The sequence below is a fragment of the Bos indicus genome, chromosome 1, assembly GCF_029378745.1.
Source record: "Bos indicus isolate NIAB-ARS_2022 breed Sahiwal x Tharparkar chromosome 1, NIAB-ARS_B.indTharparkar_mat_pri_1.0, whole genome shotgun sequence".
NCBI lineage: Eukaryota > Metazoa > Chordata > Mammalia > Artiodactyla > Bovidae > Bos > Bos indicus.
Genome location: NC_091760.1, coordinates 117,919,712 through 118,022,254, shown reverse-complemented (window position 1 = coordinate 118,022,254; position 102,543 = coordinate 117,919,712). Strand labels below are relative to the sequence as shown.

Here is a 102,543-nt window from a genome sequence, read left to right as displayed (position 1 = left end):
ATGGGTGTTTTGTGTTTTTTTTTTTTTTTTGGCTGTGCTGGGAGTTAGTTCCAGCATGCACAATCTTTAGTTACAGCATGTGGGATCTAGTTCCCTGATCAGGGCTCGAACCTGGGCCCCCTGCATTGGGAACTCAGAGTCTTAGCCACTGGACCATGAGGCAAGTCCCTCAGTTAGCTCTTCTTGAACAGCTAGTGTGTGCTAGAGTTGAAATGCTGTGCAGAACTCCAGAGCAAGCTTTTCAGAGAATCACAGTCTCAGCTGATTCAAAATGAAAGGTGGGTCATTTCATTCAGTTTAGGAATGTTGAAATAATTTTAGCTTTTTGGTTTCGGTTTGAATGGCTTATTTTCCAACCTTGGACTTTGTTTCTCTAGAACACGTTTCTGTTCACTAAAGTAGTTACATTCTCCAGACTCTTTCTAATCTCCCTATCTCTTGGTAAAGTAGCTCCCAAACTTGTCTGATCACAAGAATCACCAGAGATGTTTGCTAAAAATCAGATTCCAAGGCTCCAACCCAGAGCTGCTTACTTAGGTTCTCTGAGATACTTTAAAATTACCAGGTGAATCTTATGACCGGGAAGTTCAAAAAGAACTGCCTTAGATGAATATCTAACAGAGTCTTAAGGTTTTGTAACCAGATGAGGCCTAGAAATGGTCTAAGCCAGTGGCTCTAAACTCTAGCATTCTGCAGAATCACCCAGAACACATGATTGCCTGGGTCCACCCCCACTTTCTGATGCAGTAAATCTGGAGTGAGATTGAAGAATCTGCCTTTCTAACAAGTTCTCCCATGATGCAGCTGCTGGTTCAAGGGTGACATTAGTGCTGTAGTCCAGTTGCTTTCAATTTTCTTTCAGTACAAGCCACACAGTAGGAGACACATTTTACCCTAGAGCCTAGCATTCATACATGTGTTCATCTGAGGAGTTCCACAAAACAATACTTAACTCTTACTACAAGCAATGCACTCGGACATTGTATACTTAATTTTACTTCTTTGCGTGTGTGCTAAGTTGCTTTAGGCATGTCCGACTCTCTGCGACACTATGGACCATAGCCTGCCAGGCTTCTCTGGCAGGAGGAATCCATGGGATTCTCCAGGCAAGAAAATGGGAGTGGGTTGCCATGCTCTCCTCCGGGGGAATCTTTCCAACCTAAGGATCGAATCCACGTCTCTTACAATTCCTACATTGGCAGGCAGGTTCTTTTACCACTAGCGCCACCTGGGAAGCCCTTTTCTTTAAAAGTTCCCTAAATGGACTGTACCATCCAACAGCAGGTTGCAACCAGCAATTTGAAAAAACCCTGAATGTAGCCTAATCTTGAAAATGTGTAGATCAGTCATCTCCACATTTTTTTGATCATATGCCATTCAGATAAACACTTTTGAGCATACAGTCCCAACTTTTGTATATTTATAAATTATATACTTGTACTCTCTTGGTCCATGTATCACTTATTAGTAAAGCTTCATAGTTTTTTCTTACATATAAGATAGAAAAAAAAAGTAAATAAAACTTGTAACATTTCTTCCAGCTCCCTAGTGGATCATCTTCACCCAGGCTCCAGGAGGGCATGCTCCACCTTCGAGACTCAGATGCCCAGACAGGTTCAATGAGTAGCCCAAGGTCACACAGCTGGCTTCCAGTAAGGCAATTAGGGGGAGTTTGTTTTAAAGTTCTTAAAAAGTAAGGAGATACTCATTAAATAACAGGACAGCATTAGCTTTCTTTTTGCCCAGCTTTTTTTTTTTTTTTTTGCCATACCACACAGCTTACACGCTCTTACTTACCAGAGCAGGAGTTGAACCTGGACCCTTGTCAGTGAACAGAGTCCTAACCACTGGACTGCCAGAGAATTCCCTTTACCACTATTTTATGGGAGATTCTATATCCATGTCTACTGGATATTATAAAATGTTGGGCTGCCAGAGGAATCCCCCGCCCCACATTTTAAATCCCCAAGTGGTACAGGAAGAAATATGAGCACTGTCACATTTTCATCAAAAGGCTGCCAACTTTCCTATGATGTAATGTTACAGAAGCCTCAAAATGTGGTCGTTTTCAGTATCTATGAGATGGGCTTTTTTTGAACAGTGTAACTGGTTTCAATACCCCCACGACTTTCTAGTCACGGTGACAACTCTGCCAGACCATCTGCACAACAAGACCCTCAGGGAGAAGTTCTGCTGCTAATTCCACTGCGTCTAGTTTCTGGTAAGTAAGGAGAAGTGAGCTGCAGACACAGGGCTATTTCCCCCTCTTTGTGGTAAGCTGTAGTGACTGAAATTGTTGGATCCCTGAAGAGGCAGGAAACAGGGTCTGTTGGTCCCCAGAGGGCAATTTTATCTCTGTTCCTACCACAGAACATCCTCTCAAGGCATAATCAGGCAGTGTGCCTGTGACTTGCTATGGCTGTCACACACACATACACAAGAGGTTTGACTGGCAACAAGGTTCAGAACAGTGATATGGCCACTAGAATGATTATAACTTCCAAATATTGTGGCACGAGAAGCCCCAACCTAAAAAAAGAGAAAGAAAAGCCAGACATAAGGCTACTTGACTGCTTCTGAATAGTAAATATCTCACCCCCAAAGACAGCACTTATAAAATTACAAAGAGGGAACTTTAAAAACACAAGTGATAGCTTTACATGAGGTGGGGAAATTTTTTCAAGTTGGATAGAAAAAGAAATCTTCATTTTTTTTTTTTTTAATGACCCATACTTTTTATCAGTTCAGTTCAGTTGCTCAGTCATGTCCGACTCTTTGTGACCCCATGAGCCGCGCATACTTTTTATAATTTTTATTTAGTTAGGTAGTGACTTATTTTGAGCTGGGCTGGGTCTTCATTGCTATGTGGGCTTTTCTCTCGTGGCAGCGATCAGGGGCCAGGGGGTGGCAGGGAGGCTCCTCCCTAGTTGCGGTGCACAGGCTTCTCTTTGCGGTGGGCTTCTCTTGTGGTCAAGTATGGGCTCTCGAGTGTCCTGGCTTCAGAAGTTGCAGCTCCCAGGCTCTAGAGCACAGCCTCAGTAGCTGTGGTGTATGGGCTTAGTTGCTCCACTGCATGTAGGATCTTCCCCGATCAGGGATCAAACCCACATCTCCTGCATTGGGAGGTGAATGCCTTACCACTGAGCCACCAGGGAAGCCCAGAAATCTTCATTTGAACATTCAACTTGGAAGTTTGCAAAGAAAAGCAGAGAATCCCTCGTTCAGAAAGGGGGATGCTGGGAGGTTAATCAGGAAAGGGATTGCTGGCCCAGATGGCCGTGTTGCACAGGGACAAGGAGGAGGATCAAAACAGTGCTAGCCCCAAGACAGCAGACTTGGCTCCCTCTTCTCGTTCACCCTCTAGCCCAGCTTTCAACCGCTGCTGTTTCACTCTGTATAGGCCTGTCTGTGCCTGCTTTTTCTTTCTTCCTCTTTTTTGGTGAGTGAGGGGCTGCTATTTTTCTCTAGTTCATCTCACTCGCCCTCTAACTGGACATAAGGTAACATGAAAATACATTCACTTTTGTTAAATTTATTTAAAATATACAGGTTTCAGGACTTCCCTGGTGGTCCAGCATTTAGGACTCCAGGCTTGCACTGCAGGAGGAGCAGTTTCGATCCCTGGTCAGGGCTATAAGATCTCTCATGCCCCACAGTGTGGCCAAAAATAAAATATACAGGTTTCCCAATTTTTATTTTAAAAGTCATTGGTTTGATAGACTTCCCTGGTGGTGCAGTTGATGGGAATCCTCCTGTCAATGCAGGAGACACAGGTTCGATCCCTGGTCCAGGAAGATTCCAGATGCCAGGGAGTAACTAAGCCTGTGCACCACAACTTCAGAGCCCAAGAGCTGCAGCTACTGAGCCCATGTGCTGAAACTACCGAAGCCCGCGTGCCTAGAGCCCGTGCTCTGCAACAGGAGGAGCCACTGCAGTGAGAAGCCTGTGCACCACAACGAAAAGTAGCCCAAGATTGCCACAACTAGAGAAAGCCCTCATGCAGCAATAAAGACCCAGTGCAACCAAAAATAAATACATAAAAATCATTGATTTGAATCCAGTAGGTTCTCTTGGAAAAAATTGTGTTTGTTTTGAATTTGCATGATTTGATTTACAGTTTTATTCTCTAGGAGGTCAGTGGTCACTCTCAAGATAAAACAATTCTCTGTGCCCTTGATTTAGGTTAAGAAATTGAGAAAATTCAGTATAAAGCAGACTTAGGGATTGCCTTAGGAGAAAGCAATGGCAACCCACTCCACTGTTCTTGCCTGGAGAATCCCAGGGATGGCGGAGCCTTGTAGGCTGCCGTCTATGGGGTCGCACAGAGTCGGACACACTGAAGCGACTTAGCAGCAGCAGGGATTGCCTTAATTAGTTTTGTGTGGTCTCCACCTGGTGGTTGGAAAGTAGAACACAAGCCCTTCATGGAACTGAAAGAAAAAAAAAATGACTCCTTTTAATTACTCCCTGCAAACATGGAGAAGGCAATGGCACTCCACTCCAGTACTCTTGCCTGGAAAATCCCATGGATGGAGGAGCCTGGTAGGCTGCAGTCCATGGGGTCGCTAAGAGTTGGACACGACTGAGCGACTTCACTTTCACTTTTCACTTTCATGCATTGGAGAAGGAAATGGCAACCCACTCCAGTGTTCTTGCCTGGAGAATCCCAGGGACGGGGGAGCCTGGTGGGCTGCTGTCTATGGGGTCGCACAAAGTCGGACACAACTGAAGTGACTTAGCAGCAAACACAGAATCCACAAACAATGGCCTCTGCCTGTGTTTCTTTGACGTCAGTCTCCCTGCTGAGTTGTAAGCTTCATGAAGGCAGAAACTGTGGTTCTGCTGGTTCACTGCTGTTTCCTCCGGGTACAGTACTGTAGCTATAGTAAATAAAAGAATAGATCAGGACCAAACCAGTAAGTGAAAAGCACTTTATATAGTTTAATTTCCAAAGTCTTTACTTGCCTACCTATTGCTCTTGGTTTTCTATCGTTTTTTAGTCACTCAGTCATGTCTGACTCTTTTGCGACCTCATGGACTGTAGCCCACCAGGCTCCTCTGTCCATGGGATTTTCAGGCAAGAATACTGGAGTGGGTGGCCATTTCCTCCTTTAGGGGATCTTCCTGACCCAGGGATTGAACCCACATCTCCTGCATTGGAAGGCGGATTCTTTACCATTGAGCCACCAAGGAAGCCCTGTTTTGTTTTTAATATACCATAATTATACTTTCCATATATTCTTTCTTCATATTTTAATATTGCAGAGAAATCCAAATAAGGCATGCACCCTAATGGTGTCCCATGTGCACTGTCACCCAGGAGGCCGCTGTGACGTGGTTCTCATCGCCTGTGTGTTCGTGTACTTGGTCATGGCTATGCATGTGATCCTCTCCTCTGTTGAGTTGTGTGCAGTGTCCTATTGGATATGTCCAGCTCTATCGCCCTTTACAATGTCTTCAAAATGTTTACTCTATGATTCAATATTGAAACAGAAAGTCATTGCACACGAAGAAAGCCCTCAGAGCACAGGTGTGGTACTTAGGTTTGATATTTGTAAAGTAAATATATGTTGTTGAAGGAACTCTATGGGTTTTTGTTTCTTTCTGCAAAGCAGCAAACAAGTGTTTTATGAGGCCTAAGAAGCAAGATAGCCAAGAGTAGATGAAGAGGAATTACATTTTGTTAAGGAGATATATGTAAAAAATTGCCTACCACATTGCTACTCAAGAAGTGGTGTGCAACCAGTAGCGTCAGCAGTATCTGGAATTTTATTAGAAATGTAGACCGTTAACACAGAGAACAGACTTGTGGACACAGTTGGGGAAGGAGAGGGTAGGAGGAATTGAGAGAGTAGCATTGAAAAAATATGTATTACCATATGTAAAACAGATAGCAAATGAGAAGTTGCCGTATAACACAGGAAGCCCAGCCTGGTGCTCTGCGACAACATAGAGGGGCAGGAAGGGGTGGGGAGTAGGAGGAAGGTTCAAAAGGGAGGGGGCATATGTATACTTATGGCTGATTCACTTTCTTGTATGGCAGAAACCATCATAACATTTTAAACAATTAATCCTCCAATTAAAAATAAATTTGATATATATATACTGTTTAAAAAAGAAAGAAATGCAGATTGTTAGCCCATCCCAGACCCACTGAATCAGAATCTACATTTTAACAAGGCTCCCAGGTGATTCATATGACAGATCAAGTTTGAAAAGCTCTGCCTGATATATCGCGGAAAAGGCAATGGCAAGCCACTCCAGTGTTCTTGCCTGGAGAATCCCAGGGACGGGGGAGCCTGGTGGGCTGCGTCTATGGGGTCGCACAGAGTCAGACACGACTGAAAGCGACTTAGCAGCAGCAGCAGCAGCCTGATATATCGAAAGCCAAGAAATGCACCTGAATAAATCTGGAGCCCTTGCCGAATCCTTCAGAAGAGATAAAAGACATGAGAGATTAGTGTGACCAACTATCGCCTAAGAACTTCAGCTGAGACACTGTGTCATAGTCAACTGGCAGAATTCTTTTTTTTTTTTTTAATGATACATAACATAATAGTTCTTTCCACAATTAGGTGCAGTTGGACTTGAAATAACAGTCATATTCGTTCAAGACCTTTCTTTTGCTCTAAATTACTATGGTCATGGATGTGGAGACCCAAGAGGAGAGAATTTGTCACAATTTATAGTCATTCAAGCAGTAAGCTCTCAATCAATAATGTTTTTCAGTTTCAGCTCTTGGGAAAGCCCAGATTAAAGCATCAGTGGAGCAGAGACAAAGTGCCCTTCTCTGGGAAGAAGAAAAGTAATAACCCACATCTCCACAGGTGATTGAAGTGCATGAAAAAAAAAAATACTACAATGGCTGAAAATTGGTTCAAAAGGAGGCGAGCTAAAAGAGAAATAATATGCAAGAGAACTCTTCATTTTGAGAGGTAAATCTTTTCTACATTTTTCAGTTAAACATTTTTTATATCCCTCATTCTTCATCATTCTGGTCCACAGTGGGGACAGTAAGTAAAAATGAATAGAACTGGGGAGAAATGCAACAACTGGCTCAATATTAACAACACCAATTGTTTTTCTTAAGCATCTCTGAGTTTTTAGAGGTTCACCCATAAGTAAATGCAAAATGTATGCCAATATACTCATTGCAAACTGTTAAATATGTTACTTGATATTATAGAAGTTAATTTAAACCCTTGGGCTCTGAAACTATCAAGGTTCATAGCCCAGCACCAGCACTCACAGTGTGACTTGGGGAAAAGTAGTTAATTTCTCAGTGACTCCTCATTTGAAAACAAGAAAAACAAAAGTTGCTTTAAATACAAAATACGTAAAGCGCTGATAACTGTGAGATGTAGTTCTCATATTAATATTATCATCATTGAGCTTTAATTCTAAAGTGCAGTCCCTAGACCAGAAGCACTGGCATGAGCTGAGAAAATGTTAGAAATGCAAATTCTGAGCCCCACTCAGACCTACTCAATCAGGGGCATGACTGGGAGTCATGCCCGCAATAGTTTGTTTCAATATGCCCTCCAGGTGATCTGACATGGTCTACAATTTGCAGACACCTGCCCTTTGGAAATGGTGATCTAAAGTTTGAGTTCCTGACTCTTTAGCTCTTATGAAAAGAACCAGTGGGAGCACCAAGTTAATGCATAATCTTGTGCAGACCCACTCTGAAGGCTTGTAACACTGTACTTAAATTGGAGCAAGCTATTGATTGATGAGCAGATCATGGTAGGGATCAGACTACACAAAGAAGAGAAACCAAATGAACAGGAAAGCAAAGTCCCAGACAAGATACTCAAAGCACAGCTAGAGGAACAGCTTGGATACAGGACATCTGCTGCAGTGAACAATCAGGAATGAGAAGGCAAAATAAGGCAAAGATGAAAAGGCCAGAGATGGCAGGGTGGCCAAGGTACAAAATACCACACTTCATTTGGGTAGAGTGAGACCCTGGGAGCCACTGTGAATTCTGTTTAGTTGTTCCTTGGGGACAGGTGCCTTTAAAAACCTGGATTACTGAGACTTCCCTGGTAGTCCAGTGGTTGAGCATCTGCCTGCCAATGCAGGGAACACAGGTTCCATCCCTGGTCCGGGAAGATTCCACGTGCCAAGGGGCGTCTAAGCCTGTGAGCCACAACTACTGAGCCTGTGCTCTAGAGCCCCGTGCTCCTGGACAAGAGAGACTGCCACAATGCGAAGCCCATGCACCACAACAAAAAGTGGACACACCTCTCTGCAACTGGAGAAAGCCTATGCACAGCAACAGAGACCCAGCACAGCCAGAAAGAAAGTATATCAATTAAGGAATTTTAAAACTCTAGGTTACTAACCGTCAAGATATTGACAAGGTCTGTGGCTAACTCCTAAGTCTGTTATGTTTGTTACCTGAAAAGTTCCCCTCCTGGATATTTGGAGCTACTTTTCTTGGCCATTTGAGCAGGGATCCCTTAGGCCTTGGCTGCTGCTATTCTTTTGATGCATCTGATTTTTATTTGCTTCTCTTACTGAACTTTAGACATAATTGAGGAGTAGACTTGCCAGTGCAGGAGATGCAGTTTCAATTCCTGGGTGGGGAAGATCCCCTGGAGAAGAAAATATATTCTTGCCTGGGAAATCTCACAGACAGAGGAGCGTGGAGGGCTGCAGTCCATGGGGTCATAGAAGTGTCACATATGATTTAGCAACTGAAAACAATAAGGAGTACATTAGAAACTCAAAGTCACATGTCCAAATACTGCTTTTTCATTTTTTGTAGTCTTAGAGGAAATTTTGCTTTGTAGCATGTCAGTTTCACTAAAAGGAATTGAAAAGTTTCTCTTACCCTTTGCTGTCTTTCCTTCTCACTTCCCCAAGCCACGAGTAACCCTCTTTCCTTATCTCCTGTTAGATCTGAAGATTTCACAGATTAAAACATAAATCACAGAGGACTATTAAAATGCCTATCTGATTAAACTGATCACACAGTATTTTGCAAACATGTAGTCTTTCATAAAGTTTCAACTAGAAAGAAATTTTATCTCTGATTAGTGGCTTTATTTGATGCTACCCTGTAACCCTTTACCCTGTTCTCAGCTGAATTATCCCACACTAGCCAAGTGATTCATGTTGTGTTAGACATTAGGCACCGAAGAACTGGGGACCATACAAGTAGGGTAATGCAGGTGATTAGAGGGTCACAGAATCTAACACAATGTACTAAAGACTTCCTTCTAAAACTGTATAGTCACTTAGAATAAATACACAAATACCAAAAATGGCCCATTATCCCCTTTCTATTTACTTTTCCTCCAAAATATACATTGTCTCCAAGTCACAAATATATTTACTATTCCCTGGTGGCTCAGGTGGTAAAGAATTCGCCTGCAAGACAGGAGACCCAGGTATGATCCCTGGGTCAGGAAGAGACCACTCCAGGACTACCACTCCAGGCTACCCACTCCAGGACTCTTGCCTGGGAAATCCAATAGACAGAAGAACCTGGTGGGCTACAGTTCATGGAATCACAAAGAATCAGACACGACAAAGTGACTAACACACACATATAACAAAAATACTACAAAAGGTTAAAAGGTAGAAGTAGATGAATGGGTAAACAAAATGTAGTATATATATGCAATATAATATTCAGTTTAGTTCAGTTCAATCTCTCAGTCGTGTCTATTTGCGACCCCATGGACCGCAGCACGCCAGGCCTCCCTGTCCATCTAATCCCAGAGTTTACCCAAACTCATGTCCATTGAGTCGGTGATGTCATCCAACCATCTCATCCTCTGCCATCCCCTTCTCCTCCTGCCCTCAATCTTTCCCAGCATCAGGGTCTTTTCCACTGAGTCAGCTCTTCACATCAGGTGGCCAAAGTACACGAGGTTCAGCTTCAACTTCAGTCCTTCCAATGAATATTCAGGACTGATCTCCTTTAGGGTGGACTGGTTGGCTCTCCTTGCAGACCAAGGGACTCTCAAGAGTCTTCTCCAACACCACAGTTCAAAAGTGCTCAGCTTTTCTTTCAATTCTTCAGTGCTCAGCTTTCTTTATAGTACAACTCTCACATCCATACATGACTACTGGAAAAACCATAGCTTGACTAGACAGATCTTTGTTGGCAAAGTAATGTCTCTGCTTTTTATATGCTGTCTAGGTTAGTCATAACTTTCTTGCCAAGGAGTAAGCATCTTTTAATTTCATGGCTGCACTCACCATCTGCAGTGATTTTGGAGCCCAGAAAAATAAAGTCTGCCACTGTTTCCACGTGTTTCTCCATCTATTTGCCGTGAAGGGATGGGACCAGATGCCATGATCTTCGTTTTCTGAATGTTGAGCTTTAAGCAAACTTTTTCACTCTCCTCATTCACTTTCATCAAGAGGCTCTTTAGTTCTTCTTCACTTTCTGCCATAAGGGTGGTATCATCTGCATATCTGAGGTTATTGATATTTCTCCCAGCAATCTTGATTCCAGCTTGTGCTTCATTCAGCCCAGCATTTCTCTTGATTCGCTCTGCATATAAGTTAAATAAGCAGGGTGACAATATACACCCTAGAAATACTCCTTTCCCGATTTGGAAGCAGTCTGTTGTCCTATGTCCACTTCTAACTGTTGCTTCCTGACCTGCATATAGGTTTCTCAAGAGGCAGGTCAGGTGGTCTGGTATTCCCATCTCTTAAAAAATTTCCAGTTTATTGTGACCCACACAGTCAAAGGCTTTGGCATACTCAGTAAAGCAGAAATAGATGCTTTTCTGGAACTCTCTTGCTTTTCTGATGATCCAGTGGATGTTGGCAATTTGATCTCTGGTTCCTCTGCCTTTTCTAAATCCAGCTTGAACACCTGGAAATTACAGTTCATGTATTGCTGAAGCCTGGCTTGCAGAATTTTGAGAATTACTTTTCTAGCATATGAGATGAGTGCAATTGTGCAGTAGTTTGAGCATTCTTTGGCATTGTCTTTCTTTTGGATTGGAATGAAAACCGACCTTTTGTAGACCTGTGGCCATTGCTGAGTTTTCCAAGTTTGCTGGCATATTGAGTGCAGCACTTTCACAGCATCACCTTTTAGGATTTGAAATAGCTCAAGTGGAATTTCATCACTTCCACTAGCTTTGTTTGTAGTGATGCTTCCCAAGGCCCACTTGACTTCACATTCCAGGATGTCTGGCTCTAGGTGAGTGATCACACCATCATGGTTATCTGGGCCATGAAGATCTTTTTTGTATAGTTCTGTGTATTCTTGCCACCTCTTCTTAATATCTTCTGCTTCTGTTAGGTCCATACCATTTCTGTCCTTTATTGAGCCCATCTTTGCATGAAATATTCCCTTGGTATCTCTAATTTTCTTGAAGAGATCTCGAGTCTTTCCCATTCTATTGTTTTCCTCTATTTCTTCGCATTGATCGCTGAGGAAGGCTTTCTTATCTCTCCTTGCTATTCTGGAGAACAGCATTCAAACTCTGCATTCAAATGGGTATATCTTTCCTTTTCTCCTTTACTTTTTGCTTCTCTTCTTTTCACAGCTATTTGTAAGGGCCTCCTCAGACAGCCATTTTGCTTTTTTGCATTTCTTTTTCATGGGGATGGTCTTGATCTCTGCCTCCTGTACAAAGTCACAAATTTCTGTCCATAGTTCACCAGGCACTCTGTCTATCAGATCTAGTCCCTTAAATATATTTGTCACTTCCACTGTATAATCATAAGAGATTTGATTTTAGGTCATACCTGAATGGCCTAGTGGTTTTCCCTACTTTCTTCAATTTAAGTCTGAATTTGGCAATAAGGAATTCATGATCTGAGCCACAGTCAGCTCCCGGTCTTGTTTTTGCTGACTGTATAGAGCTTTTCCAAATTTGGCTGCAAAGAGTATAATCAATCTGATTTCGGTATTGACCATCTGGTGATGTCCATCTGTAGAGTCTTCTCTTGTGTTGTTGGAAGAGGGTGTTTGCTATGACCAGGGCATTCTCTTGGCAAAATTCTATTAGCCTTTGCCCTGCTTCATTCTGTACTCCAAGGCCAAATTTGCCTGTTACTCCAGGTGTTTCTTGACTTCCTACTTTTGCATTCCAGTCCCCTATAATGAAATGGACATCTTCTTTGGGTATTAGTTCTAGAAGGTCTTGTAGGTCTTCATAGAACCGTTCAACTTCAGCTTCTTCGGTGTTATTGGTCAGGGCATAGACTTGGATTACCATGATATTGAATGGTTTGCCTTGGAAACAAACAGAGATCATTCTGTCATTTTTGAGACTGCAATCCAAGTACTGCATTTTGGACTCTTTTGTTGACCATGATGGCTACTCCATTTCTTCTAAGGGATTCCTGCCCACAGTAGTAGATATAATGGTCATCTGAGTTAAATTCACCCATTCCAGTCCATTTTAGTTTTCTGATTCCTAAAATGTCGACATTCACTCTTGCCATCTCCTGTTTGACTGTTTCCAATTTGCCTTGATTCATGGACCTAACACTCCAGGTTCCTATGCAATATTGCTCTTTACAGCATCGAACCTTGCTTATATCACCAGTCACATCCACAACTGGTGTTGTTTTTGCTTTGGCTCCATCCCTTCATTCTTTCTGGAGTTGTTTCTCCAGTGATCTCCAGTAGCATATTGGGCACCTACCGACCTGGGGAGTTCATCTTTCAGTATCCTATCATTTTGCCTTTTCATGCTGTTCATGGGGTTCTCAAGGCAAGAATTTGAAGTGGTTTGCCATTCCCTTCTCCAGTGGACCACATTCTGTCAGACCTCTCCACCATGACCCACCTGTATTGGGTGACCCTACGTGGCATGGCTTAGTTTCATTGAGTTTGACAAGGCTGTGGTCCATGTAATCAGATTGACTAGTTTTCTGTGATATCCAAGTACTTCATAGGTGATTAACATTTCAAACACCTGGCTTTAGCTCCCAAGCACTGGGCAGCAGGCTCCGGTTCTTAACTCTCCTTTCTCATTCTTTGCTGGGGTTATCTGCTTTGCAGTATGAATCTCAAGCTATAGACTGGGGTTTATATTAATTTCTATCACCTTAATTTGAACACCCCATCCTCAAGTAGTACAGGGAGACTCTTCTCCATCCTGATGGGCTCTTTTCCCCTCGTAAGCTATGCAGCCTTGGAAGTAGGTATAGATCAGGAAAAGGGGTCTCACTTCTAGTCCCCCAAGACCCCATTGACTCTCTTGGAGTCCTCACTGGCAGTGAGCCTGGTGGGCTTCCAGCCTCCACACCCTACAAGGGATTAGGCAGTCTCCTCCAAAGTTCCCCTCCAGTGCCCACGGGAGTCACTTCCAGCCCCAAGGGACCCACTGTGCTTCTCTGCTTGCTCACCCTCCATGACCCCAGCTTTATCACTTCTCTGGGCTTTTACAAAAGGCTGGGGGAACGTTTGACTTCTGGTTGCTTCTGTGTTTAATCCTGCAAGAATCCCTGAAGGCTCAAAGGCCTAAGGACCTAAAATACAGGGAGAGCAAACACACATTTTAAATTCCGTAAGTTATCTCACCATTGGTATTTTCCAATATCACTTTAGTAATCTGATGTGTATTACTTGTTCCTCTTTAAGGTTATGTATGAGGGTAAAATGAAACATTTGCAATTAACTGGTAATAACAATAAGACAGAGACAGACAGTGCACTAAGCCATGTCCGACTCTTGCGGCCCCATGGACTGTAGCCTGCCAGGCTCCCCTGTCTGTGGGATTCTCCAGGCAAGAATACTGGAGTAAGCAAATGCTTATTCCTTCTTTTGCATTACTGTGCCTTTTAAAATTGCCCAAACCTTAGGGACACAATGATAAAAATAAATTTTTTTAAAAAACACACATGACCCTTTAATGGTAAAAATAAAAAATCCACCAAGTTAATATTACCCATATTCCTTTCCCATTTTGGCATCATTATATCAGTATGCCTGTTATTTTATATGCTGCACTTCTTGCTCAGGGCTTCCCAGGTGTTCAGTTCAGTTGCTCAGTCATGTCCGATTCTTTGCGACCCCATGAATTGCAGCACACCAGGCCTCCCTGTCCATCACCAACTCCCGGAGTTCACTCAAACTCATGTCCATTGAGTCGGTGATGCCATCCATTCATCTCATCCTCTGTCGTCCCCTCTTCCTCCTGCCCCCAATCCCTCCCAGCATCAGAGTCTTTTCCAATGAGTCAACTCTTCGCATGAGGTAGCCAAAGTACTGGAGTTTCAGCTTTAGCATCATTCCTTCCAAAGAACACCCAGGGCTGATCTCCTTTAGAATGGATTGGTTGGATCTCCTTGCAGTCCAAGGGACTCTCAAGAGTCTTCTCCAACACCACAGTTCAAAAGCATCAATTCTTTGGCGCTCAGCTTTCTTCACAGTCCAACTCTTACATCCATACATGACCACTGGAAAAACCATAGCCTTGACTAGACGGACCTTTGTTGGCAAAGTAATGTCTCTGCTTTTCAATATGCTATCTAGATTGGTCATAACTTTTCTTCCAAGGTGTTACTAGTGTTAAAAAAAAAAAAAAAATCTGCTTGCCAGTTCAGGAGACACGAGAGACCAGAATTTTGATCACTGGGAAGATCCCTTGGAGTAGGGCATGGCAACCTGTTCCACTATTCTTGCCTGAAAAATTCCATGGACAGAAGAGCCTGGGGGACTATGGTCCATGGGGATGCAAAGAGTTGGACACAACTAAGCAACTTCTTAGTGCGCTTCTTGCTTATTATTAAGGATTTCCATGTTACCACACAACCTTTACTAAATTAATATTTAGGGACCACATAAAGCTGATTAAAATATCTAAATTCTTCAACCTAATAATTCCACTCCTCAAAATTTTACTTAACACAAATGACCAGAGCAAACTTAACAGGTTTTTTCCTTGTCAATTTTTTTCACTCCTCACCACATTTAAAATCATAGAATGCTTACACATTTTACTCCATCCCTTTAATCTCTCCTACATGAAACAGCAACTGCCTCAGTCAAGTGCCTGAAAGACACTGTTGTTGCCTCACAAAGACTTAAAATCAGTGACAACAGAGCCAGCTGTTCCCCCATTGCTGGAGGAAGGGATTATCTTACCTGCCTTTTATCTCAACATAAGCAGGCTTTTGTCTCTATAACTCCCTTAGAGTTCCCAGGGATGGGCATGCAGGGCTGTCCCCAAAGGGCCTTCAGTTCTCTGATAATACCTGGGCAAAATCTGCTAATCTTCCTTCCCAGAAACAAAAGTAATAAGGTACAACCCTGAAAGGTAAAGGGAAATCCTGAATGATCTTCACCTTTCAAACTCCTGTAGTGGTTTTAAAAATATGCTTCAAAGGGAGTGGTTTGGAGTAGTAGATGGATGGAGAATGGATTTTCTGTACCAGGAAATGAAAGCATTTATGCCCTGTGCATCTTTCAGAAATCAATGCCCTCTCCCTCACTAACCAATCACCTACTCTTCCATCAGATCAAAGAAAGAATCTGATAGACTAAGATCCTGTGCAGGACTCGGACCAAATATGCATTTATGGTCCCTTATATTTTCTTTGTGGAAAATTCTGAAAGAGATGGGAATGAATACCAGACCACCTGACCTGCCTCTTGAGAAATCTGTATGCACGTCAGGAAGCAACAGTTAGAACTGGACATGGAACAACAGACTGGTTCCAAATAGGAAAAGGAGTACATCAAGGCTGTATATTGTCACCCTGCTTATTTAACTTTTATGCAGAGTACATCATGAGAAACGCTGGGCTGGAAGAAGCACAAGCTGGAATCAAGATTGCCGGGAGAAATATCAATAACCTCAGATATGCAGATGACACCACCCTTATGGCAAAAAGTGAAGAGGAACTCAAAAGCCTCTTGATGAAAGTGAAAGCGGAGAGTGAAAAAGTTGGCTTAAAGCTCAACATTCAGAAAACGAAGATCATGGCATCTGGTCCCATCACTTCATGGGAAATAGATAGGGAAATAATGGAAACAGTGAGAGACTTTATTTTGGGGGGCTCCAAAATCACTGCAGATGGTGAGTGCAGCCATGAAATTAAAAGACGCTTACTCCTTGGAAGAAAAGCTATGACCAACCTAGATAGCATATTGAAAAGCAGAGACATTACTTTGCCAACAAAGGTCCGTCTAGTCAAGGCTATGGTTTTTCCAGTGGTCATGTGTGGATGTGAGAGTTGGACTGTGAAGAAAGCTGAGCGCCAAAGAATTGATGCTTTTGAACTGTGGTATTGGAGAAGACTCTTGAGAGTCCCTTGGACTGCAAGGAGATCCAACCAGTCCATTCTGAACCCCTGGGATTTCTTTGGAAGGAATGATGCTAAAGCTGAAAGTACTGACCATCCAGTACTTTGGCCACCTCATGCGAAGAGTTGACTCATTGGAAAAGACTCTGATGCTGGGAGGGATTGAGGGCAGGAGGAGAAGGGGATGACAGAGGATGAGATGGCTGGATGGCATCACTGACTCGATGGACGTGAGTCTGAGTGAACTCCAGGTGTTGGTGATGGGCAGGGAGGCCTGGCATGCTGCGATTCATGGGGTTGCAAAGAGTTGGACACGACTGAGCGACTGAACTGAACTGAACTGATATTTTCTCAAAATTTAAGGAGGAAATGGGAGAAATGATACTAAAGATTCCTTTTCTCTTTATCCCCTGCTCACACCCTCAAATTAGGCTCCATCAACTGAGCAAAAGATAGAAGAGAAAACGATAGGTTTTTTCCATTATGAAGATAAAGACATTAGTAGATCAAATTGCCAACATCCGTTGAATCATCAAAAAGCAAGAGAGTTCCAGAAAAACATTTACTTCTGCTTTATTGACTATGCCAAAGCCTTTGACTATGTGAATCACAACAAACTGTGGAAAATTCTTCAAAAGAAGGGAATACCAGACCACCTGACCTGCCTCTTGAGAAATCTCTATGCAGGTCAAGAAGCAACAGTTAGAACTGGACATGGAAAAACAGACTGGCTCCAAATCAGGAAAGGAGTACATCAAGGCTATATATTGTCACCCTGCTTATTTAACTTATATGCAGAATACATCATGTGAAATGCCAAGCTGGATGAAGCACAAGCTGGAATCAAGATTGCCAGGAGAAACATCAATGACCTCAGATATGCAGATGATACCACCCTTATGGCAGAAAGTGAAGAAGAACTAAAGAGCCTCTTGATGAAAGTGAATGACAGTGAAAAAGTTGGCTTAAAACTCAACATTCAGAAAACTAAGATCATGGCATCTGGTCCCATCACTTCATGGGAAATAGATGGGGAAACAATGGAAACAGTGACAGACTATTTTTTGGTCTCCAAAATCACTGCAGATGGTGACTGCAGCCATGAAATTAAAAGATGCTTGCTCCTTGGAAGAAAAGTCATCACCAACCTAGACAGCATATAAAAAGCAGAGACATTACTTTGCCAACAAAGGTCCATCTAGTCAAAGCTATGGTTTTTCCAGTGGTCATGTATGGATGTGAGAGTTGGACTATAAAGAAAGCTGAGCATAGAAGAATTGATGCTTTTGAACTGTGGTGTTGGAGAAGACTCTTGAGAGTCCCTTGGACTGCAAGGAGGTCCAATCAGTCCATCCTGAAGGAAATCAGTCCTGAACATTCATTGGAAGGACTGATGCTGAAGCTGAAGCTCCAGTACTTTGGCCACCTGACACGAAGAGCTGACTCATTGGAAAAGACCCTGATGCTGGGAAAGATTGAAGATGGAAGAAGGGGAGGATGAGATGGTTGGATGGCATCACCGACTTGATGGCCATGAGTTTGAGTAAGCTCCAGGAGTTGGTGATGGACAGGGAAGGCTGGCATGCTGCAGTTGATGGGGTCGCAAAGCGTCGGACATGACTGAGTGACGAACTGAAACGACTGATCAGAGTAGTCTTCTCTGAAAAAATACTAAAAAATCCAAGGTTGTGTTTTAAAAACATTTTATTTATGATGCTAGTGAAAGAATGGTAAGGCAGACTTCAAAGCTATGTGTACATGTGTACAGAACTCTGCAATGGGGTTTTGCAGCAGGAGAGAGAGATAGGGTTCAACTTCAAATGCAATAAGGAAAAGTGGGGATTTGAAGCCAAGGAACAGGGTGGGAATCAGTGAATAGAAAATACCTAAGAGGGAACATCAGCAGTAAGGGGGACTCTGGCTAAACTGCATTGGCAGGATTCTTGCTGAAGGCAAGTCAGGGTGATCAGATATCATCTGGATGGTGGAGGAAAAGGAACCTGATCAGCTACTGAGGATGGAGTATGGCTAAAGTAACTTGGCAGGATTCTTGCTGAAATCCAACAATGAAAAGGCAAACACAGAAGCCCAAAAGTCAAGGCAGTTGATAAGTTTGAGCTGCTACAATATATAGACTAGGTACCTTAAACAAGACCTTTATTTCCCAAGGTTCTAAAACCTAACAATCCAAGATCAAGGTGCTAACAGATTTGACATCTGGTGAGGGCCCACTCACCACATCTGGTGAGGGCCACTTGTGAGAAGCTCCAGCAAGATGGCAGGTGCTGGAGCGGCAGCTGCGCGGCGCTGGAGCAGCAGCTGTGTGGCGATGGAGCGACTTTGAGAAGATAACCCATGTCCAAGGGCAAAGAAGAAGCCCCAGCAAGATGGTAGGAGGGGTGAAATCACATTTAGAATCAAACCCCATAGCCGCCAGAGACCTTCAGAGGGCTCAAACAAACCCTGTGTGCACCAGGATCCAGAGACCCCACAGAGACTGAGACAAAACTGTGCTCGAGTGTCTCCTGTGGAGGTCCGGGTCAGCAGTGGACTGCTGCAGGGCAGGGGCTCTGGGTGCAGCAGACCTGGGTATGGCAAAAGCCCTCTTGGAGGAGGTCACCATTAACCTCACCACAGAACTTGCACAAGACTGAGGAAACAGACTACTGGGGGCACAAACAAAACCTTGTGTGCACCAGGACCCGGCAGAAAGGAGCAGTGACCCCACAAAAGACTGATCCCGACTCGCTTGTGAATGTCCAGGAGTCTCTGGCAGAGGCATGGGTTGGCAGTGGCCGGCTGCAGGGTTGGGGGCAGCGTGCAGCAGTGCATGCATGGGACCTTTGAAGGAGGTCACCATTATTCATTACTTTCACCATAGTTTGGCCTCAGGTCAAATAACTGGGAGGGAACACAGTCCCACCCATCAACAGAATATTGGATTAAAGATTTATTGAGCATAGCCCCACAAAGCAGAACAAGACCCAGTTTCCCCTCAGTCAGTCTCTCTCATCAGGAAGCTTCCATAAGCCTCTTATCCTTCTTCATCAGAGAGCAGACAGACTGAAAACCACAATCACAGAAAACTAACCAATCTGATCACATGGACCACAGCCTTGTCTAACTCAATGAAACTATGAGCCATACTGTGTAGGGTCACCCAAGAAGGATGGGTCATGGTTGAGAGTTATGACAAAATGTGGTCCACTGGAGAAGGGAATGGCAAACCACTTCAGTATTCTTACCTTGAGAACCCCATGAACAGCATGAAAAGGCAAAATGATAGGATACTGAAAGATGAACTCCCCAGGTCGGTAGGTGCCCAATATGCTACTGGAGATCACTGGAGAAATAATTCCAGAAAGAATGAAGGGATGGAGCCAAAGCAAAAACAACACCAGTTGTGGATGTGACTGGTGAAAGAAGCAAGGTCTGATGCTGTAAAGAGCAATATTGCATAGGAACCTGGAATGTTAGGTCCATGAATCAAGGCAAATTGGAAACAGTCAAACAGGAGATGGCAAGAGTGAACGTCAACATTTTAGGAATCAGAGAACTAAAATGGACTGGAATGGGTGAATTTAACTCAGATGACCATTATATCTACTACTGTGGGCAGGAATCCCTTAGAAGAAATGGAGTAGCCATCGTAGTCAACAAAAGAGTCCAAAATGCAGTACTTGGATGCAGTCTCAAAATGATCTCTGTTTCCAAGGCAAACCATTCAATATCGTGGTAATCCAAGTCTATGCCCCGACCAGTAATGCTGAAGAAGCTGATGTTAAATGGTTCTATGAAGACCTACAAGACCTTCTAGAACTAATACCCAAAGAAGATGTCCATTTCATTATAGGGGACTGGAATGCAAAAGTAGGAAGTCAAGAAACACCTGGAGTAATTTTGGCCTTGGAGTACAGAATGAAGCAGGGCAAAGGCTAATAGAATTTTGCCAAGAGAATGCGCTGGTCATAGCAAACACCCTCTTCCAACAACACAAGAGAAGACTCTACACATGGACATCACCAGATGGTCAATACCGAAATCAGATTGATTATACTCTTTGCAGCCAAATTTGGAAAAGCTCTATACAGTCAGCAAAAACAAGACTGGGAGCTGACTGTGGCTCAGATCATGAACTCCTTATTGCCAAATTCAGACTTAAATTGAAGAAAGTAGGGAAAACCACTAGGCCATTCAGGTATGACCTAAATCAAATCTCTTATAATTATACAGTGGAAGTGACAAATAGATTCAAGGGATTAGATCTGATAGACAGATTGCCTGAAGAACTATGGATGGAGGTGTGACATTGTACAGGAGACAGGGATCAAGACCATCCCCAAGAAAATGAAATGCAAAAAGGCAGAATGATTGTCTGAGGAGGCCTTACACATAGCTGTGAAAAGAAGGGAAGTGAAGGGCAAAGGAGAAAAGGAAGATATACCCACTTGAAAGCAGAGTTCCAAAGAACAGCAAGGAGTAATAAGAAAGCTTTTCTCAGTAATCAGTGCAAAGAAATAGAGGAAAACAATAGAATGGGAAAGACTCGAGATCTCTTCAAGAAAATTAGAGATACCAAGGGAACATTTCATACAAAGATGGGCACAATAAAGGACAGAAATAACATGGACCTAACAGAAGCAGAAGATATTAAGAATAGGTAGCAAGAATACACAGAACTACACAAAAAAGATCTTCATGGCCCAGATAACCATGATGGTGTGATCATTCACCTAAAGCCAGACATCCTGGAATGTGAAGTCAAGTGGGCCTTAGAAAGCATCACTATGAACAAAGCTAGTGGAGGTGATGAAATTCCAGTTGAGCTATTTAAAATCCTAAAAGATGATGCTGTGAAAGTGCTGCACTCAATATGCCAGCAAATTTGGAAAACTCAGCAGTGGCCACAGGACTGCAAAAGGTCAGTTTTCATTCCAATCCCAAAGAAAGGCAATGCCAAAGAATGCTCAAACTACCACACAATTGCACTCATCTCACATGCTAGCAAAGTAATGTTCAAAATTCTCCAAGCCAGGCTTCAGCAGTATGTGAACCGTGAACTTCCAGATATTTAAGCTGGATTTAGAAAAGGCAGAGGAACCAGAGATCAAATTGCCAGCATCTGTTGGATCATCGAAAAAGCAAGAGAGTTCCAGAAAAACATCTACTCCTGCTTTATTGACTATGCCAAAGCCTTTGACTGTGTGGATCACAACAAACTGTGGAAAATTCTTCAAGATATGGGAAGCCCAGACCACCTTACCTGCCTCCTGATAAGTCTGTATGCAGGTCAAGAAGCAACAATTATAAGTGGACATGGAACAACAGACTGGTTCCAAACTGGAAGAGGAGTATGTCAAGGGTGTATATTGTCACCCTGCTTATTTAACTTATATGCAAAATACATCATGAGACACACTGGACTGTTTGAAGCACAAGCTGGAATCAAGATTGCCAGGAGAAATATCAATAACCTCAGATATGCATATAACACCACACTTAAGGCAGAAAGCAAAGAGGAGCAAAAGAGCCTCTTGATGAAAGTGCATGAGGAGAGTGAAAAAGTTGGCTTAAAAGTCAACATTCAGAACATGAAGATCATGGCATCTGGTCCCATCATTTCATGGCAAATAGATGGGGAAACAATGGAAACAGTGGCAGACTTTATTTTTTACCACTCCAACAACACTGCAGATGGTGACTGCAACCATGAAATTAAAAGATGCTTGCTGCTTGGAAGAAAAGTTACGACCAACCTAGACAGCATATTAAAAAGCAGAGACATTACTTTGCCAACAAAGGTCCATCTAGTCAAATCTGTGGTTTTTCCAGCAGTCATGTATGGATGTGAGAGTTGGACTATAAAGAAAGCTGAGTGCTGAAGAATGATGCTTTTGAACTGTGGTGTTGGAGAAGACTCCTAAGAGTCCCTTGGACTGCAAGGAGATCCAACCAGTCCATCCTAAAGGAGATCAGTCCTGAATGTTCGTTGGAAGGACTGATGCTGAAGGTAAAACTCCAGTACTTTGGCCACCTGACGCGAAGAGCCGACTCCTTTGAAAAGACCCTGATGCTGGAAACGATTGAAGGTGGAAGGAGGAGGGAAGGACAGAGGATGAGATGGTTGGATGTCATCACCGACCTGATGGCCAAGCGTTTGATTAAGCTCTGGGAGTTAGTGATGGACAGGGAAGCCTGGCATGCTGCAGTCCATGGGGTCGCAAAGCATCGGACGTGACTGAGTGACTGAACTGAACCAAACTGAGGGCCCTCTTCTTCATTCATAGAAGACTATCTTCTCGCTGTGTCCTCATGGTGGTGAAAGGTGAGGGAGCTCCATGGGGCCTCTTTTAACGGGCACTAATCCCATTTCCAAGAGTTCCACTCTCATGTCCTAATGACCTTCCAAAGACCCACACCTCCGAATACTGTCATGTTGGGGATAAGAATCTCAACACAGGAATTGGAGGAGACACAAACATCTAGTCCATAAGAGAGTTCAGAGGGGCCTCATTAAAGTTTGGTTAAAGAAAGACTCTTAATCAGTTGAAGTATTTGGAAATAGCAAGAAAGATTATTGGGGGAGTTCCATTATGGTCCAGTGGTTAAGAATCCACCTGCCAATGCAAAGGACATGAGTTCAGTCTGTGGTCTAGGAAGATTCCACATGCTATGGGGCAACTAAACCCACTCACTGTAGCTAATGAGCCCACACATCCTAGAGCCTGTGCCTGCAACAAGAGAAGCTCCTGCAATGAAAAGCTGGCACACCGCAACTCGAGAGTAGCCCCCGCTAGCTGCAACTAGAGAAAGCCCCTGTACACCAGTGAAGACCCAGTGCAGCCAAAAATAAAATAAAGAAGATTACTAGGAGTCTCCAGTGAAAAACTGGCATATTTAGAGCTTACCTTTTCTGGTTACCTGATTCTAGCCATTCATCGCTTTTTTACCTATTTTACAAGTCTGTAAATTATGGGTGAATGATAGAAATGCAAGGAAGGTCTTGTCTAGAGACATAAATATATTCTGTCTGATGGATGTTTAACTGACTTTTCTCCTCCCCATGGAAAAAGTCAGTTCCCCTATTCATTTGTAAATTCATTTCAACATTTCTTTATTCCATTTAAGTTTGTGTTTCTTGACTTCCTACTTGAAATGGTTAGCGTCTTACATGCCTCTTCATTAATAACAGATTAAATAAATCTTAAACACATATTTATATTCTATCTAAATAAGAGTTATGATTTTAGACTTTTTTGAAAATCATAGTTTGACAATGTCAAACTTCCCAATTCCAATAAGAGTACTAGAAAAATCTAGCCTTCCATCAAAGACCTGCTAAATAAAATATAACAATACTCTCCCTAAGCAAGTGGCTAAACTCGCAGATTATAATGGAGAATTCCTAAGTGCCAATACAAGGAAGGAATGGAAAACCGAGGTAGTAAACACAGGAGATAATTCTCTGGCTCTTCTAGAAGTGACAAAGGGACTAAAGACAAACCCTTGTTTCTTGAGGATTGAGGGAGGAATGCAGTAAATAAATGGAGCCCTTTTAGGGTCTATGCCCTCAGTGACAGAGTGGATCAGAAGGAAATGTGTCCACCAAGCCAGCAAGATGTCAAGGAGGCTTGTCTGTCCCTGCTCTAGACTCTGGTTAAAAGCACATGTGGGAAATTCCCTGGTGGTCCAGTGGTTAAGACTCAGAGCTTCCACTGCAAGGGGCGTGGGTTTGACCCCTGGTCAGGGAACTAAGATCCTGCATACCATGCAGCATAATCAAAAAAAGAGAAAAGGGTTTTTTTTTTTTTTTTAAAGTTTGGATTTTTACTTATTTTTGTTTGTTTGTATAGAATTCTAAAACCCTGGCATTAATACCTCGTTCAGTTTTGATGTAAGAATTTCATGACGCAAGAACTCAATGCCCACTGCCACCCCAGCTGAAAAATTAATATAAAATACTGAGAGATTAATGATATCTCCCAGCTCTGTGAAACATCCAGTGCTCTTCTCTGGAATAATGTTTTTACACCACAGGCCACTCTTTTCACAGAAAACACAACCCCCACTAAAGATGTGAAAGTGAAAGTCACTCAGTCGTATATGACTCTTTGTGACCCCATGGACTCCATGGAATTCTCTAGGCCAGAACACCGGAGTGCGTAGCTGTTTCCTTCTCCAGGGGATCTTCCCAAACTGGGATCAAACCCAGGTCTCCCAAATTGCAGGCGGATTCTTTACCAGCTAAGCCACAAGTGAAGCCCAAGAATACTGCAGTGGGTAGCCCCTTCTCCAGGGGATCTTCCTGACCCAGGAACTGAACTGGGGTCTCCTGCATTACAGGCAGATTCTTCACCAGCTAAGCTATCTGACTCAGCTGGTAAAGAATCCACCTGCAATTTAGGAGACCTGGGTTCTATCCCTGGGTTGGGAAGATCCCCTGGAGAAGGAAATAGCTACCCACTCTAGTATTCTGGCCTAGAGAATTCTGTGGAGTCCATGGGGTCACAAAGAGTCAGACATGACTGAGTGACTTTCGAAGCCCCCACTAAAGATGAGTTAAATCTAAAAACTTTGTTAAAGCATAAGGAAATATTCCACCATAAGTGAGTCTGTGAATACAAGTACCAGAACTGGCTGTAATTAAAAAGATAAGCTAGTGACTTCCCTGGTGGTCCAGTGGTTAAGAATCTGTCTTCTAATGCAGGGGACATGGATTTGATCCCTAGTCAGGGAACTAAGATCCCACAGGCTGTGGGGCAACTGAGCCTGTGCACCACAACGACTAAGCCTGTCTGAAAATCCGAAACTACTGAGCCTTCGAGCTGCCACTACTGAAGCCCTCGCACCCTAGAGCCCTGTGCCCCCCAAGAAGAGAAGTCACTGCAAGGAGAAGCCCTCACACTGCAACTAGAGAAAGCCCATGCACAGCAACAAAGACCCAGCACAGCCATAAATAAATAAACATTAAAAAATAAAATTATTTTAAAATAAATTTTATGACCTGTGATCATCACAGATTATATGTAAATCTCTAGTTTTGATTAGTCTGGGCACTGATCATTAGCTTTTTGTATGCTCCAGCTACTTTGACTCCCTCTCAAGATTTTGATAAAATTCCGGAGAGGCAGAAACCTGCATTTTATCTCACAAAGCATGGCAATTTTTTTCATATTTAATAGATTTGTTTTACTAATTTTGATTAGGTACATTATTTTTATAGTCTTATGGTACCAGCATAAAGAAATCAACAAAAAGCCATTTCCAAATACAGTTAGGAACAGTTGGGTTTAAATTTGTAAGATTAGCAGTTGCAGAAATTGAACACTGGATGGCACCCAATCATCATCAAAAATATAACTATAGTCACTTTTTTTTAATGTGTGGAAATTTTCACACACAAAGAAATTTTCTGTTCAATATTTTGCTGAACATAAAGTTTCATCATTTTTTCCTTTGGAAATAATTTCAAAGTTATAAAATTTTGCAAATATAAAAATAGTACCAAAACAGTCATATAGTCTTTACACTAATTTCCCTAGTGTGAACATTTTACATCATTCACTTGTATCGTTCTCTCTCTCTCGTTCTAATAATTTTTTCTTGTTGTTGTTCCTATTGTTTAGTCACTAAGTCTTGAGATACCATGGCTGTAGCCCACCAGGCTCCTCTGTCCATGGAATTCTCCAGGCACAAATACTGGAGTGAGTTGTTATTTCCTTCTCCAGGGGATCTTCCCAACCCAGGGACTGAACCCATGTCTGTGCATTGCAGGAGGATTCTTTACCGCTAAGCCTCCTGGGAAGCCCTAATAATTTTTTCTACCTAACTATAATTATATTCCTAAACTATTTGCAGAAAAGTTACATACATAAGGAGTCTTTACCCTTGAATATTTTAGTGTGTATTTCCTGATAATAGGGATATTCAAAAGAGTCTCTGTTTTGATGGTATTTAGAAAAATTTTTATAGTACAAAAGATTAAGATAAAAAAATTTCCCAAAAGCTTCACACATTGTAGGTTTTGTGTGCTTTATGTGTACTTAAATTATGGTTTAGAAATTTAAAAAATTTTATACTAACTTCTACAAAAAGCCCTTCTCAAGTATATCCCTAAGCTGGGAGGAAACGAAGAAACTAAACTTAATGGGAAAATGGTCTTCAATTCTGAAGAAAAAAATGACATAGGTAAAAATTATAGCAAAGAAAATGTCATGCTGCTGAGATTAATTTTATTCATAAAAAAGCCCAGAAATTCCAAATCCCAAAAACCCATTAGAAGGCAGAAATAGAAGTTAAATATAAGCAAAATAAAGTAATTTTTAAGTGATTAAAGTTAAAATATATGGTAAAGAGAAAACAATAAATATGACAGTAGAAATAAATCTTAAAATGTCACTAATAATAACAAGTGTAAATGAAACAGGTCTTTTAAAGAACTGCTGCTGCTGCTGCTGCTAAGTCGCTTCAGTTGTGTCTGACACTGTGAGACTCCATAGACGGCAGCCCACCAGGCTCCCCCGTCCCTGGGATTCTCCAGGCAAGAACACGGGAGTGGGTTGCCATTTCCTTCTCCAATGCATGACAGTGAAAAGTGAAAGTGAAGTCACTCAGTCGTGTCTGACTCTTAGCGACTCCATGGACTGCAGCCTACCAGGCTCCTCCGCCCATGGGATTTTCCAGGCAAGAGTACTGGAGTGGGTTGCCATTTTCTTCTCCATTTAAAGAATTACATAAAAACATATTCAAATTTCCGGTATATGCTATTTAAAATAGATACTTTAAACAGAATAACATAGAAAGATTGAAAAAGAGAAATAGACATAGCATAAACAGCACCCAAAAGGAAATGAATATATATATGAATATATGTATTAAAGATATATGTGTGTGCATGCATACCAAGTCATTACACTTGTGTCTGACTCTGTGTGACACTTTGGGCTGCAGCCTGCCAGGCTCCTCTGTCCATGGGATTCCCCAGGCAAGAATACTGGAGTGGGTTGCTGTGCCCTTCCTTCAGGACATCTTCCCCACCCAGCAATCCAACCAGTGTCTCTTACGCCTACCTCTATTAGCAGATGTGTTCTTTAGCATGAGCGCCATCTGGGAAGTACCATTAAATACATATATATATGTACAGTCCAGTCGCTCAGTCACGTCCGACTCTTTGCGACCCCATGAATCGCAGCATGCCAGGCCTCCCTGTCCATCACCAACTCCCAGAGTTTACTCAAACTCATGTCCATCGTGTCAGTGATGCCATCGAGCCATTTCATCCTCCATCGTCCCCTTCTCTTCCTGCCCCCAATCCCTCCCAGTATCAGAGTCTTTTCCAATGAGCCAACTCTTCGCATGAGATGGGCAAAGTATTGGAGTTTCAGCTTTAGCATCAGTCCTTCCAATAAACACTCAGGACTGATCTCCTTTAGAATGGACTGGTTGGATCTCCTTGCAGTCCAAGGGACTCTCAAGAGTCTTCTCCAGCACCACAGTTCAAAACTCTTTGGCACTCAGCTTTCTTCACAGTCCAACTCTCACATCCATACATGTTGGAGAAGACTCTTGAGAGTCCCTTGGACTGCAAGGAGATCAAACCAGTCAATCCTAAAGGAAATAGGTCCTGAATATTCATTGGAAGGGCTGATGATAAAGTTGAAGCTCCATTACTTTGCCCACCTGATGCGAAGAACTGACTCATTGGAAAAGACCCTGATGCTGGGAAAGATTGAAGGCAGAAGGAGAAAGGGACAACAGAGGACGAGATGGTTGGATGGCATCACAAATTGGATGGACATGAGTTTGAGCAAGCTCTGGGAGTTGGTGATGGACAGGATAGCCTGGCATGCTGCAGTCCATGGGGTTGCAAAGAGTCTAATACAACTGAATAACTGAACTGAACTGAATAAACATGGCACATCCTGATTATGCAACTATAAAAAAAAGCGAGGAATATCTGCATACTGATATGGACTGATGCCCAGCATACGAAATTTGTATTTTGTTTTGGAGGGTACATTTTAAGGGAAGAAAGCAAAGAGAAGAAAAAATATATGTGGAGTGTTACCATTTGGCTAAGAAAATGATGATATCTGCATAATATTAATATTCATATCTCTATTCTGTCTTGCAAGAACAAAAACTTTTTTAAAAAGGTTATCTATTATGTAACCCAGCAATTCCTCTTTGACACCCCTCAAAAAGAAGGAAACACATATGTTCATACAGAAACTTCAACATGAATATTCACAGCAGCGCTGTTCCTAACAGTCAAAAAATGGAAACAACCCCAAGGTCCATCAACTGATGAATGAGTAAGCAAATTGTTATATCCAAACAACAGAATGTTATTCAGTCATAAGAAAAGAATAACATATTGATTCATACAACAAAATAAATGAATCTTGACTACATTGTGCTAAGTGAAAGAAGACTGTCACAAAAGGCCATAGATTAAATTATGCCATTGATAACAAAAGTCCCGAGTAGGCAAACACGGAGAGAAAGAAAGTAAATTAGCATTTGCCAGGGTTAGGGGGAAGGTGAATGGGGAATAGGGAGTTACTTTTTCTTTTTGAGAAGATAAAATATTCTTCTCAAAATTAGATAGTGATGATAGTTATCAACTTTGTAAATATACTAAAAACTATGAATTATACATTTTAAAGGGTGAGTGTTATGGTATATTAACTATATCTAAATATTTTAAATGCTTTAACCATATCAATAGGAAGAAGTAACAGAATAGAAAAAATACAAAAAGAAACTGGATTTCTCTGAATATATTCATGTTGTTTAATAGATTTTACTTTAGAAACATGTAAATAAGCCACATATAAATAAAATCAAATTGAAAAGCAGGAATTCCCAGCAGTCCAGTGGCTAAGACTCCACCTTCCAATGCAGGGGGCACAGTTTCAATCCCTGGTCAGGAAACCAAGACCACACAAGCCTGTGGTACAGCCAAATAAATAAATAAAATCCTGAAATTCCTCTGTGATTATGCCATTAATTTGTTACACTGTTAGATTCATTTGTTCCATTTGATCTTTATTTTCAGACTTTTCTTTTTTCCTAACAGCTTTACTAATATATAGTTCACATACCAAATAAATCACCGATTTTATTAAAGTGAAAAATTAAGTGGATTTTATGATATTCACAGAGTCCTACAACCATCATCACAGTCACATTTCTAGCACCTCAAAAAGAAACCTAGTACCCTTTAGCAATTACTACTCAATTATTCACTTCATGCTATGCTATGCTAAGTTGCTTCAGTCGTGTTGGACTCTGTGTGACCCCATAGATGGCAGCCCACCAGGCTCCCCCGTCCCTGGGATTCTCCAGGCAAGAACACTGGAGTGGGTTGCCATTTCCTTCTCCAATGCATGAAAGTGAAAAGTGAAAGTGAAGTCGCTCAGTCGTGCCGGACTCTTAGCAACCCCATGGACTGCAGCCTACCAGGCTCCTCCATCCATGGGATTTTTCCAGGCAAGAGTACTGGAGTGGGGTGCCATGGCCTTCTCTGATTCACTTCATAGCCTAAAGCAATCACTAATTTACTTTCTCTTTCTATATATTTGCCAATTATGGACATTTCACATAAATGGAATCATTTGATACATGGTATTTTGTGACTGGCTGCATCCATGCTGTAACCTGTACAAACACTTCATTCCTTTTTATGGCTGAATAACATTCTATTAAATAGATATACCATATTTTGTGAATCCACTCATGAACTGATGGAGATTTGGGTTGTTTTTTACCTTTGACTATTGTGAATGATGCAGCTATAAACATTTGTGTACAAGTTTTTGTGTGAACATGTTTCCATTTCTCTAGCAGTAGAACTGCTCAAGTCCTTAACTTTTTTGAAGAGTGCCAGATTGTTCTCTGAAGCGGCTGCACCACTTCACATCCCCACCAGTATATGAGGGTTCCTGTTTCTCTACATTCTTGTCAGTGTTTATTATTGTCTTTTTGATTCCAACCATCCTAGTAGGAGTGAAGTGGTATCTCATTGTGGTTTAAATTTGCACTTCCCTGATGGCAAATGATTTTCATGTGCTTATTGCCTGGGTGTGTATCTTCTTTGGTGAGATACTTATGCAGACCCTGTGCTGATTTATATTTGACTTTAGTAAGAACATTTTAAAATTGAGGTATAATTGACATAAAACATTAGTTTCAGGTGTGCAACATAATGATTCAATATTTGTATACATCGATATGTTGCAAGATGACCACCACAATAATCGAGACTTCCCTAACAGTCCAGTGGTTAAGACTTCACCTTCTACTGCAGGGGGGGTGCAGGTTTGATCCCTGCTCTGGGAGTTAAGATCCCACATTTTGACATGGACCATTGTGGCCAAAAAAACAAAATATGAAACACAAGCAATATTGTAACAAACTCAATAAAGACTTTAAAAATGGTCCACACCAAAAAAATCATTAAAAAAAAGCAAAACGATGTACTCTTAGCAACTTTCAAATACTCAATACAGTATTATTAACTATAGTCATCATGCTGTGCATTACAGACCATGACTAATTTATTTTATAAGTGGAAGTTTATACCTTTTGACTCCTTTTGACTTACCCACCCCCACCCCCTGACTCTGGTAACCATCAAAGAAAGAATGCTTATATGAGATCTCTTTTGCCCAATAAAAAAGTTATTTGTTTCTTATTATTGATTTGTAAGAGATCTTGATTGGAGAAGGCAATGGCGACCCACTCCAGTACTCTTGCCTGGAAAATCCCATGGAGGGAGGAGGAGCCTGGTAGGCCGCAGTCCATGGGGTCGCTAAGAGTCGGACAGGACTGAGCGACTTCACTTTCACTTTTCACTTTCATGCATTGGAGAAGGAAATGGCAACCCACTCCAGTGTTCTTGCCAGGAGAATCCCAGGGATGGGGGAGCCTGGTGGGCTGCCATCTATGGGGTTGCACAGAGTCAGACACGACTGAAGTGACTTAGCAGGAGCAGCAGCAGCAAGAGATCTTGATATAATTCTAAACAGAAGTTCTTTATTGGATATATGATTTGCAAGTTTTTTCTTCCAGTTTTGGGTTGTCTTTTCAACTTTCTTGAAAGTGTCTTTTGAAGCACAAAAGTTTTAAATTTTGATGGAAGCCCAATTAATCTACTTTTTGTTGTTTGTGCTTTTAGTGTCATACTAAGAATTCATTGCCAAATGCAAGGTAGTAAAGATTTATGCTCATGTTTTCTTCTTTACTTTTCTTTGGCTCTTACATTTAGGTCTTCATCAATTTTGAGTTTATTTTTGTATATGATATAAAGCAAGGGTCCACTTTTATTCCTTTGTCACTATTGTCCCAGCATCATTTGTTGAAAAGACTCTTGTTTTCCTACTGAATTGTCTTCGCATCCTTGTTGAAAACTCCATTGACTAAATATATAAGTATATAAAACATATTGACTCTATCTCCCTCATGAAATATTGCCAAGGACAAAAAGAACAGCAAAGCAATTTGTTTTTCTTTTAAACGTTTTTTTTAAATTTTTTTTTGCAAAGAAAAATTTTAAAATACTGTTTTCAGTAGTCATAAATGTTAATAAAATTGTTACTGTATTTTGAAGCTACTGTATATTTAGTAGGATAAAGTAACTATATAATTACATTAATGTTCTTGGGAGCCAAGGTTTTCAATTTAAGAAAAAAGGATATAAACACAAAATTCAAGAAATATGTGAAAGCCTATAATCTTACATCTGAACTGGAATTATCAATATAAAATCATGTAAATGCATTTATCTTTAAAGTACATATTTTCTATCTTTGTTCACCACAAGTCTTAGCAGCAACAAGAACATAGGGGGTAATGAACACCCATAAACTTCAGGTTGTGATTTCTAAATACCATACATTCATACAAAGAACCAGGGGCTCTTTGAGAAAATTGCCGAATCCATATTTGGGCAGCAAATAGCTCAGGTGACTCTGGGGTAACCTGTTATGCCAGTCTCTTTTCTGTGTGCTTTACATGTGTTGGGCTGCACCCAACACAAGGCCTGTGCTTGCCCAGCTTCAAGACTGAAGAAAAAGTCCGCATCAGCAACAGAGACATCACTGGTTTAATGGATGGGGGGAGCTAATGTGTCTGAAACAAGGTACTGGAGTGACACCCCACCGTGTGCAGTGGGCAGGTCTGCGAGCAGGATGTGGTGGCAGTCTCCCCTCCTGGGGCATAGCAGTGGGGCAATACCAGTTATAGGGGAACTGACCTCAGGTGGGCTTACCAGGGAAACCAGTAGAGGGACATGCCTCTCTTTGATAAGCTATCACTTATCACATCTTTGATAAGCTATTACTCAGAATTCCCTGGTGGCTCAGTGGTTAAAATTCTGATAAGCTATCACTAAGATATCATTATATCTACTACTGTGGGCAGGAATCCCTCAGAAGAAATGGAGTGGCCATCATGGTCAACAGAAGAGTCCGAAATGCAGTACTTGGATGCAATCTCAAAAACGACAGAATGATCTCTGTTCATTTCCAAGGCAAACCATTCAATATCACAGTAATCCAAGTCTATGCCCCAACCAGTAACGCTGAAGAAGCTGAACAGTTCTATGAAGACCTACAAGACCTTTTAGAACTAACACCCAAAGAAGATGTCCATTTCATTATAGGGGACTGGAATGCAAAAGTAGGAAGTCAAGAAACACCTGGAGTAACAGGCAAATTTGGCCTTGGAATACAGAATGAAGCAGGGCAAAGACTAATAGAGTTTTGCCAAGAAAATGCACTGGTCATAACAAACACCCTCTTCCAACAACACAAGAGAACACTCTATACATGGACATCACCAGATGGTCAACACCGAAATCAGATTGATTATATTCTTTGCAGCCAAAGATGGAGAAGCTCTATACAGTCAGCAAAAACACCGAAATCAGATTGATTATATTCTTTGCAGCCAAAGATGGAGAAGCTCTATACAGTCAGCAAAAACAAGACCAGGAGCTGACTGTGGCTCAGATCATGAACTCCTTATTGCCAAATTCAGACTTAAATTGAAGAAAGTAGGGAAAACCACCAGATCATTCAGGTATGACCTAAATCAAATCCCTTATGATTATACAGGGGAAGTGAGAAATAGATTTAAGGGCCTAGATCTGATAGAGTGAGTGCCTGATGAACTATGGAATGAGGTTCGTGACATTGTACAGGAGACAGGGATCAAGACCATCCCCATGGAAAAGAAATGCAAAAAAGCAAAATGGCTGTCTGGGGAGCCCTTACAAATAGCTGTGAAAAGAAGAGAAGTGAAAAGAAAAGGAGAAAAGGAAAGATATAAACATCTGAATGCAGAGTTCCAAAGAATAGCAAGAAGAGATAAGAAAGCCTTCTTCAGCGATGAATGCAAAGAAATAGAGGAAAACAACAGAATGGGAAAGACTAGGGATCTCTTCAAGAAAATCAGAGATACCAAAGGAACATTTCATGCAAAGATGCACTCGATAAAGGACAGAAATGGTATGGACCTAACAGAAGCAGAAGATATTAAGAAGAGGTGGCAAGAATACACAGAAGAACTGTACAAAAAAGATCTTCATGACCCAGATAATCACGAGATAATCACGATGGTGTGATCACTGACCTAGAGCCAGACATCCTGGAATGTGAAGTCAAGTGGGCCTTAGAAAGCATCACTATGAACAAAGCTAGTGGAGGTGATGGAAATCCAGTTGAGCTATTCCAAATCCTGAAAGATGATGCTGTGAAAGTGCTGCACTCAATATGCCAGCAAATTTGGAAAACTCAGCAGTGGCCACAGGACTGCAAAAGGTCAGTTTTCATTCCAATCCCAAAGAAAGGCAATGTCAAAGAATGCTCAAACTACCGCACAACTGCAGTCATCTCACACGCTAGTAAAGTAATGTTCAAAATTCTCCAAGCCAGGCTTCAGCAATATGTGAACGGTGAACTTCCTGATGTTCAAGCTGCTTTTAGAAAAGGCAGAGGAACCAGAGATCAAATTGCCAACATCTGCTGGATCATGGAAAAAGCAAGAGAGTTCCAGAAAAACATCTATTTCTGCTTTATTGACTATGCCAAAGCCTTTGACTGTGTGAATCACAAGAAACTGTGGAAAATTGTGAAAGAGATGGGAATACCAGACCACCTGATCTGCCTCTTGAGAAATTTGTATGCAGGTCAGGAAGCAACAGTTAGAACTGGACATGGAACAACAGACTGGTTCCAAATAGGAAAAGGAGTTCGTCAAGGCTGTATATTGTCTCCCTGTTTATTTAACTTCTATGCAGAGTACATCATGAGAAACGCTGGACTGGAAGAAACACAAGCTGGAATCAAGATTGCCGGGAGAAATATCAATAACCTCAGATATGCAGATGACACCACCCTTATGGCAGAAAGTGAAGAGGAACTCAAAAGCCTCTTGATGAAAGTGAAAGTGGAGAGTGAAAAAGTTGGCTTAAAACTCAACATTCAGAAAACGAAGATCATGGCATCCAGTCCCATCACTTCATGGGAAATAGATGGGGAAACAGTGGAAACAGTGTCAGACTTTATTTTTCTGGGCTCCAAAATCACAGATGGTGACTGCAGCCATGAAATTAAAAGATGCTTACTCCTTGTAAGGAAAGTTATGACCAACCTAGATAGCATATTGAAAAGCAGAGACATTACTTTGCCAACAAAGGTTCGTCTAGTCAAGGCTATGGTTTTTCCTGTGGTCATGTATGGATGTGAGAGTTGGACTGTGAAGAAGGCTGAGCGCCAAAGAATTGATGCTTTTGAACTGTGGTGTTGGAGAAGACTCTTGAGAGTCCCTTGGACTGCAAAGAGATCCAACCAGTCCATTCTGAAGGAGATCAGCCCTGGGATTTCTTTGGGAGGAATGATGCTAAAGCTGAAACTCCAGTACTGTGGCCACCTCATGCGAAGAGTTGACTCATTGGACAAAACTCTGATGCTGGGAGGGATTGGGGGCAAGAGGAGAAGGGGACGACAGAGGATGAGATGGCTGGATGGCATCACTGACTCGATGGATGTGAGTCTGAGTGAACTCCGGGAGTTGGTGATGGACAGGGAGGCCTGGCGTGCTGTGATTCATGAGGTTGCAAAGAGTCGGACACGACTGAGCGACTGATCTGATCTGATCTGAAGCTATCACTAGCTGGGGCCTGGGGCAAGCACTCAGGAAGATCAGTCTTGTGAGCAGGGTGTACACGAAGCAGGCACTAGTTGGGCAGGGGATGTAGAGAGGGCAAGAGACAGACATCTTGAGCGGCTGGAATATACAACATGCATCAGTTCATTTAATTTTATAATTGACAAAACTGAGACTTAAATAGACTGCCCAAGGTTACACAGAAACAAAGTGACCAAAAAGAGATACAAACCCAGGCTTCAGGGGCAGCATCTGAAAACTTGGTCAACCTTGTTAAGAATCAGAGAAATGCATATTATTGATAAAATAACATTGAGATACTTTATTTTCTTATTAGAACTGCAAAAGTTAAGGTTGAATAAAATGACATTTTAGTGAGCTCTTGAGGATATAAGAACTCTTACACATTGTTTAATTTTTAGAGCCTTTTTTGGATAATGATTTCACCACTCAATACATTTGAAGAGGCACATACCTCACACTCAGAAATTCCACTTCTAGACTAGGGAAATTCTACAATATTTTATCTGAATAAGAAAGCAATGTATAAATATCTACATTTTTTTATAGCCCCACAAGCTTTGAGAAAAAGAAAGCTGGTGACTTCCTGCCAAGTTAAATATGGAGCCTGCTTTCCTTTTTTGTTTTCAATGAGGAAGGCCCCTCACCCTATCAGAGATCTTTTCGTTTTTGCGGTTCACGAAGTAGGGGAATGTTATTTGCATAGAGTATTTTTAACTTTTCGAAGTGCTTTTACCATCGTTAGGTTTCATAACAGTTGCCTGTGACAGGAGTTTCCTTTTCCTTAGGCTAAGAAGCTTAAGGGATTTAAGGTCAAAGATCTAGAATTCAGTTCAGTTCAGTTGCTTAGTCATGTCCTACTCTTTGCGACCCCATGGACTGCAGCACACCAGGTTCCCCGTCCATCACCAACTCACGGAGCTTGCTCAAACTCATTTCTATCGAGTCGGTGATACTATCCAAATATCTCACCCTCTGTCGTCCCCTTCTCCTCCTGCCCTCAATCTCAGCATCAGCGTCTTCTCCAATGAGTGAGTTCTTTGCATCAGGTAGCCAAAGTATTGGAGTTTCAGCTTCAGAATCAGTCCTTCCAATGAATTCAGAACTGCTTTCTTTTAGAACATCTACTTCTAGAACTCACAGCCCTCTTCAGAAAGTCTCAAAATTTAATTTGCGTACAAATCACTTGGGGATCCAGTAAGAATGCAAATTGTGATTCAGTGGGCCTTGGTGAGGCCTGAGCTGCTGCATTGCTAACAGGTTTCCTTACTGTTGATCTCCAGGCCACACTCTTGAGTAGTGGGAGGTTAACCCTTTGACTCGGTCTAGGTACTAAACTTCACTGGTCTGCTTTCCCTGTGTGTACTTGGCGGTGCAAACGATAACAGGGGAAGAAAGGGCTATCACCTTGAGAAAATCCTGACGTTGTTGTTAAGCAAGCAGATATGACTTAAGCAAGCTGACACGATTTTGTGTACTCATTCTCTGTGGCCACCTTTCTTCTTTGTATATGTAATTAACAGATGGGCCGTGCATGGATAACCAAGACTGGAGTCAGGAGGAAATATGCTTGGGTACTTCCAGTGTTTATGATCTAGGCTTTGTCAAAAGTTAAGAGTCTGTAGCAATCCTGGTTGCATTTGCACCTTACAATCTAGTTGTTTATCAGCAGTGCATCAAATAAAACAAACTTGCAGCGCCTTTGTGCTTCACCTGGCTCCCCAGCACCCCTGGGTGACAGGAGCTAGGTGCTCTTCAGGAGCCCTGCAGCACAACTGGCATTTACACAGTGGGGCTCTGGCAGCCTCCTCTGCCTCAGCTGTGAGATCTGGTTTGGTAACCACACCACATCCTATTAATAAATGCTAAGCAATGTGGTGTGGCCTTGCTGTAGGAATTCCTCTGTGAGGAGAAGCAGCTATTCTCCCAGGGACTGGACCCAGTTTGGGGGGGTGGGGGTGGGCAGAAACAGCCATTCTGGGTTCCCAGTCTAGGGTGCTGAAGAACGCCCCAGTGTGGCATCCTTGCCCCTTCCTGTGCCCTAGGTTGGGGCTGAGAGGGCAGCAGACAGCCCATAGGCACCTGTTCTAAACAGCAAATGTGCTGGTTTGACTCTTCCCTTATAACTGGACAGACTGGTATAGTGAGGTGTCAGCTTTCTTTGTGAAGCAGGCTTTGGTCTTCTCAATTACAGTTATTATGAACAGTTCTCAAATGTGACTGAAGGGCAAATACAGCTGTTGATATATTTTCAAATATCAAGCCTATCTTGGGAGAAGCTATGTCTAACTAAGGTAGTCTGAATTCTGAGTCCAGCCATTAAGTAGAGGTGGCCAGGATTGGAAGTAGTTGGGACATGTTATTCGGGGGTAGATGATCTTATAAGACATAGTCTTACTTTAAATGTGATTCTGATACAATAGAGCTCTCATTGCTCTTTCACTTTATCATGCAACTGAAATGTCAAGCTCCCCCTGTGAGTGCAAAGTTTCACACCAGCCTTTGTGGTGGTGAAAGTAAATGAAAAAAGATTGAAAACGAAAGATATGAGAAATAAATAATAAAAAGGAAAGATATGGCATCTGTTCTTAAATATTTTCATATACTAGCTGAGAAATTAAGAAACAAAAACTATCAATCAAGGTAACATAATAAATGCTGACTGGTCCAGGGTCATCAGTTCCAAAGAGAGTATTTCTGATTCCAATAGGAAGGGGAAACTTCTCAGAGGAGGTGAAATTTAAGCTAGATTTTGAAGGCTATGTAGTATGATAATATAGGAAAATGAAGAAAAATAGTACAGGTTATCTAGAGAACAAACAGGTGGTTGCCAGAGGGGAGGAGTGGCAGGGGGAGAGGAGAGAAATAGGTGAGGGAGATTAGGAGGTACAAAATTTCAGTTGCAAAATAAATGAGATATAGAGACAGATGTACACTGTAGGGAATACAGTCTATAGTTAGGTAATGTCTTTGTATGATGACAGATCATAACTAGACTTACCAGGATGATCATTTTGAAATGTATTGAATCACCATTTTGGGTGCCAGGAACTAACACAGTGATGGAGGTTAAACATGTTTCAAAAACAAATCAACTAACTCATAGGAAAAACGAGATCAGATTTGAGGCAGTGGTGGGATTAGGGGAAGGGGGAATTGGATGAAGGCAATCAAAAGGTACAATTTCCAGTTATAAGATAAATACGAGGGATGACATGTGCAACATGATAAATATAATCAACACTGCTGCATGTTATATATGAAAGTTGTTAGAGTAAATCCTGAGTCCTCATCCCAAGGAAAAAAAATTTTTTTGTTTAATTTTGTACTGTATGAGATGATAGGTGTTCAATAAACTTATTGTGGTAATCATTTCATGATGTATTTAGGTAAAATCATTATGCTCTACATCTTTTTTGGCCATGCCATGCAGCTTATAAGATCTTAGTTCTCCAACCAGGGATCGAATCTGGGCCCTCAGCAGTGAAAGCACAGAGCCCAGTCACTACATAGGTTCTAGATCTGAAACTTGTTCAGTTCTCAGTGGTGTCCGCCTCTTTGCAATCTCATGGACTGCACCCACTGGACTTCTCTGTCCTTCACTGTCTTACAGAGTTTGCTCAAACCCATTTCCATTGAGTCTGTGATGCTATCCAACCATTGCATCCACTGTCGCCCCCTTTTCCTCCGTCCTCAATCTCTCCCAGCATCAGGGTCTTTTCCAATGAGTCAGCTCTTCGCATCAGTTGGCCAAAGTATTGGAGCTTCAGCATCCTCCCTTCCAATGAATATTCAGGATTGATTTCCTTAAGGATTGGCTGGTTTGATTTCCTTCCTGTTTGAGAGTCTTCTTCAAGCACCAAAGTTCAAATGCATCAATTCTTTGGTGCTCAGCCTTCTTTATGGTCCAATTCTCACATCCATATTGACTATTGAAAAACCATAGCTTTGACTATATGGACCTTTGCTTGCAAGTGATGTCTCTGCTTTTTAATACACTATCTAGGTTTGTCATAGCTTTCCTCCCAAGGAGCAAGCATCTTTTAACTTCATGGCTGCAGTCACCATCAGCAGTGATTTTGGAGCCCAAGAAAATAAAATCTGTCACTGTTTCCACTTCCCTTCTCTTTGCCATGAAGTGATGGGACTAGACACCATGTTCTTACTTTTTTGAATGTTGAGTTTTAAGTCAGCTCTTTCTCTTTCCTCTTTCACCCTCATCAAGAAAGCTCTTTAGTTCCTCTTCCCTTTCTGCAATTACAGTGGTATCATCTGCATATCTAAGGTTGTTGATATTTCTCCTAGCAGTCTTGATTCTAGCTTATGATTCATCCAGCCCAGCATTTCACATGATGTACTCTGCATATAAGTTAAATAAAGCAAGGTGACAATATACAGCCTTGACATACTCCTTTCCTAATTTGGAAACAGTTCGTTGTTCCACGTCGGTTCTAACTGTTGCTTCTTGACCTGCATACAGGTATCTCAGGATACAGGTAAGGTGGTCTGGTATTCCCATCTCTTTAAGAATTTTCCAAGGTTTTTTGTGATACACACAGTCTAAGGCTTTAGCATAGTCAATGAAGCAGAAATAGATGTTTTGCTGGAATTCTCTTGCCTTCTCTATGATCCAATGAATGTTGGTCATTTGATCTCTGGTTCCTCTGCTTTTTCTAAATCCAGCTTGTACTTCTCGAAGTTCTGGGTTCATGTACTGCTGAAGCCTAGCCTGAAGAATTTTGAGCATTACCTTGCTAGCATGTGAAAAAGTGCAATTTTATGGTAGTTTGACCATTTGTTGGTATTGCCTTTCTTAGGGACTGGAATGAAAACTGACCTTTTCCAGTCCTGTGGTCACTGCTGAGTTTTCCAAATTTGCTGACATACTGAATGCAGCACTTTAATAGCATCATCTTTAGGATTTTAAATAGCTCACCTGGAATCCCATCACCTCCACTAGCTTTGTTTGTAGTAACGCTTAAGGCCCACTTGATATCACACTCCAAGAGGTCTGGCTCTAGGTAAGTGATCACACCATCATGGTTATCTGGGTCATTAAAAGCTTTTTTGTGTGTGGTTCTTGTATGTATTCTTGCCACCTCTTTTTGTTTCTGTTAGGTCCTTATAATTTCTGTCCTTTTTTGTGCCCATCCTTGCATGAAATGTTCTTTGATATCCCCAATTTTCTTGAGATAGCTGTATTTCCCATTCTATTGTTTTCCTCTACTTTTTTGTATTCACTTAAGAAGGCTTTCTTATCTCTCCTTGCTATTGTCTGGAACTCTGCATTCAGTTGGGTATATTTCCCTTTCTCCATTGCTTTTTCTTCTCTTCTTTTCTCATCTAATTGTAAAACATCCTCAGGCAACCATTGCTTTCTTGCACTTCTTTTTTTGGGATAGTTTTGGTTACTCCCTTCTGTACAAAGTTCCAAACCTCCGTCCATAATTCTTCAGGCACTCTGTCTACCAGATCTAATCCTTCAAATCTATTCATCACCTCCACTGTATAATCATAAAGGATTTGATTTAGGTCATATCTAAATGGCCTAGTGGTTTTCCCACTAGGAAATTAAAATTTCAATTTAAGCCTGAATTTTGCAATAAGAAGCTCACGATCTGAACCATAGTGAGCTCCCATTCTTGTTTTTGCTGACAGTACAGAGCTTCTCCATTCGGCTGCAAAGAATAAAATCAATCCGATTTCTGTATTGACCATCTGGTGATGTCCATATATAGTTGTCGTTTGTGTTGTTGGAAAAGGGTGTTTTCTATGACCAGTGTGTTCTCTTGACAAAACTGTTAGCCTTTGCCCTGTTCATTTTGTACTTCAAAGCCAAAACTGCCTGTTACTTTAGGTATCTCAACTTCCTACTTTTACATTCCAATCCCCTAAGATGAAAAGGACATATTTGGTGTTACTTCTAGAAGGTCTTATAAGGTCTTCATAGAACCAGTCATCTTCAGCTTCTTCAGCATTAGTAGTTGAGGCATAGACTTTATTACTGTGATGTTGAATGGTTTGTCTTGGAAACGAACCAAGATCATTCCATTGTTTACACAAGCCTCTTTAACATAACAAGGCTGTGATCCATTAAGGGGATCTTAAATCAAACTTACACAATGCTTTATGCCAATTTAATATGCCTGGAAGAAAAATTATTTAGTAAAGTGAGCAAATGCTGTTGGAAAATGGTGCTTACGGTCAACACGGGTTGCTTCAACCTTTATTTAAAAATGCAGTATCTGGAGGAAGGGCAATAGAGTATAGAAAGTCTAGGCAGATAGTGCTTTTTTTAAAACTAATTGAGGGTTTGTGACAACCCTGCATTGTCAGATGATAGCATTTTTCAGCAATATTTTTTAAATTAAGGTATATTCATTGTTTTTCAGACACACTACTACTTTACACAACAGACTATAGTGTAGTATAAACATAACTTTTATATGTACTGGGAAATCAAAAAGTTCCTGTGACTTGCTTTATTGCAATATTCACTTTATTGTGGTAGCCACGAAGTGTACCACAGTATCTCTGAGGTATGCTTGTATATAGGGATTAGTTTTCTCTCAGAGTTCATCCTTCTTTCTAGAAGAAAAAAATGATTTTAATCCAATTACCCCAGTCAAAATAAAAGTCATACAATAGAACTCATGTACACTGAACCTGGATAATATAATGAGCCTTACATGTACATACAATCTTAACAGGACTCCAGGGAGAAGACGGTACTCAAAATGATAAAAATTGTGAGCCAAAAACCAGGAGTTAAAGAATACTTTTTGTTTTTGCTTTTGTAACCTCCCTCAGGTCAAAGTGTGTAAGCAAATGGCCATTTTATATCTGTATTTAAGATCAATTCTGTTTGTTCTTTTTCCACATAAAGGAAAATAATTCATTGCCATGTCTGGAATGCTGAATCTGAAAAACTATGGTACAAGAATCTTAATGAATTATATAAATGAAGGAAGCATTAAAAAAAAATAGCACAAGGTATCTGAAAAATGAAAGTACTCATGGAGCAAGAACAAGTCTCTGAAAGGAAGATTATGTGTCACAAGGCTGAAAAGGAAGGTTGGGCCATGTTATGAACTGGCCTAAAAATCATAGTTAAAGAGTTAGTTCATTCCAATGGCAGTAGGAAGCCATTGAAGTTTAGTTAATCCCCAGATCTTACCTTTATCACTCACTCAAGGGGGTTCATGAAATTAACATATAATCTTCTAAGGTAAAAGGAGAGATTCCTAAAGAATTATAATTTCTTGGCATTCAGCATAATAAAGAGCCAGTTTGGTCACCCCAAGTCCAGTTTTCTAATCCTTGCTCTGCTCCTGGTTTGTTGATGATGAGAAAGATAACTTCTCTAGGCCATAATTTCCTCAAGTGTAAATAAAGGGGGATAATAAAGATCATTTGAAGAGTTCCTTTTAGCTCCAAAATAAATTATTCTCATTCTCCTGTTTGACTTTCTCCCTAAGTAAGAAAAAAAGAAAAACCTGTTACTAACCCATTTGAGCATACTGAAATCATAGCTTTAATTATTAAAATGTGCAGATTAAGTTCTATCTTCATCCCAAAGTGGAAATTTGTATATAGGAAAGTAAGTCACACACGCATTGTTCACTGAACCTTGTATCTGTGGAGAGCATGTATCTTTTTTGACTATTGGGCTAACAAAAAAATTTTTTCAACATCACAGATTAAAAAATTTAAACAAAGTGTTAGCAAAACTACTTTAAAAAAAATGTACCCTTAAATATGTTATAGTGAATAACATTACTGATTTCATCTTTGTTAATTTCATGAGGTACAGGAAACACTAATAGTAAATTTGACACAAATTCATTTTCAAAAGAAATTGCATCCATAAAAGGACAAATTCTCTTTTTCTTTCAATTGGCAAGAGGAAAAAAAAATTTAGGGGCTTCCCAGATGACTCAGTGGTAAAGAATCTGCCTGCCCAGTGCAGGAGACACAGGTTCAATCCCGAAGATCCTACATGCCATGGAGCAACTAAGCCCATGCACCGCAACTACTGAGCCTGTGCTCTGAAGCCAGGAGCTGCAACTACTGACGTCTGGGTGCCCTATAGCCTGTGCTCCACAAGAGAAGCCATGGCAACGACAAGCCCAAGCACAGCAACTGGAGAGTAGCCCCTGCTTCCCACAACTAGAAAAAAGCATGCATAGCAATGACGACCCAGCATAGCCAAAAAAAAAAAAAAAAAAAATTGAGCTTTTCTAAAAGCAGAAGCAAAAAGTTCATGAAAACAGAAGTGTCCTGTGTGGATGTATTGCAATCAGTCCTATGGTTTCTAGATGGCTTAGTGAGCCAGGAAACCTTGGCTCTAGTTTCTATTCTACCTCAACTGGCCCCATGAGGGCAAAGACTCCATTTATCTGGTTTTACTTTTCTTTTGAAATACCTATCACAATTACGGTTGTTTTCATTGCATTTTTTCCTTACTACTGGCTTCTCTGGTGGCTGAGATAGTAAATAATCTACCTGCGAAGTGAGCAGCCCAGGTTCAATCCCCGAGTCAGGAAGATCCCCAGAGAAGGAAATAGCAACCCACTCCAGTATTCTTGCCTGGAGAATCCCATGGACAGCTACAGTTTATGGGGTCACAAAGAGTTGGACATGACTGAGTGACTCACACACTTGACTGGAAGACATCTGAGTGCTGGGACTCTGTATTCACAGCTCTATTTCCAGAGCTGGCACCTAAGTTACCTCTGAATAAATGAATTTTCTTATCTGTAAATTGAGGCAGTTGTGCTAAATTTCCCATGTTATTTCTATCTTTAAGATTCTGTGATATATATGAATTTACTTTGAATTATGTAAGTTCAGACAGTGGAATTTTTCCCTTCAAGTTAATTTCTAGCCTTTTATTGCTCATTAGAACTCTGTCCAAATTCAGACATTTCTGTTCTAACTCAACTTGAAGATATAGTAATACAAGCAGAGTGGGACTGTTCAGACAGGAAAGGATTCTCTGAGGGAGTGTCGTAATATTTGCTACTGAACTGAACTCCTATCTCTTAAAAGTTGTGGTTTGCATCTAAAATGACAAGAAACTAAAAAGGTAGGTAAAGTTAAACCAAACTTCAAGACAATTTCCACGTGGAAAATTTGATGATATCCTAAATTTTAGAGATGTTAAAGCATAATAAAATTTTGTTGTGGAATCTCCCATGTGCCAAAACTCCAGGAACCTCAGTGAGAAGAGCCATGGCCTTGCGGTTGAATATATACACTTCTTTAATGTAAATAAAAGTCTATTACAATGCATCCTGTTACAATGAAAATCTTCACTTATTTTGGAAACCCACTTAATTACTTTGAGCAACATTATATACAATCCAACAGATAAAATGAAGTCATTGACAACTCCTTGATATGTTATAGCTAAATTACAAAAGAGTAATTGGATAATGCAGACCACCCCAATAAAGTATTTATTCTCTACATTGTACTCAACATTAGGTGACATATAAAATTCAACTGGGAAAGGGAGATCAAAAAAACTGTGCTTTTTCCTTGTACCAGACTCAAATAATGAGGTGAAGGTAAATTCCACCTGGGAAAGTATTTAACTCATTGTGCTTTTATATATTTTTCTTAGTACCTATTACCAGTTATTAACCTTAAAATTTGTGCCTCTGGGTACTATTTCTTCTAACTCAAGTACAACATACCAGGCGTTCCTTAAAATCATCTTCTATTAACTATAAAAAGTATACTCAGATTAAGAACTCTACAAAATCATTTCCTTTTAGAAAACATCAACTATTCAGGGATCTTTATTTTTAAAGGGTAAATCAAATAAGACATAGCTTTCATTGACCCAAACATGCATAATCCATCCTTAATATAAAATGCACCCAATTGGTAATTACATATGAAATACAAAGGGAATGCAACTTTACATGTGTAAAATGATTGCTCACTATGGCAATTTAACAATCAAATTAATAGACATTGTTAAAAAAAAAAACTCAAATGTTTTAAAGCCAACTATCTATAGTAAACCAAAGGGAAATTCTGATATGGAGATATGGAATAGTTTGACTCAAAAGCAAAGACTAAGGCACCTGCTATGAATTTAGAACAATAAATTTCATTTTTAAAGGTACAATAAAATAGAATTAGTTAACCAAGAGGGAAACAAACACAGGGGTTGATTTCCTGGGTGAGAAAGGCAGGTTAACAATGCAGATAAAAACGTGCTGGACCAAGGTCAGCGGATTCCTTTCCTATTCCAGAGCAGTCAAGGACCATCCTAACCACTCCTCTCGCTCACTCTCCCCCATACTTAGGGCTATCAGAAGCTTTGAGGTTCTTACTGTATAGACTAGGTAGTAGATTTCCCTTCTGCTCCTCTTAAAACAGCTTATTTTAAAGAGATATCCTGAGGCAATCAACAAAGCAAACAAGCAGCTTTCTCTCCAATTCATTAACACACAGACACCTCTCAGGCTTTTTTCATCAACCTTAGGGCTAAGTATTTAAATAGCCAATACTTGAAATTTTCAACAGTACCAGTAAACCTCAAACCTGCCTTATCACTCACCCTTACCATTAGTAAAAACAAAGTCTGATCAATCATAACCTGTAAAACCATATAACAAAGGGAAGACTAAGGACTGATTCTTATCAGTAAATCCATTTAATTCCCAATGACACTTGAGTCTGATATATCTAGTATCCTAACAGAATTTTAACCATAAATCAAGAAAAGCATTTCCAAACTAAGTGTAACTTTTCAGTTGATGTGCCTTTTTGGTATTAAAAGTGCTATCAACATGCTAAGATGTCTTATGGCACACTGGACTCAATAGTATGTCCTGGTGAGGCATCCATTTTTAGTAGTATTTTCCCCTAAAATGTTGTTCACCATAATAGACCCCTTTGATATATTAAAGTAATTCTGGTGAAATCAACAGTGATATTAAAAAACCTTCCCTGACTTTACTCCACCATGGCTACTTTTAGTGAAACTGAAGTGATTAAGTTATAAAATGCTCAACCAAGTTGTTTTCTTAGGGCATCCTCGGTTAGTATATTCACTCATGCACAATCCAAGGTAGTGTAATAGAAATAATAATGTTAAAATAGACATTGTGGGTGTAAGCATCTCCCTTTATATCGGGCATTTAGAAGCTTTTAAAAAATTTTAGGTGCTAAAAGATTGTGGGAAAACTAGGCTAGCCGTGTAGTTGTTCCATTTGTAAGTACCTTATTACAGGACAGTTACACGACCCTCTGTGGGAGTGTGCTTTCAATTCAAGAAATAGTAATAAAGTGCCTAGCTATATAAAAACTGTAGGATTCCAAATTTTAAATTAAGCTAACTGCATTTACACATTTGGGCTAACAAAATCTAGACCCTGTCTACATAGATTTGATCTAATTTTCTATTCTATATCTTGTTCTAATAACCACATTTAAAAAAAACCAAAAACTTACTCTTTACTGACTGAATAAGTAGGGTCCACTACTGTAGCTTAACAATCAAATTTTATTGCTTTATTCATGTGGTGCTTTTGCAAGGCACTGTGGTATGGACTAGAAAACTCGGAATGACTTGTGAAGAAACCTTGGAATGACACATGAAGGATGATATGAACAGTCATTCTGAGGCAGGATGCTTTACTGAATTGTTTTTAACCAGGATACCAAACATCAGGAATGAGTTCAAGTTAAAATTCACAGGAGAATGGAAACATCTTAAGGTCAGTCACTTCACATGCCCATCCTGATACTTTGAATAATCTGGAAAATTGCTGTAAAAAGAAAGAGCAAAAATTAAAACATGCTTTGAATAAAACAGGCCTGGCAACTGACAAGTGTTAAAGTAGTTCAAGAATCCAAGAACACCCTGACAATTACTTGCAAATACTATGTAACTTGAAGTATTATGAAGACAAGCCTACTGTGATAATACAATTACTTTTCTATGCCTTAGCTTTCCTGAATTTTATGTCTAAATGTCTAAGAGTTATCATATAAGGAGTGATTTTTAAGAAAGAAATTAAAGTACCAAAGTGAACAGGTTTTTCTAGCATACAAGTATTTTGGTTTAACCCTAAATATCAGGTGTACTTGACCTGTAATATATGCATATTTCCTCATTCTTAGGAAGCTGAAATTCAATTATCTTTACGTTACATAAACTGCTTGGCTCTTGGCCATTTATCAGGAAAGCTTCGCCAACGTCCAGGAGACAGACAAAGGGAAATGGTTAAAAGAAACCTCCAGTGACTTTAAAATGTCAGGACAAGGAAAGCAGAAACACGTTATTTCCATATTAAGAGCCTGCATACTAAGATAATAAATGAAGAGAGGAAAGACATTCTATAATCCATTCGCAGAGACAAGAGTCTACCACTCGAACAGCAGTCTGCCCTGACAACTAATTCTTCCTACCATATGCCAAACATTTCTTTCATTAAACTAAAAACATTTGTCTCACACATTAAATTGACAATCAGGTACAAATTCCTCTACAGTGGATTAATTCCTTGTACTAGCTTTATTTTATAAAACATAACCAATTTTGACTTAAAGACATTAGATTTTGGAACACGTTAGATTAAGTTCGAATAATTCCATGAACGTGAAATTCACAAGCTTCTCTTTCGCAAAAGTTGCTTAACATTCTACATTCTCATTCTGGGAGGTGTATTTTTTGTTTTGATCTAATGTTTTTCAACTCGATAATTACTAAGGACCTGACCCCCTTTTCTGTTCTCCTGTGAGCGCAAATCAAACGGGGAGAAGTTTCTAGAGCACCACCCTCTGTACATATGTGGGGCAAGTAATTTGGTTCGGACGAAAGAAAATTATATGGATCTCCCGGCAGGTGGGTTGAGAACTACGCGGGTAGGACTCACCACTCATGGGTCACCACGTCATCCCCAAACCCGTCATCCAACACCCAACCCGACGGTCGACCCCAAAACACTTACCAGAACCACAAACAACAAAAATGAAGAGAGCCAATAACCAGGGTCCTACAGACGCCTTCTCTTCAGGAGCATTTCTCTGCAAAATGGAAAATCCGCGGTTTGCAATGCAAAAAACCCGCCCTGAGCCCGGGCTCTCACCGCCCGCACCCCGGGCCAGGTGGCCGGGTACCCGCACGTCACAGGTCTCTCCCGCGTTCCCGAGTTGACCAGATCCCGCACCCATCTTTTAAGCTCCCAACTTAGGTCCAGCTCGCGGCCTCGGGCCGGAGCCTGGGGAAGAGAGCTCGACGCGGCCCTGGCTCCCGGGCCTCAGAACCGGCTGCGGAACGGAGAGAGGCGCCCGCTCTTCCCTTACCGAGGTCTTGGCGACGTTGCCGCGCTGGGTGATATTCTTGCTGTGCTTCTCGTTGGCCATACGGATCCGCTGCTTGGCAACCATCTTCGCGGCGCCACCACCTGCCCCGGCCACCCCCTCGGTCTCGCTCGCTCGCTTCTTCTCGGGCCGCTGCGACCGACGCTCCGCTCCCGGTGGCCGCGCCGCCAGAGCGAGGGGGCTCTCAGGCGGGGCGCTAGCTCCGACCACTGGGCCTGGGCGAGGCGGGCTCCGGGTCTGAACCCTAGCGGGGCGCGGGCCGACTGACGACGCCGGACTGTCCGGCCGAGCGAGGCGGGCGCGCGGGAGGTGCAGAGCAGGCCGCCAGAATAGTCTCGCGCTGCCGCTCTGGCCGCCGCCGGGAGCGTGGAATGTAAGAGGAAGGAAACGAACACAACGCAACAACGAGACAGTGCAGCAGCCCGTCGCCTCAAACTGCTTCGGGATCCGCTGCCAACGTCAGCACTGGACTGGCCCCGCCCCGCGGAAGTGCAGGCTCCGCCTGCTGAGGAAGACGGAGAGGGAGGGTGAAGTCCGGCGCACCGACCCTAGCCCTGCCCCTCCACGCACCGTAAAGCGCGGCCCCAAAGTTGCGCGTGCGCGCGTTCGAGGTCTTTTTAGCGTCTCGCTCCGACCGGAAGTGAATTGGTCCCGAGGCTCATGACCTAGGAAACACAAGTTCGCCGTCTCCACGCCGGAGGAGACGTGTTGGGGCCGGGTTCGGCCCTCGTGAACTCTGACCCAAGTATCTGAGTTTCTCTTTCCGGGACAAGATGGCGCCGTCCACGCCACTCCTGACAGGTGAGTTCTGAACGAGCGAGGGACTATTTCTTTAGAGCAGAGTTTTTTCTGTCTTTGACCTTGGGCACCACACGAGAAGCCTTGGCGTCAGATCCGCCTTTTTTTGTGGATTGCGGTAGAGCCGGAGGGCCTTTTGGATTTCTTGATGTAGCGTGGCAATCGGAAGTTAGGCCCTAGCATCGAGGGTCCAGCATCCCGCCCCCCGCTTTTGCCCATCCATCATTCTTTCCTAACACTTCAGGTTCTACGGGAATAGCGAAAGGGGCGTAAGAACAGAGTGCCAGTGGAATTTGTTAACCTGGGTCTGCAATACCGGTGGTACTCTAACGCTTACCAGGTGACAGGCCCTGTTGACAGTGTGAAGTCATTTAACTCTGTAAAAGGAAAGTCTGTTAATACTAGAGTAACCGCGCATGTTAAATACACCGAAATTTAACTAATGACAAATCCTATTCTCTTTGCTTTAATGCAGTTTGTGGGACTGAGTGGAGCTGTGCTAGTGTAAGTTTTAAGTAGATGAGAGTGTGGTCTAGAGGAGTAGCAATGAGCATTACAAAGTAGCAACATTAGAACATTATGTGATTCCTGAGGTTTTGAAGCCGAGGCATAGTTTATAATGTTACAGAAGATAATAAACTTTCTCTTAGATAATATCGGCGATGACTCTGGATTAGAGTAGTGGCTGGAGTCTCATATATGAGCTTCTAGTAAGGAGAGGGGAGTTGGGAGAGAAAAGAAGGCTTAAATTAAGTTACCAATAACTTAACATGTAGAGGAAAAAGAAGCCATTGAGGAAAGGGGTTACTTCCCCCTGAGACTTGAAAGGAACCTTAAAAAACTTTTGCACCTTTTGCCATTCTGCATTTGGAGATCTTTGTTGTCAGTGTTAAGCACCAGGCTCATTCATATTCAGTGTGGCTACCACAGTTCTTTCATCAAACGTTTGTCAAATACTGACTGATTTGTTAGATACCTTGCCAGGCAGGTACTGCCTAAAAGCATAATTACCTAACTAAATGAATTTATTTCTCTAATTTCACAAAGGTAGCCTGTATGTTACTTACAATTTAGGAATGCTGAATGCTTTTTTGAACTTTAAAAATTAATACATTTTTGTATGTAATCATTTTATCTTTTCCCTTTTAAAATCCTTATAGTAACTGCTTACAGGGTAAATTCTTTGCTGTTGAGCACAGCATGTGGAACCCTTTATAATCTTTTGAATAGCTCTTGTCATTCATTTTACTCCTTGCAACCTCATCCTATTTTGTTCTTCATCAATATTGAACTTTAAAACCCTTGAGCCACGTGTTTCCTTAGTCTAACACTATCCTCTTTCTCTTGATTTGGCTGACTTCTTTTTATCTTTTTAATTTTATTTTAGACGTCATTACTTTATGAAGGCTTTCCTTAATCTTCCCAGATAGTCAATCTTTCCTCAGACTGTTTTTGTACCTTGTATATACTTTTTTTTTTTCTTTTCATTCATCACATAGGATGATTATCTACTTGTTCAGATGCTTTTCTCCCCTGGTAGACTGTGAACTCCTTAATGGCAGAGACAGAGTCTTATTCATCCCTGTCTTCTCAATACCAGATACAATGCCTGGTATACAAGAGACACTAAATATTTAATGGAAAAATAAAGTAATGAAAGATAACCCCTTTATTTGTACTCAGACTAACCAAGAGTGACAGTTTTCTTACAATGCTTAAAATCAAGGACTTAAGTTAAAATCAAGAGCTTAAGAGTTATCAGTCAGTCTTCTCATTATATTCTCATATTTATAGCAGCTCAGAGAAATTAAGTGGTGAGATTCACATTACAAATTGGCAAAGTCAGAATTATATTCAATCATTCAACCCCATGTTTCATTTTTTCTTGCATTGGAACATACTGATTAATCTTTTAAACATTCTGAGAATAGGTATTTCAGTCAACAATGGATCCTTTTACTTCCAAAATCTTGTTTAAATTTATGGGATTTAGGAGTTGTTAATGGTTTTAACTTAAGATTACCTAGTAAATTGTATTAGTTATTATTTTTCACTGGAAATGACAGAAAGCTAAAACAAGTGAAAGGATTAAAAAAAAAAACTCATGTACCTGAAAGCTTTTACTGTTACATTCGGGTATTCTCATGACTCCAAAAATCTGTTTTTCTTCATCCCTAAGCTCTTGCTTTCTTTCAGGTTAAATTTATTCTCAGGCTAATGTTTGAACTGGGATCTCCAGGTTTACATTCAGCCAGCTCAGCAGCCCCTAAGGAAAGTGCACATCTGTGCCTGTGTTAAGGTTGGCTGTCTTTGAGTTGACTTGGCTCTTGTTCGCCATTTAATTAGTCAGATTTATTTATTTTTTTTTTAAGAGTCTTTTTTTTCCCCCATGTATTTATTTATTTTTGGATGCGCTGGGTCGTGGCTTTTCACAGGCTTTGTCTGGTTGCGGTGGCTTCTCTTGTTGCAGAGCACAGGCTCTAGGTGCCTGGGCTTCAGTAGTTGTGGCACACAGGCTTAGTTGCTCCAGGACATGTGGAATCTTCCTGAACCAGGGATTGAACCCATGTCCCATGTATTGGTCAGATCAGATCAGATCAGTCGCTCAGTCGTGTCCGACTCTTTGCGACCCCATGAATCGCAGCACGCCAGGCCTCCCTGTCCATCACCAATTCCCGGAGTTCACTCAGACTCACATCCATCAAGTCAGTGATGCCATCCAGCCATCTCATCCTCTGTCGTCCCCTTCTCCTCCTGCCCCCAATCCCTCCCAGCATCAGAGTCTTTTCCAATGAGTCAGTTCTTCGCATGAGGTGGCCAAAGTACTGGAGTTTCAGCTTTAGCGTCATTCCTCCCAAAGAAATCCCAGGGCTGATCTCCTTCAGAATGGACTGGTTGGATCTCCTTGCAGTCCAAGGGACTCTCAAGAGTCTTCTCCAACACCACAGTTCAAAAGCATCAATTCTTCGGCGCTCAGCCTTCTTCACAGTCCAACTCTCACATCCATACATGACCACAGGAAAAACCATAGCCTTGACTAGACGAACCTTTGTTGGCAAAGTAATGTCTCTGCTTTTGAATATGCTATCTAGGTTGGTCATAACTTTCCTTCCAAGGAGTAAGCGTCTTTTAATTTCATGGCTGCAGTCACCATCTGCAGTGATTTTGGAGCCCAGAAAAATAAAGTCTGACACTGTTTCCACTGTTTCCCCATCTATTTCCCATGAAGTGATGGGACCGGATGCCATGATCTTAGTTTTCTGAATGTTGAGCTTTAAGCCAGCTTTTTCACTCTCCGCTTTCACTTTCACTTTCATCAAGAGGCTTTTGAGTTCCTCTTCACTTTCTGCCATAAGGGTGGTGTCATCTGCATATCTGAGGTTATTGATATTTCTCCCGGCAATCTTGATTCCAGCTTGTGTTTCTTCCAGCCCAGCATTTCTCATGATGTACTCTGCATAGAAGTTAAATAAACAGGGAGACAATATACAGCCTTGACGAACTCCTTTTCCTATTTGGAACCAGTCTGTTGTTCCATGTCCAGTTCTAACTGTTGCTTCCTGACCTGCATACAAATTTCTCAAGAGGCAGATCAGGTGGTCTGGTATTCCCATCTCTTTCACAATTTTCCACAGTTTATTGTGATCCACACAGTCAAAGGCTTTGGCATAGTCAATAAAGCAGAAATAGATGTTTTTCTGGAACTCTCTTGCTTTTTCCATGATCCAGCAGATGTTGGCAATTTGATCTCTGGTTCCTCTGCCTTTTCTAAAACCAGCTTGAACATCAGGAAGTTCATGTATTGGTAGGTGGATTCTTTTTGTTGTTCTCCCAGTTTTATTGAGAGAGAATTGACAGACAGCACATATAAGGTTAAGGTGTATAGCATAATGATTTGACTTCTTTCAATAAATAATTATCACAATAAGTTTCTCATATGCAATTTAAGGAAATGAAAATTTTTTCTCTTGTGATGAGAACTCTCAGGATTTTTTTTTCTGTTTGGTTTTTTAATTAATTAATTTTTAATTGAAGGATGACTGCTTTATAATATTGTGTTGGTTTCTGCCATACATCAGCATGAATCAGCCGTAGGTATACATGTGTCCCCTCCCTCCAGAACCTCCCTCCCATCTCCCACTCCATCCCACCCCTCTAGTTTGTCACAGAGCCCTGATTTGAGTTCCCCGAGTCATACAGCAAAGCCCCCCTGCTGTCTGTTTTACATATGGTAGTGTATATGTCTCCATGCTACTCTCGCCATTGGTCCCACCCCTCCCACACCTGTGACCACACATCTCTTCTCTGTCTCCATTGCTGTGGCAGGTGGATTCTTATTCACTGTGCCACCAGGGAAGTCCTAAATTAGTCAGTTTTTAATCGGATCACCAGAACCAAATTATTCTCACCCCTGGGTATTTCTCAAAGGAAAACTAAGGTCTCCTGTAAAGGGGGTCCAGGATGCTTGGCCATAAAAGAACAATAACCCTTACATGAAGCTCATGTTGTTCAGTCAGCTTGCCTACTTGAGGCCATTGAGATAATCAAGATTGAGTCATTTTCCTAAATTGATATATACTTCCGTGGGTACAAGGATTGGAAATAATATGATATCACTGTATCCCAGACCTAGGGCCAATTTTCGTTGAGCCTCATAGTCTTCACTTATTAACTCAGGCCTAGAGCAATGAATGGTACGTATCTAGAAAGGCTAGTAAGTTTTTAAAATATACTATATAGGCACAGTATTTAACATAATTATTGTTTTTAAACAGTAATTTTTTGTGGAACTTTGTTGTTTATTTGTTGCTTTAATGAAAAGAACCATTTGTATTCTTGATTTTTCTTTTTTTATAGAACATGTTGATCCTTTTTTGATTAAAGGGAAAAATCATTAAAAATAAGGAATCATGTCAATACACTATATTAAGCTATCCCCACACTTTACTCATTGTTTTACATTTAGTCACTTCCAATTAAAATGAATTCCTCATTAGAAAGTCATGTAGAAAAAGATTGTTTCGGTTATTGAAAAGAGTTTGTTTTGAGTCCATATTTATTTTTGCTTTTATTAATTTATAATGCAGTTTATGTTCTGTTATGAACCTGATTTTGCATTTCATCTGATAAACTTTGTATATCTGTGTATTCAAATTTGTGGAAGTTGTTCAAACTGATAATACAGTTTAATATCAGTAGTATATCTTAGTGGTTCCAAAATTTTTTACAGCACTTTCTTATAGTTGTATTTCTGTGTAGGGAAATATATAATAAAATATTTGTTTTAAATAGTGGTTTACATGTATGAACAAAGCTATAATGACTCATTATGATTTTTATGATGAATATAATTGATATTTACTTCCCCTAGAATAGACATATCTACTGTAAAGCATCATGTATAAAGAAGTTGTCTAATTTAATGGGAACCAACTGTATCATTAGTGCATAAAGTAGCTTTCAGTTCGGTTCAGTCGCTCAGTCATGTCCGACTCTTTGCGACCCCATAAATCGCAACACGCGAGGCCTACCTGTCCATCACCAACTCCCGGAATTCACCCAAACTCATGTGCATCGAGTCGATGATGCCATTCAGACATCTCATCCTCTGTCGTCTCCTTCTCCTCCTGCCCCCAATCTCTCCCACCGTCAGGGTCTTTTCCAATGAGTCACTCCTCGCATGAGGTGGCCAAATTACTGGAGTTTCAGCTTCAGCATCAGTCCTTCCAATGAACACCCAGGACTGGTCTCCTTTAGGATGGACTGGTTGGATCTCCTGCAGTCCAAGGGGCCCGCAAGAGTCTTCTCTAACACCACAGTTCAAAAGCATCAATTCTTCGGCACTCAGCTTTCTTCATAGTCCAACTCTCACATCCATACATGACCACGGGAAAAAACATAGCCTTGACTAGACGGACCTTTGTTAGCAAAGTAATATCTCTGCTTTTGAATATGCTATCTAGGTTGGACATAACTTTCCTTCCAAGGAGTAAGCGTCTTTTAATTTCATGGCTGCAATCACCATCTGCAATAATTTTAATATGTACTTTTATCTTGCAGAATATGTTTTTATCTTAGTACAGAAATTCTTGGTCAATGTGATTTTTAATTTAACACTTTTGTTTGGTATTCCCAAGCAAATCCATTCTTGCAGAATGTTGGCAGACTTTTGATTGGTTTCATTTCTTAGAATATTGTAAATGAAATATTACTGAAAAATGATGGGCTTTTAAAAAGCCTTTTTATTTTGAAGTAAATTAAGACAGGAAGTTGCAAAAAGAGTCAAGAGAGTTCCTGTGTATCCCTCACCTAACTTTCCTCAATGATAATATCTTATATAACTATAGTGTATTGTCAGAACCAGGAAATTGATACTGGTATGGTAGTATTCACTAAACTGCTGTCCTATTTGGATTTTACTTGTTTGTGCATGCATGTATTTTACCACATGTGCAGATTCATGTCACCACCACTATCAGAATATAGAACTGCTCCATCACCACAAAGGACTACTCTGTCACCCTTTTCTGGTTGGAGCCTCCATCCACCTGTAACCCTTGGCATCCACTGATCTGTTCTCTATCATGATACTTTGTCATTTCAAGAGTGTTGTATAAACGGGATCATAGACCACTGTGGATTTTTGTTTTTAAAGTGTTCTTTATTTAGAATGAGAACATATGCATGTTGAAAAGGAGTTGATTAATTTGACTCAGATTTTGCTTCTCCAGAATCATATTAAAACCAGTAATTGAAAATCACGAAAGTGAATGCTACTTGAGAAAGAAAGACATGGCACTTTTCACAGTGACTTTTCTGTCAGTGTTGCTTCCTGAGATTTTGGGTTAATCTGCGTGAAAGAGTGAGGGTTAAGTGGGAGTTTTGCTCCCTGTCTTAGTCCATTCTGGCTCCTGTAACACAAATAGCATAGATTGGGTGCACGCTCAGTTCTCAGTGGTGTTCAGCTCCTTGTGATCCCATGGACTGCAGCCGCCAGGCTCTTCTGTCCATGGAATCATCCAGGCAGGAATACTGGAGTGGTTGCCATTTCCTACTCCAAGACTGGGTGGTAGCCAACGGAAATTTATTTATTACAGTTCTGGAGGCTGGCAATTCCAAGATCAAGGCACCAGCAGATTCAGTGTCTGGTGAGCACCAGCTTCCTGGTTTATAGACAGTCATTCTACACCATGTCCTCACATGGCAAAAGAGACAGGGGAGCTCTGGGGGGCTTATTTCATGAGGGCACTAATCCCATTCATAAAGGCTCTGCCTTCTTGACCTAATTACCTCCCCAAAGCCACTCCAAATACCATTAAGAAGTAAGTTTCAGTGTATGAATTTGGGGTCGGGGTACACAGACATTCAGTCTATAGCAACTCTTTTGGGATCTTCTACTTATCTTAGTTTGGAACATAAGTATGACAGGAATTTTGTAAGAGGAAAATCTTATACTTGTAATGATTGCCCTGAATACCCTGAAAGTTCCACTGCTGTGGCAGAAGGCTACCTTCTTGGGTTCTGAGGTACAGCTGCCAGTTTAGTATAACATACAAAACCTTTGAATTTTCATCAGGTCAACATTGGGTTGGTAATAACAGCAGAATCAACAGATACAGAGGACCGAGGTCACTAGGTACAAATTCCATGAGAGCATAAGAAGTTGAGACGAGCTGGGGATGGCTTTTTTCTTTTTTGCCAATCATTTTGGGTAGAACATGGTTTGATTGCATTCAGCATATGGCACATTTTAAAAAGTATTTGTGGCTTCATTGGGTCTGTGCTGACAATGTACCATTTTGTTTTCCTAGATGAGTGTGAGAATTCTGAGAGAGAGTGCTTAGTGAGTTAAACTGTCACTGCAGTTTGTGAGAGGGACTTCGTTAGGCTGATGGAATATTATGTAACCTAGCTATAACATGTAATCTGATAACTGTACATGCCCTAGTTTGGGAAATTCATTTTTTATTAATCCTTCAAATATTTATTAAAACCGTAATTGTAGTATTAAGAATGGTGTCTTTTCTTCTAAATCAGGGTATCATACATTGTATTGCAGCAGGTGATTGACTTGGTGACAGGAAAGAGGACAGCTTTGCCTGTGTAGTAAGAGAATTTTGACGGAATACTTGATTTTAGTCAAAGGCCAAGAATGGGACTTCTCTGGCTGTCCAGTGGTTAAGACTTCGCCTTCCAGTGCAACAGGGTGCAGATTTTATCCATCCTTTGTCGGGGAGCTAAGATCCCACATGCCTTATGGCCAAAAAACCAAGACATAAAACAGAAGCAATATTATAACAAGTTCAATAAAGATTTTAAAAATGGTCCACATCCAGAAATCTTAGGAAAAAAAACAAGAAACAGTTGAGAATTTCTGATGTTAAGAATTAAACTTCATAGTTTTCAAGTCATCTAAGATAACATTTTTTGGCAGAAAATGTTTACCAAATATTAGAGATTTTTAGAATAGGTATTCATCAGTGTTTCATTCAAGGTGTAGCAATGGACTGAGCCCATTTGAAACCGTTATCTTGAGTGCGGTGATGGACTCATTTTTTAAGATCCCTAGTACAATGCATGGGTTTGGATTTATGGCAGGCCCATCCCCCTGGGCCTCTCATAGTGTCCCATGCCAGAAAAAACTGGCCCCAAACCATTGCCCAGCCTCTGCCCGTAGGCTGCAGGCACTGAAGTGGGTTGCACAGTGAAAAAAAAAACCAAAAACCCCTAATGCGTAGCACATGAAGCTGTGCAGGGGCCAGATAGAGAGCCTTGTGGGCAGTCCTATGAGGAGTTTAGGTTTTGATATGTGTAGAACTGCAGATGGTGACTGCAGCCATGAAATGAAAAGACGCTTACTCCTTGGAAGGAAAGTTATGACCAACCTAGACAGCATATTCAAAAGCAGAGACATTACTTTGCCAACAAAGGTCCGCTTAGTCAAGGCTATGGTTTTTCCTGTGGTCATGTATGGATGTGAGAGTTGGACTATAAAGAGAGCTGAGCTTTTGATGCTTTTGAACTGTGGTGTTGAAGAAGACTCTTGAGAGTCCCTTGGACTGCAAGGAGAGCCAACCAGTCCATCCTAAAGGAGGTCAGTCCTGGGTGTTCATTGGAAGGACTGATGCTGAAGCTGAAACTCCAATGTTTTGGCCACCCGTTGTAAAGAGCTGACTCATTGGAAAAGACCCTGATGCTGGGAAAGATTGAGGGCAGGAGAAGAAGGGGACGACAGAGGATGAGATGGTTGGATGGCATCACGGACTCAATGGACATGGGTTTGGGTGAACTCCGGGAGTTGGTGATGGACAGGGAGGCCTGGTGTGCTGCAGTTCATAGGGTCACAAAGAGTCGAACACACTGAGCGACTGAACTGAACTGAACTGATATGTAGAACACTTTGCTAGACTCCATTCTGTTCAAGGGCAAGTTAGCCACAACAGTTTGGCAATTCAGTTTAGTATATGAGGAAACATGGTATCCAGTTGTATACTTGTGAATGTAGACAAGAAACTTATCATTCAGGTATGTGTTTACTCAACTTTTTTCTCATTTTTCCACTAGAATGAAAGCTCCGTTGAGTACATGGATTGTTTGTCACTGGTTCTTTTACTTTCATTCTAACTTCAAAGCATTTACTTTGAAAAGTAAATAGCAATTCTCAATATCTGAAAATTGAGCTAGTTAATCTATAGGCAGAAAATCAGTGTTATGAGAACTGTCCCTTGGGAAGGGAGAAGAAATGGGGATCAGATTTGGAGCCCGAGTGGCCCTTGGGTACCAGCTCTGCTGCTGAAGAGTGGGAGATTTGGAAATAGCTGGTAGAAAAGGAAGCAGGTGCACTTCAGTAAAACCTTTTCTTCAGGTGTGTACTGATGCTGCTAGCAAGAATTCTAGCTGATACAATAGTAACTCATCACCAAGTTCTGTCAGTTTTCTGTCTTGAATATTGAATGCTGATTCTCCACTTTGCATTTCTACTGCCTGGCCCTAGTCCAAGGTTTTTGTCTTGTTTTTGCCATGCTGCACAGCTTGCAGGATCATAGTTCCCTGACCAAGGATCAAACCCGGGCCCATAGCAGTAGAAACACAAGCGTCCGTAACCACTGGACCACCAGAGAATCACCCGGTTTCTGTATCTCTCTTGCGGGGCTCCTGCAAACCATCTTGAGCAGTCTCTTCACGCTCTGTCAGTCTCTTCACGCCCTCTCACTGCCTTCTGGGTCTCTGTCTACACTGTGTCAGGTTGACCTTTTCAAATTGCAAATCTGGTTTTAAAAATCTGCCTAAAACTTCTTTGAATTTTCCCGTGGTTCTTCGGCTCCAGTCCAGTGTTGCCTAACCTAGGCCCCGGGATCCTGTTTGGTCCGAGCTCTGTTTTCTTCTCTAGATCCATCTCCTTCCAGCCACACAGGCCTTCTTTTCGTTCCTGCGATGCTGTCATCTCTCCTGCCATGGAGCGTCTGTATCTGTTACTGTTACTCCTTGCTTGTTAACTGCTATTTTATCTTTCATATCAGCACACAAATCACTAGTCAAGGATGCTTTTCCTATCCTTCGATTTTTAGATTGAAACTCCGAATTATTCACTGTAGTAGCCTCTTCTGTCTTTCCTTTGTAGCACCAAATGCAGTTATAGATTTCCATCTATTTGACTAATTATTTGATCAGTGAGGTCAGGGACAAGAGTGATTTTCCTCCCTATTGTATCTGTAGTACTCAACATGAGAGGTAGTTTTTTTTTTTTTTTCCTCTGTAAACATTTGTTGAATGAATGGATCATTTTGTTTGGTTCAGCTTTATAAGCTTCTAATTCAGCCATTTAAAACAAAGTAGAATCTAGTCCTGTAGATGGTTTTGCTTATTTAATCTTGAACTTTGTTCCCACCTAATTTTTTAGGACATTAGTGTTGTTGAGGGTGTCAGTGTCTCATGCTACTTATTCTCTTAGTTTAAGAAATTGTGACTATATTAATAGTGCTTTGTTATTGTTTTTTTTTTTAAATAACTTTGCATGAATTTATACTGTATTTTCATGTTATTATTTTACATAAAGTACACAGTGTTCTAAAGTTTTCATTTTGTTGAGTAGGGCACAGACTTGAGGTAGTAATGAATCTAAGGTTCCACAGCCAGGTAGGAACTGAGGTCTGCCTTGGAGTTCATGTCCTCTCTGTTACAGTACAACTACTTTTCACAGGTGACAGTCACAATTTTGAGCTTTTATTTATAAAACTTAATTGAAATAGTAAGCTGATACAAAGATTTAATTTAGACTCAGCTTCTAGTTCTGTTTCCAGCAGCTATACATTTTGAAAATGTGATTACAAAATAATGTGAAAACATAATACTAAGATCACTTTTTTCCCATTTGAATGAAAGGATGTAAGTATGAATGTTATATTTCAATGTGCATGCATAGATTTCTTGTAAAATAGATAAAAGTGGGTTTATTGAAGTAATCTCCTCAGAGACTAAATGAGTATGCTCTGCAGAAAAAAAAAAAAAGAATAATATTGATTGTCTTAGTTTGCATGTGTGCCCACTAAATTGATTCATTCGTGTCCGGTTCTGTGCAACACTATGGACTGCAGCCTGCCAGATTCCTCTGTCCATGGGATTCTCAGGCAGGAATACTAGAATGGGTTGCCATGCCCTCCTCCAGGGGATCTTTCTGATCCAGGGATCGAACCTGCATGTCTTATGTCTCCTGCATTGTCAGGCAGGTTCTTTGCTACTAGCGCCAACTGGGAGGCCCCTTGGTCAGTTTAGGCTGTTATAACAAAGCGCCGCATACTAGGTAACTTGTAAACAACAGGAGATAGAATTCTAGAGGCTGGAAGTCTGAGCCCGGGGTGCAGCATGGTCAGGTGCTGGTAAGAACCCTCTTCTTGTTTGTTGTCTGCCAGTGTATTGTAGCCTCACATATCCTCTGTGTTTTTCTTAAAAGGGTACTAATCCTATTCATGAGGAATCCACTTTTGTGATCTAATAACCCTCTGAAAGGCTCCACGATCAAGTACCATCACATTGGAGTTAGGGTTTCAACATGAGCCTTTTGTGGTTACACAAACATTCAACTCATTGCATTACCTATTTATTTCCCAGCAGTTAAATGATCTTATGCAGAAGAGCAAGAAAAATGTACCCATTTAATGCTGATGTTAATAGTTCTATGAAATATTTAGTGATTTTCTTAGTATTTTGATTGGAAACTTTTCGCTTTTTTAAACATTTGTGAAGACTGAATATTTATTAACAAAGTAATGGTGATTCTTTCCCTTTTTTTCCTTTAGTCCGAGGATCAGAAGGGCTGTACATGGTAAATGGACCACCACATTTTACAGAAAGCACAGTGTTCCCAAGGTATGGTTTTATTTTGTTGAGTAATGTTATAGAGAACAAAAAAAAGAACAGATAAGCTAGTTTCTTGGGACATATCACATAATGTTAACAGAAGATGGGAAGAATGCATATTCTCTATCAAAAAAAATGACCTTTAGATTTGAAAACAGTAGCTTGAGTACATTTAAAAGGTCTAGACAACAGTGTAATTTAGTTCATGCCTGAGGCTTAGAGGAATGGGGAGAAACTTGTGAATGTGATAGCCAGACCACTGCCTATCATCTCCATTAAATTACAGCCTGAGGGGGTTTTGCTAAACTGTGATAGGAGTCAACCTGAAAGAGTTCCTGCCAACCTTAGAGAAAACAATTTGAGGATTAAGGAGAATAATGACCAAAAATTAAGGCATGTCAAGTATATAAATATTCCCTCCAAAATCTTTCTCCTTCCAAATATTTTTGGTCAGTATTAGACATTGATGGGATCCTATTCATTACTTTGAAAACTGATAAAAAAAAATCAAGCATTTATGTTACTTCCTGTACAAACTTTTTCAGAGAAACCAAACTGTTGATGAAGAAAACTTCTCTATAGAGCAGTAGTAAACCCAGAAGGAAGATTGGGCTTAGATAATCACTATTTCTTTATCGTAAAGAAGTCATGTATCAGTGGTTCTCAAGCTTTTGCATGCCTCAGAATCATCTGAAGAGCTTGTTAAAAAAAACACACACAGGATACTGTTGCCTCTTTAGGTTTTCTGATTCAGTAAATCTGGGGCAGGACCCCAAGAATAAGAATTTTTAAGTTCTCAGTTAATGCTGATGCTTCAAGTCTAGAGACAACACTTTGAGAACAGCTGATATAGGCAAATGATCATCGAAAGATGCTGAAACTGTTAGATGAACTGTTGATAGGGAACTTTATAATCAGACTGTCATCGTCTGACTCTATTGATGATTTTTTTTATGAGCTCCAGTTCTCTAAAACTTTGTTACAGAAAATACGGGCCAAAGGTCAACTGTATTAGCAACACCTTGAGTCAGTGCAGAAATGTAACATCTCAGGCCCTACTCAGTTTACTGAATCAAAATCTGTAGTTTAACCAGGTCCTCAGTAATTTGTATGCAAATTAATATTTGAAAAGTACCACTTTAGAAAATGAGTCTGGATTAAAGCTTTTGTGCTGCACTTCACTGGGATGTGCAGTCCCAAGGCAGCAGGACTGAGGGAGAAATGGAAATGAGAAAAGGAAGTGAAAGGAAACATAGAATAGGATACACTGAGCTGACCACCAGTTCACAAAATCCACCCGGGTTGCTTGGTCATGCAAATCTCTCCAGTGAGGTTGTATAAAATCACTGTGCCTTCGAACAACCTATTGTTAAGAGGATGGGTACAGAATTGACTGCAGCCAGAGTCTCTTTTGATCTGTTTGGGCTGAATCTGAGTGCCAGTGCTCCTCTTCCTGCTACTGCAGTAGGTGTAATGGAAGCCATGCTGAAATGTGGCCCTCATTCCTGAAGAGTCTGAGACAACCAGTGGTGTTAAGGAGATGAGGTGGCCATGTCTTCCTTGAATGGCTGGCGCCTGGGAGCAGGAAGGATTCACTGGATCTGAGGAGGCCCATAGTGAGTCCAGTACAATCTCAGCATCACTAAGAGTAGAACAAGGAGACAGTGCATGTCTCTTGGTGAGTTGCAATAGGAACAATGTAGTATTTACCTTCTATGAAGATTTTTAAAAACCTGCTTCTAGTCAGGCTTTTAGATCTGGGCATTGTGTGATTACAGAAACACAAATGTCATCATCAGATGAATTAATGCAAAGATAGTGCCCTGTTTAGAAGGGGTGTACTGGTGAGTTCTCATTGTGTTGTTATTTGACAATTCAAATATTTATTAGCTACAAAATTCTGATCTGATGTTGTGACTACATGTATGGACATTACTGAACACACACACACACACACACACACACACACACACACATTTCTTTATGGGTCTTCATTATCTCTGGGAGATGTGCTCACAGTGGCCATCTCCTTTTGAGAGATACAGTGCTTAAAGTTTTCATCATTTGATAGAAGATTGCCAAGAAGTCCAAGTTCCACAGGTTAGTTTTTGTACAGAATCCTGCATCCATATTTATTTAATGTGAATATCCTCTTCTGGTTGTTAATACTTTCTCTGCACAGGAGAAATTGATGGAAGATCTTTGTCTTTTAAATCCAGGGGCACTTGTTGGCTACTTGAGGATATTGTACCCACCATTGTTTTGTTACGCTGGTAGTTTGGGAAATTCTTTACAAAGCTGTGTTGAAATCCTTCAGCTGTCTCAGGATAAGGACTGACAGCTGGTAACTTCCACATTGTTGTTTGTTTTTAGTTGCTAAATCCTGTCCGACTCCTTTGTGACTACATGGAATAGCCCCACCAGGCTCCTCTGTCCATGGGATTTCCCAGGCAAGGATACTGAAGTGGGTTGCCATTTCCTTCTCCAGGGGATCTTCCTGACCCAGGGGTCAGACCCAGGTCTCCTGCATTGCAGACGGATTCTTTACCACTAAACCACCTGGGAACTCCTAGTTTCCACATATACTTACTTTTTTGGGTTTTCAGACAAACTAGTTATTCACCCCAAAGGGCTCTATTTCTTACTTAAGATTGATCTGTTGGTATAAAAATTGATTTCCAGTTTACTTTATAGTGGTGGTCAATGCTACATTTTAAGAGGGAAAGTATTTTGGACAAACTAAAGCATGTTAGAATTATTTTCTAAAATTTATGTAAGTTCTTAGTCACTAAATTAGTAAGACTGTGGATTTTTGATAAGATTTTTTTAATAATGTTTATTAATTTAAGCTTTTTTTTTCCTTGTCATTTTTCAGAGAATCTGGGAAAAATTGCAAAGCCTATACCTTTAGTAAGGATGGGACCTTGTTTGCCTGGGGCAATGGAGAAAAGTTAGTGTTTGTTTATATAACTTTTTTTGTATATGTCATGAATATAAAACGTAGTTGTTTTATTTGAATAACATGTATTTGGATGTCATTTATAAACTCCATCTTTATAGTCTCGGTACAATTAGGTATTATCTCCAGTATAACATTCACAGAACATCTCCAAAGTTGTTAGTTTCTATTTATGTGTCAAACTTGTTTGAGTTCTCTAGTTTCTTAGAATTAAAAAGGAACATATGAAAAGGGGCTATTAATTTAATGCCAGCAGTTTGTTTTAAGTGGTGCTCCAAGTTACTGGTTAGGGTTTCTTGAGTTCTGCATTAATACTTAGAGAGTAGTTCTCTTTGCTGCTTTATCTTAGATACTTTATATTTTTGCTGTTAAACTACTTAACAGCTGTATTTATTGCTATTTTGTTGTAGATAACAGCGTGTCATTAAGTATAAGTTATTCAGAAATATGTTTGGTATAGTCTATATTACATAAAATAATCAGATTATAAAATTGGTTTTAAGAAAAATAAGTATTTAGATTTCAGTGTCATAATTTCACTCAGAAAACTAATCCTTTTCCATTTTCCATAGTCACTGTATTTTAATTACTAGAACCAGGAAAAATGCCCGAGTATTTGTTGCTTGATTTAAAGTTATTTTAGTGTTGTTGTGTTTAGCCAGATACAATAGCTTAGATTTTTAAGGGGGAAAAACGATTACATGAGTTTGAAAAGTGCATTTTAAATGTTTCTTACACCATGGTAATATATTCTTGGGTCTTTCGACTATCAGGTCAAGTTGGATTAAACATATGATTTTTAAAAGTGCTAGAAAGATTGTGTTGAGTTAGTTGATTCACTTCTACAACTATAAGTAGCTGGTAGGATTCACTTTTATAATTAAAAATGTTCATTAGTATTTTTTTGTAAGTTACTAAATACAATCAACAAACTACTACTCTCAAATTATTAATAATGTAATTATATTGGGTCTTATTCACAATGTTAACAGTTTTAGTCTCAAAAGAAAGGATGCACTTTCAACTTATTTCTTTAGGTATAACCTGTTGGGTTGTATTGTTTTTAAATCCATATTTTAGTTTGTACTATTTGGGTAATAAGTTGATAGAAATTTACTGTCTGATAGGATATACCATATATCTTTTCATTGCCTATTATCTTTTTGATGTATCCTTTATTCTGATAACTTAGAGTTTATTAAGTAAATTTATTTTCACTTTGGCAATTATCATTAATTATTTTATATGTCATATCTCCTCTTTGCTTTCTGTTGAGTTCAACTCAGTTCTTTTACTATGTCCCCACATGTTGTGTCCATTCATCTTTTTAATATATTTTTTCATACCTTGCTCTAGTATTTATTTCCTTAAGGTGCTACAGCCACAGCAATACATATTGTTCCTGGGTCGAGAGAAACAGATGTAGAGTATTGATTGTAGTCTTTGCTGAGTCCATGGTTAATTAAGTCAGAAGCTATAGCTGATTTTTCCTTAAATATATGCATATAAAATATACACCCTTCATTAAACTAAGAATAACTTCAAAGTTTATTAACAACAACAGAAAACTTCATGTAATTCTAAAATATGTAATTTACAGTAAATTGTAAAGAATCTACCGTTGTAAGCATGTATATCTGTGTGTTTAAGCAGTTTTTGCTTATCCTAACCCAGTGTTCTCAAACTTGAGTTGAATAAAATAACTTAAGGAATTTCTGCAGTGAGAAGGAATATCTTTTTTTTTTTTTTTTTTTAATCCTAAGGACTACACAAGAGCAAGTCAGGCCAAACAGGTTTCAAAGCCTTGATCTGGCATTTATTAGTAGTATGATCTTGGGCAAATCATCAAATCATATCACTTTTTTTTTCCCTAACCTTCAGTTTTACCATTTGTAAAATGGAGATGTTAATATCTATTTTATGAGATTGTTGTGAAGATTAAATGAGAAAATGTACATAAAGTGGTTAAAACAGAACATAGTACGTAGAAAATATTCCAAAAAAAAGGAAACTGCTTTTTTAATATACGGTTATTGTCATTTTTGTCTTTATTGTATCATGATAATTCTTATAGTAGTGTCTTTTGGAGAATGCTTCTGAGATTTTAATAGACATCAAAACTCTCCTTGATGATTTCCCCAGATGCTCAGTTTCCATTTACTCAAATTAAAAAATACACTTTTTGTTTTCTCTTGAATTTGATATTCCTTTGCTTGTCTGGGTTTGCACTGTGTTCACTCAAAGGCCTGTTATTTGTTTTTGGCTAAAGGTGGTATCATCTATTGTGTCTTCCTGGAAATTCTATTTTAATTCCCAGCTGCTGCTGCTGCTGCTACTAAGTCGCTTCAGTCGTGTCCGACTCTGTGCGACCCCATAGACGGCAGCCCACCAGGCTCCCCCGTCCCTGGGATTCTCCAGGCAAGAACACTGGAGTGGGTTGCCGTTTCCTTCTCCAATGCATGAAAGTGAAAAGTGAAAGTAAAGTCGCTCAGTCGTGTCTGACTCTTAGTAATTCCCAGCACCAGCCTTTAATAGGGGCCTTTTGGTAAAACATATTCTTTTTTATGTTAGAGTATTTATTGGATATTTTCTAGAACTAACTGAAAATTGATCTTTATGAAAAATGAACACTTCAGAGTGATCTGTATTTAAAAAGAAGTATGAATGTTTTGGATAGTGCTGACTATTGTGAAACAGTATTTCATTGCTGAAGTAATTTCTTTTGAAACCAGAATAAATGTTATCAGTGTCACTAAAAAGGGACTGCTGCACTCCTTCGACCTTCCAAAGGCAGTTTGCCTTGAGTTCTCACCAAAAAACACTGTCCTGGCAACATGGCAGCCTTACACTAGTAAGTATATTCCAATTGTAAAAATATTCTGATAGGACCAATGCAATTCAGTGGGGGAAGAAAGAGAAGGTTATAACCTTATAGGAAAATAATTAATCTTTATAATACTAAGCAGTGTTTAAGAATATTTTTAATCAACAATGAATCTTGCATTCCCCAAATACAGTGTACTTTAAATGATTTCAAGTTAGAAGATTCGTCATGAGATAGAGGAAAAGAAAAAGCTCAAGGGAAAATTTATAAAGTAAATAATTACTGGATAAAGAAGATCTCAAAATTAAGAAGAATAATGAACTTTAAGATGAAATGTTTTATATAAGCATAAAGAGGAAGTACAGTAGACACATCATCTAAGAAATGTGGATGGTATGACAGAGTAGGAAATGGTGTGCCATTTTCTGGAACAAGTAAAGATCTAATATACTTTATATGAGCATTTTATGTAACTGCTTTGTAGATGAGTGATAAAATATTGGGCACTGGTATAGAGCTTATTTTTAAAAGCATTTTGTAATAATGTGAATATTGTTGAATAAATATATGTTAAGTTCAGTTTAGTTCAGTTCAGTTGCTCAGTCGTGTCCGACTCTTTGTGACCCCATGAACCGCAGCATGCCAGGCCTCCCTGTCCATCACCAACTCCCGGAGTTCACTCAGACTCACGTCCATCGAGTCGGTGATGCCATCCAGCCATCTCATCCTCTGTCGTCCCTTTCTCCTCCTGCCCCCAATCCCTCCCAGCATCAGTTAGTAGTTCATTATAGGGTTATAAACCTTCTGAGTTTGTTCTTCCAAGAGGCATAGACTGTAATGAATCTTAGTTTTCCAAGTAAGTAAACAAGAATTGGAGAATCAGTTGAGAACTATGAGTGGTTTTATGTAACTTTTTTTCATGCGTGTGACTTATAGACACAGCTTTCGTAAGACAGTTTAATCTGTTTAACAGCAAACCACATCAGACTTAACAAACAAGAAATCTCGTAAGTATTTTTAAAAACTGTAGTAACTGACTCATTTCAGAAATACTGAACTTCTCAAACAGCTGTCATATCGTCATGGCTTTAGGAATGGGCGATTAAATCTATAACTTAAGTTAGAGGGGAAAATTGATTTAAAGCATCTCTTACCTGATCTTTATAATCTTGTTGAAATTTTTTCTAAGAATGAAATCTTTTTACTGGTGTTAGGAGACAGTTAACTGCAAAAAAAATTTATTTTTATGGCAGCTTCTAAAGATGATACAGCTGGGATACCCAATCTGCAACTTTATGATGTGAAAACTGGAACATGTTTGAAGTCTTTCATTCAGAAAAAAATGCAAAATTGGTAAATAAGTGCTTTAAAATATTAGTTATTTTTAAATATTTTAAATATATTTTTTGCATATTGTTTGTTTTTCTGGTATAATTTAGAATATAACTTGTCAGATCAAAATCCAGATCTTTAAGGATTTTGTATGTGGAAATATAATAGAGTAAGATCTTGATCTTTGTTTATAAGTATTCTTCCTTAAATGGTAAACAGTATCATAAACTTTAACATGCTATAGTTATATTCTTGCTCTTCATTGTAGGTGTCCTTCCTGGTCAGAAGATGAAACGCTTTGTGCCCGAAATGTTAACAATGAAGTTCACTTTTTTGAAAACAACAACTTTAGTATGGAAAGATTTATGAAATAATTTTATTATTTACTATAAATGTGTACAGTTTTTATTGCCTTATATGGCATCATATGGTTCTCCTAAATCCTGTTTTTATGTTAACAACAGTTGCTGTTACAGGAATTCATTTGAGTAACTCAAGTCTAAATGCTAGTAAAATGTTATAACACAAATATACTATTTTATAATAAGTTTTTACCATCTAATTACTACTAAATTAATATATTTGAATAGCTCTTACTGAGTTTAGTTGCTATTGAAATTCTGTGATATGAATTTTTAAAATATTGTGTAGAATTTCAAACACGAAAGTAGACACCTAGTCCCAGTAATCATCAGCCTGTTGCCAGTCCTTCTTCATCCAGGCATCTATTCACCTATCATCTCTCTTACTCTGCTTAAGCAAATCATAAACATCATATAATTTTACCTGTAAATATTTCAGTAAGGTAGTCATAATACTGTTATCACAGATTATAAAATACCTGGTCAGTTTCAAATTTCTAATAATTGCAAAATGTAATTTTTTTAATACTTAAGATCTAGATAATGTCTTTCATATTACAGTTGATATATATATATGTTTCTTTAAATATAGATTTCCTCTCTATTCTTTTTTCCCCTTGCAGTTTATTATTTTAGAAACAAGGTTACTTGTATTATATATCTTCCCATAATTTAAGTTTTGCTCTTGTATCCTATTCTGTAATTTACCATATTCATCTATTTCCTGTAAATAACTATTTGAATCTAGAGTTGGTCAGTTTCAAGTTCTTTTTGGGAGATATGAGGGCAAGACTACATCATCATAAGGCAGTATTTTTTTTTTTATCAAGAAGCACCTAATGTCTCATTGTCTTTAATTTTGTACAGTTAATTGGCATTAATATTCAGTGCCTTGATCCATTATTTTATGAGTGGTTAGAAATTGCTGATATTAAAGTTTCCCTCCTCATCTCATTTGTTAGTTTATACTACCACTATAAAGAGAATTCCCTTTTCTACTATTTGGTTACCTAGTGTTACTTTTTATATCGGAAAGGCAAGATAAATATTCTTTTCGTTTATCACTTTTAACGAAATGAATTCTTTCACTAGCAACTAGATCCCTTAGACAAGTTAGCCTCCCCCCAACCTAATAAACATATATGATTAATCCATTTTAAAAATTATTTTTATTAATGCTTAAATTGTCCTGTCATTGGTCTTTAATGACTTCTTTGCTGTATGGTGGGACAAGTCATTCTAGGGTTATCTTGTTTATTTCTTGCTATATACCTATAATCAGCCAATTCTGTAGTACACTCTGCTCTCTTTTGGTGGAAAATGGTATTTAGAGACTACAGTCTGGGTGTAGAGGATTTTCTTTGCTACTGTGTTGATTGATCATTGTTTCTACTCCTTTTTTTCTTCTTTCTTAGCTTTCATCTGTATTGTTTTTTTGCTAACACTGAGAATCTGGTTCTCTGGGCTACCAGGGGAGATAGTTTGAGAATAGTACATCCATATAATTATTTATTTGCTTTGTTCTACTGGACCACATAGTGTTTTAAGAATAGCAGTACCAGCAATATAACACCAATAACATGATTACTGAAAAATACTTTAAAGAAGAAATTTTGTAGCTCCTTTTGTCCTTAGAGCATTCTGTTGGTGACTGAACACTTTTCAGTACAGACAGTCCCCAACTTGGATAGTTTGGCTTATCTTTTTTGACTTTATACTAAAATGAAAGCGATATATATTCAGTAGAAATTGTACTTTGAGTGTTGATCTTTCCCTGGGCTAGAGATACGTGGTATGATACATGATGTTGGGCAGCAGCAGTGAGCCACAGCTCCCAGTCAGCCACCTGATCACAAGGGTCAACAACTGATACACTTACAGCTATTCTGGACTCTTACAGCCATTATGTTATTCATTTTTAGTTCAGTATTCAATGGATTACATGAGAGATCCAACATTTTATTATAAAATCAGCATTGTGTTTAATGATTTTGCTCAACTATAGACTAACGTTAAGTGTTCTGAGCACATTTAGGGTAGTCTAACATAAGCGATGCATCAGGTGTGCATTTTCAGCTTATGATATTTTCAACTTAAAATGGGTTTATCAGGACATAACCGTGTTGTAAGTTGAGAAAGTAAAATGGGAATTAGAAACTGTTCACATGTACCAGAGATGGTGTGCAGGCTGATTTTGATAACATCCACACAATCATTTAGCTGTACCCTTCAATTTCCTGCTTTTGAGACTTAACCTGTTCCCGCTGATTTGGGGTTAGCTTGCTTATTTATCTTACTTGCCACTTCATGAGCATGCTGAAAGGAGGGGGCTGCCAGTTTAGCAGCTGGATATGCTACTTTTGAACAGCTGTTGATCTCATATTTGAACAAAGGGCGAGTAATAGCTCTTGATCCCATTGACCATGAGAGCAGTAGTGTTGATAACATGGTTTCTTACTGCCTGGCACAGAGTAATCATTCAACAAATATCTAGCCATTGTTATTGTTACTATTGTTGTGATTAACATTGTTATGGATCTGTGTATCATGTTAGTTACGGAATTTTCATATCCACATTCTACAGTAGCAAGCTAGAGTCATCTTTCCCATCAGATGGGCTCTAAGACAACATTAGTTCAGAGGTTTAAGGGAAGAGAATAGATACCTATTTAATACCTACTTTGTGCCTGGCACTGTGTACTAGGAATTAAGTATGTGATTCTCTTACTTGGCGAAGGTCATACAGTTAGTAGTGTCTGAGTAAGAATTCAAGCATAGGTCCATCTGGCTCTCACCCCATGCTTTTTCTACTGTGTAGCTCTGCCTGGCCTACATGAGACTACATTTTGTGTATAGTTACATTAACCTTTTATGATGTATTCAGAATTTGACACATATCAATTACCTTTTGCTCATTAACCTAACACCATTTACTTTTTTTTTTAGACACAATTGCAAATAAATTGCATTTGAAAAAAATTAATGATTTTGTGTTATCACCTGGACCCCAACCGTACAAGGTAATTGCTAATGTTTTTGTTTGTTCATGTGGAATGGTATGAGATTAAGCCTTTTCCTAGTTTTTGGTGACTTTAAAGACATGTCCATCTTAGTTTATATGCTTCAAAAAATTAAGTGTTTACTTATGTCTGTGTATCTTAGGTGGCTGTCTATGTTCCAGGAAGTAAGGGTGCACCTTCATTTGTTAGATTATATCAGTACCCCAACTTTGATGAGCCTCATGCAGCTTTAGCCAATAAAAGTTTCTTTAAGGCTGATAAGGTCACAATGCTATGGAATAAAAAAGGTATGAGAAATATCTTTTTATCTCCCATTTTGTTTATCAAGCATTAATTTAGACTTATATTCCTGTGTGTATAGAAAAAGGAAAAATTACCAGTGTTTATTTATTGAAAATTTACATATGGCCTGTTACACTTTTTAATGCTTTTCTTATCAACATTAGGTTAATTTATGTTTTAAACCTAATTAAAGTTTTTATCCTTTTAGCTACTGCTGTGTTGGTAATAGCTAGTACAGATGTTGACAAGACAGGAGCTTCCTACTATGGGGAACAGACGCTGCACTACATTGCAACAAATGGAGAAAGTGCTGTGGTGCAATTACGTGAGTGCTCCAGTAGTCTCCCTTTGGGAGAATCGATGATAGTCAAAAATACTGTGCCATAAAAATGTTATCATCTAAGTTCTTTTTTTTTTTTTTTTTTAGTTGTGTCAGGTCTTAGCTGTGGCACACAGACTCTCTAATTGTGGCTCACAGGCTCAGTAGGCTTAGTTGCTCCACAGCATGTGTGATCTTAGTTCCTTGACCAGGGATTGAACCCACTTTCCTGCATTGCAAGGCAAATTCTTAACCACCAGACCACCAGGGAAGTCCACATCTAAGTTGTTGATCAAGTGATAGAACTCACATATTTTAACAACCTTTAAGATAAAATTTATCTTCATTAAGTAATTTAACTCATCCCCAAACATACCCTATTTTGAAAGAATCCAATTAGTTAATTTAGTTTTGCTGTAAGTTGAGTAGGGAACTTGCTGAGTGAGGTAATTCCACTGTATTAGCTCTTTGGGAGCTTATTTAACTATGACAGCAAGTTGATCTAGTGGGTTTAGCATCATCTTCAGAACTGAAGAGTGTTAACCACTTCATACTTTGTTTCAAGGAGTTAAGGTAACTTAATAGTTTTAAAATTCCTGCAACTCAGTAATCTTCTTTATTTTGAATTGAACATGTAAGGGTAAGGTAAACTTTCTTTTAAAACAGTATGTATTCCCATTGAAGTCAGGAACCAAACAAGGATGACTCCCCCCACGCACTTTCTACTATTATAGAACATTCTGAAAGACCTAGTGAGTGTTCTGATCAAAAGAATAAGTATACAGTTTTGAAAGGTGAAAAGCAAATCACCTCAGCTCATACAGATTGTCACAGTATAAACAGCATCCTCTTATAAAACATAATGGAAGGAAAGATTCCATATATGGCAACAAAAAAACAAGAAATATATAGGGCTGATGGGAAGAAAACTAAAACTAATGAAGGGCAAACTAACCTTTCGTGAGAATTTTACAAAGATGTCATTTCTCTCCAAACTGATCTAAAAATTAAATTAGAATGCCAGTGGATTTTCTTTTTTTACAACTAGATAAGCTCATTCCAAAGTTGCTATCAAAAAGTAAACATGCAAGAATGGTTTGAAAACTATGTAAAAAAAGAGGAAGGAAAGAGGGATTCTGATACTATTAAGATATAAAGCAATTGTAATGAAGACAGTTTCGTTCTGTGTTATGGTTAGGCAGATAATCAGTAGAAAACAACAGGATTCAGAAATAGATCCATACTTCTGTAGCCATTGACTTATAATAAAGTCAGCATTTAAATCATGGGTAAAAATGCTGCTCTTTTAATACATGCTTTGGGGACAGTTGGCTATTTGTAACAAAAAGATTTTGCTACTACTTGTTTACCAAAATAAATTCTGGCTGGGCCAAAAAATTATATCTAAAACTATAGAACTAGAAGAAAATGCGGGAGAATTTTCTTCTAATCTTAAAGTAGAATAAGACTTTCTAAACACGACAGAAGTCATATGGGGCAAGTGGTAAGTTTGAGTATATGAAATTATACATTTCTACATTGGGGGAAGAAAAAAGTCCATAAACTAAGCAAAACAAACAATAAATTAGGGAAAAATATTTTTAGAAAAGGGATGATTATGAGAAAAGATGAATTTTGATAGTATATTAAGTATAACAAAGACCAATAATAGGAAATAAAAATAGGTATAAGACAGTAAAAAATAGTCCACAGGACTATTATAGGACACTAAAAAAAGAAATAAGATTATGTATAAGTGTATTAAAAGGTGCTTAGCTTATAATAAAGGAAACCAGACACAGTTTTCCACTTAGTAGGTTGGCAAAGATAAAAATATGAAACAGTGAGTGAGAATGAGGGGAAAGTCTTTGCTATCAAAAATTATTGGTAGTGTAAATTGGTGCAACTTCTTTAAAGGGCATTTCAGTGTACATTATCAAGTAAATTTATGTGTCCTTTGACCAGGCAGTTTCTCTCTTACAGGTGTTATTTGTGTAAATTTACACAAATGAAAAGTAAATAGCAGGGTTTGTAATGGAACACAGTGCAGCTGAATGAGGCAAAGCTCAATGTGCCTTTATGGAAGAATTTCCAAGATAGGAGTATTAAATGAAACAAGAAAGGTTTAAAACTTTTTTTGGTGTATGTGCATTTATGTATTTAAGAGACAGAAGCTTAATTTCAACAAAAATATTCTGAAATAATATGCAGGAAATATGATAGAGGATTGGTTGTCCTTGTGTCATGGTTGTTTAGTCTCTAAGTTGTGTCTGACTCTTTTGCAACCCCATGCTGTAGCATGCTAGGCTCCTCTGTCAATGGGATTTTCTAGGCAAGTATACTGGAGTGGGTTGCCACTTCCTTCTCCAGGGGCTCTTCCTGACCCAGGGATGGAACCCACATCTCCTGAATTAGCAGGCAAGTTCTTTACCACTGAACCACCAGAGAGGCTTATTTTTGTGCCATGTCTTTTTTGTGTTTTTATTGTTATATACGTATATTGCCTCTCTCAAGGAAAACTATCAATAGTTTAATAATAATAATAGCTGATGCTTCTATGAGTCCAAATTGCCAAAATGTTTAAAAGAAATATACATTAATTCCCACAGTATGTCATGTAAAAAATCTTAATTTTATCATACTGTGAAAGTTTTGGATTTTTCTTGTTTGACTTGTTTACGAATATTGTATGATTTTAACTTGTACTACTAAATATTATATTCCTGTATAGAATTCTTTATCTCTAACAGATTTTATCTTCTTATTCCAGCGAAAAACGGCCCCATCTATGATGTGGTTTGGAATTCTAGTTCTACTGAGTTTTGTGCCGTGTATGGGTTCATGCCTGCCAAAGCGACAGTTTTCAACCTGAAGTGTGATCCCGTGTTTGACTTTGGAACTGGCCCTCGTAATGCAGCCTACTACAGCCCTCATGGACATATATTAGTACTAGCTGGATTTGGGAATCTGAGGGGACAAATGGAAGTGTGGGATGTTAAAAAGTACAAACTTATCTCTAAACCAGTGGCCTCTGATTCTACATATTTTGCTTGGTGCCCAGATGGTGAGCATATTTTAACAGCCACATGTGCCCCACGGTTACGTGTTAATAATGGGTACAAGATTTGGCATTATACAGGCTCTGTCTTGCACAAGTATGATGTACCATCAAATGCAGAATTATGGCAGGTTTCTTGGCAGCCATTCTTAGATGGAATATTTCCAGAAAAAGCAATAACTTACCAAGTAGTTCCAAGTGATGTGCCTAGTGAAGAACCTAAAGTTGCAACAGCTTATAGACCCCCAGCTTTAAGAAATAAACCAGTCACCAATTCCAAACTGGTAAGTAGAGTTTTACTGCTTTGGTAGGAAAAGGTTTTTCAATGCAGAGTTTCCTAGATCTTTTCTTTTTTTTAATTTATTTATTAATTTTTATTGGAGTATAATTGCTTTACAATGTTGTGTGTGTTTTTGCTGTTCAGCAAAGTGAATCAGCTATATGTATATATATATTCCCTTTTTTTTAGGCTTCGTTCCCATTTAGGTCACCGCAAAGCACTGAGTAGAGTTCCCTGTGCTTTACAGTAGGTTCTCATTTGTTATCTATTTAATACATATTATCAGTAGTGTATATGTCAAACCCAATCTCCCAATTCATCCCTCCTCTTCTTCCCCGCTCTGGTATCCATACATCCATTCTTTATGCCCTAGATCTTTTTCTCATGCATGTTTTTGTGTTACTTGGTATCTGATTAGAAGATATAAACTCTAGGGTAGAAATTGTGGAGGACCTGCTGCTGAAGATGGTGAAAGGTTGTTAGCTTGGCAAAGTAATTAATGTAAAATCTTGGGAAAGATGAGTGGGTGTGACTTAACTGGCTATAGAGTGTGGGCTCAAATTCAAATGCCTGTCAAGCTAGGCTGGTAGTGTGAGACAGTGGTGAGTGGTGGGGAGGGGTGAAGAGAGAGAACATTCCCTCTTTAAAGGCCATAGCAACTGCACAACAGTAGCCTTTTGTTTCCACAGGAGATTTTTAGGCCCAGTTTGCCAAAATGTTTGATTTTTCAAGACAAAACAAGTCTGGATGCTTGTATGAAATGCCTCAGTTTTTTTAAGACACTGCTGATCAAACAAAACGCACTTGTCCTTGGACCATTAGATCCTTACCTCTGATGCAAAATTGCGGTTCAAGTATTCGTCAGATTCTGATCTACTATAAGATGTTTCGGAGCTCAGGAGAGAGCATTTATTAATGACATGAGTTTCTGTGATGATGTTGAGGAATAAAGTTACTCTAAGAATGAACAACAACAAAAAATAAAAAAAGAATGAACAACAAAATTACTGGTATTAATAGAAAGGTACTTCCCAGGTGGCTCAGTGGTAGAGAATCTGCCTGCCAATGCAGGAGACACAGGTTCTATCTCTGAGTTGGGAAGATCCCCTGGAGGAAGAAATAGCGACCTACAGCAGTATTCTTGCCTGGGAAATCCCATGGACAGAGGAGCCTGGCAGGTTGCAGTCTATAGGGTCAAAAAGAGTTGGTCACCATGTAGTGACTGAGCACAAGCCCAAGACCATACATTAGGTGTACTGTCCTAATATACACCTAGTGCATGGTCTTGGGCTTGTGCTCAGTCGCTAAGTCGTGTCCAACTATATAGTCACTAAATGATTAGGCACTCAGGGAAGTAGATACTTTTTCAAAGGATAAATATTTCTGTGCTTCACTTATGCCACTTATGTGCTGTGTTGTGCTTAGTATTTAAACATTTTTGTTGCATTGTTATTTAGTAAAAATATATAACAAATTAAGCCCTATTTACTATTTTTGTCTTTAGATTTTTAAAAAGGATATATTAGTCTTAAAATTTGTTCTCTCAATTGAAATTTTTCTTACACAAGATTAAAAAAAAGAAGTGACCTCAACCCATCCTGCTTTCTGAATCTGTGCAAGTTAGCACAAGAGAAAGAAATTCTGAATTATTAATAGTATATATTTTTGTTCTCTGACTCATAAAACTAATTTGTTTTGGTCAGTGGGGGGAGAAAAAATAAAATGGAAAGAATATACTTTGAAAAAAGTGGGAGAAAACTATGTGAGAGCTTCTTAAAACTAAACTTTTTTGACAGTCAAGATTTCCACTAAATTTTTGCTTTTATATATAACCTGGGGATTATGTGACCCTGTCACATCATTTTAGTTGAAGGAGCTACATGCCTATAAATGAGAAATTTTTGTATTTAATTCCAGAAAAGAGCTAAATGGCAAAGAAAATATTGTCAAGAAATTACTAGAAACAAAGATAGCCTGGTTGATAATTTCACAAAGAAAGGGTTACATAGAAGAAGGAGGAAAAAATGTGTTTGGATTCTTCCCCCTGAAGAAAAAAGGTTACTTTTTTTATAAGTAAAAAGTTTATATATTAATTAAAGAAGTATTTCTTGGCTTTCAGAAAAGCTTCACTTTTATATAATGTGTTCATCAAAACAGTGTTAGAGTTAATGTTACTGAAGAAACAAGTTTTATTAGTAAGAATGAAATTGCTGAGTATGGATAGTTTAAAGACAGCATTCAGATTATAGCAAAGTTGAGTAGACACATACTAAAGCCAGAAAAGCCTGTGATCCATAATAACTGTGTGGATTTTTTTCATCTAAAATAAAAGTCTGTCAGTGGCTACATGATGGTTATAGAGTGGAAGAGACTTCATCCTTTCTTATTGCATCTTTCTTAATTGCTTTGTCTGTTTTTGAAGTTCTCATGAGTGAAACTTTTCAACTAAAGCAAGATACTATATAGAAGAGCTCACAATTGAAAGAATGTTGATGTATAACACAAATGTTCAATAAATATTAGTATATCTTAACTATCATTATGAGCAGTGGATATAAAAAAAAGTGAAAGGCTTGCTCTGCAAATTTGTCTCTTCTACAAATATGGATTCTCATATATTCAGTTACTTCAAGTAGGGTATATTCACACATAGAACTTTGATGCTTTCTATAGTTAGTGCAGCTGCTAAGATAAAAATCACCTTATGATTTTTTGCTATTACTCTGTATCTTAAATGTTTGATCCCTGCCCATTTGATTATGGCACTTGTTAAGTACAACACAGCTCTGAGATCTAGTACTCAGAAAACTTCATGGAGATCTGGTCCTTTTGATGTGCTGAGTATGGATAGTTTAAGAGACAGCATTCAGATTATAGCAAAGTTGAGAGAAATCAATAAGTAGATAAATCTGATAAGAAGTTGAGTACTGTTATTTATACTACATGTTGCCTGAAATTACTCTGGTGTTCCTTTTTTTCCCCCCAGCTTCATTGGAACATAATTTACCTATAAAATTGTAAGATATTTAGAGGGTACATCATGGTGATTTGATATACATTGAAAAGGTTTCCTCTCACCTGGGGATTAACACATCCATCACCTTATTTATTTATTTATTGAGAACATTTGAATTTTGCTCTCAAGGAATTTGAGCTGTACAGTTATGCAATACAGTGTTATCAAGTATAGTCATCATGTTTTACATTAAATCCTTCTTGATCCTACCTGTAATTCACCCTCTTATTGAATGTAGTTAATAATTATAGAAATACCTGATGATGAAAATTTGCTTGTTTTCATTGTACAGTCTGACAAGTTGCTTAGTTTTTTAAAGACTTCTTCATTATGTTAGCTGGATTTATAATTATGTAATTTATTTACTCCTTCCTATTCAATTTGTTTTCTTACTGTCGGTTTTTTTTCCCATTTATCTTCTAATCTCTGATTTTGCAAGTAAAGATATATCAATTGACTATTTGTGCAAAGGAAATAATTGAGGCAACTGAATTTCTTTTGGCAGTAGTCAGATCCAAAAGGACCACAGAAGAAGCTATTGTTAGTATCTAATTTTATAAAAATCATGTGTCAGTGGTAGTACTAGGAAAAATGCCATTGTTTAAATAAAAATAAAGTGAATTTTGCTGGCTCTTATATAATTGAAAGATATCATATATCAACTAATAGGAAGATCTTTATTAAATCCATCCTGACCATTGAAGTAAACCTGCCACAAGAGTTTTGAAATATTCTTTGTCAGTGAACTTAAGATAAATTTGATAAAATAAATTTGTCATGTACTAGCAAAATTGTATAATTTGTTGTATATGTTTTTAAAAACATGGACTCCATTTCAGAATCATTTATTTGTATTTTCCATAGCACGAAGAAGAACCACCTCAGAATATGAAACCACAACCAGGAAATGAGAAGCCATTATCAAAAACAGCCCTTAAAAATCAAAGGAAGCATGAGGCTAAGAAAGCTGCAAAGCAGGTACTTGGGACACTTATCTTTTCAAACCAAAACAGACCAAACCAGTTAAATTAGCTCTATGCCTTAAAGTTTAAAGAATTGTAGTCCTAAAAACTTGATTGTTAGATTATAAAATGTAGTTGGAGTTAGACATAAGTAGCCAAAATGTCTCTTTTGTGTTTACCTATGAATTTCTCAGTAGTCCTGTATGTGTAACGTGGGACTGAGGGAACTGGGACTGACCTTAAGACCTGAAACCCTGGTGGGATTATGTAGTGTGTTACTTGCAGCAGACTGTTTTGGAGGAGCCTGGGTGACGTAGTATAGTTTGCTTTCTTAAACCATGTGTTTAGGAGAGACCAGAAATTACATGATTATAAAGCCATTTTGTCACTCAGTAGATTGCTACAGGAAATTGTTCAACTAGAAATCTAAATACCAGAAGTATCCAAACAGTGAAATTGTTCTAAAAGAATTTTTTTATATACTTCGTAGTTGAAAAACAACAATTGACAAGTAAATAGTGATGGCTTGTGGCTTATGGTGGTAGTGAGACCAGCTGCTAGAAACATGTGGTTAGTAAAGTCGTGGTAATCACATTTTTGAGGTTCAGACAATTTGGTCTTGCCTATTAATGCTTAGATTTTGACAGTTCTAGGTTACTTGGGTGTTTTGGTAGACAGTTACTATTTTAAGGTACAGAATTTCTTTCATCTTCAGTCACTCAGTCGTGTCCAACTCTTTGTGACCCCAGGGACTGTAGCCTGCCAGGCTCTTCTGTCCTTGGGATTCTCCAGGCAAAAATACTGGAGTGGTTGCCATTTCCTTCTCCAGTACAATTTCATTGTGTAACCATATTCTGCTAAAATCTGGGCTTAAAATATTGGCGTGTTCTTTTGTACACACCAATGATAATGATTTGATATATTTTTATCTCCAGAAATATCTGTAAATAACCCAGGCTTTGGTGATTACAAGTAAAATAATCTAGTCCACGTATTAGACTTGTGTAAAACCAGGACTTAGCCTCTCATCAGAGTGGGTAGGGACCTCTGCTGGTGCCTGATGTTACAGACTAGTAGCTAAGATTCCTTTTTTGTTGTCATTGGTTTTCCAGCTAATGATTATAGGTGTAATTGACAAATAAAAATCTTAAAGTGTCCAATATGATGATATGATATAGGTATACATGGTAATAGGATTCCTGCAGTCAAGTTAATTAACACATATATAACACATATATTCTGAGGGATGGAGCATTTAAATTCTGCTTTCTTAACAAATTTCAATCACTGTGTTCAGTATAATAAAATATTATCAACTGTAGTCACCGTATTCTACATGATATCCTCAAACCTTATTCATCCTATAACTGAAAGTTTGTACCCTTTCACTAGCCCCTTCCCATTTCTCCCATTCCCCATTTCCTCTAGCTCCCGACAGCCACCATTTCTACTCTCTATTTATGTGATTTTGACTTCTCTCTTTTTTAGATTCCACTTATAAGTCGTGCAGTATTTAACTGTTTATCTTTCTCTTTCTGGCTTTTTGCACTTAGCATAATGTCCTCCAGGTTCATACATGTTGTTGCAAATGGTAGGATTTCCTTTTTATTTATTTTTTTATGGCTGGATACTATTCTACTCTATATATGTTTGATGTTTATATATTACATTTTCTATATTCATTCTTTTGTTGATGGACTCTTGGCTTGTTTCCATACCCTGGCTATTATAAATAATATTGCAACAAACCTGGGAGTACAGATACATCTTTGGGATAATGATTTTGTTTCCTTTGGATGTATACCCAGAAGAGAGATTGCTGGATCATATGGTAGCTCTATTTTTTAATTTCTTGAGGAACTGCCATCCTGTTTTTTACAATGACTGTATAAGATTCCTTCTAATTGAGATTTAAGGGTCTTCAGAAATCTTTTCAACACAGAATCCTATTTTTATGTGATATTTCTTCCTCTTTATCAAAAGATACTTTTAATATGACCATTGCTGGTACTGAGCTAAGTAAATTCCCTTTGTAATAAAATATTAGTCGTTTATTTTGTGTGTTTTTCTGATTCTTGAGTACATGAAATTTTGGGAAGAGGGTTATAGACTCAGTTTTCTAATTTAGAAAAACTAATATTAAAATAGTGACTTTCTTAATGATAGTCCTGTGGCTCTTTTGAAAAAACAATGCGTGCTTTTACTGTAAAACGTAATAATTACAGAAACATTCTCCCACACCCCACTGCATACAGCCATATAATCACCGACACATGTTATTTACTAAAGGTGATACTACTAACCCATCATTGTAGAGTTGCTTTTTGCATGTTTTCTCAGTGAGAGCAAAATGTTTTCTACTTTCAAGATAATTCTATCAATATGCAAAGCATTATTATTTTTTTTGAAACAACTGGTTGAAGTTAGTAAAAGTTATGATTGTGAGGTAGAATGAAGGTAAACAATCTATGATAGGACCTCACCTTAACCAGACCATCTTTCTTATGCCTGACTGTGAATTAAGGAACCAGAAAGGAGTCAGATGTATATAATCTAACCAAGTACTTTTATAAATTTATGGTGATTCTATGAACTTATCATCTTTATCAAAAATAAGTGAAACAAAGAGTTTCATCTTATCATATGCATAGCCTTTCCAGAGAGTGACCAGAATTTAAATACAGTAACATAGACATTTTGACTTACTCTTTGTTTTTTAAAATACGGAGAAATTGTGTCATATTTCACTTAACTTTAATAATTTTTTACATGATATTAATCTTCAAGAAAATTAGAGATACCAAGGGACCATTTCATGCAAAGATGGGCTCGATAAAGGACAGAAATGATATGGACCTAACAGAAGCAGAAGATATTAAGAAGAGGTGGCAAGAATACACAGAAGAACTGTACAAAAAAAGATCTTCACGACCCAGATAATCACAATGGTGTGATCCCTCATCTAGAGCCAGACAATGTGAAGTCAAGTGGGCCTTAGAAAGCATCACTACAAACAAAGCTAGTGGAGGTGATGGAATTCCAGTTGAGCTATTTCAAATCCTGAAAGATAATGCTGTGAAGGTGCTGCACTCAATATGCCAGCAAATTTGGACAACTCAGCAGCGGCCACAGGACTGGAAAAGGTCAGTTTTCATTCCAATCCCAAAGAAAGGCAATGCCAAAGAATGCTCAAACTACCGCACAGTTGCACTCATCTCACATGCTAGTAAAGTAATGCTCAAAATTCTCCAAGCCAGGCTTCAGCAATACATGAACCATAAACTTCCAGATGTTCAAGCTGGTTTTAGATAAGGCAGAGGAACCAGAGATCAAATTGCCAACATCTGCTGGATCATGGAAAAAGCAAGAGAGTTCCAGAAAAACATCTATTTCTGCTTTATTGACTAGGCCAAAGCCTTTGACTGTGTGGATCACAATAAATTGTGGAAAATTCTGAAAGAGATGGGAATACCAGACCACCTGACCTGCCTCTTGAGAAACCTGTATGTAGGTCAGGAAGCAACAGTTAGAACTGGACATGGAACAACAGACTGGTTCCAAATTGGAAGAGGAGTATGTCAAGGCTGTATATTGTCACCCTGTTTATTTAACTTCTTTGCAGAGTACATCATGAGAAACGCTGGGCTGGAAGAAACACAAGCTGGAATCAAGATTGCCGGGAAAAATATCAATAACCTCAGATACGCAGATGACACCACCCTTATGGTAGAAAGTGAAGAGGAACTAAAAGACCTCTTGATGAAAGTGAAAGAGGAGAGTGAAAAAGTTGGCTTAAAACTCAACATTCAGAAAATGAAGATCATGGCATCCGATCCCATCACTTCATGGGAAATAGAGGGGGAAACAGTGGAAACAGTGTCAGACTTTATTTTTGGGGGCTCCAAAATCACTGCAGATGGTGATTGCAGCCATGAAATTAAAACATGCTTACTCCTTGGAAGGAAAGTTATGACCAACCTAGATAGCATATTCAAAAGCAGAGGCATTACTTTGCCAATAGAGGTCCGTCTAGTCAAGGCTATGGTTTTTCCAGTAGTCATGCGTGGATGTGAGAGTTGGACTGTGAAAAAAGATGAGTGCCGAAGAATTGATGCTTTTGAACTGTGGTGTTGGAGAAGACTCTTGAGAGTCCCTTGGACTGCAGGGAGATCCGACCAGTCCATTCTAAAGGAGATCAGTCCCGAGTGTTCTTTGGAAGGACTGATGCTAAAGCTGAAACTCCAGTACTTTGGCCACCTCATGCGAAGAGTTGACTTATTGGAAAAGACCCTGATGCTGGGAGGGATTGGGGGCAGGAGGAGAAGGGGATGACAGAGGATGAGATGGCTGGATGGCATCACTGACTCGATGGACGTGAGTTTGAGTGAACTCCAGGAGTTGGTGATGGACAGGGAGGCCTGGTGTGCTCTAGTTCATGGGGTCGCAAAGAGTTGGACACGACTGAGCGACTGAACTGAACTGAATCTTCCTAGAAAATTAGTATTCTCACCTGATTACAAACAACTACATTTTTATTTTTTTGGACATGCCACCCAGCTTACAGGCTCTTAGTTCTGCCACCAAGGATGGAACCCAGGCTCTCAGCTGTGAAAGTGGACTGCCAGGATATTCCCCCAAACAACTAAATTGAAAAAATTGAGGGGACTTCCCTGGTGATCCAGTGGCTAAGACTGCGTTTCCAGTGCAAAGGACCCGAGTTCGATTGCTGGTCAGGGGACTAGATCCCACATGCCACACCTAAACGATTCTGCATGCTGCGGTGAAGATCGGACCCAGTATGATTTGACCCAGTACAGCCCAAAAATAAATAAAAATAAATAATTTTAAAAAGTTTTTTTTTATGAGATTTCAAAAGTAAATTTTGGTAGGCAAAGTATGTCTCTTCTCCTTTTATCCACTCCTCTCCTTTTTTATTATGAAAAATACCAAACTACACCATATTATCAGAACTTATAGGCTCCTTAAGAGTCAAAACTAAATAATTTCTTTCTAAATACTCTTAAATGCTCAGTAATATTTTCACATAGAAGGTTAGGAATTAACATTTGTGGATTGTAGTGTACGAATTAGAACCAACATGACTCTAAAAAAGAAAAAAATGCTCGAATTCTGCACTGTCTAAAAACTCTCTGGCAGACATTTTTAGATTTGGAGATCTACAAGTGATACCCTGTCCCATGTTCCCCTAGGATGCTTTGGGAGTTTGGAGTATTCCACCCAGAACTCTAAGAGATTCTAGAGTCTTGCAGAATCTGTGTATTCTACTGGGAACTCTGTAAGGAAGAAGTAGAAGCCCTACTTAAAAAGTTTTCCATGGCACAGTATTGCCGAGCTGAATTGATCTGATTGTAAATAAATCTCTATGGGACTTACCCTGTAACATCATCTGTTATATGTACTTGAGTTTATATACTCATAGTTTTGGAGGATATCCAAGAGTGAAACTTCACACACATGCCTTAGTTAGATAAACCCTCTCACATTTCCAAATCATCCATATAATGGCACATCCCCAAATAACCAAAAATCTAGAATGTTTATTGGCTGAAACAGTAATCTCCTCTTTTACTAAGGTCATTTCATTTCTTTCCATTTGTTATTATATAACTAATTATATTTTACATTAATAACATTTTTATTACATTTTGCTAATATTACTAAAATCCTTTTTTTTTTTTTTTTTTGGCTGCATCACGTGTCTTGAGGGATCTTTAGTTACTGGATCAGGGGTTGAACCTGTGTGCCCTGCAGTAGAAGCACAGGAACCTAAAACCACTAGGCCACCATGGAATTCCCCAATATGCTATTTTTTATTTTATTATTATGTTACTTTAAGTTACAGATCTAGCCTTTTGGATATCTCTTGTACTGAAATATTTTTTTAAGCTTCATTATATCTATTATGGGACGATATAACATACTTGAGGCCAGCAGTTCAGTTGCTTTCTTTATATAAAGTGTGTAAAAGACTATGTTTTCTAAATCATATTTTGTTTTCTAAAAGGCTCTATTTGTTGAAATACTAAAGTGATTTCATTTTTGAAAACTGAATTCTTGAAAATATTTCCTGCAGGAAGCGAGAATTGACAAGAGTCCAGATATGCCACCCGCTCCTGCCCAGCAAAGCACACCACGAAGTACTATTTCTCAGTCAACTTCCGGGGACCCTGAGACAGACAGAAAAATCAAGAACCTAAAGAAGGTGGGAGGCTTCAGTGAAAAGCACATGTGTTTATTGAAAGAACACATGAGAATTATATAAAGGAAATAGTGTTTAGATGCCTAAAGACAGGCATCTGAGAGGTTTGTAGCAATCCTTGTTGTTGCTTTCTCACCATGAAATACTGTAACTTAGGAATGGTACTGATTTTAGTTTTATTCACAGATGTCTAAGGGATATTAGTTCTTTATTATTGATTTTTAGAGTAATAAGAAATAATGGACATTTGAACATTTTTATACTCACTGCTTCATTATACCCTTGTGAGACAGGTAGGACAGATATTCATCCCATTTTTAAAGATGAAGAAAGAGGCACAAAAGGAAGTTTATTAATTGTCAAATTGCAACCACTGTGTGATGGTGGCCTTGGAGGTAAAATCAGGTTTCTAGAGCGCTTCCCAGGCCACATTACTGAGTTTCTCTTAAAGCTAAAGATGTGGTCCAAGTACCATGAGGTACTGAAATAAATGGTGAAATTAGACATATATTTACATACATGTACATATACATAGATGTACATATATAGTAATATTAAATTTTTGAAAAATACCAAATTTCATGTTCTTAATGTACACAGTTTTATGTTTAATTTTGAAAGTAGTTTGTGCATTCTGAATTACTTATTCTTTCTTCCTTTTGACTCCTGTTTGGTGTTTACAGAAACTGAGAGCAATTGAACAGCTGAAAGAACAAGCAGCAGCTGGAAAACAGCTAGAAAAAAATCAGGTCTTTTCTGCATTTTTCATTTGGGCTCATAGTTACTACCACCCTTCCCCTTTTTATTACAAGCAACTATTTAATCAGATTAAAGAGTATATAGATTTTAAAACTTCTTTTGAAATACGCAAGGATAGGGGAATACGTGGATCATGGTGAATGAGGGAGTCCCTATTTCCTGTGAGACATACTAATGCTGTAGCTGCTGCTTATTATGTTAGACAAATAGAAAATTCTCTTCTTTTCTGTATCTCAGGTCACACTGTCCTGTTTCCCCTTTTCCTTCCTCCTGTCCTCCACACTTTGAAGCCCAAGTGTAGAATGGAAGATTTATTAGACTTAGAGAATGCAGTAAGACAGCTCTGTCTTTTGTCTCCTTAATTCATCAGTTCAGTCGCTCAGTTGTGTCCGACTCTTTATGACCCCATGGACTGCAGCACACAAGGCTTCCCTGTCCATCACCATCACCAACTCCTAGAGCTTGCTCAAACTCATGTCCATTGAGTCAGTGATGCTATCCATCCATCTCATCTTCTCTTGTCCCCTTCTCCTTCCTTCAGTCTTTCCCAGCATCAGGGTCTTTCAAGTGAGTCAGTTCTTCACATCAGATAGCCATAGTATTGGAGTTTCAAGTTCAGCATGTCCTTCCAGTCAGTATTCAGGACTGGTTTCATTTAGGATTGTCTGGTTTGATCTCCTTGCAGTCCAAGGGATTCTCAAGAGTCTTCTCCAACACCACAGTTAGATAGAAAGCATCAATTCTTCGGCGCTCAGCTTTCTTGACAGTCCAACTCTCACATCCATACGTGACTACTGGAAAAACCATAGCTTTGACAAGGACCTTTGTTGGTAGTGTCTCTGCTTTTTAATATGCTAAGTTGGTCATAGCTTTTCTTCCATGGAGCAAGCATCTTTTAATTTCATGGCTGCACTCACCATCTGCAGTGATTTTGGAGCCCCCAAAAATAAAGTCTCTCACCGTTTCCATTATTTCCCTATCTATTTGCCATGAAGTGATGGGACTGGATGCCATGATCTTCGTCTTTTGAATGTTGAGTTTTAAGCCAGCTTTTTCACTTTCCTCTTTCACTTTCATCAAGAGGCTTTTTAGCTTCTCTTCACTTTGTGCCATAAGGATGGTGTCATCTGCATATCTGAGGTTACTGATATTTCTCCTGGCACTCCTGATTCCAACTTGTGCTTCATCCAGTCTGGCATTTCGCATGATGTACTCTGCATAGAAGTTAAATAACAGGGTGACAATATACAGCCTTGATGTATTTGTTTCCAAATGTGGAACCAGTCTGTTGTTCCATGTTGGGTTCTAACTGTTGGCTTGACCTGCGTACAGATTTCTCAGGAGGCAGGTCAGGTGGTCTGGTATTCCCATCTCCTTCAGAATTTTCCACAGTTTGTTGTGATCCATACAGTCAAAAGCTTTAGTGTAGTCAATGAAGCAGCAGTAGATTTTTTTCTGGAATTCTCTTGCTTTTTCTATGATGCAGTGGATGCTGCAAGTTTGATCTCTGGTTCCTCTGCCTTTTCTAAATCCAGCCTGCACGTCTGGAACTTCAAGGTTCACATACTGTTGAAGCCTGGCTTGGAGAATTTTGAGCATTACTTTACTAGCATGTGAGATGAGTGCAATTGTGTGGTAGTTTGAGCATTCTTTGGTATTGCCTTTCTTTGGGATTAGAGTGAAAACTGACCTTTTCCCAGTCCTGTGGCCACTGTTGAGGTTTCCAAATTTGCTGGCATAACGAGTGTAGTACATTCACAGCATCATCTTTCAGGATTTGAAATAGCTCAACTGGAATTCCATCACCTCCACAAGCTTTTTTCATGTGATGCTTCCTAAGGACCACTTGACTTTGCATTCCAGAATGTCTGGTTCTAGGTGAGTGATCACACCATTGTGATTTTCTGGGTCATTAAGATCTTTTTTGTATAGTTCTTCTGTGTATACTTGCCACCTCTTCTTAATATCTTCTGCTTTTAGGTCCATACCGTTTCTGTCCTTTATTGTGCCCATCTTTGCATGAAAAGTTCCTTTGTATCTCATAATTTTCTTGAAGAGATCTCTAGTCTTTCCCATTCTATTGTTTTCCTCTCTTTCTTTTCATTGATTACTGAGGAGGACTTTCTTATGTCTCCTTGCTATTCTTTGGAATTCTGCATTAAGATGCATGTATCTTTCCTTTTCTCCTTTGCCTTTTGCTTCTCTTCTTTTTCAGCTATTTGTAAGGCCTCCTTAGACAACCATTTTGCCTGTTTACATTTCTTTTTCTTGGGGATGGCCTTGATCACTGCCTCCTATACAATGTCACAAACCTCTGTCCATAGTTCTTCAGGCACTCTATCAGATCTAATCCCTTGAATCTGTCACTTCCATTGTATAATCGTAAGGGATTTGATTTAGGTCATGCCCAAATGATCTAGTGGTTTTCCCTACTTTTCTTCAATTTAAGTCTGAATTTGGCAATAAGGAATTCATGATCTGAGCCACTGTCAGCTCCCAGTCTTGTTTTTGCTGACTGTAGAGAGCTTCTCCAGCTGCAAAGAACAGAATCGGTCTGATTTCTGTCTGATTGACCATCTGATGATATCCACGTGTAGAGTCGTTTCTTGTGTTGTTGGAAGAGGATGTTTGCTATGACCAGTGCGTTCTCTTGGCAACTCTATTAGCCTTTGCCCTGCTTCATTCTGTACTCCAAGGCCAAAGTTGTCTGTTACTCCAGGTATCTCTTGACTTCCTACTTTTGCATTTCAGTCCCCTATGATGAAAGAGACATCTTTTTTTGCTGTTAGTTCTAGAATGTCTTATAGGTCATCATAGAAACCGTTCCAGCTTCTTTAGCATTAGTGGTTGGAGCATAGATCTGGGTTACTGTGATATTGAATGGTTTTCCTTGGAAATGAACAGAGATCATTCTGTCATTTTTGAGATTGCCCCCAAGTACCTGATTCATATCAAACAACAAATTAGACCTTGTCTCTAATCTGTGTTTTTTAAATCTGTGGTGACCAAAAAATCTGGTAAAGTCTCAGGTATATTCTTTCTCTAAATTTTTTCTCTTTCGCTATGTGCCTATTGATCTAATAATTATTTCATTTCCTGTTTAATAACTTTATTGTTTTAAACTTTTCTAGTTGGAGAAAATTCAGAAAGAGAAAGCCCTTCTCCAAGAGCTGGAAGATTTGGAACTGGGTATTTAAAGATTCACAGAAAGCAAGCTGGTTACCAGAAATCATTGCAAACGTATTTTCTGTTAAACCCATCAGTGTACATAGATATATCCATGTGCCCACATTTAACGTTCACTTATAATTTTGATCATTTATCTAAGATTCTACATATCTATACGATTACTTAATATGTCTGTTAAATTGATTTTTACATCCTGCATTCTGTATCATGTCAACATATGATATCAAAAATAGACATATGATTTTCTGTTTAGCTAAGCTTGACAGATTGAAAGACTAATGTCATTGTTTTTTAGTAGGAGACAGTATTTACCATATAAATGAATAAAAATATTTTAATTTTAGCCTTTGTTGACTCTAAGTTCTTCAATTAACAATTTCTTTATTAATTTACAAAGACAAGTTTGGGAAATTTTTCCTTTGAATATATAACATAACTATCTTGATCCTAAAAGATTATATGGTTGAACATTAAAGAAAAGCCTTAAAATCAGGTTGTACTAAATATATTAAATTGTTTATATTATTGGTAGTATTTGAAGTAAAGTTTTTCTGATTAGTTTTAAAATATCAACTTTAAAAAAAGAAAATAATAAAACGTGATATTTCAGATAATAAACCTGGCCATTTAATGATAAGGTAATATTTTCTAAATGTGAACTATGATTATTTTGCTGTAGTTGTCTTGATTGTTGTGGTTGTTCACTTATATGATGAATAAAAGTTGTTCACTTATATGATGAATAAAAGATGTACTGGTAACCCAAGACATTTAGCTATCAAAACTGATTTATATTTGGTTTTGGAGTCTGTTACAGCTACTTTTTTTTAATCTGATTTACATTTGAAGTTATTTTTATTACATTTACATTGATACAGGTTTTAATTATCCAGAGCTAATATTTAAGCTAAGTAAAAGAAAAGAATCTAGGAATACTCTGAGAGAGATATACAGGTAACTGAGCTTCCTGATGTCCCAAAGCTACAAATAAGATTTGGTACAGATCTAATGAATTAAAGTTGTAGTGTTTTGGGTTGTTTTTTTTTTTTTTTGCAGTGGAAGCACAGAGTCTTAACCACTGGACCGTTGTCAAAGTCCCTTGAGTGGTATTTTAAATGTTTTATGTGCAGAGTGAATGTGGACATATACACACTCGTGTACATATAATTTCTTTCAACATTAATTCATTTTTGATAGTAAAAACATAAGCTTTTTTAAAGTAATATATTGAAAAACAATGTAATTTTCTAATAAAATGTTAGGTAATTCACCTTAAGCCAGTATAATGTTTTTTGACCAAGCAGCCTGACAGTTTTCTTAATTTTAAATTTTTTAATTACCAATTTATACAGTTTACAGCAAGTATATTAATCATTTTAAAAATGTTCATCTTAAGGGAATTCCCTGGTGTTCCAGTGATTAGGACTCTGTGTTCTCACTGCCGAGGGCCTGAGTTCAATCCCTAGTTGGCAGACTAAGATCCCACACACTATGTGGCATGACAGTGAATAAATCAGTAATCAATAAATTTTATCAATCAATCTATGGGAATTTCCTGGTGATTCAGTGGTTAGGACTCCGTACTTCAACTGTAGAGGGTACGTATTCGATCTCTGGTCAGGGAACTAAGATCCTGCATGCCATGTGGCCCCCCCAAAATTTTTTTTAATGAAATGTTTATCTTAGAAGTATTACCATTGAACCTTTTGCTTTAGTCAGATGCTTTTTAATTGCTCTAAGGTGACTGTTCCTATTAAAATTAGATTGTTTGGACTCGGTTTTTAGATTGTCTTTATTTCTGTAATCAATCTATTTAATTTTTTCCAAAGAAATGTTTTATTTCTGCGTGCTAAATTGCTTCATTCGTATCCGACTGTTTGCGACCCTATGGACAGTAGCTCGTTAGGCTCCTCTATCCATGCGATTCTCCAGGCAATATACTGGAGTAGTTCCCTTGACCTTTTCCAGGGGATCTTCCCAACCCAGGGATCAAACCCGAGTCTCTTATGTCTCCTGCATTGGCAGGTGGTTTCTTTTAACACTAGCATCATGTTTATTTCTGAGCACATATCAATGTAAAAATCACTGAGATGTTTTTGGACTACATATTTTATTTTTATTTTAAATATATTATCTTCTGGCAGTTATAGAAAAATGTGTAAAGTGATGAAAGTGTGCTTGAAATTTTAAATATGCTGTTGTGTATTCATTATAAAGGAAAAAATGTAATTCCTGGATTCTCATAAAATCTTTTCATTAATCCTCTCAGAAATGTATTTGGAGGACTTTTCCTGGCAATCCAGTAGTTAAAACTGCATTTCAATGCAGGGGACATGGGTTTGTTCCCTTGTAGGGTAACTAAGATCCCACATGCTGCACAGCATGGCTGGGGGGAAAAAATTATTTGGCATTTACCATAAGCATCTGTGAAGAACATAAGCTTGTGGGGAAGTCCTTCAGTAGCACAAAGGCTCTTTAGTTACACAAGTTTCCCAGAGAGGGAGGAGAAAAAGGAGCAAAACTCAACTTTTATAGCCAAAAAAAAGAATTCTCTTAGAAAAGAAATAGAGCTACAATGTCAAGACATACTTATGTATGTTGCCAAATAATAACAAAATGTTTCAAAACAATACATTTTTTGATGGTTACATTTAAGTATGTAAACTAACAGAAAAAGGTTTGCTAAGGATATGCACTAAATTGATGACATTGACTACTAGAGTGGAGGGTGGTCAAAAGGAACTTTATCTGTAATGTGTAATTTTTTATACATAAAGGAAAATATAATTTTGTACAATTTTAAAATCATAACCAACTGAGACTAGGCTTCAAACTAGAAAATTGTCTTCCAGTTCGATTTTATGACTTCTATACACCATAATATCTAAGGTAAGGACTCAATGTTATAGGTATTATGTGCAATTCATTTGCTCTTTGGAATATGGCACCTAATAACTGAGGCAGCATGAGAGTAAGATAAATGTTTGCAAAAATGCTTCTCATTTTTTTTTCCCCTAGGAAATTTTAGCAAGTAAATATGGAAAATCTGCTGTATTCTCTTATAAATGCCTATTAAATTGGGATTCCATCTTTATCCTGGTCTGTTAATTAATATTTAAAAAATGAGTTTGACTCCTACTTCACATACTGATTCACATGTAATTATTTTTATTATTAATGGATACCTACATGATCTTTCTGTAATGTATATGACCCTGCTGCTGCTAAGTCGCTTCAGTCATGTCTGACTCTGTGCAACCCCATAGACGGCAGCCCACCAGGCTCCCCCATCCCTGGGATTCTCCAGGCAAGAACACTGGAGTGGGTTGCCATTTCCTTCTCCAATGCATGAAAGTAAAAAGTGAAAGTGAAGTCACTCAGTCGTGTCCAACTCATAGTGACCCCATGGACTGCAGCCTTCAGGCTCCTTGGTCCATGGGATTTTCCAGGCAAGAGTACTGGAGTGGGTTGCCATTGCCTTCTCTGGTATATGACCCTATGGCTGTAGAATTAAGAAATTTGCCAATATCACCAAGCTAGGATGTGGGATTTAAACCCAGGCAGTCTGATGACAGTCCTTGTGCTCTAGGTCACTATGATAATACTGCCTCTGTATCCTGAGGTAATATATCCTTCTACACTTGATTTAGTGTAATTATAGATTGTATAAGCATGACTGCTGGACTGTGCACATTTCAGTTTTTATGGATACTGCCAAATTGCCTTCTTTAAAAGTTTAACTTCTACCAATGAAAGTTTCCCATATTCTTATCAGATCTATAAGGCTTTTGAATTTTTACCAAATCAAGAGAGGAGAAATGATACTTTTTGCTTTTGTTACTTCTTTTTATTAGTAATGGGTTATGTATTTTTCCACATTTGATGGTGGTTTATTTTTTTTTAGTGAATTCCTTTTCATTGGCCCATTTCCCTATTTGAGTATTTAGCTTTCATCTTACTGATTTATAAGCATGTCCTATATAGTAACATGTAAAATACTTTTAAAATTTTAAGTGGGAAAAGCATGCACAGGATTTTTTTTTTAATTCAAGCAGAACAAAGGCCATACAATGAAAGGTACTTCTGTTCTAAATATAGTGATTACCAGTTCCTTAGGTATCTTTCTAAAGATACTTTGCATATTTATATTCAAGTGTACATACACTTCCTTCAAAATAAATAAATATATATATACACACACAGAGTTCTGTATTTTTTCCCTTAACATATTTTGGAAGTCATTTCATATCAGGACATTGCCCTTTTAAAATTTATACATATACCTTTATAATGACCACATTCTTTGGAGGTAAGACAGTTTAACCAGCTCACACCAATGTACATTTAGGTTATAAAATGTCAGTTAAATACACATATACACGTGCTTTAAAGTATAGATGTTTATTCTGGGATTAACTTGGGTGTCTTTTTTTTTTTTCTTTAAATAGGTTTGCTGCACTGGGTCTTCATTGCTGGGCACAGGCTTTCTCTAGTTATGAACAGGGGCTACTCCAGTTACAGTGCTCAGGCTTGTTGCAATGGCTTCTCTTGTTGCAGAGCATGGGCTCTGGGCAGGCGGGCTTCAGTAGTTGCGGCACATGGATTCCAGAGCTTAGGCTCAGTGGTTGTGGCACATGGGCTTGGTTGCCCCTTGGCATGTGGGATCTTCCGAGACCAGGAATCAAACCGGCATACCCTTCATTGCAAGGCAAGTTCTTAACCCCTGGACCACCAGGGAAGCCCCAAGTTGAGTGTCTCAAAAAATTAAATTAGGTCTTTGGATACTCAGTTTAACTGGTGATCAGTTTTGTAGTGTATTTCTTTAAGTTAGTGAAATATGAGAAAAGATAACTAGGAATATTAAAATTTTTTATTAAAATGAGGTTTCAAAGCAGTTCTTGGGTTCATCCACTTCTGAAAATAATATATTAATGTCCAGAGCAGGGGAAAAGTATGAGTTTATAAGTACTAAAATGACAAACTACTGTGACTGCCTTGCTGTTCCAATCTTGCCAAAGTTAAGTGTTTTTTTGTTTTTCGTTTTAAATTTCTGAAAGGCAGGAGGAATAATAGAATAAGCAAACACCAAGTGCCTAACTCTGCAGGTCATCTTTGGCTCCAAAAGTAATAGAATCAAATCAGATTTAGAAGGAATAACTTTCATGCTTTTTTTTTTTTAAGCTACATAGATCAGTTGTTTACAGTGTAAAGTGCAGGTTACAAAGGAAATACAGTGTATTTAGAAGTTTTAAGATTGACATTGAATTGAAGTAAAATATACTTGAAGATTCCTGCCAAAAGATGTGGCCAGGTGTGGCTACTATAACAAAATATCATCGTCTGGGTTGGTTATAAATAACCAAAATTTCTTTCTGACAAATGTGGAAGTGGGTGAGAGTCTGCTTCCTCGTTCTGTCTTCTTACTGTGTCCTCACATGGTGGAAGGTGTAAGGGAGCTCTAGGGGCTGCTTTTATGAGGCTGCTAGACCCCTTTATGAGGGCTATGCCGAGTCCTCACTTCCAAACACCATGATGCTGGGAACTAGGTTCAACGTATGAATTTTGAAAGGACACAAACATTCAGTCTGTATCAGTTCGCTTCAGTTGCTCAGTCGTGTCTGACTCTGTGACCCCAAAGACTGCAGCATGCCAGGCCTCCTTGTTCATCACCAACTCCCAGAGTTTACTCCAACTCATGTCCATTGAGTCAGTGATGCCATCCAACCATCTCATCCTCTGTCATCTGCTTCTCCCACCTTCAATCTTTCCCAGCATCAGGGTCTTTTCAAATGAGTCAGTTTTTTGCATTAGGTGACCAAAGTATTGGAGTTTTCAGCTTCAGCATTAGTCCTTCCAATGAATATTCAGGACTGATTTCTTTTAGGATGGACTGGTTGGATGTCCTTGCAGTCCAAGGGACTCTCAATCTCCAACACCACAGTTCAAAAGCATCGATTCGGCTCTCAGCTTTCTTTATAGTCCAACTCTCACATCCATACGTGACCACTGGAAAAACCATAGCCTTGACTAGATGGACGTTTGTCGGCAATGTCTCTGCTTTTTAATATGCTCTCTAGGTTGGTCATAAGTTTTCTTCCAGGAGCAAGCATCTTTTAATTTCATGGCTGCTCCCCATCTGCAGTAATTTTGGAGCCCAAAATATTAGTCTCTCACTGTTTCCACTGTTTCCCCATCTATTTACCATGAAGTGATGGGACCAGATGCCATGATCTTCGTTTTTTGAATGTTGAGTTTTAAGCCAAGTTTTTCACTCTCCTCTTTCATGTTCATTAAGAGGCTTTTTTCTTTGCTTTCTGCCATAAGGGTGGTATCCTCTGTGTATGTGAGGTTATTGATATTTCTCCCGGCAATCTTGATTCCCACTTGTGCTTCATCCAGCCCAGCATTTCTCATGATGTTCTCTGCATATAAGTCAAAGAAGCAGGGTGACAATATACAGCCTTGATGTACTCCTTTCCCTATTTGGAACCAGTCTATTGTTCCATGTCCACTTCTAACTGTTGCTTCCTGACCTGCATACAGATTTCTCATGAGGTGGGTAAGGTGGTCTGATATTCCCATCCTTTGAGGAATTTTCCACAGTTTATTGTAATCCATACAGTGAAAGGATTTGACATAGTCAATAAAGCAGAAGTAGATGTTTTTTTGGAACTCACTAGCTTTTTTGATATCCAATGGATGTTGGCAATTTGATCTCTGGTTCCTCTGCCTTTTCTAAACCCAGCCTGAACTACTGGAAGTTCACGGTTCACGTACTGTTGAAGCCTGGCTTGGAGAATTTTGAGCATTACTTTACTAGTGTGTGCTGCTGCTGCTGCTAAGTCGCTTCAGTCGTGTCCGACGCTGTGCGACCTCATAGATGGCAGCCCACCAGGCTCCTCCGTCCCTGGGATTCTCCAGGCAAGAACACTGGAGTGGGTTGCCATTTCCTTCTCCAATGCATGAAAGTGAAAAGTGAAAGGGAAGTCGCTCAGTTGTGTCCGACTCTTCGCAACCCCATGGACCGCAGCCTACCAGGCTCTGCCATCCATGGGATTTTCCAGGCAAGAATACTGGAGTGGGGTGCCATCACCTTCTCCTACTAGTGTGTGAGATGAAGGCAATTGTGCGGTAGTTTGAGCATTCTTTGGTATTGCCTTTCTTTGGGATTGGAGTGAAAACTGACCTTTTCCAGTCCTGTGGCCACTACTGAGTTTTCCAAATTTGCTGGCATATCGAGTGTAGTACATTCACAGCATCATCTTTCAGGATTTGAAACAGCTCAACTGGAATTCCATCCCCTCCATAAACTTTGTTCATAGTGATGCTTCCTAAGGACCACTTGACTTTGCATTCCAGAATGTCTGGTTCTAGGTGAGTGATCACACCATCGTGATTATCTGGGTTGTGAAGATCTTTTTTGTATAGTTCTGTGTATTCTTGCCACCCTTCTTAATATCTTCTGCTTTTAGGTCCATACCATTTCTATCCTTTATTGTGCCCATCTTTGCATGAGATGTTTCCTTGGTATCTCTAATTTTCTTGAAGAGATCTCTCAGTTCAGTTCAGTCGCTCAGTCATGTCCAACTCTTTGCAACCCCATGGACCACAGCACTCCAGGCCTCCCTGTCCATCACCAACTCCTGGAGTCTACTCATACTCATTTCCATTGAGTTGGTGATGCCATCCAGCCATCACATCCTCTGTCATCCCCTTCTCTTCCTGCCTTCAGTCTTTCTCAGCATCAGGCTCTTTTCAAATGAGTCAGCTCTTTGCATCAGGTGGTCAAAGTATTGGAGTTTCAGCTTCACCATCAGTCCTTCCAATGAACACCCAGGACTGATCTCCTTTAGGATGGACTGTTTGGATCTCCTTGCAGTCCAAGGGACTCTCAAGGGTCTTCTCCAACACCACAGTTCAAAACCATCAATCCTTCGGCGCTCAGCTTTCTTTACAGTCCAACTCTCACATCCATACATGACTTCTGGAAAAACCATAGCCTTGATGAGACAGACCTTTGTTGGTGAAGTAATGTCTCTGCTTTTTAATATGCTGTCTAGGTTGGTCATAACTTTCCTTCCAAGGAGTAAGTGTCTTTTAATTTCATGGCTGCAATCACCATCTGCAGTGATTTTGGAGCCCAAAAAAATAAAGTCTGACACTGTTTCCACTGTTTCCCCATCTATTTCCCATGAAGTGATGGGACCGGATGCCATGATCTTCGTTTTTTGAATGTTGAGCTTTAAGCCAACTTTTTCACTCTCCTCTTTCACTTTCATCAAGAAGGCTCTTCAGTTCTTCACTTTCTGCCATGAGGGTGGTGCCATCTGCATATCTGAGGTTATTGATATTTCTCCCAGGTATCTTGATTCCAGCTTGTGCTTCATCTAGCCCAGCATTTCTCATGATGGACTCTTCATATAAGTTAAATAAGCAGGGTGACAATATACAGCCTTGATGTACTCCTTTTCCTATTTGGAACCAGTCTGTTATTCCATGTCCAGTTCTAACTGTTGCTTCCTGACCTGCATATAGATTTCTCAAGAGGCAGAACAGGCGATCTTGATGGGAATCAGGTATTCCCATCTCCTTCAGAATTTTCCACAGTTTATTGTGATCCACACAGTCAAAGGCTTTGGCATAGTCAATAAAGCAGAAATAGATGTTTTTCTGGAACTCTCTTGCTTTTTCGATAATCTGGCAGATACTGGCAATTTGATCTCTGGTTCCTTTGCCTTTTCTAAATCCAGCCTGAACATCTGGAAGTTCATGGTTCACATACAGTTGAAGCTTGCTTGGAGAATTTTGAGCATTATTTTACTAGCATGTGAGATGAATTCAGTTGTGCAGTAGTTTGAACATTCTTTGGCATTGCCTTTCTTTGGGAGTGGAATGAAAACTGACCTTTTCCAGTCCTGTGGCCACTGCTGAGTTTTCCAAATTTGCTGGCATACTGAGTGCAGCACTTTCACGGCATCATCTTTTTGGATTTGAAATAGCTCAATTGGAATTTCATCACCTCCAGTAGCTTTTCATAGTGATGCTTCCTAAGGCCCACTTGACTTCACATTTCAGGATGTCTGGCTCTAGGTGAGTGATCACACCATCGTGATTCTCTGGGTCGTGAAGCTCTTTTTTGTACAGTTCTTCTGTGTATTCTTGCCACCTCGTCTTAATATCTTCTGTTTCTGTTAGGTCCACACCGTTTTTGTTCTTTATTGAGCCCATCTTTGCATGAATGTCCCCTTGGTATCTCTAATTTTCTTGAAGAGATCGCTAATCTTTCCCATTCTGTTGTTTTCCTCTTTCTTTGCACTGATCACTGAGGAAGGCTTTCTTATCGCTCCTTGCTATTCTTTGGAACTCTGCACTCAAATGGGTATATCTTTCTTTTTCTCCTTTGCCTTTAGCTTCTCTTCTTTTCACAGCTGTTCGTAAGGCCTCCTCAGACAACCATTTTGCTTTTTTGCATTTTTTTTCTTGGAGATGGTCTTGACCTCTGCCTCCTGTACAATGTCACGAACCTCCATCTATAGTTCTTCAGGCATTCTGTCTATCAGATCTAATCCCTTGAATATATTTCTCACTTTAGCACATAGTGAAAAAAAATCAGAAAACAAGGAACATATGCTGATGCAGGTTTCCCCCAAAACGCAATTCCTGTTATGGCCACTAGAGGGTTTCAAAGATCAGAATATTGGAAAATTAAGGAATTAGAAATCGTAGAACATACCTGGAAAATATGTTCACTCACTTAAAAGGTGCGAATGTAGGGATTTCCCTGGTGGTCCAGTGGTTAAGAATCCGCCTTCCAATGCAGGAGACACGGGTTCGATTCCTTGTCGTGGGACTGAGATACCATATGCCACAGGGTAAATAAGCCTACACCCTGCAACTTGCAAATATAATCACCTGTATTGCTGCTCTTTGCTTTTATATTGCCAAACTCCTTGAATTAACCCTTGTTAGCTCCTTGCCATCAGACTTATTCCTACCTTATCCCTGAGTTCTGTCAGGAACTATTGGCTGCAAATGAATCATGTCTCAAGAATTTGTAGGTCAAATGTTCACAAATGAAAATTTGCATGTTTTCCCATAGAGGTAATAAGTGCTTATTGGTGCTGAGATTATCCCACGAAAACCTTACATGGAAGAACTGGGTATTAATTAAAACAAAAATGCTATTTACAAGTTAATTTTTAAAAATTATTGCCAATATAAGAAAACAGAATGAGAATTCTTTTTGTAAGTTTGAATGCTAACTTTTTTTTTTTAAGCAGACTTAAGTAATGGAAAAAGAAGAAAATAATTTTAAGGAGATTCCTAAATGCTTTTGGTTATTTTTCTGCACTTTAGATACTGGTTCTGTGTTCCACACACATAAACTTATCTTCTCTTTCTCAATTAAATTATTACTATTCTCAAATTCTACCACAGTTGAGGTCACTGAGTGTTTATCAATGAAACAGAGAAGGAAAGAAAGGAGATTTTTCCTAAGATCACTAAGCAAAAACTGGATGCAGGAGGGAATGAGAAAAAGACCATTTCAGAGAAAAAGACATGAGATGGACAGAGAAAGAGAGAAAAGGGGAAGTGAAGCAAAGAGAGCCTGGAATTGGATCGGAGCCATCACAATCAGGGTGCCATCTCGGGTTGGTTTTTTTTTTGACCTGGGGAGGGATGGCACCCTTGGAAAAGGAAATCAGTGTGCAACCCAGAAATAGTTGCAAATGAGGCACTATGTGACTTGGGAATGCCTCCCCAATTCTCTTAGGAACTAAGTTCCCTTTAGAAGAAAATTCAGCTGCATTTTTGAAGTCTTAAAAGCTCTGGCAAAGCAGAGCTGTTTGCATTCACATTCTCAGGCAAAATTACTTCTGGGCAGTTTGGTTTATTTGTTTATGTTCAGTTGAAACTAAACAGGTCAAATCCTAAAATTGTGGTATCACCAGAGACATTTTTATTGTGTCCAGTCTGCTTTGCTTTTGTGTCCCTTCCCCTCTTCTTTCCAGCAGGGGTGAATAGTACCCTCTTAAGGAGTTCAGAATCTCGGGCTTGTTCCTCCTCTTCCAAGCCCACAGTCATATAATGGAGACAATTCAGGCATACTTATTGGTTGAAAAAAGTACCTTTGGACAACAAAACTCAAGCATGCGTTGGCATTTAAACACTGGCAATGAAAGACTTGAGAATTTCGTTTTTGATAGTATTGACCGGAGCAGAGAAGTGATTAGCCTTAGACATAGAAGTGGGTGGGTGTCGGGGGGTGGGGAGTGCAAAATGAAAATAGGGAGTTCTTGTTCAAAAAATAAGAATTTCAAAGTGGTAACAGCAAAGCATTAAACCAAGTACGCGGGGTCTTTACATGCTGGACCCTGTACACCTGCACAGGTTGTGCAGCCATGATGCCAACCCTGCATAGAAGCTGTAAGAAACCGAATTCCCTCTGACCTAAAAGAAGTGACTTTACTTTGTTTCTGGACATCCCCCTGTTGCCTGGAGGAGGAAGAGGTGGTGGCTGACTCTAACAAGACTGCTGCAGAGGAAGGGAAGATTTTTTTTTAGATGAGTTTTGGGTTCACAGCAAAATTGAGGTGATCTTCCACCACAGTAGTACATTTGTTACAACTGGTGAATGCCTTGACACATAATCACTCAAAGTCCATAATTTACATTAAGTTTCACTCTTGGTGTTGAACATTCTATGGGTTTGGTCACAGGTGCAATAACATATATCCACCATTATAGAATCATACAGAACAGTTTCTCTGACTGGAAAATCCTCTGTTCTCCACCTATTCATCCCACTCTCTCCCTGGCAGCCACTGACCTTACTGTCTCCATAGTTTTGCCCTTTCCAGAATGTCATAGAGTTGGAATCATACTGTATGCCGCCTTTTCAGACTGGCTTCTTGCACTTCGTAATAATGCATTTCAGGTTTCTCCTTTTCCTTATGCCTGCCACCCCCACCCCACTTCCAGGTATGTCTAGGAGGCTTTGGGGGATGTCTGCTGTATGGTCAGTA

General features: G+C 39.3%; 2 protein-coding genes and 1 non-coding gene across 4 annotated transcripts; 2 read left to right on the top strand and 1 right to left on the bottom strand.

Annotated features, from left to right (window-relative positions):
- Positions 1–44,679: 44,679 nt before the first annotated feature.
- Positions 44,680–49,237, bottom strand: SERP1 (stress associated endoplasmic reticulum protein 1). Its single transcript, XM_019960880.2, has 3 exons — positions 48,763–49,237; positions 48,408–48,483; positions 44,680–47,222 (listed from the first exon to the last, which is right to left on the bottom strand). Exons 1-3 carry the CDS (start codon positions 48,844–48,846, stop codon positions 47,182–47,184), a joined length of 201 nt encoding a protein of 66 aa, XP_019816439.1. The 5' UTR covers positions 48,847–49,237; the 3' UTR covers positions 44,680–47,181.
- Positions 49,238–49,422: 185 nt separating this feature from the next.
- EIF2A (eukaryotic translation initiation factor 2A) lies at positions 49,423–91,283 on the top strand. Of its 2 annotated transcripts, XM_019960869.2 has the most exons (14): positions 49,423–49,581; positions 61,875–61,944; positions 64,811–64,885; positions 67,627–67,745; positions 68,972–69,071; positions 69,319–69,401; positions 72,359–72,432; positions 72,575–72,719; positions 72,923–73,039; positions 75,804–76,375; positions 80,252–80,365; positions 86,444–86,572; positions 87,253–87,318; positions 90,460–91,283. In XM_019960869.2, the coding sequence occupies exons 1-14, from the start codon at positions 49,554–49,556 to the stop codon at positions 90,523–90,525; spliced, it is 1,758 nt and encodes a 585-aa protein (XP_019816428.1). In that variant the 5' UTR covers positions 49,423–49,553; the 3' UTR covers positions 90,526–91,283. The 2 variants fall into 2 exon arrangements, with proteins under 2 accessions (XP_019816428.1, XP_070649312.1); XM_070793211.1 differs by lacking the exon at positions 67,627–67,745 and having other exon boundaries at positions 49,424–49,581.
- Positions 58,154–58,285, top strand: LOC139185336 (small nucleolar RNA SNORA42/SNORA80 family). Its single transcript, XR_011568962.1, has one exon. It is a non-coding gene; the product is annotated as a small nucleolar RNA SNORA42/SNORA80 family (small nucleolar RNA).
- Positions 91,284–102,543: the final 11,260 nt, after the last annotated feature.

Excerpts from the sequence above, each read along its gene's own strand:
- SERP1 (XM_019960880.2), bottom strand. The coding sequence starts at position 48,846 with ATGGTTGCCAAGCAGCGGATCCGTATGGCCAACGAGAAGCACAGCAAG. Across the intron at positions 48,484-48,762 it reads GCAACGTCGCCAAGACCTCG|AGAAATGCTCCTGAAGAGAA; the intron begins GTAAGGGAAGAG and ends TCCATTTTGCAG. Across the intron at positions 47,223-48,407 it reads TTTTGTTGTTTGTGGTTCTG|CAATTTTCCAGATTATTCAA; the intron begins GTAAGTGTTTTG and ends TTCTTTTTACAG.
- EIF2A (XM_019960869.2), top strand. The coding sequence starts at position 49,554 with ATGGCGCCGTCCACGCCACTCCTGACAG. Across the intron at positions 49,582-61,874 it reads GTCCACGCCACTCCTGACAG|TCCGAGGATCAGAAGGGCTG; the intron begins GTGAGTTCTGAA and ends TTTTTCCTTTAG. Across the intron at positions 80,366-86,443 it reads CTAAGAAAGCTGCAAAGCAG|GAAGCGAGAATTGACAAGAG; the intron begins GTACTTGGGACA and ends TATTTCCTGCAG.